The sequence below is a fragment of the Bombina bombina genome, chromosome 4, assembly GCF_027579735.1.
Source record: "Bombina bombina isolate aBomBom1 chromosome 4, aBomBom1.pri, whole genome shotgun sequence".
In the NCBI taxonomy this organism is placed as follows: Eukaryota; Metazoa; Chordata; class Amphibia; order Anura; family Bombinatoridae; genus Bombina; species Bombina bombina.
Genome location: NC_069502.1, coordinates 587,391,292 through 587,496,588, shown reverse-complemented (window position 1 = coordinate 587,496,588; position 105,297 = coordinate 587,391,292). Strand labels below are relative to the sequence as shown.

The window sequence follows — 105,297 nt, the reverse complement described above, 5'->3', positions numbered from 1 at the left end:
TTTTGCAGGTGTCACAAGTCTTCATATTGCCTACAGGTCTATAAAAATATATAGTAAAACCTCACATAAGTGACGGAAAAAGCCATCTGAAAAAAAAAAAAGATACTAATACAAAACTTTTGTTGTCAGCTGTATGGAGGAATCCCCTGCAGGAATACTTAGTGTGCTACATATGTGAAGAAGGAATAGCGGGAGACCACAGATAAATGCTACAGTATAAAATAATACAACAATGTGCTGCAAATATAATATGCTCTCCCTGTTAACTTGATAAAATAAATCCATACTTCTGACATTATCTCATTTTGGAAAATGCTGTGCCACATAAAAAAGGCTGCATTGGTAGAAGGGTGTTACATGCCATTTTCTCAATGGAAATTGCTTTTTTTGCTGTGATGTGCTAGGCACCATTTCAGTTGTGTTATGTATCCTAATGCCGAAGTTAGGTAGGAACAATGGAACGTCCCCCTCCCTTCCGGAAGGCACGTCCTAGATCATTTTTAAAGATGTCTGGCCATATGTAGTCTGGTGGAAATCACAAGACCAGAACAGGCAGATATGGTTATGTTCACTATCACATTAGGCTACGTGTCTTCTGGCCCTTCACAGAGTAAAGCAAGATGGGAGTTGAACTTTGGAGGAGAAAAAGACCATATGGTGAAACAAGGAGCCAGGCTGATTCTGCAATAAGCCGACATGCATCTTCTTAGATATTACTATAACCCACTGGTTTTCAAACCTGTCTTTAGGCCTCCCCAACAGTCCAGGTTTTATAGATTACCTTGGATGAGAGCAGGCAAAATAACCATGGTTACTAATTAGCTGATTGTGTTACCTGTGCTCTAGTTCAGGTATCCTCAAAATGTGGCCTGTTAGGGAGGCCTGAGGTCAGGTTTGAAAACCAGTGCCACAACCTGACTAACAGAAAATGTCAAGCAGATCATCTGATCAAAAAGCAGGTTATGTGGAGTCTGAATGAAACAAAAAATAGTGAAATCAGAAAACTGATGATTGTCAAAAATAAAACATGTTAGGGTAAAAGTTCCTTTAACAGAACAAAAGGTAAAAAAATATATAATTTCCCACCTCCTAAAATTCATCTTGTATAGCCATTCAGAAATAATGTGTTCCAGCTGGATTTGCACTCGGGTCTCACTATTACCTGGTAGTTGCCTACATCATTAGGCTACAGACGAATCTTGTTCTTCCACCAATTAGGCTCTTTCTTTAACTTCTTTTTAGCAAATGCAAAGTAGTTTATGATCTACCTCAAATTAAGACATAACATGTTTTTTGTTTTTAATAATTTTTTGAGATATTTGTCTTTAACAAACAACAACTGATGTCCAATGACAAGCAAAATAAACAAGAAATAATTTCAACGCACATATTGCATACGGTGAACTTTCAAGTATAAGTAGGAATTAATACATGTCACATTCACAGAGATAATATATATTAACGCAGCATTATAATATCACATAGCTAAATTAGTCGTATAATTAACAACGTTAAAGCGGAATTATGGCTCTAAAGTCTGCTCAGTGTGTCAGACACAATTACAACCTAATTAAGTCCACTGCTCTAACTATAAACTGTCTATATGACACATCAATAAAAGGATACATGGACATATTATGATATCTCTTTTCTTTATATTATATAGTTATGTGGTAACTACTAAACCGGTCACTTTTGGACAGACTGTGTCACTAAAATCATATCTAATGGTAGTTACATAGGGACCACTCTTGAGCCATATGAAATAGTTTGGGAATTGAACATATAGTAATGCTTAAACTGGTTGCTTATGGTAAAGAAAATAAAGAATAAATATCAGCGACACTGAGTATAGCTAAGCAACCATTGCTATATGTAAATAAGGTAAAGGATTTGAACTAGGAGGAAAATGTTAGTTTAAAACGTTTTGGATGATTTAGACAAATGGCACCCTCCCAGTGGCTCTCACTCTGTAGTAGTTAGCAACTCTTAGATTTCAATTTTAAAGCCTTACTCACAAAATTAAAGACAACAAAAAATTAAATACAATACAGCAGACCTCCCTGTAGCTTATATGGACCTCCTGAGTAGGGGGACCCAATGCATAGTTAGCTCTAAGAGTGCACATTGTTTATGTACTATTTACGTGTACCATCTTACAAATTGTGTATACTAAAAACCCAGGTTGAGCAGGGTGATTAAAGCTAGAAGCCAAGTCCCTTAACTAAACATCAGACTAGACAGTCATCATTGATAAATGAAGAGCTGAAAGGTAAAACAAGACAGACTGTATGTCTGGGTTTAAGTAGGATACAATGCCCAAAGTCTTGTGATTGCCTTTGATAAGTCATAAGTGATAAGACCTCCATTTTAGCATGGTGTGTGGAGCCAGTAACCCAGTCTCATAGTTAGATATCAAAATAAAAAGTTATCACTATCTCATGGAGAGCTGCAAAGTACAATGAGACTGTTTATATCAGAGTGACGTGACCCAATCCCCCTACGAGAATTGCTGATCTTGCTGCTGGTATGATAAGGGTTCAGGATGGAGCAAATGGTGAAAGAGTGCTGTCGGGAGTGTCCCCCTAGGTGCATCTGAGCTGCAGGAGACAAGGATATCAGGTGAGTATGAGAGTTCGGGGTCACATCTGTCCCTGCTAAACCAGGCCCCACAGGGAAATTTTAAGTCGCCGGTCGTCACCGGAACATTGGGCATCTCTATACAACGCGTCGAGTGGTCGGCCGCATCCACCTGCGCTGGTATCTGCTTCCCCTCAGGTGTTCTCCCGGTCCCGGTAGTGAAAAAGATAGATGAGTCTCTACTTCTTTGGTGCAGCAGATTAACTTCCTGCAGCTTCATGGACGGTGCCTCCCGTAGAGCTGGAGTGCACAAAGGAATCTCCACCATCCTGAGAGGAGACTGCGGGTGGCTATGCTGCCTGTCATGCTCTATGTTGGTCACCATTTGCTTCTCCGTGCACGGCTGCTTTTGAGGGCGGGCTTTCGTGATGGATATCAGATGAGAAAAATTATTGTCCATTTTCTGAGCTAGGGCAACCAAGAGGGCTTGTATTTTGATATGTGGTGTCCCATCCATATTGACAGGTATCTTTACCTCCTAGTATTTGCAGCAAAATGGATCTGCATTACCCGGCAGACTGGGGGGGGGGGGGGTAAGCTGATGGGAAAAAGCCGCCTCTGTGTCTGTCCAGACGTCCTGAATAATGGTTCCGTTGATGCAATCTCCATAAAATAGATATGTCCGTTCAGCTGTTTCACAAAACCAGTTCCACTGGAAAGAATTGAGAGAGAATAGAGAAAGAATGATCAGTACAGTATATTGTTTTTATAAGGCCTGGAGCTTTTGATTTTTGTGTCTGGACATGGCGGCTGCTAGGACGATTTGATAGTCTTGTTCTTCTTCCAGGGCCAGAAGCGTTGGATACATTTACAGTTAAGGAGCTGTCACAATGTGTTTGCACCTTTATATTGATCTAGGCCATAGTATTTAAATGAACAGTCTTATAACTTCACCCAGGTGCACAGAGCCTTGATGGACTCTAAATCCTAGAGAGACAGGCACACACAGAATGCACACAGCCTTTCAAGGGAAACGCACATCACATACAAGCTGTCTTATGATATAGGCACCCAAACACAGCGTACACAGCCTTAAAGGAACAAATCACATGCACGCTGTCTTATGATATAGGCACACAAACAGCACACACAGCTTTAAAGGGACAGATCACACATGCACAAACACAGACAACACACACAGCCTTAAAGGGAAAGCTCACCTCATGCTAGGGACAGATGCAATCATACAATGCTCATAGTCTTAAAATACACCGAATACAGTCTTAAAGGGACAGATCACAGCACACACAAATATACACGGCACGCAAAGTCTTAAAAGTACAGGTCACACCATGCACACACCGTCTTAAAATGTCTGGTAACTCACATTATGCAAACAGCCTTAAAGCACACCCAAAACAGTTTTAAATGGAAAGGTCACATCACGCACAACGACCCAAGGTACACGCAGCCTTAAAGGGACAGTTAACAAAGCACAATTACTGTCTTATTGGCACACACACAGTGCACAAAGCCTTAAAGCAACATCTCACATGTACACACAGTCTTGAAGGGCTGTTTCACACACAGTCTTATAGGGACAAACCACAGTTTGCACAAACACACACAATCTTAATGAGACAACTCACAGCATTTTCATACCACCTTAAATGGCTCAAAGGGGCAGTTTATTGTATACTACAGACCCTTAAAGGGAGATTTGCTTTGTTCTCTTGAAAGCTAAACCTAAGTAGGCTCATATGCTAATTTCTAAACCTGTGAAAGGCAGCTCTTATCTCAGTGTATTTTGACAGTTTTTTTACAGCTATACAGCGCTAGTTTATGTGTGTCATTGTGCTCACTCCCATGGAGTTATTTATGAGAGGGTACTGATTGTCTGTAGAGGTTTAGATACAAGGTAATCACAGAAGTAAAATGTATATTAATATAACCGTGTTGGTTATGCAAAACTGGGGAATGGCTAATAAAGGGATTATCTATCTTTTTAAACAATAACAATTCTGGAGCAGACTGTCCCTTTAAAGTGATGGCTTAAGGCATTCATATTGATGTTGCATTTCTTAAATATATGTTTTTTTTTAATTTTCATATAATAAATTCCTCGCAAAAATGTCCATGTTTTCACACCTTCCGTTCACCAAATTATGCAAAGCCATTCACGGATGGCCCTCAGGAGTGCGCGCCACCATATTGGTTCCAATAATTCTCTGCCCTATCAACCAAATAACCGGCATAGAATGATATACGCTATAAGCACTTGCAGACTTGCTCTGGGAAATATGCAAGCTCGTATACTTTGACACGCTTCGCACTGTTAAGACATGCGTGTATGTAGTAACACTAATGCGCATGAGAAAGGGATAGCGCATTGCCTAATTGAATATTCATTTCAGTAATTATAATAAACTATATGATTGGTCAATTGCTTGAACCCATCTCAGTTACTTTCTCCTGGGGCTGTCAGCTATTGCTAGACCCCACAGCATGAAGCGGCTTCTTCAAAATCAAAAAAAGTATGGTAAGGATTATTATTTTAAAACAATTTACAACCAGAAAGTATTAAACATGCAGTTTACAGACAAACTACTAGTTTTTTAAAAAAAAAACACTTTTCTGATCCTTTAAAAGGATGGCTTATGGCATTCACATCTATGAGCTTTCCCTTTAAGTCTGTTTGTGTGTGTGTGCAAGCCATGCATCGGCCCTTTAAGGCTGTGTGTGTGCCTTGAGTCAGCCTCCTAAGTGTGTGTGTGCTATGAGCCGTTCCTTTAAGACTGTGGGCCCAATAATAGAAGGCTTGCTGGCAAGGAGAGAAATCATGCAAAAGTGCTTTTTCCCCCAGCATTATATTGTAATGTAGATATCTTTCCTTCACATACAGGATCCTTCCTAGTGAGATAAACAGCTTTCAAGCTAAAAGTTGCCCTTAAAAAATTGCTTGAGGGATCTAGCAGTACTCACAAGATTTCTTAGATAATCTTGCCTGAGCAAATAGCTTTAGATCATCAGGCTCTGAGTGTGTGTGCTGTCACAATCCGTTTAAGGTTGTGTGGGTTGTGTGTGTGCATGGTGTAAGCTGTTCCTTTAAGGCTGTGCTTGTTAATGTTTTTGTGCATACTGTGATTTTTCCTTTTTAAGTCTGTGTTTGGATGTGTATGTGGAGTGATCTGTCCCTTTCAAGGTTGTGTGCATCACGTGTGCCTTTACCTATAAGATAGTGTGCATGAGGGGTGAGCTATTATTTTGAGACTCTGTGTGTTAGGTTTGTGTATGCCTGTACTTTTAAGACTGTGTTCACATGCTGTGAGTCTTCACTTTGAAGACTGTGTGTGTATGTACCGTTCTCTTTAAGACTTGAAGGGTGAGCTGTCCTTTTAAGGCTGTGTACATTTGTGAAATCCGTGGTTTGTCCCTGTAAGACTGTTTTGTTAGGTGTGCTTTAAGACTGTGGGGTAGATCTATCAATGTGCGGGCGGACATGATCCGCTGTAGCGAATCATGTCCGCCGCACATTGATAAATGCCGACAGCATACGCTGTCAGCATTTATCATTGCACAAGCATTTCCAGTGAATTGCTTGTGCAATGCCGCCCCCTGCACATTCTTGCCCAATCGACCACTAGCAGGGGATGTCAATCAACCCGATTGTATCCGATCGGCTGATTGCTGTCGCCACCTCCATGAGTTATGGAGCAGTGGTCTTATGAATTCCTGATTCCGTGAGCCTGAAGGCTTGCACGGAATACACTGGTTGACAGCTTAATATATCGGCCCCTATGTGTATTATGTGTGTGCTTCAGTCCTTTTAAGATTGTCTGTGAACTTCCATTGTCAAGTGCATTGTGTAGCTGTACCATTAAGACAGTGTGTGTGTGGTGTGAGCTATCCCTTTAAGGCTGCATAAGCCATGTGTTCTTGTGCGTGCTGTGACATGACCTGTCCTTTTAAAATTGTTTTTGGGTGTGCTTTAAGGCTGTGTGCATTGTGTGAGTGTGCTGGTGTGAACTGTTCCTTTACATGCAATGAAAATGACTCTGGTGTGCCACTTTACCATTAAGACCGTGTGCATGTGGTGTGAGCTGTCCCTTTAAGACTATGTGCACTGTGTGTAATTGTGCATACTGTGATCTGTCCCTTATATTGTATTTGGTGTGCTTTAAGGCTGTGTGCATTTTGTGAGTGCATCTGTTCCTTTTGTTACAAGAAATACAAACACTGCAGTATTGTTGTTGTTTGGATCCCTCATTTGAAGTCCAAAACCAATTTTTAAAGTATAATAATGCAATATGGCTGAGAAAATAATTGTAATTGCTTTACCCAGATTTATCTCTGAGTGCACCTTGTGTTCTTTTTTGTGCTGTGACCTTTGTCTTTAAAACTGTTTGGGTGTGCTTTAACCCCTTAATGACCACAATGTACCCTGTATGTCACTGGTCGTTAAGGTTTTTTCCAGGACATAATAGCACAAGTCTAGCAAGAACACACTATTAATGCCCTCCCTCCCGCAGGCTTTGTGGAATAGAGCAGTCTCAACGCTGGTGGCAAGACCGTGCTATAAAACAATCAAGTCCCAAAAAAAGGCCAATGACATACAGGGTACGTCGCTGGTCCTTAAGGGGTTAAGAATGTGCACATTGTATGAGTGTGTCTGCCCCTTTTAAGACTATGTGAGCGTGGGAGAAGCTATCCCTTTAACGATGTGTGCACTGTGTGTTTGTGCACTTGTACCATTAAGACTGTGTGCAAGTGATGTGAGTTGTCCCTTTAAAAGCTGTGTGTGTTAAAACTGAGCTTCCCTTTGAGGCTCTGTGCATTTGGGTGTGCTTATAAGACTGTGTACATGGTCCTCAAAGACTGTGCATGGTGTCAGCTGTTCTCTTATAACTTGGTGCCTTGGGTGTTTGTGCGCATGTACCATTAGGACTGTGTTTGTGTATGGTGTAAATAATCCCTTTAAAGGCTGTATGCAATGTGTTTGTATGTGTTTAAGACTAAGTGTTTTTTTAAGGCTGTGTGAGTTGTGTGTGCTTGTCCCTTTATGATTATGAGAGATTGCTAGGTTGTGTGTGCGCATACTGTGATCCAGTCTATTAAGACTGTATGTGATGTGTGAGTTGTCCCTTTAAAGGCTGTGTAGGTTGTGTGTGCCTGTCTCTTTAAGGCTGTGTGAGCATGCTTTATTTGTTTGTCTGCTTGTCCCTTTTAGATTGAGCATCCGTTTTAGGCTGAGTGTGTTGTGTTCACCTATCCTTAAGACTTTCAGTGCATGGGAGGGTGTGTGTGCATACTATAATCTGTCCTTTTCAGACTGTGCATGAGGTGCGAGTTCTCCCTTTAAAGTCTGTGTAGGCTGTATGTGCCTTTAAGATTGTGTGAGCATGAATTGTGTGTTTATATGCCTGTCACTTTAAAAATAAGTGTCCCTTTAAGGTTGTGTGAGATGTGTGTACCTTTCTCTTTAAGATTTTGAGAATGTTAGGTTGTGTGTGTGCGCACATACTGTGATCTGTCTCTTTATGACTATGTGTGTGGTGTGACCATGTGCGTGTGGTATAAAGGGTGTGTGCATTGAGTGTAACTGTTCCTTTTGTTCCTGCAAATACAAACACTGCAGTATTGTTGGTGTTGGTGTCCATTATTTGGACCTTGAAACCCATTTTAAAGTAAAATAATGCAATATGGCTGAGAAAATAATTTTTAATGCTTAACTCAGATTTATCTCTGAGTGCACCTTGTGTTCTTGCGCGTGCTGTGACCTTCCTCTCTAAAACTGTTTGGGTGTGCTTTAAAGATGTGCGCATTGTGTGAATGTGTCTGCCCCTTTAAGACTGTATTAGCGTGGGGGAGCTGCCCCTTTAAGGCTGTTTATGTTGCCTGTGTTTGTGCGGGGTGTGATCTCTCCCTTTGAAGGATGTGTGTGCTCTCTGTTTCTGCACCTATACCATTAAGACTCTGTGCAAATGATGCGAATTGTCCCTTTAAAGGCTGTGTGTGTGTTAAGACTGAGCTTCACTCTGTGCATTTGGGTGTGCATGGTCCGAAAAGACTGTGCACAGTGTCAGCTGTTCTTTTGTGACTTGGTGACTTTGGTGTTCGTGCGCATCTACCATTAAGACTGTGTATGTGGTGTAAATTATCCCTTTTTAAGGCAGTGTGTATGGTGTTGGAATGTGTCTCTTTAAGACTGAGTGTCCCTTTAAGGCTGTGTGCGTTGTGTGTGCCCGTCCCTTTATGATTTTGAAAGATGACAAGGTTGTGTGTGTGCGCATACTGTGATCTGTCCCATTAAGACTGTATGTGTTGTGTGAGTTGTCCCTTTAAAGGCTGTGTGGGTTCTGTGTGCCTGACACTTTAAAACTGTGTGAGTGTGCTTTATTTGTTTGCCTGAATGTCCCTTTTAGATTGAGCATCCATTTAAGGCTGTGTATTGTATTTATTTATTTCTTTAAGACTTTCAAGAGCATGCAACAGTGTTTGTTTGTACTCATACTGTGATTTGTGTGAGTTCTCCCTTTAAAGTCTGTGTAGGCTGTGTGCTTATCCCTTTAAGAATGTTTGAGTGTGCATTGTGTGTATACACCTGTCCCTTTAAGAACAAGCATCCGTTTAAGGCTTTGTGAGACGTGTGTGCCTATTCCTTTAAGATTTTGAGGGCTTGAGGTTGTGTGTGCGCATACTGTGATCTGTCCCTTTAAGACTATGCATGTGGTGTGACCATGTGAGTGTGGTGTAATTTGTCCCTTTAAAGGCTGTGTGCGTGTGTGTGTCACCTGTACCTTTAAGATTGAGCGTCCCTTTAAGGTTGTGTACATTGTGTGCTCCTGTCCCTTTAAGACTATGAGAGTGTGCAAGGTTTTCTGTGTGCACCTACTGTGGCCTGTCCCTTTGAAGACTGTGTATGTGGTGTGAGTTCTCCCTTTGAAGTTTGTGTAGGCTGTGTGTGCCTGTCCCTTTAAGACTGTGTGATAGTGTGCTATGTGTACATGCACCTGTCCCTTTAAAAATAAGCATCCCTTTAAGGCTGTGTGAGATATGTGTGCCTATCCCTTTAAGATTTTGAGAACGGGAGGTTGTGTGCGCATACTGTGATCTGTGCCTTTAAGACGTGTGTGGTGTAAATTGTGAGGCTGTGCTGTGTGAAGTGTGTTTTATACATTGGTACTGGCAGGGTGTAAAGCATTCAGTTACTTACTTATGTATAAAACCTGCTGAAATGTATACAAATAGGTAGCCAAATGGTTTCACCTATGGATCCATGCAGGTGATCAGAGCTCATGTGTAAGTGCTGAGAGAAAAGTGTATGGGGAAAACAAGGATTTTACATCCCCCAAATATGGTTCTTTTTTGTTGCTGGAGACACAAACACTGCAGTAATGTTGGCAGCTCTCATTTTTAAACTAAATTAATGCTGTCGCTGATAACATATTTTAGAAATCTAAACTTATATTTTTCCCTTGTTTATTTCTTTTTTTTACTGTTGCCATCATTGTATTCTGTTTAACAGAGGGCACATCCCAGATGCAGCCCTGGTGACATCAGTACACAAAGAGGAAGCAGAGCCTACAAAGGGGAGGAGATGTGGAGCATCCTGTGATGATGCAGCTGCCTCCTCCCTCCTGCATCCCTCTCCTCAGCATCACATTACCAAGCAATCCTACACGCCTCATTTCCCGGTGCTCTCTCAAGACTACTTGCCCTTCCAGTCCCCTGTTTTTCCATGTATCTACCCGGGAGCACAGTAGGAAGACACAGCCCACAGCATGCACTGGGGTGTTGCCTTCATTTCCTCCAGGTCTTGCGTTATTGAGCTGAGCCGCAATCAGACTCTGTCCCTGTGCTGGTGTGCGGGGTCAGAGGAACATTACTCCTTTTATGGGGACATTGTCGCCTTCCCCCTGCAGGACTACGGTGGCGTTATGTCAGGGCTGGGATCTGATTCCTGGTGGAAGAAAACATTGTATCTGACTGGGGGAGCACTGCTGGCTGCTGCTGCATATCTCTTACATGAGCTTCTGGCTATAAGGTGAGTGCAGAGAGGGGGGAAAGGATTATAAGGTGACCTACTGTACATTGCAGTTTTATAAATATGACCCTGAAATACCAAACTTGCTTATTTTACAATCAGAAATATATACACATCTAGACAATGTATATAGCATTTATCAGCTTGTATGTTGTTGTCTTACCCTTAAATTTACACTTCCTATTAACCCATAAGCTACAAGACAGAGTTGTGATGCATTGCAACTGTCTGGCAGTCAATTAAGTTAAAAGGTCCAAGCCAAGACCACACACTGTAAAAAATACCTTATATCTTAGCCTTTAGACTAGATAAAACAGAACATGCCAAGTTGTTTGTACTAAATCATTATTCAGTATTCATATGTCAATAACTAATCTTGCTTTACATAATGTTAACACTTTCCCTTCCATAGATAATAACCTTGTAGCTGTATGTGGAACAATTATGAATACATTTGCAAAATATTACAGGATATTATGGGAGGAAAGTGTAGAAATGGCAAATGCATTTTGTTTATTTTGCGAAAAAATATAATGCTACTGTGAAACTCACTCTATTCACTGCTAAGATTTAACATTTATCCATGTATGTTTGTGTTGGTTAGGTAGGTCTGTTATACTGATGTATTTACCTTACAAAGAGAGTGCTAATTAGCGTTCCTGCTCGTGTGTCAAGTTTGCTAGGTTTTTGCACGCATCAGGTTGCACTTGTATTATGATTTGAAACTAAAATGTTTGTACACAAATGCTAACCCGACATACGCAAAAAGTGGAACTATAGTGGAATATTGTGACCGCGTTAACGTATTTACTCATAGGCTTCAATGAAGTGCGAAAAGTGGAAAAAAAACATAATCACGCGCAGCCCCATTGCGTGTAACAAGTGCACTAACTTAACATACTATAAAAATATTTCACAATCCAATGTTCTTCACATAGCAGAATATTTTTTTTAATATTTTTTGAAAATTGCGTGTCAGCAAAATATTCTCTTTAATTTTTCTTAGTAGCAATATTTAATGGTCGACGTTTCGGCTTTCGCAGAAGCCTTCATCAAGACGAGTCAAAACTGTGGAATAAGAGAAAAAACATCCACTATTTGCAAACACAATACAATACATACACCCATCACCAGATATTTGTAATAACATTTAAATTCGGGACAACCCAAGAGACCCAAACAAGGATACCAAGCATGACACAACAGTGTAAGGTCACCACCAGCCACAAGATAGCGTCAACATCACTAGAGCCACACATCTAACTTGTATATTGTTGTAGGACTGCACCCAGGTACTGGAGTACTTACCAAGGTTGGGGTGCTGGAACAACCGCAGTTACAATTTTTATATATATATATATATATATATATATATATAATGTTTTTTTTTGTAAAATATATATCTATACCTATGTTTATTTATAAAATGTTTTACCAGGTAAAAAAATATTTTATATATATATATATATATATATATATATATATATATATATATATATATATATATATATATAATATTATGAGGTATATATAGAGAGATATATTGAGAAATATCTATTTAAAAATCCTTAGAACATATTCCCTTATGTGAAGAACATTGGAATGTGAAATATTTACAGTAAATACACAGTTAAATACTTTATTAAATATGATTATTGTATAAATATGATTTTACATGTTTTCAGCTACTTGACTGCAAAGGGTGCTCCAATATATGTATTTATATGTGTATATATGTCTGTAAATACATTTATACACACATTATTACATAAAAACATATGTACACACACATATATACATATACTGTATATATATATATATATATATATATATATATATATATATATATATATATATACATATTTAGACATGTATGAGTGTATCGCTATGTTAAAGCCCTTTGCAGCTCTTTTTTTCTAACATGAGACCTCCTATGTTTGAGCCCTTATAACTTTCGTATGCCATATTTAAAAAAAAAAAATTTTTATAAGACAGTGTTATTATCAGTCTAACTATACTTTACAATGTATTTTGGATGTGTTTTGTCTTACATAGCTCTGAAATTGCACTAACCCAACGCATGTTGAATTCAATTGTGCTTGAGCAAACGTGTTTACTTTCAACTTATAATACGTGCGCAACTTTTGAGGCGTGCAAAGAGCTGCAATATACCCCTTGTCGCTTGTGTGCAACAGTTTGCGCACCACTCTTAATATAGCCTAAAGTGTTTTTTATTTTTATTTTTTTATTATTTGTTGGTGTGAATAAAGCATTGCCTTGGCTCTTCCTCCAAGGATGTGGTATGATAACAGGTATTTTTTTATTCATTATATTTTCAATACATTTGTGTGAATACAAGTTATCTGTTAATATAAGTAATATATTGATTATACATCCATGCCCATACAGTAAATATCTTCTTAACAATCAGTTGGGTGAATTAACTGTTATGCTTTATTTATAAAGCTCCAGAATATTCCACAACACTTCAGCAAAATAAACACAACTAACTGAAGCACAGATAAAACTGTTCCTGCTGACTTGCTTATCAAGACTTTTTTATACAAACAAATCAGTTAATCACCATTGAAGTCTATGTGAATTTTTCGGAATAAACCATTTTATATTGTAAATTGTATTTTGTATTGTATTGTATTTTATAAAACTGATTAGAATAAAACCCTGTTTTGTTAATCAATACTGATAAATTATGTATTTGCAGAAACATATAAATTCTAATATGCCAAGAAATAGGGTTTTATAGCTAGAAGTCCTGATAATAAACTAATTAAATATTTGTATATTACACAAATTGCACCTTGTTTAATTTTGATATTTGTTAACAACAATACCCTATTTATACCTGTTAACAATATTATAATGGATTCTGTGCACAAATATGTGGGCCTCAATCACATAGAAGATAGTTAATAACTTGTTGAAGTCATGTAATAGTGTTTTTAAGCTTCTATACAGCCTCAATGTCTTGCAATGACATGTATGTTGTATCTATGTATGTTTGCCATAATTTCCATAATTTTCATTTATAAATAATTGGGTGTTTGGATCAGCAATTTCATTTTGATCTATCAAATAACTGAAGGACACAGTAATATTTCAGTAGTGAAATTAGGTTTATTGGATTAACAGAAAATGTGCAACATGCATCAAAACGAAATTAAACAGGTGCATAAATTTGGGCACCCTAGTAATTTTGTTGATTTGAATACCTGTAACTACCTAGCACTGATTAATTGGAACACACAATTGGTTTGGTGAGCCCATTAAGCCTTGAACTTCATTGACAGGTGCATCCAATCATGAGAAAAGGTATTTAAGGTTGCCAATTGCAAGTTTTTGTTCTCTTTGACTCTCCTCTGAAGAGTGGCAACATGGGGGCCTCAAAACAACTCTCAAATGACCTGAAAACAAAGATTGTTCAACATTATGGTTTAGGGGAAGGCTACAAAAATTTATTGCAGAGATTTAAGCTGTCAGTGTCCACTGTGAGGAACATAGTGAGGAAATGGAAGACCACAGGCACTTTTCTTGCTAAGGTCAGAAGTGGCAGGCCAAGTAAAATATCAGAGAGGCAAAGGATGGTGAGAATGGTAAAAAACAGCCCACAGACCACACTTGCTACCCACAGTAAAATTTGGTGGATGTTTTATCATGCTGTGGGGCTGTGTGGCCAGTGCTGCTACTAGGAATTTTGTTAAAGTTGAGGGTCGCATGGATTCTACTCAATATCAGCAGATACTTGAGAATAATGTTGAGGAATCAGTCACAAAGTTGAAGTTACGCCGGGGCTGGATATTTCAACAAAACAACGACCCAAAACACTGTTCAAAATCTACTCTGGCATTTATGCAGAGGAACAAGTACAATGTTCTGGAATGGCCATCTCAGTCCCCAGACCTGAATATCATTGAAAATCTGTGGGGTGATTTGAAGCAGGCTGTCCATGTTCAGCAACCATCAAACCTAACTGAACTGGAGATGTTTTGCAAGGAGGATTGGTCCAAAATACCTTCATCCAGAATCCAGACACCCATTACAGGCTATAGGAAGCATCTAGAGGCTGTTATTTCTGCTAAAGGAGGATCTACTAAATATTGATACAATATTTCTGTTGGGGTGCCCAAATTTATGCACCTTTCTAATTTCGTTTGGATGCATATTGCACATTTTCTGTTAATCCAATAAACCTAATTTCACTACTGAAATATTACTGTGTCCTTCAGTTATTTGATAGATCAAAATGAAATTGCTGATCCAAACACCCAATTATTTATAAATGAAAATCATAGAAATTGTCAGGGGTGCCTAAACTTTTGCATACAACTGTATATATATAAGTTCCCAATAGAACATTAAAGTTCGGATATGAACCTCCCACACCATACAGAATTTAATAATGTAATAGAATATAATATAACAGAATATATTTTTGATAGAGGAGTTAAAGTTCAAATGTACAATTCTTTTAACGTTTTATTGGCTCAAACAGGTCTACTGTTTAAGTAATCTCTAATAATTTTCTTTTATGACACAGATAGAGCATACAAGTTTAAATAACTTTCCAATTTAATTCTATTATCTTATTTGCTTCATTCTCTTGGTATCCTTTGTTGAATTAGCAGCAATGCACTACTGTGAGCTAGTTCACACACTGGAGGAGTTAATAACATGAGGCATATATGTGCAGCCACCAATCAGTAGCTCCTGAGTCTACATAGGTATGATTTTCATACAAAGGATACCAAGAGAACAAAACAAATTAGATAATAGAAGTAAATTGGAAAGTTGATTAAAATCACGTTCTACCTGAATCATGAAAGAAAAAATATTTAGTTTCATATCCCTTTAAATAAGAGTTTGAGAACAGGAGTAGAAGTTAAAGGACTATAAAACAGTAGCTGTAATCATTTTAGTCAAACATATCTTATGTGCTCTTACGTCAGCGGCATAGCATGATAAAACACACTACAGCAAATTATGTGCATTGTACTACATATATTACCTGTTTATTCTTATTCTGTAGCAGGCTCCATAGCTTCTGGTAATAGCTCTGTAAAGGGGCGGGGTCTGTACAGGAAGTGGGTGGGTGCTAGCAAGTGCACAGAGAATAGGTGTTCTCTCAAGCACCATAATTGGCACTTTTATATTTTATCTAATTTAAAAAGTAAATTAAATAAATATTGTTTATCAGCTTTACATTCATAAATATATTGCCTTCTATCTTAAAATATGTGTGTGTATTGGTCAGACAAAATGTTTTGTCTGAGGAAGTGGCATATATCCCAAAACGTCACACTAGAATGAACTGCTATTTGCCTTTTAAAATCCAGTGAGTGTGGGTTTTCTCTTTGCTAGATATATAAAAACTGAGGGAGGATTGCAAAAGCTTGTGTCACCCTGGGAGGTTCCCAGTTGGTGTGTTTGGATGTATGCCTTGTGTGGGTGTTGGTTAGGGTCCCAGGAAGGGAGAGACCTTTGGCGCCAAATGCAACTGACTCTCCTATTTTTGCTTTTAAACATTGCTGTGTGTCTGCTGGTGAGTGCCAGGCTTTCTGTGTGTTGTGTGGATAATTTTTGTAATGTTTCCTTATGGACCTGTCACACAGGCAGCTCAGGGGTTAACTGCCTGGGTTGCTGGGAACTGTGCAGTTTTCAGGGCTGTGGAGTTTACAGTGGCTTAGGCTGTGTACCCGGTCTAGTCTGAGAGTACAGTCCATTCCTGTGTATATTATACAAAGGGCTTGATTACAAATGGAACGCTAATTTATTGAGCACCCCCAAACGGGCAAATTTGCCTATGGAACCATGCTCTCGTGAGTGCAATGCTTTCATGTAATGCAACATTTGCGTGCGCTGTGTATTACTAAGTTGAGCACAAATATTGCTTTCGCAGAAGCAATATTTTGCGCTCAACTTGTAATCTAGCCCACATTGTAAAGAACGGCTGTCTAAAATCTATCTTGGATGAAGTAATGTAGGTAGGTAGCTCCTAGAACAAGTAAGATTCATAAAGTAGATACATTTTACTATATTATGTATTACCTAAGAAGAAAATGTTAGGTTTTTCCACCACTGTATTGGTGGTATATCTGACTTTAATATGGTGACATTATGTATGTGTATATATTTTCTTTTTCTTGTAGAAAAGAACAGAAAGTTGACTCTAAGGATGCAATTATTCTCCATCAGTTTTCCCGCCCAAATAATGGAGTGCCCAGTTTATCTCCATTTTGCCTGAAATTGGAAACATACTTACGAATGGCTGACTTACCATATCAGGTAATATGCTATAATCAGCAACACTGTTATTATATAAAATGACAAGATTTTTTAAATATTTTTTTTAAATGGAGAATTCTGTATTCTTTCCCATAGAATTCTTAGTAAATTAAGCAATGGAACTAAAGCAAAGTTTGGTTAGGCATGATGCTTTCCTGATCGAACTGTGAGTACAAAGATTACATAGTACATAGCTATCTATAGAAATGTACACAGGTCAGAGACCCTCAGTTGGGTATGGGTAACTTAATCAGGGTGCCACATTTAAAGTATTTTTTATGCATAGTTTATATCACCAAATAAAATAATCAAGGTGTCATGCTAACCTTTGTGATCCCACTTGCACGCTAACTTCGCTTAAAGTAAACTTTTAACACAGGCGGATCAGTACATGTATTGCAAGTTGAAAGTAAAAAGTTAGTGCACAAGCGAAACCTGTTGCGCACTAATTAACATCTCCTTATAGACTTCAATGGAGCACTCTGTTAAAAAAAAATCTTGTGCGCCAACCCGACACCGCATTAGACCATCAGCGTTAAAGCCAAAGTTAGTTAAGAATACTTTACATTTTAATGTTCTTCACATAAAAGAAAATGTTCTTTTTATTTTAAAATATGTATTTCTATATACAGTATATCTGTATATATTTTTGATAAAATCATTTGAGTACCATCTTCTCCTTTATAGTAGCTTTCCCACAGCATTAATTGAATTTATACTGGCAGCACTAAAAATTTTACTTTTTCCACAAATTTTTTTTCAATTTGACTCCATGAATTTTACATCCAAATGTGCGGCACATGCCCTCTCCTATGCGAACCTCTACCTTGGATGGTTTGAAGCTACAAATATCTTTGGCCAACACAATAAATTTATACAACAGATAAAATTCTATGCAAGATACATAGATGACCTGCTACTTATATGGACAGGCTCTATGACCGAGGTAGAGATTTTGTACACTTTCTAAATGGCAATAATCTAAATTTAAGATTCACCTACCAAGTAGATCATACCCATATTAATTATTTGGACATTGTGTTAAGTGGACATAGGGACAAATTACAGGCAGAATTATATAGAAAAATATTGCGGGTAATACCATACTACGGGCAGACTCCTGTCACCCTAGCCACCTTAAAAACGGTATCCCTAAAGGCCAACTCATTAGGGTAAGGAGAATTTGCACCAATGACAATGATTATGAAAAGCACTCCCTCCAACTTGTTGACAGACTAACAAAACGAGGATATGACAGACACCAATTAACGATTTTACAAAAGGAAATAGGTAAAACACAGCGTGAAAAATTGTTGGGAAACATAGACCCCAGTCAATCCAAAGGGCTAAAAAGCAAACACAAGAATAACAGATGGAAAGGAAAAAAGCTTAATTTTGTAACACAGTATAGTAACCAATTTAATAAGGTTAAGACTATTATCCAACAGAATCTGGACATATTAAAACTAGATGAGACACTAAGAGAATGCCTAAAATCAGGTATACAATTTGTCTCTAAAAGAGCGCCCACTATAGGAAGCAGAATTACACAATATGTCTATAATAGTACAACAAAATCTTAGGAAACCTGGCTTACCAAAAAATGTTTTTTTTTAGGTGTGGGAGACACTGCAAAGTATGCGTACACTGTATAGTAGGGAGTACTTTCTCTTCGACTTCCACAAGTAATATCTTTACAATTAACTATAGACTGGACTGTTGTTCATGTTATGTTATCTATTTAATTACTTGTGGACTGTGCGAAAAACAATATACAGGTTGCACAAGTACTGTAGACCTTTAAAAGACAGAATCCGGGAGCACTTAACCTCATTAGACAAATCTCCCCAAAACCCCAGTTGCAAAACATTTCTTTAAACATCGATATATTACAAGTAATAACAATATATTAAAATTCCAAGCCATCGACTATGTCCCCAAAAATGTAAGGGGGGTGATAGATTTAGGAAACTTCTAGACAAAGAAGCACAGTTGATTTTCAAGTTAGGTACATAGGAACAGAAGGGTATAAACTCTAGGTGGGATATTGATTTCCACCAGGGTACCTAGGAATCTGACATATGATATTTTGTTTCCAATGCTTACATATGTTTCTTGTACCAGTCATATTTCTCTCACCTTGTTTTCCCCACATCTTACCTATTGTTTGTGTTAAACCCCTTTTTAAATTAAATATTGTACATTAGCAATGTAAAGGAAGGGACCTTACATCCTGTAGTAAGATGATTTCTATCTATTGGTAGCTTAACATTTAGGACTAATATCCTTTTTTTCTGTTCTGTACCAGGTAGACTATGAGATATGTCACATTACTCAAGGGCCTACTTTTATAAATTTAAGACCACAAGATTGCTTATCTGCAACATTTGTGTTGTCTAATAACTTGTTATGACCCTTGTTAAGCGGATTATGTCGGATAGACATTTGATAAATCGGCCCCTTAGACTTTACGCTAATCCATTTAGTGCTCAATAGTTTACTTCCAACTTGTAATATTTGAGTTAGTGCAGTCGTGATATTCCTTATCGTGTCCCGCGCTAACATTAGTGTGCCACTTGTAATCTAGCCCTAAATGTTTAAAATAATTTATAACTCAATTTATTAGAAAAATTGTAGTTAATGGATCACCAGCGGAAAAGCCTCATGAGTATGCTAATTTTATCACCTTTTGCTGTGGGCATTTAGCGATAGATATACTGTAATTGAGCTCCTGCACTGATCGAGAAATCAGTGTGTAGGGCCTTGCAGGATTCTCTCCAACATTTTTAGAGATATTAGAAAAAATCCAGAATTTTCATTTTAAATTACATGAAAAGCATAAAAAAATAAATAAAGTAAGTACATTGCAAAGTTGATTTACGCTTTACGTTTTTTTTTAAAGTCGTGGTAACAAATAGATTTTGCGAGCCCAACATTGCATTCTTCCTTAGACTTCAATGGAGCAGAAAAAAAAACACTCACAAGTCCCACAAACACTGTTATTTAAAAGAGCAATATAAGAAGAGAATATTGCATATTTCATAATCCAATGTTCTGCACATAGCAGAATATGTTCTATTCATTCTTAAAGAGATATTTAAATAGATTTCTGAAGTTTTTTTGTACCTTTATATTATGATTTTACATGTTTTTATCTACTTGACTGCAAAGGGCTCCAATGCATATATATATAATATGGTAAAGCAAGGGAACCAGCATTCCATACATAACAGCCTCCGGGGTGCACTTCAAATAAAAGTAATAATCAAAATTGCAGGGAAGGCACTCTCCGTTTTAAATAACTTTTATTCGGGTAAACGTTTTCGGGGTTTCCCCCGTCCTCAGACACTTTTATTCGGGTAAACGTTTTCGGGGTTTCCCCCGTCCTCAGACCCTGAAAACGTTTACCCGAATAAAAGTTATTTAAAACGGAGAGTGCCTTCCCTGCAATTTTGATTATATATATATATATCCTATATAATAAAAGGCCAAGTGTGTTTGTCCGAAGCTGTCATGCGCAGTAGAGACAGCACGAGGACAAACACACCTGGCCTTTGAGTCCCTAGCTGATCTGCGGCAGAAGTGGGCATGACCGGCGTGACGGGGGCGTGGTCAGGCATGAATTGCAGCGAAGGGGGCGTGGCTGGGCAGGAAAGGGGGCGTGGAGGAGGGGTGAGAGATAGAGAGGGGAGACAGATAGAGAGGGGGAGGAGAGAGAGGGGGAGAGAGAGGGGAAGGGAAAGGGAAAGAGAGGAGGGGAGAGAGAGAGAACAGAAGAGGGTGAATAGAGAGAGCAGAAGAGGGGGGAAAGAGAGAGATATAGCAAAAGAGAGAGGGGAGAGAGACAGCGAAAGAGAGGGGGAGAGAGACAGCAAAAGAGAGGGGGAGAGAGACAGCAAGAGAGGGGGGAGAGAGACAGCAAAAGAGAGAGGGGGAGAGAGACAGCAAAAGAGAGGGGGGAGAGAGACAGCAAAAGAGATGGGGGAGAGAGACAGCAAAAGAGAGGGGGGGAAGAGAGACAGCAAAAGAGAGAGGGGAAGAGAGACAGCAAAAGAGAGGGGGGAGAGAGACAGTAAAAGAGAGGGGGGAGAGAGACAGCAAAAGAGAGATGGGGAGAGAGAGACAGCAAAAGAGAGGGGAGAGAGGGGGGAGAGAGTGCAAAAGAGATGGGGGGGAGAGAGAGTGCAAAATAGGGGGGGGAGAGAGAGAGAGCGCAAAAGAGAGGGGGAGAGAGAGAGCGTAAAAGAGAGGGGGAGAGAGCGCAAAAGAAAGGGGGAGAGAGAGAGCGTAAAAGAGAGGGGGGAGAGAGCACAAAAGAGAGGGGGGAGAGAGAGATCTCAAAAGAGAGGGGGGGAGAGAGAGAGAGAGCAAAAGATAGGGGACAGAGAGTGCAAAAGAGAGGGGGAGAGAGCGCAAAAGAGAGAGCTCAAAAGAGAGGGGGGAGAGAGAAAGCTCAAAAGAGAGGGGGAGAGAGAGAGCAAAAGAGAGGGGGAGGGAGAGAGCGCAAGGGGTGGGACCACTGTACTGCAAAAAATGGCCCGTGTGAATGGGCTTTAGGACTGGTATATACATATTTAAACATGTATGTATTTCTATGTTAAAGCCCTTTGCCTGTCTTTTTTTTTCTAACACCTGAAACCTCATATATTTGAGCCCATAACTTTTTTGGGGAATATTTTTTTTAAATAATTTTTATTAGTTAGTGTTATTATGAGTGTAAATGTACTTTTAAATGTGATGTTGATGTGTTTTGTGGCACTTTCTTGACTTGCGTAACAGTTAACCAGAGCTCTGAAGTCACGGTAATCCATCTAGGGTAAATTGCAATTGCACTCATGCATTCACGTTTACTTTAAACTTGTAATACAAGAGGACTTTAACTTGCGTACAAGCGGTCGGGAAAAACCAACAGCGCGCCACTTGTAATCTTGCCCTTTATGGGAAATAACATTTTATTTTATGTCCTTTTAAATCATAGTTTGTTTATGGTCTCTTATAAAAAGACACAATAACCAAATGAGTTATGGTTTAAAAAATACAATGAAAAGAAACATACTTCCCTCTTTCAGGATTCAGCCAAAGAGAAACAGTGGCACAATAAAATAAAAGAGCGAAAACAAAGAGTTGTTCATTCACAAATTCCATGTAACCCACGGGTTCATTAATTCAGAGTGAAACTCTTAATTTATTATTGCATAGCGTCTCAGGCTTTCCTTTTTGATAGCTGTAGTAAAGCTGGAGACCATTTATCACAAGGAAGAAATAGATCTCTGAAGCAGAGTGATACGTTTTTAATTACTTGGAATTAGTCAGTACATAAGACTCCTATATATATATAATTTAATTATTGTATTGCACCTTTTTCTTTGTTTTTACTTTTAAAATATTTAGTCCATCTTTGTCAACCTCCTCTGCTAGATCTGGTCACCTCTCAAATGAACCAAATGTGTATTATCATCATTCTGGTTATTTACTTTATCCCTTAGCACAGTGCTGCACAACATATTGGCATATTTTAAATAATGAATGTTCATTGTTGTGTCTTACTAAACTATTAATAGAGGAGACTACACATTGTTTCCCCTCTCCTCCGTCTAAATATAGGTAGAAAGGAGTTACGCTTAAACACACATTAATTATGCAAGTTCAATGGCTTCAGCCCTTAAATGACACAGAGATCTGCATATTCCAGGCTACATAAAGAAAAAACAAAACATATTTGAGAATTCTCTCTGCTTTTGATTTGTGTAGTCTGGCTGGCTTAATTGAGCATTTGCCCTCAGAATAAGATCTAATATAATGAAATCACTGCTACCTCACCCGGGTTAGCCCGGGTTAGCCCCCCCATATTCAAAATTTTAACAAACGTTCATTCCATTTGTTAGATCAGGTTAGATCAACTGTTCTTTTTCGTTAGAGCTACCTTAAAATATGAAATAATAACAATCTTTTTCAGGGGAGATAATCCGTAGCCAGCCCCCCTCAACAAAAATGTTGACAAAATGTTATTGATTATGATAGCTCCACGTTAGATCAGGTTTGATCAGCCAAATGTTTTGTTAAATCTAGTCTAATTACTGAGATATTGCATTTTTAATGAGGGGGGGCTAGCCCCCCTCAACTGAAATCTGGACCAAATTTGATTGATTTTGATAGATATAAGTTAGATCAGGTTAGATCAACTGTTTTTTACGTTAGATCTATCACGCAAGAGGCGGTAATCACAATCCTAGTTTGTGTGCGGGGGAGGGGTGATCCCCGGGTTAGCCCCCCCTCAACTGAAATCTAGACCAAATTTTATTGATTTTGATATATATATGTTAGAGGCGGTATTCACAATCCTAGTTTGTGTGGGGGGAGGGTTGATCAGAACCGGTGATCTTCAGAGCCATCAAGTCAGTGTAAAAATTAAAAATTCTGTTAAAGGTGAACACTTTGTTTTGTTTTTTTCTTGACTAGTTTACAGGGCCGTTTCTTGGGGCACAGTGACAGCAGCACAGCTACTTCAGAGCTTACAGTGTGTCACAGCCTTAAGTGAGTGTATGTGTGCTGTGTGTGTATATGAGTGTGTGTATGTGTGATGTGCTTGCATATACTGTATGTGGGTGTATGTGTGATGTGCGTGTATATGAGTGTGTGTGTGTGGGTGTATGTGTGATGTGCGTGCATATGAGTGTGTGTGTGTGGGTGTATGTGTGATGTGCGTGCATATGAGTGTGTGTATGTGTGATGTGTGTGTATATGAGTGTGTGTATGTGTGATGTACTTGCATATACTGTATGTGGGTGTATGTGTGATGTGCGTGCATATGAGTGTGTGTGTGGGTGTATGAGTGTGTGTGTGTGTGGGTGTATGTGTGATGTGCGTGCATATGAGTGTGTGTGTGTGTATGTGTGATGTGCGTGCATATGAGTGTGTGTATGTGTGATGTGCTTGCATATGAGTGTGTGTATGTGGGTGTATGTGTGATGTGCGTGCATATGAGTGTGTGTGTGTGGGTGTATGAGTGTGTGTGTGTGGGTGTATGTGTGATGTGAGTGCATATGAGTGTGTGTGTGTGTATGTGTGATGTGTGTGCATATGAGTGTGTGTATGTGTGATGTGCTTGCATATGAGTGTGTGTATGTGGGTGTATGTGTGATGTGCGTGCATATGAGTGTGTGTGTGTGTGGGTGTATGTGTGATGTGCGTGCATATGAGTGTGTGTGTATGTGTGATGTGCGTGCATATGAGTGTGTGTGTAAGAAGGTATATGTGTGATGTGTGTGCATATGAGTGTGTGTATGTGTGATGTGCTTGCATATGAGTGTGTATATGTGGGTGTATGTGTGATGTGCGTGCATATGAGTGTGTGTGTGGGTGTATGTGTGATGTGCGTGCATATGAGTGTGTGTGTGGGTGTATGTGTGATGTGCGTGCATATGAGTGTGTGTATGTGTGATGTTCGTGCATATGAGTGTGTGTATGTGTGATGTGCGTGCATATGAGTGGGTGTATGTGTGATGTGCGTGCATATGAGTGTGTGTATGTGTGATGTGCTTGCATATGAGTGTGTGTATGTGGGTGTATGTGTGATGTGCGTGCATATGAGAGTGTGTGTAAGAAGGTATATGTGTGATGTGCGTGCATATGAGTGTTTGGAAGTGGGTGTATGTGTGATCTGCTTACATATGAGTGTGTGTAAGTGGGTGTATGTGTGATGTGGGTGCAAATGAGTGTGTGTATGTGGGGTCTGCGTTCATACAAGTGTATTTCTGTAGTGCTGGATGTTACATATTGGGGGATATTTACCATCCCTGCAGGCGGCCAGGTTTCATAGCAAGGTAAAATTTAATTTTGCACAAGAGGATTCTTGTGCAATGCCATTCCCTGCTGTGGTGCAAACAGTTGCACAATAGCACAGCATTTCAATCATCCTGAACAAGCGAGTGTTAAAGGGACAGTCAAGTCCGAAAAAAACTTTTATCAAATAGGGCATGTCATTTTTTTTTTTTTAAATCTTTTATTTCTGTCCAGCGTTTCCCGCCTTGCAGGGTGTAAAGCTAAATACTAAATCACAGATAACATGATTCTCTGTTTCATCAGCATCCAATATAACTCCATAAAACAGAAAGAAAAAAACAAAAAATAAACAAAAGGCGAAATATACATAGATTTTATTTAGTACCTTATAATCTATTGGTTAGTTTATCTTTTTAAGGAATAAGGAAAAGAAAAAAAATAATAAATAAACAATAAAAAATAAAATAAAATATGGGAGTAAATGGGCAAGATAGCTTGAATTCCTACCACATTCCCAGCAGCACTAGCTCTGAATTCTTAAATGGAAAAATCAGGTGATCTATCTCAGCAGGGGAAAGAGTTTTAATAAAAACTGACCACTTTTTAAAAAACTGCCTGATATTAGCTTCATCATTCAAATTAGTGTCTATTTGTTCCAAAATACATTCACCTAGATTACGAGTTTTGCGTTAGAAGCTGTGCTGTGCTAACGAGCAGTTTATACTCACCGCTCACTTACAGACAGCGCTGGTATTACGGGTTTTTACAAACCCGGCGTTAACCGCAAAAAAGTGATCGTAGAGCAAAATTTCGCTCCACATCTCACCTCAATACCAGCGCTGCTTACGTTAGCGGTGAGCTGGCTAAACGTGTTCGTGCACAATTTCCCCATAGGAATCAATGGGGGAGAGCCGGCTGAAAAAAAACTAACACCTGCAAAAAAGCAGCGTAAAGCTCCTAACGCAGCCCCATTGATTCCTATGGGGAAAATACATTTAGGTCACTCTACACCTAACACCCTAACATGAACCCCGAGTCTAAACACCCCTAATCTTACACTTATTAACCCCTAATCTGCCGCCCGACATCGCCGACACCTACATTATATTATTAACCCCTAATCTGCCGCTCCGGACACCGCCGCCACCTACATTATACTTATGAACCCCTAATCTGCTGCCCCCAACATCGCAGACACCTACATTATATTTATTAACCCCTGATCTGCCGCCCCCAATGTCGCTGCAACCTAACTACATTTATTAACCCCTAATCTGCCGCCCCCAACGTCGCCACCACTATAATAAAGTTATTAACCCTTAATCCTAAATCTAACCCTAACGCTAACCCCCCTAACTTAAATATAATTTAAATAAATCTAAATAAAATTACTACAATTAACTAAATAATTCCTATTTAAAACTAAATACTTACCTATAAAATAAACCCTAAGATAGCTACAATATAACTAATAGTTACATTGTAGCTAGATTAGGGTTTATTTTTATTTTACAGGCAACTTTGTATTTATTTTAACTAGGTACAATAGTTATTAAATAGTTATTAACTATTTAATAACTACCTAGTTAAAATAAAGACAAATTTACCTGTAAAATAAAACCTAACCTAAGTTACAATTACACCTAACACTACACTACAATTAAATTAATTACCTAAATTAAATACAATTAATTACAATTAAATAAAATTATCTAAAGTACACCCCCCCACTAAATTACAGAAAATAATAAAGAAATTACAAGATTTTTAAACTAATTACACCTAATCTAATCCCCCAAACAAAATAAAAAAAGCCCCCCATAAAATAAAAGCCCTACCCTACACTAAATTACAAATAGCCCTTAAAAGGGCCTTTTGCGGGGCATTGCTCCAAAGTAATCAGCTCTTTTACCTGAAAAAAAAATTACAATCCCCCCCAACCCCCACACAACCAACCCTACTCTAAAACCCACCCAATCCCCCCTTAAAAAAACACTAACCCGTTGAGGACTTCGGCCCGGTTGGGTGAAGATGTCTCCCGGTAAGGTGATCTTCAGGGGGTTAGTGTTAGGTTTTTCAAAGGGGGGATTGGGTGGGTTTTAGAGTAGGGTTGGTTGTGTGGGTGGTGGGTTTTAATGTTGGGGGGAATTGTAATTTGTTTTTTCAGGTAAAAGAGCTCATTACTTTGGGGCAATGCCCCACAAAAGGCCCTTTTAAGGGCTATTTGTAATTTAGTGTAGGGTAGGGCTTTTTTTATTTTGGGGGGCTTTTTTATTTTGTTAGGGGGATTAGATTAGGTGTAATTAGTTTAAAAATCTTGTAATTTCTTTATTATTTTCTGTAATTTAGTGGGGTTTTTTGTACTTAAGATAATTTTATTTAATTGTAATTAATTGTATTTAATTTAGGTAATTAATTTAATTGTAGTGCAGTGTTAGGTGTAATTGTAACTTAGGTTAGGTTTTATTTTACAGGTAAATTTGTCTTTATTTTAACTAGGTAGTTATTAAATAGTTAATAACTATTTAATAACTATTGTACCTAGTTAAAATAAATACAAAGTTGCCTGTAAAATAAAAATAAACCCTAAGCTAGCTACAATGTAACTATTAGTTATATTGTAGCTAGCTTAGTAGGGTTTATTTTATAGGTAAGTATTTAGTTTTAAATAGGAATTATTTAGTTAATTGTAGTAATTTTATTTAGATTTATTTAAATTATATTTAAGTTAGGGGGGGGTTAGGGTTAGACTTAGATTTAGGGGTTAATAACTTTATTATAGTGGCGGCGACGTTGGGGGTGGCAGATTAGGGGTTAATAAATGTAGGTAGGTGTCGGCGATGTTAGGGCCGGCAGATTAGGGGTTAATAATATTTAAATAGTGTTTGCGATGCGGGAGTGCGGCAGATTTAGGGGTTAATATATTTATTATAGTGGTGGCGATGTCCGGTTCGGCAGATTAGGGGTTAAAAAATTTATTTTAGTGTTTGCGACGTCGAAGGGCCTCGGTTTAGGGGTTAATAGGTAGTTTATGGGTGCTAGTGTACTTTTTAGCACTTTAGCTAAGAGTTTTATGCTACAGCGTTGTAGTATAAAACTCTTAACTACTGACTTTTAAATGCGGTACCAGTCTTGACAGGAGAGGGTGTACCGCTCACTTTTGGTCAGACTCGTAATACCCGCGCTATGCAAGTCCCATTGAAAATATAGGATACGCAATTGACGTAAGTGGATTTGCGGTATTTCCGAGTCTGGCCAAAAAAGTTAGCGGTACACCTGTACCTGCAAGACTCGTAATACCAGCGGGCGTTAAAAAGCAGCATTGGGACCGGCCAACGCTGCTTTTTAAGCCTAAAGCAAGACTCGTAATCTAGCCAATTGTTTCTTCAGACAGTTTTTGACTTCTAAGATACTGGGGGTTGCATTCACTTTCCATTTTTTGAAAATTAAATATCTAGCTGCAAGAACAGTCATACTAATTTCATTTAACTGAGGTACTTCTCTATCCTTACCTAAAAAAAAAATAAAGACCAATGCTAGTGCCAGAGGGAAGACCTTCAATGACTTGTTTAGCCAGTATTCTAGTTTCAACCAAAAATATCTTATTTTAGGACAATTCCAGATCATATGTAAAAGGTCAGCTGCAGGCAACGAACATTTTGGGCACTTGTTAAATTCCAAATTCCCACACATGGATCTTTTTTCAGGGGTAAAGTATGACTTATATAGATGTTTAATGTGCGATTCCCTCCACGTAGAGGACAGAGTGACCTGTGTGATTTTTGAAATGGAAGCTTGGACAGACCTAATATCAATGTTGTTATAAGGTATCAGTACATTCCAGTCGATAGCAATTTTTTATAAGTTAGATATACCCTTAAGAGAACTGAGTAGTTGGTAACATGGGGAAATTGACATGTGCCCATTTTTAACCAAAACTAACCAACTTTCCAAATTCCCCAAGGTCCAGCACCAGCCTGATTCATTCGTTAATTCTACAACAAAATGTCTTGCTTGTAAATACGCGAAAAACTCCTTATTAGAGAGATTGAATTCTTCCTTAAGAACACCAAAGGTTTTGACACACTGCCTATCTTTATCTATTAGGTGAGAAACCTTATCCAAACCTAAATTATACCACCTTTAAAAAGGTGCTGATTGCATGGCCGCTGGAAATTTGGGATTCCCCACAAAAGGTAGATAATTAGAAACATTGCAATCTAAAGCCAAGAAATTACCCATCTTCCACCAAAGTTTTTTTATTTCTTGGGTTATTAGTTTGGGTTTGCACTGAATTAAGGCTACAGGCAGGAACGGATGACATACATTTTTTTCCAGTTTGTTATCTGTAACATAGTAAATGGTAAAAATCCAGTCTGCCACTATACGTGGAAGAGAAGCAAACTTATACAAGTGCAAGTCTGGTAGTGCAAATCCACCATATTTTCTAGGTAGATGAAATTTATTAATTTTTTATTTTGCCATTTAAAACTTCTCAGTGCAGTATTGAACAGCCTTATATCCTTCCCTTTAAGAATTATTGGAATATTCTGAAGAACATATAGCATTTTCGTAAGAAGAACCATCTTATACAGAGTTATCCGACCTGAGATAGATAATGGGAGATTTTGCCAATTTTTCAATTTCTCTTTGATTTCTGTCAAAACTGGGGGAATATTGAGAATAGAATAATTGTCTGGGTTAGAGGAGATAAAGACACCAAGATATTTAAATGAGTCTATGACAACCCAAAAGGGTATATTTAGTGGGGGGTCTTTATTTTTCCTTAACCATAAAAGCTCAGACTTGGAAGTGTTAACCCTATAACCTGAGAAGGATCCAAATTGATCAATAATTGATGATAGTTTTGGTATATTATTCCTAGTGTTCAAAAGATACAGAAGGATATCGTCAGCATAAAGAGCTATTTTAAGCTCCTTCCTTCCTATTTTGATACCTTCTAATTGATGTCTGACCATGATTGCTAGAGGTTCAATCGAGACGTTGAAAAGGAGGGGAGAGAGAGGACACCCCTGCCGTGTTCCTCTCTTTAACGTAATATCTGACGATAATATATTATTGATTAACAGTCTCATATGGGGTTTCTCATACAAATTCTCAATAAATTTGAGAAACTTGCCTTTAAGACCAAATTTAAATAGAGAAAATTTGAAATGATCATAGTGAGTCAAATGCTTTCTCAGCGTCTATTGAAATCATTGCCAGGTTAGGGGTATCCTCCTCCCCCCCCAGTTCCGACCCCTCCAATGTCTGGAAATATTCAACCACCATCAAAACTTCCCTTATTTTAGCTGAAGAATTCCATTTATATAGGAACCCAGCTTGATCCTTGTGAATGATGCTAGGGAGTATAGACTGTAACCTTTTTGCTAAAATGGAGGTGAAAATCTTATAGTCAGAATTCAGAAGGGCTAAAGGTCTGTATGACTCCTTCTTGCTAGGATCTTTCCCTTGTTTGAGTATTAGAGTCGTCTGTGAGGCAGAGAAGTAAGAAGTTACTGGATTGCTATCAATATACAAGGCATTAAAAAGCTGGCATAGATGCGGAACAATCAGTGGAGAGAGAATTTTATAAAACTCGTTCGGTAGCGCGTCCGGTCCTGGCACTTTATTTGGACTCTCTCAGTTTCCGCCTCAAGAATGGGGGCATTCAAAGTTTCACAAGATTTGAATATAAGTGTGGGATGTATAATTTTACTCCAGAACTCATCATATTGGGTCTTATCCGAATTTTTAAAGGAATAGGGTTCTTGATAATAGTTTGTGAGAACCTCTGATCTGAAATCTCTTCTGTCTTTATCAGAGTTTTCCCTATTTTAGCAAAAAAGTTACACTCTATACTCCCTAGCATCATTCATAAGGATAACGCTGGGTTCCTATATAAACAGAATTATTCAGCTAAAATAAGGGAGGTTTTGATGGTGGTTGAATATTGGAGGGGTCGGAACTGGGGGGGGGGGGGGGAGGAGGACACCCCTGACCTGGCAATCATTTCAATAGATGCTGAGAAAGCATTTGACTCAGTACACTATGATCATTTAAAATTTTCTCTAGTTAAATTTGGTCTTAAAGGCAAGTTTCTCAAATGTATTGAGAATTTGTATGATAAACCCCATACGAGACTGTTAATCAATAATATATTATTTGGACTCTCTCAATTTCCACCTAAAGAATGGGGGCATTCAAAGTTTCATAAGATTTGGATATAAGTGTGGGATGTATAATTTTACTCCAGAACTCATCAGATTGGGTCTTATCCGAATTTTTAAAGGAATTGATAATACTTTGTGAGAACCTCAGAAATCTCTTCTGTATTTATCAGAGTTTTCCCCTCATGTTGAAGTGCTTCGATCACTGCTGATTTTTTATCTCTCTTAACCAGATTTACCAGAAGTCTCCCTGACTTATTACCATGTCTATAAAATTTAGCTTGAAATTTTAGGTCTTTTTGTGTTGCTTGATAAATTAGGAAAGTATCCCTTTCATTTTTTGATCTGGTATATTTTGCCCAATTTTCTGGCGTTCTTTCTGACAAATAAAGGTTGTAGGAATTAGTCAGTGATCTAAGCACTTCTTTCTCTCTCACCTTGAGCTTCCTTAATATGTTGGAACTATACAATATTATTTCTCCCCTAAGCACTGCTTTTGCAGCTTTCCAGAACACTGTAGGGCGTATAGATTAATCATAATTAAAATAGGCGTATTCTTCTAACTTAGATTTAAGCCAGTTTTTAAATTTTAAATCAGTTGAAAGAAAAGAATGGAAGACAAAACGAGCAGGCTTAAGTTTCGAATCATTTATCTGTAACTCAAGAACAATGGGACAGTGGTCTGATATGGAAATAGGTACAATTCCTGCTTTTACTCTCATTGTACCTAACCTTTCATCAATAAGAAATAAGTAAATTCTAGAGAGTGTTTTGTTGGCCTTTGATAAACAACTAAAGTCCCTTACGTCCGGGTTTTGAATTCTCCAAATGTCTCTGATTGCAAGGTTCTGAAAAATTTTCTTAAACATCTTTGTTTCTAGGTTGTCTCTTTTACATTTTAATTGCTTAGAAGTTTGTCTTAACCTATCCAAAGGATATTGCAGAGCCATATTGAAATCTCCCCCAAGGACTAAATGACCTTCTAGATAAAGCATACTTTTTGATTGTAGAGTATCCCAGAATATTGGGTCAAAGACATTAGGTGCATATATGTTGCACAACGTGTATACGGTTTTTGCAACCTTAATTTTCAACTTCAGGTATCTCCCCTCTGGATCCACATTGATATGCAAAACTTCTAAGTCAATCCTTTTTCCTATTAGAATTGCAACACCTCTTTTTCTCCCTGAACTTGGGGGAGCAAAAACATCCCTAACCCATGACGTTTTTAATTTCAAGACCTCCTATAGTTTTAAATGGGTTTCTTGAAGAAATGCTATATCTGTATTAATCTTCCTTAATTGAGATAAGATTACCTTCCGTTTAATAGGGGAAGTAATGCCTGCTATGTTCCAGGATACCAACTTAAAACTATCTATCTTACCCATCTTTTAGATAGAGAGAGAGAGAGAGAGAGAGAGAAAGGAAAAGAAAAAAAGGGGAGATAAGAAAGAGGAAAGAAACCCATAGTCTACCTCAGCCCCAGAAACCCTAAGACCATGAGTTAGTAAAAAAAAACCTAACAAAGAACTGCATTTTGAGTACCAGGTAGAGGGATAGCTGAATCAGCTATTCATCAGGTGAGCTTAGTTTATCTAAGAATTTTCTGGCATCTTTCGCAGAATCAAAAAAATAAACTTCGTCCTTAACCCAGACTTTCAGCCTGGCAGGAAAAATTATAGTGGCACGAAGGCCCAGATTGATGAGTTTAGTGCACACTGGTGACAGCTCCTTTCTCTTTGCTGCTGTTTCAGCAGAGAAATCTTGAAACAGGAGTATTTTAGATTCTCCCAGGGTAATAGGTTGGTTCTTGCGAAAATATTGGAATGGGGCATGTAATTTTAAACAATTTTTCAATTTACTTTTATCACCAATTTTGCTTTGTTCTCTAGGTATTCTTAGTTAAAAGCTAAACCTAGGAAGGTTCATATGATAATTTCTAAGCCCTTGAAGGCTGCCTCTTATGCTTTTTTCTTTGCTTTTCACAACAGGGGAAAGCTAGTTCATGTGAGCCATATAGATAACATTGTGATCACGCCCGTGGCTTATGGCAGACGCTGCACTAATTGGCTAAAATGAAAGTCAATACATAATAAAATGTCATGTGATCAGGGGGCTGTCAGAAGATACTTAGATACAAGTTAGTCACTGAGGTAAAAAGTGTATTAATATAACCGTGTTGGTTGTTCAAAACTGGGGAATGGGTAATAAAGGGATTATCTATCGATTTAAACAACAAAAAAATCTGGTGTTGACAAGAAATGGGGGTGGGCTGCTTTGCCTTAAAATGTCTGGGCCTATTTTTGGTCCCACTCTGGCCCTGTCTATCACTCTGTCACACCCCCCTTCACCCTGCCACACTCACCTGATCACATTAACCCACTAATCCTGTCACACTCACCTTCTCTCGCACTGTCACACTCACCCCCCAACCCTGTCACACTCCCCTCTCCCCAACCCTGCCACACTCACACTATCACATTAACCCAGGGGTGCTCAACCTTTGGCCCTACAGATGTTGTGGAATACATCTCCCATGATGCTTTGCAAAAATTATGGCTGTAAGAGCATTATGGGAGATGCAGTCCATAACATCTGGAGGGCCAAATGTTTGAGTACCCCTGCATTAACCCCTCCAATCCAGTCACTCATCCCCCCAACTTTGCTACACTCACCCTGTCACATAAACCCCCCAATCTCCTACACTCACCTCCCCTCGTCCTGTCACACTACCTCCTCCAACCATGCCACACTCAACCACAACCCTGTCAGACTTACCCTATCACATTAACGCCTTTAAACCTGTCACACTCTACCACACTCACGCTGTCAAATTAACTCTCCAAATCCTTTCACACTTACCTCCGCTCGCCATGTCACACTCCCTTCTCCAAGTCATATTCACACAACCCTGTCACACTCATATGGTGATAAAGAAAACTAATTATTACATGCATTCCAACATTTCATATGTCTAAAGAGGGACACTATGGTTTTGGGGAGTGTGGTTGAAGGTCACTGCTGAATGTTTCTTGGTCTTGTGCAGAGCTTTGGGACAGGGTTATAATAAAGTCCCTCACAGGCTAAATGCACCCAGTGCGTGCAGGAGCACTGACAGGTCTGTGCATAGGCGTGCTCTCCTGCATGCTACCCACTGGGGGCAGAATTATTATTGTGCAGCGACACCTGAGGACTCATGGGCTAGATGCAGCATGAGAAATAAAAACATTTTTTAAAAATGCTTGTGAATCTGGCCACAGCAGCTGACACCCTACCGAGTATTCTCTCAGTATCCTAGTATGTCAGTCTGGACCTGGTTTAGCCATTTCTATGGAAATGCTATGCTAAGCTAAATGATAGAAAGGGATTTCAGTTGAGGGGGGCTAACCCGTGATCACCCCTCCCCCGCACACAAAATAGATTGTGAATACCGTCTCTTGCATGATAGATCTAACGGAAAAAAAACAGTTAATCTAACCTGATCTAACGTATATCTATCAAAATCAATCAAATTTGATCCATATTTCAGTTGAGGGGGGCTAGCCCCGTGATTACCCCTCCCCCGCACACAAACTAGGATTGTGAATACCGCCTCTTGCATGCTAGATCTAATGAAAAAAAAAGCTGATCTAACCTGATCTAACGTATATCTATCAGAATCAATCAAATTTGGTCCAAATTTCAGTTGAGGGGGGCTAGCCCAGTGATCACCCCTCCCCCACACACAAACTAGGATTGTGAATACCGTCTCTTGCGTGATAGATCTAACAAAAAAACAGTTGATCTAACCTGATCTTACGTATATATCTATCAAAATCAATTAAATTTGGTCCAGATTTCAGTTGAGGGGGGCTAGCCCAGTGATCACCCCTCCCCGCACACAAACTAGGATTGTGAATACCGCCTCTTGCGTGATAGATCTAATGAAAAAAAAACAGTTAATCTAACCTGATCTAACGTATATCTATCAAAATCAATCAAATTTGGTCCAGATTTCAGTTGAGGGGAGGCTAGCCCCCTCATTAAAAATTCAATATCTCAGTAATTAGACTAGATCTAAAAAAACTTTTGGCTTATCAAACCTGATCTAATGTGGAGCTATCATAATCAATAACATTTTGTCAACATTTTTGTTAAGGGGGGCTGGCTACGGGTTAGCCCCCCTGAAAAAGATTTTTAATATTTCATATTTTAGATACTAGGATTGTGAATACCGCCTCTTGCGTGATAGATCTAACAGAAAAAAAGGTTGATCTTACCTGATCTAATGTATACCTATCAAAATCAATCAAATTTTGTCCAGATTTCAGTTGAGGGGGGATAGCCCCCCTCATTAAAAATGCAATATCACAGTAATTAGACTAGATCTAACAAAACTTTTGGTTGATCACACCTGATCTAACGTAGAGCTATCATAATCAATAACATTTTGTCAACATTTTTGTTGAGGGGGGCTGGCTACGGGTTAGCCCCCCTGAAAAAGACTGTTAATATTTCATATTTTAGAGGAGATCTAACGAAAAAAACAGTTGATCTAACCTGATCTAATAAAGATCTAACAAATGGAATGATCGTTTATTAAAATTTTGAATATGGGGGGGCTAACCCGGGTGAGGTCTGCAATGTTGCTTTGGGTGACGTTGTAGTGTCTTAAGATGGGTGATCATTAGTGATGAATCATTTACACACCTGCCATTTTCTCCAATAATTCCCTTTCTACTCTCCCCAGCCAGACATTAAACACTATGAGATGGTTATATCAAATGATAAATCACACACACACACACATATATATATATATATACCAAGTTAGTAGGAAAAAGGCACTCACTGGACTTGAATATAATAAAATATAGTATTTATTAAGACATATTAAAAGGCATAACGTTTTAAAGCTATTTCAGCCCCCTTTGTCAAATGCCAAAAAATGCTTCACAAGTGTGAACTGCTTTTAGGTTCACACTTGTGAACCATTTTTTGGCATTTGACAAAGGGGCTGACATAGCTTTGAAACGTTATGCCTTTTAATATAGCTTAATAAATACTATATTTTATTATATTTAAGTCCAGTGAGTGCCTTTTTCCTACTAACTTGGTACCTATTCAAATTAATTGTGCACCCTGGCAGTTGTCTTATTGTGGGCCTGTGCTTATCCTTAATGGAACTGTATATATATATATATATATATATATATATATATATATATATATATATATACTACGCAAAATACTTTATTTATTTTGCCCCCTTTTCCTGTAATTCCATTCTGAAATGGTGAGCTTTTCAGTTCCTGATAGAAATGAAAGTGCAGAACATTGTTATATTCCACACAGCCATTGGCTGCACACTCTAGTTACCTATTTATAACTGTCCCTAATTAACCACAGCAGAGAAGCTAACTTAAGTTAAAACATGGCAGCCCCCATTGTTTTATAGATACTGAAACTTTACACTTATTTTGTCAATATTTAAACAGAAAATTAAACTTATAAAAAAGACATCTACATGTCATTCTCAGACCAATCTTTTCTTTGAATGCCTCATTCTATCTAGTATTTATTTAGTGTTTAAAAGGATAGCAAAGTCAAAATTAAACTTGCATGATTCAGATAGAACAGGTAATTTTAAAACACTTTTAAATTCACGTCTAAAATGTTCTTTGTTCTCTTAGTATCCCTTGTTAAAAAATGAATACGCACATATCATACACTAGTGGGAGCTTCTGCTAATTGGTGCCTGCACACATTTGTCTCTTGTGATTGGCTAAATAGATATTTTCAGCTTCCTTTCAGTAGTGCAATGCTGTCCCTTCAGCAATGGATAACAAGAGAATGAAGAACATTTGATAATAGAATTAAATTGGAAAGTTGTTTAAAATAGTATGTTCTATCTGAATCATAAAAGAAAATGTTGGGGTTTACTATCCCGTTAATGTCCCTTTAAGTTTCTACTGGACAGGAAGATTCTAAGATAATTTTTCATGATAAGGGCAGATTTCTTCTTATGCAAAGGTGGCAAGTGCCTATGGGCACTTTCTTTCAGATTGGCACCTTAATAGTTGTTCATATGATATCACTTTGTACTATATAATTCCCAGCACCTTGCAGTCTGAGCTCTGTTTATTTGCCTTCTCCAGTACAAACAAACAGAAATTCACTGCAAAAATGTGTCAAATAGGTTTAAAATTAGATTTGTACATGGCACCAGCAAATATGATTCTAGTGATATTTCAGCAGGAACACTTTCAACCTGGTAGTGTGACAGCCTCATTTTCAAAGTGGCAAAAATGTTGTCTAGTATTTACAAAAGTAAAATATAAGTTGGCAATTAACCAGGCTAAAAGAAAAAAAGATGCAGCCGCACTACAAAAGGCACCAGATAGAAGGCTGAAAAAAGTAGAAACTTTATTGACTTTTAAAATACAGATACATATCAGGAAACTCCTGACAAGTTTCGTGCCACACCAGGCACTTAATCATAGGATATGTGATACTCAGGCTCCATATTTAAAGGGACCTGATTAGCCTGTAATCAAAACTTATTAAAAACATCTGACACAAGTAAAAAAAAAATATATGTACAAGCTGCAGATATATATTACACATTACTAAGAGCAAACAAAAACACAAGCACATTCAAAGGGATTTTAAACACAAGAGAAACTATACCCAAAATGACATTTGATAAAAAATGACAAGGATATATTAATTAAACCCCACAACAGATAAAACATATGGGACAAAAAAAGTGCTATTATTAAAGAAAAAAATATAAGTGAAGTCAGAATCAAAAATTCACACTAAGTACATTATATCATTATATGCAATGTTAGCCTATTGTAGAAAAAAGAATAAGAGAACACATAATGAAATAAATAATTAATAAGTATGTCCATTAATTTTTGAAATGAGCAATTTATATTCAAAACTGTAGTTGATAATTAATACAATACTTGTCAATAAATCTACAATCAGAGGAATTCACCTCAACCTATACTATTTCATTTATTTTGTTTTATTTTATTCTATTTTATTTTTTCTGTTTTATTGATCAATAGACATGGCCTTATTTATGACATTAAGGACTCATTAGAAAACATTACTATAATACATTGGCTCTGTGCATAAAGGGTATATTTCAAATACTGGTTCCACAAAATACTGCTATTAATAAATGTAGCATGACAATTTACATACAGGTGAACAAATAATACCGTAAACAGAGCTAAAGCGCTAATCTATAAAATAGCTCATATCCCATTCATTGTTCAACCCTGTGGGGATAATGGTTCGCAATTTATAAATCCAGTACAATTCCTGTTTTTGTAACAGCTTGTATTTATCACCACCTCTTAGGGGTGGGATTACTTTGTCAATCACTTTAACTGTCATATTAAAGACATTTGTCATATGGAACCAGTGGCGTAGCGTGGGTTGTCAGCGCCCAGGGCAAGGCAAGTATAGCGCCCCCTAACCCATTAGCACTGACCCACACAAACATACACATATGCCTACACCTATACCCACACTAACATACACATATGTATACACCTATACACGGTCACAAACATATACATATACCTATACCCACACACATGCATACACTGTGATAATCGTTCAGCAACCTATATACACTCAAGCAGACATATAGTGGAGTATAACTTCAATGTTAGAGTAGCCTTGAGTCTCAAAACTTTTTCAGGTAGGCAGTTAATGAGCATTAACAAAGGAAGCATAATCAGTTTATACACTATATACTTCTATGTGGTAATGCTTACATCTATTATATAGTAATACAGTACAAGGAAATATAATATAAACCATGGAGATTCAGCAGTTGCCAAGACTTAGACAGTTCACTCTGTAACTAAACAGTTAACCGGCAGATTCCTAGTCAATTAGCCTCTGCAGACACACGGAGCTAAAAACTTAACTTCCTTCTCACACACTGGTCTGTGTGAAACGATCTTATAGAAGCAGGATCATATTTCACAGAGCAGAGTGTGAGAGGTGAGTTTTTTTAGCACCATTGTCTCCAAAGGTTAACAGATTGCCGCGGTAACCTGTGCAGCATTGCAAGGGAAGTACAAGCTATGCTAACATCAGAAAGGAAGACAGGGCTGCTGGATTTTAGCTTGTAGCTATGCTGCTGCAGCTGTACTCATCACTGTACTTATCGAGTGAGGGAAAACCATTGCTCTTCTTACAATGAGCATTAAATGCATCTGTATTTAGTAAAAACCCAGCAAACCTTTTCTCAATGTTTAAGGGCTCACAGCTAATCAGCCTTCAGTTTCCATTTTTATAAGCGGGTACACAAATCGTGCTGGTATTATTTGTTCTTTTGGTGCATGAAAAGGGAAGAAAACTTGTACTAAAGTTCAGCTTTGTTGACAAATGAGACTTTAATAATTAAAGTCTCATTTGTCAACAAAGCTGAACTTTAGTACAAGTTTTCTTCCCTTTCCATGCACCAAAGGAACAAATAATACCAGCACGGACTACAACAGAACAATGTCAGGAGACTTATTACTGAAATACCTCTACTGAGTTCATATGATCTTAACTCACTGCATTTCAGAGGCGGGTGATGGGTCTTCCTGCGGCTGCCCCACTGCAATAATCACCGGAAGTGCTCAGCTGTTAAACTCTTCCTGTGTGCACAGTGCAGTGAGTCTCCCTTGTCCACAACACTCCACTTACATCACACGCTGAGCCATAGGAGCCGACAGAGCGCTTACAATACACCCCCCCCCCAGTTAATACAGTAAAATACATTTTTTTAAAACGTTTTCTCCCTTAGTGCTGCATCTGTCTGCAGTGGAGGAGGGATGATGTGAGACAGCGAGAGCGCAAATTTTGCGCCCCTAAGAATTATGCGCCCGGGGCAACCGCCCCTGTGGCCCCCCCCACGCTACGCCACTGTATGGAACACGTTATGATGTCTGGCAATAGCAGATTCTTTGACAAAATCCTTTGTGTCTCTGACATGTTCCCTTACTCGGGACCTCAACTCTCTAGAGGTCTGACCAACATACTGAAGAAAGCAAACCTTGCACGCAAGTAAATAAACCACAAATGAACTCCGACAATTGGCATAAAATTTACTTGAGAATTCTTCATTGGTTACTGTGCATTTAAACGAATCACCAACACTCAAAAAAACACAGGTAATGCAAGTGCCATTACCACATCTATATGTCCCTTTCCTCCTTAGCCATTCGCTGTTACTAAGAGTGCCTTTGCATACAAGACTAGGAGCTAGTTTAGTGGATAAAGTAATAGGTTTCTTGGGAACAAACTTACAAGTTTCAATTACACTGGATAGAGCGCTGTCCTCCTTCAATATGTTTAAATTGTTCCTAAGTATAGAACACACCTTATAGAACTGACTACAGTACTCAGTTGTAAAAACAACTTTATCTTGTGTAATATCATTAGTTATCTTTGTACCAATAAGCAAATCACTCTGTCTTAATTTCTTAACCTCATCATAGATATTATTCAGTTGTTTTTTGTTATAACCCCTAGCTTGTAGGCGTACAATTAAGGCTTTAGCTTGACTGTCAAACAACTCATCTGAGTTAGTGTTCCGACGTAATCTCAAAAACTGACCTCTGGGAATGGACCTCACCAAATGTAGTGGGTGACATGATTGGGCATGCAAGATGGTATTCCCAGAGGTCGGCTTGCGATAAGTGCCACTGATGACCCTACCACTGGGGACATCTCCCCGTAAATTCAAATCCAAAAAATTCACTTTGTCACTAGGAGGATCACCAACAAATCTTAAATTGAGATCATTAAAATTAAGATATTCTTTAAATTTGTCATAATCAAATGGCTTCTTGATGACAAAGATTAAGTCATCACTAAACTGCATATACATCACTATGCTGTCCTTAAATGGATTGACGTCAGTATACAAGTAGGCGGATTCCCACCAACCTACATACAGGTTTGCGAAAGAGGGAGGAAATTTTGCCCCATGGCAGTTCCGCAAATCTGTATGTAGAATTCTCTATCAAACATAAAAAATTGTGCTTTAAGCGAAAGTCAACCACCTTACATAGAAAGACCTTATTCTCGTTTGAAAATCTGGTGTGACAATCCAATAAATGATTTACAGCCTGTATACCAAGAGAATGCGGTATACAGGAATACAACGAGACAGCATCAACAACAACCCATTTGAAATTACTCTCCCATTGAATATTTGAAACCATCTTTAATACATGACTAGAATCTTTCATATAGCTTTTTAGATTCTGTACAAGAGGCTGTAAAATAGAATCAATCCACTCAGATGTTGGTTCAAACAAGGACCCAATCCCAGAAATTATGGGGCGTCCAGGGGGATTAACAACACTCTTGTGGGTTTTTGGTAAATAGTGGAATATGGGAATGTGTAGATGCTCAGGTATCAATGACTCTACCAAAGTCCTGTCCAATAATCCCAAGGCAACAGCTTGGTCAAGAATTTTGGACAGCTTAGATCTAAAGACAAGGTTGGGATTAGTGTGCAACTTTCTGTATGTAGTTATGTCTAAGAGCTGTCTCAAGCTTTCATTGACATAGTCAGTTTTATTAAGTACAACAACATTCCCACCCTGATCACAATATCTTTGTTGTTTTCAAGTGAAATCAAAGCTTCTCTCTCTTTACGAGTTAAGTTACAAACAATAGTTTGTTGGCAAGGGAATTGGCAAGGGAATATCGCAACCCAAACTCATTTTCTAAACTCTGTAGCTGAGCTAAGGCAATATTATCACTGAAATTAAGATGCATACAAGAGAGAAATTCAGGTGCCCCAACATTTAAACCTTCACATGACCCCTGTTGGTCAGTGTGTGACATCTGACCCTGATTCTGTAGATCAAAGACCTTTTTTAAAGTAAGCTTTCAAATGAATTTATTCACATCTTAAAGGGTTCTAAAGGTTGAGAAATTACTGGTTGGAGCAAAACCTAGACCCTAGACAATAGTGAAATATGTTCTTTGGTCAATTCAAAATCAGATATGTTAAGGACAGTTAATGTCTCTTTAGATCTTTGTTCTTCCGTGTTGATTTTCTTATTTCTTCTTCCTGTTCTTTTTTTTAATTTTTTTTATGCTTTTTGGCTGACTTGTTTGGCCACTGCAGCGTGCACCCCCTCCAGCATTAGCCCAGGGGTTTGTTCCACTTCCTCATTCCATTTGCAAGGAGCATTCAGGGAGCTGCAGCAGCAAGACCTGTTTGTTTTTCTGAACTAACCAGGCTAGTTACACAAACAAACCAGTGAGAATAAACAACGTAATTTTTTTATAAACATGATCTACCTTACAACTGTTCCAGACCTTGTGGGACTGTCATGGTTTGGGAGGTCTGGTCTCTGTCCCACCCACAGCTTCCTCTGTCAGTACTCAGGACAAATGTGTGAGTTTCCAGAGACTGCCCCAACTCTGTTCATAACATGCCCTGCAGGGCTCAAGTCCTACAAAAAAAGTGTGGGAACTCACCAAGAGTTCTACCCCCAAAACAATTAATATTTTTTTATACACACACTGTATTTATATGTATATAATCTATGCACTTTGGTTAATAAAAGCAAATTAAATACAATAAAGGGTTGAATGGTTGCCTTTGGGCCTGAGACTAGTCACTCACTTAAGGTGCAATAGTCCCATTTCTGCTGAGGGGAGCTAAATAACCCCAGAGCAAGTGTTACTGCCCGTTACTAGATGATCTCACTATCCCTCTAACCAGACTGTGCTCCAGCTCCAGCTCCTCCCACCAACAGCAGCAGTTTCTGTTCTCTGTCCAGAGGGAACTCCGTTCCCATGCGTTTCCGCTTGACTTGACCCCTGATGCCCTGACTCCATACAGCCCAATATCTGCCCTGCTCATGGCAAACCTTTGTCCTCACCTTTCCTGTTACAACTTCACCCACCAAACGCCAGTGAGCTACTGCCCACAAGTCCCCCTTACTTCCTTGTCTCAGAAATTCTCTGGTAAATGTTGTGAGGTATGAAATAAGTACTAAGCAAACAAAAGGATATAGTGCCAGTCCGTATATAACTGGGATCTTCTAGTTCTGTAAAGCAGCAGGCAGTAAGGAATCCTTCATTCTTGTATCTTACTTTCTGTTTTGGAGCCATATCTGATAAGGGCAACGTTTAAATCCACCATCTGCTATAACTATCCTGCCTGCTCCTTTACTTGACAGAATTAGAAGATTCCAGCTATGTAAGGAATTGTACTATATCCTTTTGTGTCCACAGTTTTTGTTTTAAGCACATTTAGTGCTAGATTACAAGTGGAGCACTATTTAACGCTCCAGCTCAATCGTTAACTGCGCTAGAAGTAAGCTTTTTGTGCTCGCCAGGTTGTGTTTGTATTATGAGTTAAGTTAAGAGTAAACTGTTTTCGCTCTTGCGCTAACCCAACACCGTAAAAATCCAAACTTTGAATATCGCGCGCTTGATAACATGTTCCCCCATAGGAGTCAATGGAGCAAAAAAGTGGAAAAAACTAACACCCTACTTGTGCGCAAACACAATCGCATATTCTCAAGTGTGCTAACCTGACATAAAAATATGAATATTTCATGATATCTATAGGTATATCTATATAATATAATCCAATGTTCTGCACATAGCAGAATATGTTGTATTTATTCAATAATACAAATGTATATATATATATATATATATATATATATATATAATATCCAAAGGAGGACCTAGCACTCGCTCAACTCTGCAACCTCCGGGGTTGCACTCTAAACAATATGCACAAATTTCCCAAACAAAGGCATATTCTTTACTGCATAAACTGCATAAATGTTTTCGGGAATACACCCGTCCTCAGACACCTGGTGCAGTTTATGCAGTAAAGAATATTTTGATTCAAATACCAGAGAGTGCCTTTCTTTGGGACATGTGTGTATATATATATATATATATATATATATATATTTTTTTATAAAATATATTTATACCTATATATACTGTGTATATATATATATATATATATATATATATATACTGGATATAGGTATATATATATATATATATATATATATATACACATGATTATATATAGGTAACTATATGCAGATATATATAGGCATGTCTATTTAGAAATACATAGAACATATTTTGCTATGTGCAGAACATTGGAATGTAAACTATTTAAAATAAATACACAGTATAACACTTTATTAAATATGAATATTGCCTAAATATGCTTTTACATGTTTCCATCTACTTGACTGTAAAGGGCTCCAATGCACTTATATAGATATATAACTGTGATTTAAAGGTATATGGTATATGACAAGGTGTTGGATTGGTAAGGGCTCAACGATATAGACATATTTAAAAACTGCTCAGGAAGTGAAATGCTGTAAAGCGGAACGCTGAATTTACAACTCTTTGCTTAAAAATGATGCATTGGTCACAACACTTTCCCTTATGAAGGTTGTCATTAGTACATCCATAGGGTACCGCTAGAGTTGAGACTGTGAGCGAAGCTTAATGGGAAATGTAGTACAAGTTCTGGTAGTTATTTATATTTTCAGTTTTTTGGTCATCAATGTAGAAATCAGGTCTGCACAATGACCCTTTTGGCAACTAAGGGTCATTGCTTTGTTGTACCTATAATTGTAAAAAATCAAGGTAATTTTTATTTTATAATTCAGATTTTGAGTTTGTGATTCAAAAGGTCCAACTTGCTGAAAATGATAATGGATAAGCCATGAAAAACATGAAACTGCCCGTTTGGCATTGCAAATGCATAACTTACAGGGAGACACCTGCATCTCTAAAAAGATATTGACATCCTAATGGAATCTTTTTCACTGAACAACCAAATCAATGAAATAGAGACTGGAGAAAAGAGAATCTAATATACTTTCTTGTACATATTTTTATATTTAATGACATATCTAATACCCCTCTATCAGACCGAACTCGGCCAGTAGTCTTGTTATCCCGGCGTCTAGCTGGAAGGATAGGGAATATCCCAGAGCAGAGAAAGTTAGTAAGATGAGGAGAGCAGCACTCACCACAGGCAGGACAGTCCCCAGTGGCAACTGCAGAACAGGGCAAGCCACACCAATAGAATGGTCAGGCAGGCAGGGTTCGGCAACAAAGAGGCAATCCAGAATAACAGGGTTTAAGAAGCAGAGTAGTCAGACAGGCAGGGTTCAGTAGCAATATATCAGTCCAGCAATTTAGGGGTTAATCAGGTAGAGTAGTCAGACAGGCAGGGTTCAGCAGCAATATATCAGTCCAGCATTTAGGGGTTAGACTGGTAGAAAAGTCAGACAGGCAGAGTTCGGCAGCAACGTATTGATCCGGCAGTTCAAGGGTATAGCAGGCAGAGTAGTCAGACAGGCAGGGTTCATACACAGCAAGGCAATACGAAAAAATGATCTATCACTCCCTGGAGTACACGAAGTAACACCTATACTTGGGCAGTGATAGATCGTGAGGAAGGAATTTAAATAGGCGCAGGATTCGCGCCCAGGCGTCAGGACCAGAGTGTAGCGTGCGGCGAGGACGTCAACGCCGCACACCTCCGGACCCAACACAGCCCATGGCAACGAGCAGGGAAGGAGACGCTACGCCCCTAGCAACAGCTAGAGTGGTGCGGCGTGATGCAGAGAAAGACAATGCACTGTATAAGAAATAGAAATGCTTCTGAAAGGATGGTGGCAAAATGTACACCCTGATTAAAATTGTTAGTAACTAGACATTTGGTCTTTTTAAACCAGAGATATTCTAGTACATTCTTTTGTATGTGCACTGATTGAGATTATTCCATAAAAACCATCCTCCTTTACATATGGGATGTACTGTATTTCTCACAAATAGGAGGAGGTCAAGAATCCATAAAAGAGCTTTAAGTCCCTCCCACCTCCAATCTCTCTCTTAGTTTTGCTCTTGGACTCGTAGAAGGTTGAGAAGGTGTTCCAGCTACTTGCTTATGGTTTTTAACCCCTTAAAGGGACAGTCTAGGCCAAAATAAACTTTCATGATTCAGATAGGGCATGTCATTTTAAACAATTTTCCAATTTACTTTTATCACCAATTTTGCTTTGTTCTCTTGGTATTCTTAGTTGAAAGCTTAACCTAGGAGGTTCATATGCTAATTTCTTAGACCTTGAAGGCCACCTCTTTTCAGAATGCATTTAAACAGTTTTTCACCACTAGAGGGTGTTAGTTCATGTATTTCATATAGATAACACTGTCCTCGTGCACGTGAAGTTATCTGGGAGCAGGCACTGATTGGCTAAACAGTCTGTCAAAAGAACTGAAATAAAGGGGCAGTTTGCAGAGGCTTAGATACAAGATAATCACAGAGGTTAAAAGTATATAAATATAACTGTGTTGCGGTTATGTAAAACTGGGGAATGGGTAATAAAGGGATTATCTATCTTTTAAAACAATAAAAATTCTGGTGTAGACTATCCCTTTAAGGACCAGACCATTTTTCAATTTTCTTACCCTTAAGGACCAGGGCTATTTTTTCCCCTCTTACTCATTTACTGTACCCACACATATTATATACAGTTTTTCTCGCCATTAAATGGACTTTCTAAAGATACCATTATTTTCATCATATCTTATAATTTACTATAAAAGTTTTTATAAAATATGACAAAAAAATTGAAAAAACAACAACACACTTTTTCTAACTTTGACCCCAAAATTCTGTTACATGTCTACAGCCAACAAAAAACACCCATGCTAAATAGTTTCTAAATTTTGTCCTGAGTTTAGAAATACCCTATGTTTACATGCTCTTTGCTTTTTTTGCAAGTTATAGGACAATAAATACAAGTAACACTTTGCTATTTCCAAACCATTTTTTTAAATCAAAATTAGCGATAGTTACATTGTAACACTGATATCTGTCAGGAATCCCTGAATAACCCTTCACATGTATATATTCTTTTTTTTAGTAGACAACCAAAAGTATTGATCTAGGCCCATTTTGGTATATTTCATGCCACCATTTCACTGCCAAATGCGATCAAATAAAAAAAAATTGTTCACTTTTTCACAAACTTTAGGTTTCTCACTGAAATTATTTACAAACAGCTTGTGCAATTATGGCACAAATGGTTGTAAATGCTTCTCTGTGATCCCCTTTGTTCAGAAATAGCAGACATATATGACTTTGGCATTGCTTTTTGGTAATTAGAAGGCCGCTAAATGCCGCTGCGCACCACACGTATATTATGCCCAGCAGTGAAGGGGTTAAATAGGTAGCTTGTAGGGAGCTTGAAGGGTTAAATTTAACTTTAGTGTAGAGATCAGCATCCCACCTGACACATCCCACCCCTTGATCCCTCCCTGACCACTCTCAAACAGCTCTCTTCCCTCCCCCACCTCACTATTGTCACCGCCATCTTTAGTACTGGCAGAAAGTCTGCCGGTATAAAAATAAAAAGTTTTTTTTAAATTATACATTTTCTGCAGTGTAGGATCTCCCCTTACCACCCAACCTCCCTGAGCCCACCCAAACAGCTCTCTAACCCTCCACCCACTAACTATTTGCCACCATTTTGGGTACTGTCAGCTGTCTGCCAGGGCCCACTTTGCAATATAATTTAGCTTTTTTTTATTTCAATTATTGCTAATATTCCCACTTTTTCTGTAGGGTAGCTGCCCCCCCCCTCAATACCATACCCCCCTCCCTCCCAGATCCTTTCCCAACATTATTTCCCCCTCCCTCTTACCCTCTCCTCCCACCACCCTCTCGCACCAAGTTCAAATGGCAGATCGCGCCCCCACCCCCCGCGCGTGATCCTGCGCGCACACTGGAGTAAATTTCTACTGCTGGCCGGAAGTTTGCCAGGGATGGGCAGCCCATCAATAGCTCCCACCCATCAACGATCGGCAACCATCACTGGTTGATGCAGAAAGGGCCACAGAGAGGCTCTCTCTGCATCAGTTTGCAAAAAAAGTATTGCAGTGATGCCTCAATATCGAGGCATGACAGCAATACCTTGAAAGCTGATCAGGATCGCTTCCACCGCTTGAAACCCCTGACGATGTACAGGGTACGTCATTGGTCGTTAACATCCAGGTTTTGTATTACATACCCTGTACGACGTTGGTCATTAAGGGGTTAGGACCTCGGACCAATGTGAGACCCATAATCCCTCGGAATTATCATTCACTAATAAGACAGAAGAGAAACCTTACAGCAGCTGAATGATACAGGGACATATGAATACCCTGTTATGGCGCAGTATTTTCATATGGGACTTCAGTTATGACTATCCTCAGGCGTTGCAGGGACTTGTTCTTAGCCTCCGCCGTGAGATACAGGTATTTAATACAGACATCCTCTGCGGTACCCATACCTGCACTGGATGGACTCTCTACTGGATACTACTGCAGCTGTCTTAACAAGGGTTTGACATGATTGGTAAGCCGATGAAGGTAGGATTGCCACCTTTTTCTTACAAAAATACAGTCCATGGGTGAGGGCGGAGCCACAAAGGGGTGGAGCCAAAAAGAAGCAGATTCACTCAATGCTGCAAAATTTTCCACCTGTTGTGCTATGCAAGTGTTCTAACGGCTGTAGCATTACTCTGAAGCTTTCATATTATTCTGCCAGATATTGCTGTATGAAAAAGTATGAGATAAGTTGATCTATAATGCATTTCTGCAAATTCTTCCTATAAAGGGATATTATTATTAAAATATAAGCTACACAGCCCATGAGCATAGATTCTGATATATAGAGATTAACCCACAAAAGCGTGTAACCCTTTTTTAAAACCGTAGTTTCCCTTTTATCATGTTCCCTTGGAGAACAGTTTAAAGTGAATGTAAATTTAAGACTAGTGCCCCACGGCATTGGATAGACTTTTAAAAATTAGCCAGGGTTTAATTCATCAAATATTTTATATGTATGTATTTTGTCCAATTTCTAACTTTTTACTGCTGCGAGGATAAGCTCAGCACTCCCGCCCGTCATATTGTCTGATTGACAGATGACAATTCGTAAAATAACTAATCCTTGTTTTCCCCCTGGGGTGTTCAGCCCATTTGCATAAATGTCATGGCCCGGGGGGAAACAAGGATTAGTTCTTTTACGAATCGTCATCTGTCAATTAGACAAAATGGTGGACAGGAGAGCTGCACTTATCGTTGCAGCGGTAAAAAGGAAAAAAATGGACAGATTACATACATATAAAAAATTGGCTAATTTTAAAAAGGTCTATCCAATGCCATGGGGTACTAGTCTTAAGTTTACATTCACTTAAAGCAAACAGTTCTGTAACTGTAATCTGTAAAAAAAAAAAAAGGGATTCCACGCTTTTGTGTGTTATTCTCTATATAGCAGAATCTATGCTCATGGGCTGTGTAGTGCATTCAGTGGAATACACCTGACGTATACACATAAAGCATGTATGTTCAGCGATGTGTTCAATAGAAAAGAAATGGTAAATCAGAAACACACAAATTCCTAGGCAAGCTAAGGGATTTGCGCAAAGGATAAAATAAATGAAGGAGCCGCCAGTGTTTGGGCCTTTCTGTGGCTCACTAGACTTAGATTAAATGACAGCAGCATTTTGATCCCTAACAGCTACCTCAGGGATGCTGTCACTTTCGCCACCTTTGTCCAGAAATCCAAGTTGAAGAAAGCAGCTCGCAATTCGACAAGGCAGCTTCTCCTGCACTGGCATACACGGCTCCCACATCCCAGTACTAGTCGCAACTAGTCTTTCTGTGTTGCGAATCTCCCGCGCGCCCTAGGCCACGCCTCTTGAAGTGACTAAAGCGCGTCATAACAAGGCGAAGGGAAGCTTGCTTACCTAAGAAACAGTTACTGTGGTAACATGTTTTTTTTAGGCACCATCTGCTGGAAACACAGGTAACTATAGAAAATGGATTGTAGCCTATCTGTAATATGACAGCTGCTGCTGCAAAATAAAACCGGCTTTTGCATTGCTGGTATTTTACTAATGCTGACACTGGCTCCTAATTGGCTATTACCGGCTGGTTGGCAACCCTAGGTGGAGAGGTGCTACTTAAAGGGACATTAAACACTTTGAGATGGTAATATAAAATTATAAATTGTATATATAAAACAACTCTGCAATATACTTTCATTATTTATTTTTTCCTATTTGCCTGTAATTCCATTCTAAAATTGTGAGTTTTTCAGTTCCTGTTAGAAATGGAAGTGCAGAACATTGTTAAATCCGGCACAACCATTAGCTGCACACTCTAATGACCTATGTATAACTGTCCCTAATTGGCCACAGCAGAGAAGGTAACACAGGTTACAACATGGCAGCTCCCAGTGTTTTATAGACACTAAAACTTTACACTTATTTTGTCACTTTTTAAACAACTAATGAAACTTTAAAAAATACATCTACATGTTAGTCATGGACTAATCTTTTCTTTGAATGCATCATTCTATCTAGCATGTATTTAGTGTTTAATGTCCCTTTAAGTAAATTGACTTACCAAATCACAAACACACAGCCCAGAGGCTATTTCTAGGTTCTCTGACACAGATACATCTTAGCCAGGGGACTTAGCCTGCTCTACTCATGACACAATTTTTTCTTTTTTCAGCTCCCTACCTGCCATATTTTTATCAGGGATCTAGCCAGGTAAAACTGATGCCCTCCACATCCCCCTGGCAGGTATGGGGAACCATTTAAGGCACTTTATAGGAAATAGGGGTCTGGCTCTTTAAGAAAACAGTTAACTGCTTAGTGCAGTTAGCTGTTCCATATAGGACACTCCGGTAGGACCGGGGAACACTTATTTATGAGGGAAATGTGTTTTTAATGCTTGGTGCACAATTATGGTACTTTATTATGGCACTGAAGTCTTCTCTGAGGAAATGGTTTTTTTCTGGGTGGTAGCCTAGCCCCCTAAGCTTCCCATGCTTTTATTTCCCCTATGCAGCTATTCCAGGCCACAAAAGCAGCTCAGGAGTGTTTGGCCAGTGCTTCCCACTTACTTCACAGCTATTCCTATCATTAGAGGGGTGCCGGGGGGTGCCAGGGGGTCACTTGGAGTAACTCAGCCTGCATGGGGGATGTAGTATAACAACACTAAGCGATATTACAGGTGTCTGTGGGGTGAATATGTGTAGTGTAGATGTCTCTCTACCTATTTCTATTTCTTGTCTTGTATATATCTGGTGACATTGTATACTGCTTATTATACATTACAATGGAACAAAATGATTCTGTCCCCACTGATGCCACTATTCACACTATAGAGGAGTCAGCTACTAATTTTCCTCTTTCCTCATATTTATGTTTATTTTTTAAGTCTGTTCCAGTATGCCAGGCCAATCAAATCTTTGAGAATTGAATGCCTCAGATTTTGCATGCAGATCAGCCGCAACCATCCACTTCCCATAAGGAATTTTGTCCTGTATTTGTCACTCAGGGGGACACTACTGACTTTTACTCTGTTTTCAAAAATAGCATGTACAAAGTGGTGACAGATTGTTTGGTGGCTATCCCCAAATCAAGTAAGCGTAACCTGAGGTAAATGTGCAAAATTCTTCCCCTCAGCCCCAGATTCCTGCTCTCCTGCAGAGCTTTGACTTTGAGGATAAAAAGTTGTCTAGTTCGGATAGGAAGTGTCATCTGTTGAACAGCACCCTGTTCCTAATTCTGAATATGTTAACTTATACCTTCAGATTTAGTGGAGCATATATGTAATTTATTACATTACCTGCTGAAAACAAACCTGTAAATCAGTTAAATTTTGTTTTTAAAGCTCTACCAAAAATCCCACAGGTATTTCAGGTTCCTGATTTGGTCTCTGATTATATAGCCAAGGAATGGAAAAAGCTAGGCATGCCTTTTGCTCCTTCTACCAGATTTAAGAAAATGTATCTAATTTCCCCCCTTGCTAAATGCACGACTATCCCTATGGAGGATAGCACTTAATTTAAAGATGCCATGGACCACAAACTGGAGTCTTTCTTAAGAAAAGTCTTTCTTCAAACCAGTGTTTTACTTAAACCAGCAGTTTCTCTCACCTGTGTGGCTGCTACAGGGGCACTCAAGTGTGACTCATTATCCAAAATGGTGGCTGAAAAAGGACTGCTTACCTGATACATTATTTTCTTTCGGAATGATGATGGTCTGTTTCAGTTTTTGGGCAACAGTTATAATGACACATCTACAAACCCTACTTTGTCTTTCCTATCTATATGTTTCATAGTCTCTGTGTTAAACTAAGAGAAAGATGGGAGGGGGAGGGGAATTAAGCTCTTTTATGGGTTCTTGACCTCCTCCTAGTGGCGTGAAATATATCCCATATGTTATGGAGGACTGAGGACCATCATTATTCCGAAATAAAATAATTTATCAGGCAAGCATAAATTTTGTTTTATTGGTTTAATTTTACACTAATATATCTATATTGTAAAGTATTTTATTCCAGCTTTTTAATATATTTTTAAATTATTTTTAAAATAAAATGCATTTTTTCAGCAGCATACCCTACTTTCTGTATATCTAACAAGTGAGTGATCTGTTTATGTTGAAAGGGACACTTTCAGCACCAGAACATGCTGGCACATTCCTCCTATCAAAGTTAATAATTTAGGGTGCAGGGCTGGTTTGGCCTACCAGAATACCAGGATGGCCAGCTACAATTTAAAGGGGTGATGCTGCTGTTGGTTAAGTGATACAGTTGTATCACCTCTTTTCTCCTCTAAACTGTACGTATTAGGGTCATAGAGTATTTCCTTGTAAGTTTAATTTCCTAGACCATGTACCATTTAGTAGCTCTAGTTTGAATGGTCCTAGGGTCTAGTCAAGTCACACTGTGAGAGTTTCTTCACCAGATCACACTATGGATAATCATTTTCACTGTAAAAGGGAGTTAATAATGACATTTTCTTTTATTACAAACTAACATAATTTTTTTTTTTTTGAATCACCTTGAGAAAAAGGGGCCTGTGCAGTCTACATAGTCAACTGAAAATATGGCTGGTCTCCAATTTTAACAGGGCTGCTTTTTATGCCCAGTTAGGGTATAGCACATGCAGAGACCTAATAATAATAACAATAATACAATTAATAATAATAATAATAATAATAATAATAATAAAACGATCATTGCAGTATGTTACCTCTCCCTTCCAGCATTTTAAGTCAGTGAAATGAGTTAAAGGGACACTGAACTCACATTTTTTCTTTTGTGATTCAGATAGAGCATGCAATTTTAAGCAAATTTTTAATGGACTCCTATTATCAATTTTTCTTTGTTCTCTTGCTATCTTTAATTGAAAAAGAAGGCATCAAAGTTTTTTTTGGTTTAGTACACTGGACAGCACTTTTTTATTGGTGGATGAATTTATCCACCAATCAGCAAGAACAACCCAGGTTGTTCACCAAAAATGGGCCGGCATCTAAACACATTCTTGCATTTCAAATAAAGATACCAAGAGAATGAAGAAAATGTGATAATAGGAGTAAATTAGAAAGTTGCTTAAAATTTCATGCTCTGTCTGAATCACAAAAGAAAAAAATTTGGATTCAGTGTCCCTTTAAGAACTGTTTTTTTGTGACAGGAGAAAGGGGTTAAGAACTGTTCTGAGTTTTACTGTCAGAAAAGGTATTACTTGCGGAATAGGAATTAATCACTGCTTCTGGGCAAAAGAGGTTAATCACTACTATGTATGTACTGTGATTACAAAGTCTATTGGTGATTTATACACATACAATAGAGATATTCAGTAGTGAAAGTAGCTCATTCTTCAGTTATGTTACCTTTTTAGCCAACTCATGAGGAGAATGATATACTTTTCCCTAATCTCAGTGATGTACTCAAAACAAAGCAGTGACCAAGTTTTGAATATTTTGCAGGATTGAAGAAACACTGATGTAAAGAGAACTAGTAATATATTCATATATATATATGGAGCACTTACCCACAGGCCCTATCCCATAATCTCTGTTGACCTTTTTTGTGCTGTGTTGCTGATTTTTAATAAAACTTTGCAACCACATATCAACCACATGTCATATTAATTGGTTCAGATAGAGCATGCACTTTTAACAACATTGTCATTGCACTACAATTACCAGATTTACTTTGCTTTCTTGGAATTCTTTGTTGAAAAGCATATCTAAGTAACTAGGAGCTAGCTGGTAATTGGTGGCTAAACAAATACCTCTTGTTATTGGCTCACCTGTTGTGTTCAGGTTCTCCCAATAGTATATTGCTTCATTGGAGCAGAATTTAATGTGTTTAAACTCTTTGCAGGAGTTGAGCAAATAGTTATATGTAAGCAACTGTGTAATAATAAAGTGCTTTTTTCTAAATAAAGATAAGTTTTGGCACAACTGCACCACACCTAAGGTTAATCTACAAGAACTCTCAGAACTACCTACCTATTTCTATAGATGAAGTATTATCACACATACATACAGCTAAGGGAGGCAAATCACCAGGACCTGCCTTTATTCCGGCCAAACTTTATAAAAGTCTTAAGGACTTAAGGTCTTAGCTAAGCATTACAATCAATATTTTATTGAGAATAAAATGAACTCAAAGTATTTTTCAGCATCTGCAATAACGTTAATACTCATAAAATAATAAAGTGCTTTTTTCCACTTTTATGTCCCTTTAAGCAAAGGCTGCGCATGTACAAAATCATGTAAAAAATATACCTTGGTGATGTGTACTGGATTTTAATAGATGGAAGTCTACCAGGCAGAGGCATAACTACAGAGGTCTCAATGGACCTCTAGGGGCCCATCTGGCCGTGCAATCAGTATGGCATCGCTACATGGTGGTTGGGCTCCACTGTCATCATGTCTGGCCCTTCTATGTGCAAAAACAGTTCACAGTGTAAGGAAAGTGTATTGATTTAGTTTGCCCCCATATTTGTACAGGAAGGAAGTACAAATCCTTTGGTGTGGACTAACCAAGGGGGTAGGATGATTCACAGTTACAGAGAAACAGCTCCTCTTGTGCCTGGTTGGTCAGCTTCTGCTTATTGCAAATATTCCGAAAGGGCGGTATTGAAATGGGAGGCCCCACCATAGGTTCTGACCCAGGAAGGTCTAGTTACACCCCTGCTACCAGGTCTTCACACACCACTGCAGTACTTCAATACAAGGGTCATTAAATAATGTGAGGTTGCAATATAAAATGTTTAATTATGAGTAGTAATACATTTTTGCAGCTTACATGAATTCATTATTTTGCTTGCTTTTGCTGTAAAATAGCTTGCTTTGTATACAAATTGTGCTTCTCTCAGATACCTAGAGGGAATGAAAATCATTTAAAGCTAGACTCGGTTAGACACAACTTAGGGAGATACGAAAAACATACTCACCAGAGTGAAAGTAGTTTTGTAAATGGTTAATAAAACGACAGATTTATTAATTTGTATGTAAATATTGTGCAATTCAGTACGTAATTGCTGATATAAACTATGTATTTATAAAAAAAGATATACTTTACCTTCCCTTTAATTATCTTTTTTTATGAGTGTGTTAAGCTATAAATAAAAAAGAGAAAGTAGTCTGTGGTCTGAGGTGGATTACAGAAATATCCTGGGGCATCTGCTTCTGCCAGTTGGACAGTTCTAGCCTTTATTCTAGTAAAGTTGTATTTTGTGTTCTTATAATGAGGGCCTTGCATTAAATAGCACAAACACTGCATGTTAGTATGAATAACATCTATTTATACAAATGTTGCTTTTCTTTCCACATTCAGAACTACTTTGATGGTAAACTGTCACCTCAAGGGAAAATGCCATGGATAGAATATAACAACACAAGAGTGTCTGGTACTGAATTCATTATTGACTTTTTGGAAGATAAACTTGGTGTTGGTTTGAACAAAAACCTTAATCCTCATGAGAGAGCAGTTTCCAGAGCAGTGACAAAAATGGTTGAAGAGCACTTTTACTGGTAAGTTCACCGTAAGAAATCATTTGTGGTGAAATTATTTACATCACTTGACGAAATTACTGTAAATGCTGATTGGAAAACCAGACTAAAGGTGCTGGGTCTTGCTGCTAGCCTTATATTAATCATTATGTTGTGTATGTCTTAAAGGTAATGGGTACATAGATTAAAGAGACATCAAACCCAATTGTTTTTCTTTTGTGATTTAGTTTATATAGTTTTAAACAACTTTCCAGTTTACTTCTTCAAATTTGCTCCATTCTCTTATTATCGTATGTTCAAGAAGCAACTATGCACTATTGGGAACTAGGGGCAAGATTACATATGAGGCGTTGCCCGCAAAAGCCGGTGACGGCGGTCTTTAGTCCAGTTTTGCTATCACATATAAGGCGCCACATATAAATGCGGCGCGTATATTTCACCCGTTGCCCGCTAATTTTACTCCCATAAGCTAACATAGAACCGCGTCGCAAATCAGTATCACATATTCAGCGCAAGGACTAACGCAGCGAAAATGGAGAAATTTTACTCCATTTTCACCTCACCACACATAAGCAGGCGCAGTAAGCCTTATATTGAAAATGTGAGCACCGTAACTCCCTGAAAATATTAACTAACACCTAAAGCATGCACAATATCTATCTACCTGTCAACCACCACCGCAATAACTAATAAAGTATATTACCCCTAATCCGCCATTCAACTACATCGCAATAAACCTAATAAATGTATTAACCCCTAATCCGCCATTCACCCACATCGCAATAAAGCTAATAAATATATTAACCCCTAATACGCCATACACCCACATTGCAATAAAGCTAATAAATGTATTAACCCCTAATCCGCTATTCACACACATCGCAATAAACCTAATATTTTGATAGGGCTATTAGATTAGGTGTAATTAGTTTAAATATTTGATAATTTCTTTTTTATTTTGTGTAATTTAGTGTTTATTGTTTTTTTGTAATTTAGTTTAATTGTATTTAATTAATGTAATTTATTTAATTTTAGTGTAATGTTAGGTGTTAATGTAACTCGGAATAGGTTTTATTTTACAGGTACATTTGTATTTATTTTAACTAGATAGTTAGTCAATAGTTAATAACTATTTACTTTTTAGTCTACATAGTTAAAATAAATACAAATTTAGCTGTGAAATACAAATTAAACCTAAGATAGCTACAATGTAACTATTAGTTATATTGTAGCTAGCTTAGGGTTTATTTTACAGATAAGTATTTAGTTTTAAATAGGAATTAGTTAGGTAATGATAGTAAGTTTTGTTTAGATTTATTTTAATTATATTAAAGTTAGGGTTAGACTTAGGGTTAGGTTTAGGGGTTAATATATTTATTTAGTGTTAGTGATGTGGGAGGCCAGAGGTTTAGGGGTTAATAACCATAATGTAGGTGGCAGCAATGTTAGGGGCGGCAGATTAAGGGTTAATAAGTGTAATGTAGGTGTCGCGATGTCAGGGGCAGCAGATTAGGGGTGTTTAGACTCGGGGTTTATGTTAGGGTGTTAGGTTTAAACATACATTTTCTTTCCCCATAGGAATCAATGGGGCTGTGTTATGGAGCTTTATGCTCCGTTATTGCAGGTTGTCATGGATACCAGACGGCTAAGGCTACCCCCAACTCCCCCTACAACCTCACCCCTGTTGTGTCTCAGTTATTTTCGGCTCCTCAGAGCAACCACAATCTCTGGAAGCTTTTGTTTGCTTGTTTTGTGAAGAGCTGGTGTATGACCAGGAAAACCCTCCTAGGCTGGCCGGGCCCCTGGAACTGCCGGTCGGCCGCCTCACAACGGACACCCGCCTAACTCCTCTCAGGCTGGCCAAACTCTTGGAACTCCCGGTCAGCCACAGGACAGCAGGACACCGTTAACTTTACCCCTGGTCGCTCCAGCAGCCCTTTGCCCCAGAGCTCTGCTCTTTTGGGGTTTGGTAGCCCCTAGGGAGGACAAGAGCCGTGGCAATTATCAGAGGGGAGCTCCTTTGGGAACTGGGGTTTTTGGAGACCCCTAACCCCATAACTTCAATGGACTGTAACTCCGGTCCCCAGTAATGAATCATGCTGATTTTTAGACTGTGGCATCTGGGGACCAAGAGCCGAAACCGCCACCCCTAGGTATTGGTATTATGTGAGACTGTGGCTCCTATGGAGGTGCCGGGCTGTCTGGAGGGGCGGGAATGGCGGGAAAACTGTGGCATTTTCTTCTGTTCTTATCAAGATGAGCTGTCTGTATAAAAGGAGTGTGTGTTTTAAATAAAATCTGTTCCTGTTTCACCTGAATGCTAGTCTGTCTAGTTATTTGGGTGGGCTCCTGCTCGAATCACTTTCCTGAGCTACATAGCAGCCTGTTCCAGGCAGAGGAAGGACCCTCTGGCAGAGCTACCTAGTCTGGGTAGCGGGAGTCTGCCACAGGGTGGGACCCTGAATACTGGTGCTTTTGGGCATCAGGGGTGGCTACAGGCTGTGGTCACTTGCAGGCTACATAGCTGCAGTCGGCAGGGAAGAAGCAGGACCCGTTTGGTGGAGCTTCCCAGTCGGGGTATCCGGGGTATCCGTCACACAGGTGTTATGCTTTTTTTAGCCGGCTCTCCCCATTGATGTCTATGGGGAAATCGTGCACGAGCACGTAAAACCAGCTCAAAGCAGTGCTGATATTTGTGTGCGGTATGGAGCTCAACGCAACCATATTGCCCGCTAACGCAGGTTTTTGGAAAACCTGTAATAACAGCACTTTTAAAGGTGAATGGTGGAAATAACTTGCAAGTTATTACCGAGCCGCTCATAACGCAAAATTCGTAATCTGGCTGAGTGATTTTTATACTCATAGAAATATTGTCAGAATATAACAAAATATTAAAACAATAGCCACATAATTGAGCTGAAGAAATCAGATCAGCCTTTAACAACAAACACACTTATCTTTTTGTAGAAATATGTTCAAGCAGCTTAGTTTCTATGGTAACTTCTGAGGCAGGTTCAGTTTGAGACATAGTTGCAAAAAAACGAAAAATAAAAAAATATATAAATAGTTTGCAATTTTATATCTATGCTCCTATATAAAGCAGGCTTGAGAGAGTGGGAAACAGTGCTAATATATAAAAAAAGCACTGAAAAAAAGCAATTGAAATAAGCAGTGATATAACAAGTGCTGCATATAGCTTTTAACAAAAAAATGAAAACACAGGGTGATTTGGAAAGACATGATTTTTTTTTTTAAGACATGCCCATACATGCCAAGAGATGCTAAGACATACTAAGATATGTTTCAGACTCGAACAAACCTGTTGTGCAGCTATAATATATAAGGAGCACTAAATAATTGACTTAAGGCATATATAAACAATATATAACAACTTTACTTAAAAAGTGCCTAATCCATAGCTGAGAGTGTTTTTGTTAAAAAATATTAATTTTCATACTTACCTTTAAGACACCCATCCACATATAGCAGACAGCCAAACCAGTACTGAAACATATCAGCAGAGGTAATAGTACAAGAGTATAATGTCGATCTATTAAGGGAGGCCACAGATGAATCACTGCAACCAATTTACAGAAAGCCTTATAAAAAGCTTTCCCATAGGCGAAAGCATGGTATCATCAGGCAATGCTCGCTTCACATTCCTCAGACAAACACTGCACTTAGAGAGGATCTGGGCTTCAATATGCTTAGAAGCACCTTTCACTGAAGAAATCAAGCACATCATGAGGTATGAGTGAGGTGGGAGGTGTATTTATAGGCATTTGAGGTTTGAGAAACCTTGCTCCCTCCTGGTAGGAATGTATATCCCATCAGTAACTAGCTTGAGGACTCTCGCCACCTATATAAAAGATATATATATATATATATATATATATATATATATATATCTATACATATATATATATATTGCTTGGGTGTTTCTTGATCTGCGCTGTGTACGTTGCAAGTGGTTATTTTGCTCTAAATAGTTCCTCCTGATATATTTCAATGGCAGCTAGTTTCTGAATATTCCCCTATCATCAAATGGAATGTGAAGGAAAAAGGTATGGAGTTGAGTTTCAGAGTTCAGCGCACATAGAATGGAGAAAAACAAAAACAAAACCAAAGTATGGTGCAGTATGTCAGTACTAGGCAATCAAAAACTAAAAGTGAGATTTAAATGTGCTCACCTTGTTTAACCTCAAACATGTGAGGTATGTTGGAATCATGGAAGGGATGTAATCCCTATCTGTGGTAAAGATGTTTCCAGCTGGTATGCAGAAACTTTTAGCAGGTGGAAATCTTGATATCCCTGGAGTAGAAATATGTTGGTATTTCAGACAAACTTCTCCTCTCTGGAGTTAGGTAGAGACACTTTAATTCTTTTTGCTGGATTTCTTTTCTTGTTGCTGTTTATTTCTTTTCCCCTTCTTTATACTTGAAAGGCTTCTCCTCTCTGGAGTATGGTATAAACTTTATGTATGCAAACCAATTAGTGCTCAGTTTACATACTATGAGATCAATTGTGGATATTAATTGCAGCACTCATGAGATGTGTATAAATGATGCTTGCAAGGACACAAAGTGAAATTTAAAATAAAAACACTTTTATTTTCCAATGTCCAATAAAAAATGATAAACAGAAATCCTCTTTAATAATAGTCCAGATCAGGGACAGAAATAGGTGAGCAGATGAAATATAGTATATTTCTTTAAATCCAGTAGTGAGTTTTTTTTATCAGGGCTGGTGCAAAAACAGCTAGCTGATAAAAGTTAGTGATATTGTGGTATAGGATGCTGTAAGTACAGCTGAAAGTAAATTCCTTGTGGTGGTTTTGAGCTCTGAAAACTCCCAGAGTTCAGGTGGATAAGTTGGTGTTTATGATGGAAAACCGTGATAAATAGTTACATGTACTGCTGTAAATACAGCTAGATGATGATTCCTTGAGGTTTTTTGAGCTCTAGATAGCTCACAATACGTCAGAAGTGGGCGTGACATCACTTCCTGTCCAGGGAGACCAAGCTTCAAACACTTCAGCAACGGACCCTGTCACTGACAGGCTTAAGAATCCACATCCATCCAGATATTGTGAGCTATCTAGAGCTCAAAAAACCAAAAGGAATCATCATCTAGCTGTATTTACAGCAGTTCATGTAACTATTTATTACGGTTTTCCATCATAAACACCAACTTATCCACCTGAACTCTGAGAGCTTTTCAGAGCTCAAAACCACCACAAGGAATTTACTTTCAGCTGTACTTACAGCATTTAAATCTCACTTTTAGTTTTTGATTGCCTAGTACTGACATACTGCACCATAATTTGTTTTTGTTTTTCTCCATTCTATGTGCGCTGAACTCAAAAAACTCAACTCTCTCTCTCTCTCTTTATATATATGTAAAAGTAAATAAGAGACTTTTTTGAAGCACAGTGCTTGTAGGGACAGGCAACTGTGCTGGAGGCGCACAATTGTGTAGGTAATGGAGAGAAGCTGCTGGAATGAACAGTGTAAAAGTGTTCAGAGTTTGCCCTTTAAATTCTGGACACTGGATAAGTATTAGATAAGAAAGATAGTGTAAATTCTACAGCGCTACTCTCTGTGGGTATATACACAATTTAGTAGACCAGTTTGTATACGCCCAATAATGCCTACAGAAGTACAGTATTACAAATGCAGCCTATGCACACAAATTGAGATGCACAGACTTATATACGGTTTCATGGGAGGTGTATAATTAATGTCCATACAATCTCTGCGTTATACCGCAATTATTATATAGCAGTATTTTAGGAACCAATGATTGACAACAGCAAAGACACTTCTAATGGCGAGTCCTTAAGCGGTCTCTCAGTTCACTTACTTCTGTGTCCTCAATCGTATGAGGTAAGTGATGAGTGGTATAGACAGGTCCCAAATGGAACGAGATTCCTTCCGTTTTAGCCAATTTATTTTCCTCAGGCTCACTTCAGCGTTACCCTTCCTTCTCTTTTCCCCCTCTTATATACGATTAGCCCCTCTTATATATGATTAGCCCTCTTATATACGATTAGCCAGATCCAACACCCAGGTAGCCTGGGTGTTGGATCTGGCTGTTCCCAAAAACAATGTATATTGCCTGGTTCTACTGTGGTGTCCCGCGGGCACTGAGTTCCAGCTGAACTTTTACTGATATTTTTATACGCTGTATCTATACCTCATATGTTTGAGGACAGACTTGTGAGTACCACTTTTTATTTGTAATAAATTATACACTGATTGTACGGTATCACACTATGTTTGGTCCCCTTCTTTATCCCTAAAATATACATACTGGAGTTCCTGTGACAAGCGGGCTAATCGTATATAAGAGGGGGAAAAGAGAAGGAAGGGTAACGCTGAAGTGAGCCTGAGGAAAAGAAATTGGCTAAAACGGAAGGAATCTTGTTCCATTTGGGACCTGTCTATACCACTCATCACTTACCTCATACGATTGAGGACACAGAAGTAAGTGAACTGAGAGACCGCTTAAGGACTCACCATTAGAAGTTTCTTTGCTGTTGTCAATCATTGGTTCCTAAAATACTGCTATATAATAATTGCGGTATAACGCAGAGATTGTATGGACATTATACACCTCCCACGAAACCGTATATAAGTCTGTGTATCTCAATTTGTGTGCATAGGCTGCATTTGTAATACTGTACTTCTGTAGGCATTATTGGGCTTATACAAACTGGTCTACTAAATTGTGTATTTACCCACAGAGAGTAGCGCTGTAGAATTTATATATAGTTTTCATTTGAGAAATTGTTATTGCTTAAATGGGCATTGAAATTTAAGTTTTTCTATCATCCTTAAGAAATAGCAGCATTTTAACATTGATTTTTTTGTGTGTGAAGTCAACACTGTTTAAAATTAAACTGCAACTAATAGAGTAGCATCTGTTGTGTACTTTGTGCTAGTGGCCATTGTACCTATCAACTAACTAGGGAGTGTGTATCAGTCAATAAGCATTAGTTGCAAGCACATATTTTCCAACAAGCATTTGCAGGAAGTGAGCATATGATACTATTTGATGGGTATCCGCTGAACATTTTTTTGGGGTGGGATACACACACATTTATCAAAATTATCTTCCCTTTAGTTCACATACAACTGTACACCATAATTATATGAACTTGCACAAAATAACCAAGATAAATTATCAGTTACTTTAACAAATTATGGTCATACTTTGTATATTTATGTGTATCTTGTACACATTACATTGCACTTTGTATTTGCTTTACAATTAACAGCTTCAGAAAGTGGGAGGGACAGGGTAATTCCTTGGGCTGAACAGGGGAGTTCACAGGGTATGTCTCAAGCTCTCTCCCAATTCTCATGGTCTCTCTGATTTTTCTTGCCAGCTGTATGTAGGCATAGTTTGCACAAAATTCACAATACACTTATTTAACTGAGAGAAAAGTAATACATACTAAACTATAGGCAAAAGCAAGTTAAATTGTAGTGAAAACATTTCAGTTTAATTCATGTGTTCTCCTATTGACTCCAATCTTCCCTGTGAAATTCTGTACCCTAGAGAACATCATTACTTTCTATGGAAGGCATTTTTCATTTCTCTCTGGAACTTCCAGGTTCTGTCATTTTCCTTATAAAATTCATTGAGTTAAAGCCCTTGTTAATTCTGCAATATAATTTATCTCAAATCTTTAATCATCAGGCTCATAGAAAGTTATGAAGCTGGGAAACTGAAGTTGTCAGTGCAATACAATTTCTAAAAGATGCACATAAATATTCAAAGTATGACCCTAATTTGTAAAATCACAAAAACCACATCACCAATATTTCGCTATGATCAGAACAAAATACCTACCAAGGAGCAGGCACATAAATATGGTCATTATCCCCACTGTTGCATGAGACATGAATAAAAAGATTACTCAAAAAAATGCATATTAATTACTATTAAGATTCCACTACTTAGAGAACCAAAGAAAGGGTGGCCACTGTTTGCTCTTTCATGTGTCAATGCAACCATAATTAAAGGGACACTAAACCCAAACATTTTATTTCACGATTCAGGTAGAGAATATAATTTTAAACAACATTCCAATTTACTTCTATTATAGAATTTGCTTCATTCTTTAGATATTCTTAGCTGAAGAAAAAGTAATGCACATGGGTGAGCCAATCACATGAGGCATCTATGTCCAGCCACCAATTAGAAGCTACTAAGCCTACCTAGATATACTTTTCAGCAAAGGATATCAAGAGAATAAAGCAAAATAGATAATAGAAGTAAATTAGAAAGTTGTTTAAAATCACATGTTCTTTCTAAATCACGAAAGAAAAAATGTGGGTTTCATGTCCCTTTAAACATTCTGGGTATTACTGTGTAAGCCTTAACAAACAACTAAAAATAGAAACATACAATTTAATCAGAACTGTTTGCTTCCAATTATACATTTTTTTTTTTTGAAAAGTTTTCTTTATTGATATAAATCAAAACAATAACAGTTGTAATACGATAATACATTTCAAGTCTCAGCTGCTACACAAACAATACATCATCAATATAATTCTATTAATTCAAGTATGGATAGACTTAGGCCTAGATTTGGAGTTTGGCGTTAGCCGTGAAAACCAGCGTTAGAGGCTCCTAACGCTGGTTTTAGGCTAACTCTGGTATTTGGATTCACTCAAAAAAGGGTCTAATGCTCACTTTTCAGCCGCAACTTTTCCATACCGCAGATCCCCTTACGTAAATTGCGTATCCTATCTTTTCAATGGGATTTTTCTAACTCCGGTATTTAGAGTCGTGGCTGAAGTGAGCGTTAGAACTCTAACGACAAAACTCCAGCCGCAGGAAAAAAGTCAGAAGTTAAGAGCTTTCTGGGCTAACGCCGGTTCATAAAGCTCTTAACTACTGTACTCTAAAGTACACTAACACCCATAAACTACCTATGTACCCCTAAACCGAGGTCCCCCCACATCGCCGACACTCGATTAAATTTTTTTAACCCCTAATCTGCCGAACGCCAACTACGTTATCCTTATGTACCCCTAATCTGCTGCCCCTAACACTGCCGACCCCTATATTATATTTAGTAACCCCTAACCTGCCCCCCACAATGTCGCCGCCAGCTACCTACACTTATTAACCCCTAATCTGCCGACCGCAAAGCGCCGCCACCTACGTTATCCTTATGTACCCCTAATCTGCTGCCCCTAACACCGCCGACCCCTATATTATATTTATTAACCCCTAATCTGCCCCCCACAACGTCTCCCCCACCTGCCTACACTTATTAACCCCTAATCTGCCGAGCGGACCTGAGCGCTACTATAATAAAGTTATTAACCCCTAATCCGCCTCACTAACCCTATAATAAATAGTATTAACCCCTAATCTGCCCTCCCTAACATCGCCGACACCTAACTTCAATTATTAACCCCTAATCTGCCGACCGGAGCTCACCGCTATTCTAATAAATGTATTAACCCCTAAAGCTAAGTCTAACCCTAACACTAACACCCCCCTAAGTTAAATATAATTTACATCTAACGAAATTAATTAACTCTTATTAAATAAATTATTCCTATTTAAAGCTAAATACTTACCTGTAAAATAAATCCTAATATAGCTACAATATAAATTATAATTACATTGTAGCTATTTTAGGATTAATTTTTATTTTACAGGCAACTTTGTAATTATTTTAACCAGGTACAATAGCTATTAAATAGTTAAGAACTATTTAATAGTTACCTAGTTAAAATAATTACAAAATTACCTGTCAAATAAATCCTAACCTAAGTTACAATTAAACCTAACACTATACTATCATTAAATTAATTAAATAAAATACCTACAATTACCTACAATTAAACCTAACACTACACTATCAATACATTAATTAAATACAAAACCTACAAATAACTACAATGAAATAAACTAACTAAAGTACAAAAAATAAAAAAGAACTAAGTTACAAAAAATAAAAAAATATCTACAAACATAAGAAAAATATTACAACAATTTTAAACTAATTACACCTACTCTAAGCCCCCTAATAAAACAACAAAGCCCCCCAAAATAAAAAATGCCCTACCCTATTCTAAATTACTAAAGTTAAAAGCTCTTTTACCTTACCAGCCCTGAACAGGGCCCTTTGCGGGGCATGCCCCAAGAAGTTCAGCTCTTTTGCCTGTAAAAAAAACATACAATACCCCCCCCAACATTACAACCCACCACCCACATACCCCTAATCTAACCCAAACCCCCCTTAAATAAACCTAACACTAAGCCCCTGAAGATCTTCCTACCTTGTCTTCACCATACCAAGTTCACCGATCGGTCCTGAAGAGCTCCTCCGATGTCCTGATCCAAGCCCAAGCGGGGGGCTGAAGATGTCCATGATCCGGTAGAAGTCTTCATCCAAGCGGGGCAGAAGAGGTCTTCCATCCGATTGAAGTCTTCATCCAAGCGGGGCAGAAGAGGTCTTCCATCCGATTGAAGTCTTCATCCAGGCGGCATCTTCTATCGGAACAGCCAATAGAATGCGAGCTCAATCTGATTGGCTGATTGGATCAGCCAATCGGATTGAACTTGATTCTGATTGGCTGATTCCATCAGCCATTCAGAATATTCCTACCTTAATTCCGATTGGCTGATAGAATCCTATCAGCCAATCGGAATTCGAGGGACGCCATCTTGGATGACGTCATTTAAAGGAACCGTCATTCGTCGTTCAGTCGTCGGCCAGGATGGATGTTCCGCGTCGGAGGTCTTCAGGATGCTGCCGCTCCGTTCCAGATGGATGTCGATAGAAGATGCCGCCTGGATGAAGACTTCAATGGGATCGAAGACCTCTTCTGCCCCACTTGGATGAAGACTTCTACCGGATCATGGACATCTTCAGCCCCCCGCTTGGGCTTGGATCAGGACATCGGAGGAGCTCTTCAGGACCGATCAGTGAACCTGGTATGGTGAAGACAAGGTAGGAAGATCTTCAGGGGCTTAGTGTTAGGTTTATTTAAGGGGGGTTTGGGTTAGATTAGGGGTATGTGGGTGGTGGGTTGTAATGTTGGGGGGGGGGTATTGTATGTTTTTTTTACAGGCAAAAGAGCTGAACTTCTTGGGGCATGCCCCGCAAAGGGCCCTGTTCAGGGCTGGTAAGGTAAAAGAGCTTTTAACTTTAGTAATTTAGAATAGGGTAGGGCATTTTTTATTTTGGGGGGCTTTGTTGTTTTATTAGGGGGCTTAGATTAGGTGTAATTAGTTTAAAATTGTTGTAATATTTTTCTTATGTTTGTAGATATTTTTTTATTTTTTGTAACTTAGTTCTTTTTTATTTTTTGTACTTTAGTTAGTTTATTTCATTGTAGTTATTTGTAGATATTGTATTTAATTAATGTATTGATAGTGTAGTGTTAGGTTTAATTGTAGGTAATTGTAGGTATTTTAGTTAATTAATTTAATGATAGTATAGTGTTAGGTTTAATTGTAACTTAGGTTAGGATTTATTTGACAGGTAATTTTGTAATTATTTTAACTAGGTAACTATTAAATAGTTCTTAACTATTTAATAGCTATTGTACCTGGTTAAAATAATTACAAAGTTGCCTGTAAAATAAATATTAATCCTAAAATAGCTACAATGTAATTATAATTTATATTGTAGCTATATTAGGATTTATTTTACAGGTAAGTATTTAGCTTTAAATAGGAATAATTTATTTAATAAGAGTTAATTAATTTTGTTAGATGTAAATTATATTTAACTTAGGGGGGTGTTAGTGTTAGGGTTAGACTTAGCTTTAGGGGTTAATACATTTATTAGAATAGCGGTGAGCTCCGGTCGGCAGATTAGGGGTTAATAATTGAAGTTAGGTGTCGGCGATGTTAGGGAGGGCAGATTAGGGGTTAATACTATTTATTATAGGGTTAGTGAGGCGGATTAGGGGTTAATAACTTTATTATAGTAGCGCTCAGGTCCGCTCGGCAGATTAGGGGTTAATAAGTGTAGGCAGGTGGAGGCGACGTTGTGGGGGGCAGATTAGGGGTTAATAAATATAATATAGGGGTCGGCGATGTTAGGGCAGCAGATTAGGGGTACATAGGGATAATGTAAGTAACGACGGTGTCTGGAGCGGTAGATTAGGGGTTAATAATAATATGCAGGGGTCAGCGATAGCGGGGGCGGCAGAATAGGGGTTAATAAGTGTAAGGTTAGGGGTGTTTAGACTCGGGGTACATGTTAGAGTGTTAGGTGCAGACGTAGGAAGTGTTTACGCATAGCAAACAATGGGGCTGCGTTAGGAGCTGAACGCGGCTTTTTTGTAGGTGTTAGGTTTTTTTTCAGCTCAAACAGCCCCATTGTTTTCTATGGGGGAATCGTGCACGAGCACGTTTTTGAGGCTGGCCGCTTGCGTAAGCAACTCTGGTATCGAGAGTTGAAGCTGCGTTAAATATGCTCTACGCTCCTTTTTTGGAGCCTAACGCAGCCTTTATGTGGACTCTCAATACCAGAGTTATTTTTATGGTGCGGCCAGAAAAAAGCCGGCGTTAGCTACGCTGGTCCTTACCGACAAAACTCTAAATCTAGCCGATACAGAGTTAGTATTTTTAAATAGTTCAATGTCAAAGGCATCATGAGCTCATTGCTTTTTCAGCATACAAGTATTCTTCCCATATAAACACAATAGCATAATATTCTTCCAATTTATGCACCAAACCATAATGGTACTTCTCCAAGGATAATGTTAAAGTTATGGAGTTTATCCATTCCTCTCTAGATGGAATATCTACACTTTTCCATCGTCTTGGAATTAACTGCTTAGCACAGTTTAGCATTATATTCAGTATTACAGCTCTAAACCTACATCTTTCCAATTATACATTTATAAGAGAGTGATAATATTGCTTATGTCTAATAATAACATCTCTTGCTGATATCATCTACAGTTGCCAAAAATATGCAAGAAGGAGATCAAACTTGGTTAAATATTTGTGTTAACACAAAAACTAGTGAAGGTAGAATATATAAAACTGAAATGTTTGTGTTCTTGCAGGACATTAGCATATTGCCAGTGGGTGGACAATCTACATGAGACCCAGAAAATGCTGTCTATTAATGGACCCCTTAGTGATTTACTGAAATGGATTCTATGCCACCTTACAAAAGGCATAGTGAAACGAGAAATGTACGGGCAAGGCATCGGGCGCTTCTCTGAAGAAGAAATTTACACGCTGATGGAGAAAGATATGAGATCTCTAGCTGGGTTACTAGGTAAAGTACAACACATTACAGTACATCGCTTTACCTATTTATAATATAAAGCCCATGGCCACTTCAGTCGCAGCTTCATATTGTATTGGAAACAAAGCTAATAAAAGTTAATATTCTGCATTTGTTACTATTATTATTATTATTATTTGTTAACATTGTCCCAGAACAATACCCCCATAATGGCAAACAGAGTCTCTCCAGATGACTCCCCACCAAAACCTCAACTATGGCCCCTCTGCCAGTAACAAACACTCACATGATACCCCCACATGCAACCCCACTAATTCTATCTGTGCCTTTGTGAAACCATTAATACAGAACCAGTAACATCTATCACTTCTCCCAATGCTTCTTAAAAAACAAAAATGTACTTTATTTAAAAATATGTCCTAAAACATATTTATGGCCATCAGCCAAAGAGCCCCCTTGACTGTAGCTCACTGCACGCTGAGTCTCCTCTACCCACCTGAAAGTATCTGAATGATGGTCAGGATCACTGTTAAAATGGAACATGTACATTCTTTGAATAGATGTTTGGGTGGTTGAGTGGAAGGTCTGCTGGTTTATAGGGGTATGTCACTGGGGCAGGATCACAGCTAGGGTGTATATTAGTAGGGTTATGTCTTAGCAGCTATTAGTAGGGTTATGTCTTAGCAGCTATTAGTAGGGTTATGTCTTAGCAGCTATTAGTAGGGTTATGTCTTAGCAGCTATTAGTAGGGTTATGTCTTAGCAGCTATTAGTAGGGTTATGTCTTAGCAGCTATTAGTAGGGTTATGTCTTAGCAGCTATTAGTAGGGTTATGTCTTAGCAGCTATTAGTAGGGTTATGTCTTAGCAGCTATTAGTAGGGTTATGTCTTAGCAGCTATTAGTAGGGTTATGTCTTAGCAGCTATTAGTAGGGTTATGTCTTAGCAGCTATTAGTAGGGTTATGTCTTAGCAGCTTCTGTAGAAAGTGATTGCTGTTTCTATTAATCAGCAGCTGCTACACAGCTTGAGCTGGTTGCTTTCTTCAGCAGCTGACACACAGTTATTGATTGTGACAGGGCTGTTGCTATGCTGCAGTTTTGTTGCTAGCTGCAGTGGCTCACATACGAGCTAGGTCCATGTTACTATATTTTTATGGTTCAGTTAATTGTAAATGCCATAAATATAACTACTACCAATTTTTTTTTTTAGTGTTGATTTATTTAAAGGGACAGTAAAGTCAAAATTAAACTTTAATGAGTTAATGCATGCAAGTTTAAACAACATTAATATATATTCCTGCTATCTAATTGGCTTCATTATTTTGGTATTGCTAGGAGCTTTAATGTACTAAAAGAAGCTAGCTGCTGATTGGTGGCTGCACATATATGGCTTTTGTCATTAACTCACCTAAGGTTTTCAGCTAGCTCCCAGTTGTGTATTACTGCTCCTTCAACAAAGAATACCAAAAGTATGAAGCAAATTTGATAATAGAAGTAAATTGAAAAGTTGTTCAAAATTTATGCTGTGTCTAAATCATGAAATATTTTTTTGGGGTTTCACGACCCTTTAACAAGTCGATTAATGTGTGTTTGTTTAAACATTGTTTTGTTTCAGGTGATAAAAAATACCTCATGGGACCAAAGTTTTCAACCTTAGATGCCACAGTGTTTGGTCATTTGGCTCAAGCAATGTGGACTTTACCAGGGACAAGACCTGAGAGGCTAATTAAAGGTAAAAGAAAAAAGCTGCTAACAAGAAATGGAAAAAGAACAGAGTATAAATCATAATTATTGAGTTGCTAAGAAAATATTCTAGTTTTAAATTAGACATAGGCCTATCAAGCCGTCAACCGCAAATACGCTGGAATTCCGCAGCGTAATTGTGGAGAGCTTGATTCGCCTTATTTATCAAAGGCTACAGACCGGCAAACGTAGAAATTTGTGACATAACATATGATCCGCCGGTCTCAGTCCGACACAGATCGATGCTTACGTCACTACAGATGTTCCGAATGCAAATTCGGCACTGACTACTTTTGCTAGTTATCAAATAACTACCAGGTACGCTCGCAGCTATTCCGGCCCAGCGTACCTGGTTTTCAATCCGCCGCCCTGGAGGTGGCGGATGCCATAGGAATCAATGGGAGTCTGAAAGCAGCGAAAGCTTATGTTCGCTGCTGCCCGATATCCCATTGATTCCTATGGGAGAATAAAAGTTATGTTTACACCTAACACCCTAACATGTACCCCGAGTCTAAACACCCCTAATCTGCCGCCCCCTACACCGCCGCCACCTAAATAAAAGTTATTTACCCCTATCCCGCCGCTCCCGGACCCCGCTGCAACTAAATAAACTTATTAACCCCTAAACTGCCGCTCCCAGAGTCCACCACCACCTACATTATACTTATCAACTCCTAATCTGCCACCCCCTATACCGCCGCCACCTACATAAAGTTATGAACCCCTATCCTGTCGGTCCCGGAGCCCACCGCAACTGACTAAATGTATTAACCCCTAAACCGCCAGCCCCCCACATTGCCATAAACTAAATTAACCTATTAATCCCTAAACCTAACATCCCGTTAACTTTATATTAAATATTAACTCATTCATATCTTGTAATAAATTTAAACTTACCTTTAAAATTAAATTAAACTATATTAAACTACTAATTAACCTACCATAACTGTTATAATAAAATTACATTAAACTATATTAAATTACTAATTAATCTAACCTATTATAATAAAATTGCATTAAACTATATTAAACTATTAATTAACCTACCCTAACTATTATAATAAAATTACATTAAACTAAATTAAATTAATAATTAATCTAACCTAACTTTTATACTAAAATAACATAAAACTACAAATTAAAATAAATATATTATATATTTAAACACCTAACCCTACTCAAATAATTTAATTCTACATTAAAACATTACAAAGTTCCAAAAAACGAACGGCTAGATCACGAGTTTGGCGTCAGCCTTAAAAAGCAGCATTAATGGATCCTAATGCTGCTTTTTAACGCCCGCTGGTATTACGAGTCAGGCAGGTACAGGTGTACCGCTCACTTTTCTTCCGCGACTCGAGGCTACCGCAAATCCCCTTACGTCAATTGCGTATCCTATCTTTTTAATGGGACTTGCCTAACGCCGGTATTACAAGTCTTGGAAGAAGTGAGCGGTAGACCCTCTCCTGTCAAGACTCCTACCGCATTTAAAAGTCAGTAGTTAAGAGTTTTATGGGCTAACGCTGGAACATAAAGCTCTTAACTAAAGTGCTAAAAAGTACACTAAGACCCATAAACTACCTATTAACCCCTAAACCAAGGCAAACACTATAATATTTTTTTTTAACCCCTAATCTGCCGACCGGACATCGCTGCCACCTACATTATACCTATGAACCCCTAATCTGCTGCCCCTAACATCGCCGACACCTATATTATATTTATTATCCCCTAATCTGCCGACCCCAACGTCGCCGCCACCTGCCTACATTTATTAACCCCTAATCTGCCGACCAGACATTGCCGCCACTTTAATAAATGTATTAACCCCTAAATCGCTGCACTCCCGCCTCGCAAACACTAGTTAAATTGTATTAACCCCTAATCTGCCTGCACTAACATCGCAGACACCTACTTACATTTATTAACCCCTAATCTGCTACCCCCAACGTCGCCGCTACTATATTAAAGGTATTAACCCCTAAACCTAAGTCTAAACCTAACCCCCCCTAACTTAAATATAATTTAAATACATCTAAATAAATTGACTAAAATTAAATAAATGATTCCTATTTAAAACTAAATACTTACCGATAAAATAAACCCTAAGATAGCTACAATATAACTAATAGTTACATTTGTAGCTAGCTTAGGATTTATATTTATTTTACAGGCAACTTTGTATTTATTTTAACTATGTACAATAGCTATTAAATAGTTAATAGCTATTTAATAGCTACCTAGTTAAAATAATTACAAAATTACCTGTAAAATAAATCCTAACCTAAGTTACAATTACACCTAACACTACACTATCATTAAATAAATTACCTAAACTACCTACAATTAATCACAATTAAATTCAATAAACTAAATTACGAAAACAAACAAACACTAAATTACAGGAAAAAACCCCCCAAATTTACAAGAAGTTTATACTAATTACACCTAATCTAAGACCCGATATAAAATAAAAAAGCCCCCCAAAATAATAAAATGCCCTACCCTATACTAAATTGCAAATAGCCCTTAAAAGGGCCTTTTGCGGGGCATTGCCCAAAAGTAATCAGCTCTTTTACCTGTAAGAAAAGAATACAATACCCCCCAACATTAAAACCCACCACTCACACACCCCTACTCTAAAACCCACCCAATACCCCCTTAAAAAACCACTACCCCATTGAAGATCACCCTACCTTGAGCCGTCTTCACCCAGCCAGGCACAAGTGGTCCTCCGATCCGTCCAGAAGTCTTCATCCGATGGGGCGGAAGAGGACATCCAGACCGGCAGAAGTCTTCATCCTATCCGAGTAGAAGAGGACATCCGGACCGGGAGAAGGCTTCATCCAAGCGGCATCTTCTATCTTCATCCATCCGACGAGGAGCAACTCCATCTTGAAGACATACGGCGCGGAGCATCCATCCAGCACGACGACGAATGACAGTTTCTTTAAATGACGTCATCCAAGATGGCGTCCCTCGAATTCCGATTGGCTGATAGGATTCTATCAGCCAATCGGAATTAAGGTAGGAAAAATCCGATTGGTTGATTGCGTCTACCAATAGAATGCAACCAATAGAATGCAAGCTCAATCCGATTGGCTGATTGCATCAGCCAATCGGATTTTTCCTACCTTAATTCCAATTTGCTGATAGAATCCTATCAGCCAATCGGAATTCAAGGGACGCCATCTTGGATGACGTCATTTAAAGGAACCTTCATTCGGTGTTAGGCCGTCGATGGAAGAAGATGGCTCTGCGTCGGCTGGATTCAAGATGGCTCCGCTCCGCTCTGGTTGATTGAAGATAGAAGATGCCGCTTGGATGAAAACTTCTGCCGCTTGGAGGACCTCTTCTGCCCGGATTTGATGAAGACTTCTGGATGGATCGGATGACCGCTTGTGCCCAGCTGGGTGAAGACGGCTCAAGGTAGGGTGATCTTCAAGGGGGTAGTGTTAGGTTTTTTTAAGGGGGGATTGGGTGGGTTTTAGAGTAGGGGTGTGTGGGTGGTGGGTTGTAATGTTGGGGGGGGTATTGTATTTCTTTTTTTTACAGGTAAAAGAGCTGATTACTTTGGGGCAATGCCCCGCAAAAAGCCCTTTTAAGGGCAGGTAAAAGAGCTGATTACTTTGGGGCAATGCCCCACAAAAGGCCCTTTTAAGGGCTATTTGTAATTTAGTTTAGGGTAGGGAATTTTATTATTTTGGGGGGCTTTTTTATTTTATTAGGGGGCTTATTTTCTGTAATTTAGAGTTTTTTTTGTACTTTAGTTATTTTTAGTTAATTTTATTTAATGTTAGGTAATTGTAGTTAATTAATTTAATTTATTTAATGATAGTGTAGTGTTAGGGGTAATTGTAACTTAGGTTAGGATTTATTTTACAGGTAATTTTGTAGTTATTTTAACTAGGTAGCTATTAAATAGTTAATAACTATTTAATAACTATTGTACCTCGTTAAAATAAATACAACATTGCCTGTAAAATAAATATAAATCCTAAGCTAGCTACAATGTAACTATTAATTATATTGTAGCTATCTTAGGGTTTATTTTATCGGTAAGTATTTAGTTTTAAATAGGAATAATTTATTTAATTATAGGAATATTTATGTAGATTAATTTAAATAATATTGAAGTTATGGGGGGGTTAGGGTTAGACTTAGGTTTAGGGGTTAATAGATATAATATAAGTGGCGGTGGTGTAGGGGGGCCAGATTAGGGGTTAATAAATGTAATATAGGTGGCGGCGGGGTCTGGGAGCGGCGGTTTAGGGGTTAATAAGTTTAATGTAGGTGGCGGCGGTGTAGGGGGGCCAGATTAGGGGTGTTTAGACTTGGGGTACATGTTAGGGTGTTAGGTGCAGACACTTCCCATAGGAATCAATGGGATATCGGGCAGCAGCGAACATGAGCTCTCGCTGCTGTCAGACTCCCATTGATTCCTATGTGATCCGCCGCCTCCAGGGCGGTGGATTGAAAACCAGGTACGCTGGCCCGGAATAGTGGCGAGCGTACCTGCTAGTTATTTGATAACTAGCAAAAGTAGTCAGATTGTGCCGAACTTGCGTTCGGAACATCTGGAGTGATGTAACCATCGATCTGTGTTGGACTGAGTCCGGTGGATCGTATGGTTACGTCACTAGATTCTACTTTTGCCGGTCTGTAGGGCTTGATAACTAAAGCGAATCAGCCTCGCCACAAATACGCTGCGGAATTCCAGCGTATTTGCGATTGACAGCTTGATAACTAGAGGCCATTATCTCTTTTAATCCCTAAAACATAACTTCTTGGAGACTTTGTAATATTATTAACAAAATTTATTATATAATTTCTTTGAGAAACAATAAATGCAAGAAAGACTTTTCTCCCACTGGCTGCATTAGCTGTTGTCAGTCACAGAAACACACAGATTTAGGTTTTAATGTTATACTAGTCCTAAAGCCCATGTACACGGGTCAATTTTTTAAAGTACCGTGGTCCCACCCCTTGCTCTCTCTTTCTCTCCCCCCTCTTTTTTGTGCTCTCTCTCTCCCCCCTCTCTTTTGCTCTCTTTCTCTCCCATATCTTTTGCTCTCTTTCTCTCTCCCCCTTTCTTTTGCTCTCTTTCTCTCCCCCCTCTTTTTTGCTCTCTCCCCTCTTTTTTGCTCTCTCTCTCCTCTTTTGCTCTCTCTCTCCCCCTCTTTTGCTCTCTCTATCCCCCTCTTTTGCTCTCTCTCCTCCTCTTTTGCTCTCTCTCTCCCTCTCTTTTGCTCCCTCTCTCCCTCTCTTTTGCTCTCTCTCCCCCCTCTACTTTGCTCCCTCTTCCCCCTCTCTTTTGCTCTCTCTCCCCTTCTCTTTTGCTCTCTCTCCTCCTCTCTTTTGCTCTCTCTCCCCTCTCTTTTGCTCTCTCCCCCTTTCTTTTGCTCTCTTTCTCTCCCCCCTCTTTTTTGTTCTCTCCCCTCTTTTTTGTTCTCTCTCTCCCCTCTTTTGCTCTCTCTCTCCCCCTCTTTTGCTCTCTCTATCCCCCTCTTTTGCTCTCTCTCTCCTCCTATTTTGCTCTCTCTCTCCCTCTCTTTTGCTCCCTCTCTCCCTCTCTTTTGCTCTCTCTCCCCCCTCTACTTTGCTCCCTCTTCCCCCTCTCTTTTGCTCTCTCTCCCCCTCTTTTGCTCTCTCTCCCCTCTCTTTTGCTCTCTCTCCCCTCTCTTTTGCTCTCTCCCCCTTTCTTTTGCTCTCTTTCTCTCCCCCCTCTTTTTTGCTCTCTTCCCTCTTTTTTGCTCTCTCTCCCCTCTTTTGCTCTCTCTCTCCCCTCTTTTGCTCTCTCTCTCCCCCTCTTTTGCTCTCTCTCTCCCCCTCTTTTGCTCTCTCTCTCCCCCTCTTTTGCTCTCTCTATCCCTCTCTTTTGCTCCCTCTCTCCCTCTCTTTTGCTCTCTCTCCCCCTGTACTTTGCTCCCTCTCCCCCTTCTCTTTTGCTCTCTCTCCCCTTCTCTTTTGCTCTGTGTCCTCCTCTCTTTTGCTCTCTCTTCCCCTCTTTTACTCTCTATCCCCTCTCTTTTGCTCTCTATCCCCTCTCTTTTGCTCTCTCTCTCCCCTCTTTTGCTCTCTCTCCTCTCTCTTTTATTCTCTCTATCCCCCTCTCTTTTACTCTCTCTCTTCCCCCCTCTCTTTTGCTCTCTCTCTTTCCCCCTCTCTTTTGCTCTCATTCCCTCCACTCTTTTGCTCTCTCTCTTCCCCCTCTCTTTTGCTCTCTCTCTCTACCCCTCTCTTTTTGCTCTATCTCTCTCCCCCCCTCTCTTTTGCTCTTTCTCCCCCCTCTCTTTTGCTCTCTCTCTCCTCTCTTTTGCTCTCTATCCCCCTTTCTTTTGTTCTATTTCTCCACCTCTCTTTTGCTCTCTCTCTCTCCCCCTCTCTTTTGCTATCTCTCTCTCTCTTCCCCCCTCTCTTTTGCTCTCTCTCTCTTTTGCTCTCTCTTCCCCCCCCTCTGTACAGAGAACAGAAACACTTCAGTAAACACTGCTTCTGCTGGTGGGAGGAGCTGAAGCACAGCCTGGTTAGAGGGATAGTGAGATCCTCTAGTAATGGGCAGTAACACTTCCTACAATACACTAAATGAGAGCCTGTCAGCGGTCCTGCTGTGTTATCACCCACAATCTGTGGAACACATGGTGCTTACATTTCTGTGTGGCTTGCTTGGGGTTGTTTAGCTCCCCTAGTAGAAATAGGACTATTGCACCTTATGTGGGTGAGACTCTGTGTCAGAGGAGGAGCCTCAGGCCCAAAGGCAACCATTCATCCCTTCATTGGATTTAATTTGCTTTCATTAACCAAAGTGTATAGATTATATACATATAACTACAGTGTGTGTACAAAACAATATTAATTGTGAGGGAGGGGTGAAAGTCTTAATGAGTTCCCACGCTTTTTTTTGTAGGACTTGACCCCTGCTTTCTCCCCTCAGTTTTGCGCTCTCCCCTCTGTTGCTTTCTCCCCTGCCCAATCACGCCCACTCTTCACGCCTGCTGGTCATGCCCCCATCACGGCACGTCCGCTCAGCCACGCCCACATCACAACACGCCCGACCACGTCCCCATCACAACACCCAGCCACACCCCCATCCCGCCCTGCCATGCCCCCTCCACGGCAGCTTCCGAAAAACACTTTCTCTGCTGCTCAAGGCCAGGTATGTTTGTCCTTGCACAGTCTCTACTGCGCATGACTGCATCTGAACATACCTGGCCTTTTGTACACCCCTCTCTTTTGCTCTCTCTCCTCTCTTTTGCTCTCTATCCCCCTCTCTTTTACTCTATTTTTCCACCTATCTTTTGCTCTCTCTCCCCCCTCTCTTTTGCTCTCTCCCCCTCTCTTTTGCTCTCTCTCTCCCCCCCTCTCTTTTGCTATCTCTCTCTCTCTCTCTTTCCCCCCTCTCTTTTGCTCTCTCTTTCCCCCCTCTTTTGATCTCTCTCTCTCTCTCTCTCTCTCTCTCTCTCCCTCTTCTCTTTTGCTCTCTCTCTCCCCCTCTCTTTTGCTCTCTCTCCCCCTCTCTTTTGCTATCTCTCTCCCCCCTCTCTTTTGCGCTCTCTCTCTTTTGCTCTATCTCTCTTTCCTCCTCTCTTTTGCTCTCTCTCCCTCCTCTCTTTTGTTCTCTCTCCTCCTCTTCTCTTTTGCTCTCTCTCACCCCTTCCTCTCTTTTGCTTTCTCCCAGGGGTCAAGTCGAGCGGGAACGCATGGGAACGGACTTCCTGCACTATTTTTGCAGGAGGAACTAAGTTCCCTCTGTACAGAGAACAGAAACACTTCAGTAAACACTACTGCTGCTGGTGGGAGTAGCTGAAGCACAGCCTGGTTAGAGGGATAGTGAGATCCTCTAGTAATGGGCAGTCACACTTCCTACAATACACTAAATGAAAGCCTGTCAGGGGTCCTGCTGTGTTATCACCCACAATCTGTGGAACACATGGTGCTTAAATTTCTGTGTGGCTTGCTTGGGGTTGTTTAGCTCACCTAGTAGAAATAGGACTATTGCATCTTAAGTGGCTGAGACTCTGTGACAGAGGAGGAGTCTCAGGCCCAAAGGCAACCATTCAACCCTTCATTGGATTTAATTTGCTTTCATTAACCAATGTGTATAGATTATATACATATAAATACAGTGTGTGTACAAAACAATATTAATTGTGAGGGAGGGGTGAAAGTCTTAATGAGTTCCCACCCTTTTTTTGTAGGACTTGACCCCTGCTTTCTCCCCTTGGTTTTGCTCTCTCCCCTCTGTTGCTTCCTCCCCTGCCCAGCCACGTTCACTCGTCACGCCTGCCGGTCACGCCCCCATCACGGCACGCCTGCTCAACCACGCCCACATCACGACACACCCGACCACGTCCCCATCACGACACCCCCATCCCGCCCTGCCACGCCCCCTCCTCGGCAGCTTCCGAAAAACACTTTCTCTGCTGCTCAAGGCCAGGTATGTTTGTCCTCGCACAGTATCTACTACGCATGACTGCATCTGACAAACATCCTGGCCTTTTATTATATAGGATGAGGACATCTTGTGTATCTTGTTGCAGTACCAAAACCAGACTCAAGCGGCATAAACACACACACAGAGGTATACACAGAAACACACAGATTTCAGGTTTTTATGGTAAATGAGGACATCTTGTTGCAGTACCAAAACCAGACTCCAGGGGCATAAACACACATACTTAGAGGTATACATAGAAACACAGATTTCAGGTTTTTATGTTATATCAGGACATCAAGAGAAAAATTGATGTGTTATTTAGAGCAAGAACAATGTATCTACGGTGCACAAATTATGAGGACAGTGGCCCTATCCTCACAATCCCAAATGTCCCCATAGTGTGGTGTGTATTCAGGTGAAATGTCCCGGTAAACCATAAAAACCAACACACGCACATACATATGCATATTTAAAACGTTTTCTTCATTTAATTATTGATATCTTTATTTTCTTTTATTTAGTGTATTTTTAATGATTTTTTTTTTTTCTAAATAGATTCATGCATCCTCTTTTTATTATTTCATCCTCTAAGGTCAAATTTTTAACTGCCCAATGCAACACTTATTTGTTCTTAAAGTGTAAACTTATTAGTTTGATATGAACAGATGCCATCTACAGTTCCAGGCAAAAAGCCGGATATAATTACATTTACCAGCATACATTCATAACTTCAGCACTGAGGTCAGCTCCCTTTACCCAATCAAAACACAACAAATATTTATTTATAAGAGCCAGTTGACTTATCACTCTTCACAGTGTTCAGGATATACATCCAACTGGCCCTACATTGCAACATATTATTTCTGTATCTTCACCACCTCTCCTGGAGGGAATACAAAAATAATAGTGTAACTGTCTTTGTGAATACACTTATATGTATATATTGTGCAATAACCTTAGTTTTGCTATTGAAACTGCCAAAATAAAATTGAAAAGCAAAAATCTTCTTAGTCTTATAGAGCTATACTGCCATCTAGTGCCTACTCATGGACAATACATTATGCTAACACAGATCCTATGTGGGAAATGTTTGTCCCATGAAAATGGAATCAACTGTGTAAATCTGTACTAAATAATTTTTTAAATGAGTGAGAAAGTTTATTATTTTTTGTAAATGTTTTTATTTTTATATTTTTTATTTATATTTTTCTACTAAAAATGTCCCAGATTATTTATTTTTCAGCATAATTAATTGTATTGTTGAACAACTTTTTATAAATATTATCTATGATTAGGGTTGTCAGGTGTCCAGCATTCAACTGGACAGTCCATTATTTTAGCAGTGTATCCAATTATTCACACCTCACAGAGACATCAAAAGAAGGACGTAAATAAATCTAATTTTTTTTCTTTAGAAAAACATTGTAGCTTAAAGGGACATTTAATAATCAAGAAATGCTAGATAGACTGATGCATTCAAAGAAACGATTAGTCTGAGAATAACATGTGGATGTATTTTTTAAAGTTTTGTTAGTTAATATTGAAAAATAAGTGTAAACTTTTAGTGTCTATAAAGCAATGGGTGCTGCCATGTTGTAACTTAGGTTTCTTTCTCTGCTGTGGCCAATTAGGGACAGTTATAAATAGGTCACTAAAGTGTGCATCCAATGGCTGTGTGAAATATAACAGTGTTCTGCACTTCCATTTCTTTTTCTTTTTTTTTCTTTTTTAAATGCAAATCTTTATTGGTAAACTCAAAAAAGTTACAGATATAAGTAGCCAGTTAACAGTTTAGGTACAAATTATATTGTATATATCAAGTCCTTTAAGAGATTCTCTGATGGCATAAAAGTCCGCTGGTAATCTTGAATTTGCAAATGTCTCTGAGGCAGTGAGTTGTCATCCCTTCGTTGGAGGGGATGATTGTCTCCAGCAGGACGTGTAGTTCATTTTAGGTCTTGAGATTGTTTTGCATTTATTTTAACATTTTTTAACTATAGTTCTAAACAAATAGTGTAGAACAATTTGAAAAGAACACATTTATCTTATGACGTTCACAATCTGTTTCTTTAAAAGGGTAGAGGTGTGGGACAAAGGCAATCGAGGGAGGTTTCAGTTCTGGAGTGGGGGGAAGGGGGGATTGAGGGGAAAGGGGGACAAGCAGTTCTCTAAGGAGGTGGGGGGTGAAGGGCAAAAAAGAGGGTTGTTGGGTGTGTAGTCTCGTGTATCATGGGGTGTTGCTGTGTCTCTCTGGTTGTTGAAATAAATTAAAGGGGGGTGCCTTCCCATGTAAGGAGCATACGTTCGTGTAGATAAGGTTTTCCTATCTTAAGATAATGGTATATTTCAAGTTGAAGCTGAGTGGTGATTAATTTCCTCCAGTCTGAAAGACTAGGGATAGTGTCGGTTTTCCATCTTTTGGGAATCAGAGTCTTTGCTCCATAAAGCATTATAATGAAGAGTGACTTATCTTGCTTGCTATTGAATTTTAGAAGACCATGGTAGAGCAGAGTGCTGGGTTTGGTTGGATTGATATTTCAAATTTTTTGTTAATTTCAGCGACCTCTCTCTAGAAGCCTTCTAGTTTGGGGCAGCTCCACCAAACATGTAGCATTGAACCCTCGCTTCCGCAGCCCCTCCAGCACTTTCCTGTGGTGTTGGGGTATATCTTTTTTACTCTTTGGGGGGCTAGGTACAATCTGCTCAGAAATTTGTATTGAGCTTCTTGGGTTCTGGCTTTAATTGAGCATTTTTTAGTGATGTTGAAGATTTTACTCCCCAATTTAGGTTCAAATTCTTGTCCAAGCTCCTTATGCCAGCCCTGCACATACAAGGGGAGGTTGTTGAGACCGTTATGTTGGAGCAGATCATAGATTTTGCAGATAAGGTGTTTTGGCGGGGATGTTTGTATGCATAGAGTTTCAAGTGGTGTCAGTGGTCTGAGGATCGAGAGTTTGTGTCTATGTGAGGTGACATAATGTGATAGCTGAGCACAGGGAAACCAGGAGGTAAAAAGGATAGGGTCCCATTCTTTGAGGTCTTGTGTTTTTAGTTTGTTCTGGGCCAATGCATTGTAGATGGCTATTCTGCTTAATGGTAGTGTATGTCTAGCTAGTGTTGAGGAGGTTTGAATGCTCGTAGTCGGGTTATCACGTATCGGGATTAGAGGGGAATAAATGTTGCTCTGTGTGGCAGCGATTTTACCCCAAGTTTTTAAGGTCTCTTTTATTAGTGGGTAGGAGGCCAGTAAGGAAGGTCTATGTTTCTGTGGGATACAGGCTAGGGAACCCACGTTGCAACAGTTTAGAATGTCTGAGTCAAGTTTTACCCATCCCTTATGCTGTAAATTTTGGCACCATTCAGTAATTCGCTGTAGTAAGATGGCCTGTCTGTACGTACTGTATGTAGGTTTTGCAAGCCCATCCCGTCCGTAGAGTGGGATTTGTATAGCGTGTGTTTGTTTATTCTGGGTTTTATTCCCTGCCAGATGTATTTTTCTATTGCATTTTGTATGTGTTGGATGCGTGGATTGGTTGGTGAAATAGGGATAGTTTGTAGAATATATAAAGCTCTATGTAAGATATTCATTTTGACTATGTTAATACGGCCAAGCCATGAAATGTTTTTCTTTTTCCAACTTGATAGGTCAGTGACTATTTATTCTTTAAGATTTTTGTAATTGGATTCAATTAGGTCTGGCAGAGTTGGTTTAATGATTATGCCAAGGTAGCGAATTTCGTTGTGAACTACTTTTATGGGACAGGTTTTCTTAATTAGGTTAAAGTTTGTGTGGGGTTCGGTAATGTTGAAAAGCTCTTATTTGTTTAGGTTGAGATGGAAGTTGAAGACTGAGCCATACTGCTTAATCTCCTTTAGTACTTCAGGTAGTGATTGTATGGTGTTAGAGTAAGTAGGACATGGAGGCATATTTAACAAAGGTCTGTTAGACCTAATCCGACAGTGCGGATCAGGTCCGACAGACCTCGCTGAATGCGGAGAGCAATACACTCTCCGTATTCAGCATTGCACCAGCAGCTCTTGTGAACTGCTGGTTCAACGCCGCCCCCTGCAGATTCGCAGCCAATTGACCGCCAGCAGGGTGGTGTCAATCAACCCGATCGTACTCGATCGGGTTGAATTGTGACGATCTCGGTCCGCCTCATCAGAGCAGGTGGATAGGTTATGGATCAGCGGTCTTTAGACCGCTGCTCCATAACTTGCATTTCTGGTGAGTCTGAAGACTCGCCAGAAACACGGGCCCTCAAGCTCCATTCGGAGCTTGATAAATGGGCCTCATGGTCCGCATACATAGCCAGTTTTTGTATTCTGAGTTCTGAATTTGACGGCCTTCAATTTTGGGGTTTGCTCTAATTTTGCTGGCTAACGGTTCTATTGATATGGCAAATAGGAGGGGAGAGAGTGGGCATTAATGAAAATTTACATTCACTTTAAGTGTTTAGCTATGGGTGTAGTTAACTCGAGATTTTCAATAGACCATAGATGCTCTAAAACCTGTCACATAATGATCTTTTTGTATGGCCTACTTATTGCTTGTTACAGCCTGTTATTAAATAAATATTGCTAACTTAAATTTATAAGAAAATATTTATTATTTTGTCACCATCTTGTAATTTAGTCATTTGTTTATTTTACAATAAAACTTTTTATACTGCACTTGAGTCCGCGCTTCTCCCCTTCTATCATTTACAGTATTACTCGTTAGGGAAAATATGAAAAAATAAAATATCCAATAAAAATTTGTTATTATTTTGGAGATTTCTTTGCTAACAGTTGCTGACCATTTTTTTCGTTAGGAGAAATACACAACTTTGGTTACATAGCGGTAATAATCCGATGCCATCTGTAGCCATCCTGACATTCCAGGTTAATGGTAACTAAAAATGGACCGTAGACCGGAGTGACTTGTTTAAAGTTGTTATTTTAAGCTATTAATAATCTTTTAGGTATAGTTTTAATAAATATGTATTAGACTAAATAGTGCCTACATTGTTTTCCTGGAGACATGGGACACCTAAGCATGTCAGAGTTAAGTACAGGCCTACGTATTTAATAGGGCTGATCAGAGCTCTTTCTACATCTTCGCATCTATGGGGCAGGGGAACGCAAACACACAGGGAACCTGTCAGAGAGGTATACACTATACAGACCTGCTACACAGATCAGAGCTGATCATAGTTCTGAGAAGAGTGAGTACACGTTTGGCACAAGACAGAACTTATTTTTAAGACTGTATTACACTATTGTGTGTTTTCTGTTTTATATTTTTTACATATTATCGGAAGGAGTTATAAATTATACAGAACACGAAGAAGAAACAAGTGATACACACATCCTTTTATTTTCTGCACTTTATTTTGCATTTATTATACAACATTTTTTTATTGTTGTGAATTTATTGTACATTAATTGCACATTTATTAAATGGTGTGTTTGACAATAAAGTCACCTGTTGTTCCCAATGTTCCAGGTGAACTCATCAACCTGGCCATGTATTGTGAAAGAATAAGGAGGAAATTCTGGCCAGAATGGCACGATGACAATGACAACACAGTGTATGAAACAGATGACAGTGGTGAGGAGAGCAGGACACACACCGCATTGCAGGACTTCAGCTTCTATTCAAGGACTGGGACATTTGATGAGGATGCAACAGAAAATAGTATATCCCAAACACCTGACACAGATTTTACTGGCCAGTCACTCTTTGACTCAGACGTAGACATGGATGAACTTGCAGATCATGAACAATGCAAGTGAAATGCAACGCCTTCTTCTACTGATAGATACAACAGGACTTAAGGCTCACTGCTCGGCCTTGCACACAAGCCATCCTATGTAGATTAGTTAGAATATATTAATACAGGTTTTGCACACATTGTTGGTCAATATAAGCCTTACTGCCTGTGGGAAACAAAACAGCAAACCTTGTGAAAATGTTGCTGAATGAATATTACCAATGTTGTTAACATTTGAATCTCCATGGTTATTTATTGATAGGTAAAACAGCTGAAGACTTTGTAGAAAACTGCAGAGTTTTTTCAGACCATGCCTTGATCATCTTTTTAATATCTGGCAATCATTAAGAATTAATATACATGCAGTTAGGCAATTATTTAAATTTGTGCAATACTGTATATTAAGACGCATTTATGTGAGAGCAATATAGTGGTTAAAAGATTATAAGTGTGAATGGTGACCGTATGGTAGTTCAGTGTTTTTCAACTCCAGTCCTCAGGCCCCACCAACAGGCCAGATTTTCATTATCTGAACTGAAGCACAGGTAAAATAATCAGCTGTTGGGTGAGAGCAGGTTAGTAGCCATGGTTACTGATCAGCTGATTATTTCACCTGTGCTTTTGTTCTGGTATCATAAAAATCTGGTCCGCTAGTATTCCCTGTGGACTGGAGTTGACAAACTCTGTGGTAGTACCAAAAATATTTAACATTTACTTATTATGTGTAAAATCACTAGGCTAGTAAATGTATGTTCAACTGATACAGAGTACAAAGGAAAATTGTAATTAAATATATCTTAATGTGATGGATAAATAAGATTGTTTTTTAGTATGTTCACACATTACAGTGCAATTTTATTTTTTCCTTTCACTCCTGCACTAAAAAGTGGTTTGATTTTTCTAATTCTTTGAACAGTCTTTTGTATGAATATATTAAATGTTCACAGCAACGTTATTTCACTGTATGTTGTACTGATGACATATGGTGAAAATGAATAAAATTTGGATGCATATAAGTAAAAGATCTTCTCATAGATTGACTTTTAAATAGATCAGTATGTTCAGTTATTAAAGAGACAGAATGCATATATAACAGGGCTCCATATATTTGTTCAAAATCTATGAGCGATCCCACCATTTTAGGGGCCATCCTTATGATATATATATATATATATATATATATACAAAACACGGAAGGGGACTGCACTCTCATACCGGACCGGGTACACATCCCATGACCCTGCAACATGCTCAGCCCTGGGTGCTCACGGGCACTCACAGGAAGCTGTGCTGTCCCCAGAGTCACAGGCAGTTAACCCCAGACAGGTCTGGGTGCAAGAACCATAGGGAAAATTACAAAACAAATTAATACAACACACAGAGAAAGTCCAGCACTCACTTACAAGCTCACAGCTAAGATTTAAAAACAAAAATGGAAAGGTTAGTTAGCGCATCTGGCTAAATGGGACAAGCCCAGGTACCACGTCAACGTCCTTTCCAATACCTGGGACCCTAAAACAGCCACACAATGTAAGCTCTCAAATCCAAACAAACTGGGAACAAGGGAAGGGTGCACAGGCTTATGTATACACCCTAGACATATACAAAACTCGGAAGGGGACTGCACTCTCATACCGGACCGGGTACACATCCCATGACCCTGCTACATGCTCAGCCCTGGGTGCTCACGGGCACTCACAGGAAGCTGTGCTGTGACCAGAGTCACAGGCAGTTAACCCCAGACAGGTCTGGGTGCAAGAACCATAAGGAAAATTACAAAACAAATTAATACAACACACAGAGAAAGTCCAGCACTCACTTACAAGCTCTCAGCTAAGATTTAAAAGCAAAAATGGAAAGGTTAGTTACCGCATCTGGACAAATGGGACAAGCCCAGGTACCACGTCAAGGTCCTTTCCAATACCTGGAACTCTAAAACAGCCACACAATGCAAGCTCTCAAATCCAAACAAACTGGGAACAAGGGAAGGGTGCACATGCTTATGTAATCACCCTAGACATATACAAAACACGGAAGGGGACTGCACTCTCATACCGGACCGAGTACACATCCCATGACCCTGCAACATGCTCAGCCCTGGGTTCTCACGGGCACTCAAAGGAAGCTGTGCTGTCCCCAGAGTCACAGGCAGTTAACCCCAGACAGGTCTGGGTGCAAGAACCATAGTGAAAATTACAAAACAAATTAATACAACACACAGAGAAAGTCCAGCACTCACTTACAAGCTCTCAGCTAAGATTTAAAAGCAAAAATGGAAAGGTTAGTTAACACATCTGGCCAAATGGGACAAGCCCAGGTACCACGTCAAGGTCCTTTCCAATACCTGGGACCCTAAAACAGCCATGGAATGCAAGCTCTCAAATCCAAACAAACTGGGAAAAAGGGAAGGGTGCACAGGCTTATGTAATCACCCTAGACATATACAAAACACGGAAGGGGACTGCACTATCATACCGGACTGGGTACATATCCGATGACCCTGCAACATGCTCAGCCCTGGGTGCTTACGGGCACTCACAGGAAACTGTGCTGTCCCCTGAGTCACAGGCAGTTAACCCCAGACAGGTCTTGGTGCAAGAACCATAGTGATAATTACAAAACAAATTAATACAACACACAGAGAAAGTACAGCACTCACTTACAAGCTCTCAGCTAAGATTTAAAAGCAAAAATGGAAAGGTTAGTTACCGCATCTGGCCAAATGGGACAAGCCCAGGTTCCACGTCAAGGTCCTTTCCAATACCGGGGACCCTAAAACAGCCACGCAATGCAAGCTCTCAAATCCAAACAAACTGGGAAAAAGGGAAGGGTGCACAAGCTTATGGAATCACCCTAGACATATACAAAACACGGAAGGTGACTGCACTCTCATACCGGACCGGGTACACATCACATGACCCTGCAACATGCTCAGCCCTGGGTGCTCACAGGCACTCACAGGAAGCTGTGCTGTCCCCAGAGTCACAGGCAGTTAACCCCAGACAGGTCTGGGTGCAAGAACCATAGTGAAAATTACAAAACAAATTAATACAACACACAGAGAAAGTCCAGCACTCACTTACAAGCTCTCAGCTAAGATTTAAAAGCAAAAATGGAAAGGTTAGTTACCGCATCTGGCCAAATGGGACAAGCCCAGGTTCCACGTCAAGGTCCTTTCCAATACCGGGGACCCTAAAACAGCCACGCAATGCAAGCTCTCAAATCCAAACAAACTGGGAAAAAGGGAAGGGTGCACAGGTTTATGGAATCACCCTAGACATATACAAAACACGGAAGGTGACTGCACTCTCATACCGGACCGGGTACACATCACATGACCCTGCAACATGCTCAGCCCTGGGTGCTCACAGGCACTCACAGGAAGCTGTGCTGTCCCCAGAGTCACAGGCAGTTAACCCCAGACAGGTCTGGGTGCAAGAACCATAGTGAAAATTACAAAACAAATTAATACAACACACAGAGAAAGTCCAGCACTCACTTACAAGCTCTCAGCTAAGATTTAAAAGCAAAAATGGAAAGGTTAGTTACCGCATCTGGCCAAATGGGACAAGCCCAGGTACCACGTCAAGGTCCTTTCCAATACCTGGGACTGTAAAACAGCCACACAATGCAAGCTCTCAAATCCAAACAAACTGGGAACAAGGAAAGGGTGCACAGGCTTATGTAATCACCCTAGACATATACAAAACACGGAAGGGGACTGCACTCTCATACCGGACCGGGTACACATCCCATGACCCTGCAACATGCTCAGCCCTGGGTGCTCACGGGCACTCACAGGAAGCTGTGCTATCCCCAGAGCCACAGGCAGTTAACCCCAGACAGGTCTGGGTGCAAGAACCATAGGGAAAATTACAAAACAAATTAATACAACACACAGAGAAAGTCCAGCACTCACTTACAAGCTCTCAGCTAAGATTTAAAAGCAAAAATGGAAAGGTTAGTTACCGCATCTGGCCAAATGGGACAAGCCCAGGTACCATGTCAAGGTCCTTTCCAATACCTGGGACCCTAAAACAGCCACACAATGTAAGCTCTCAAATCCAAACAAACTGGGAACAAGGAAAGGGTGCACAGGCTTATATAATCACCCTAGACATATACAAAACACAGAAGGGGACTGCACTCTCATACCGGACCGAGTACACATCCCATGACCCTGCAATATGCTCAGTCCTGGGTGCTCACGGGCACTCACAGGAAGCTGTGCTGTCCCCAGAGTCACAGGCAGTTAACCCCAGACAGGTCTGGGTGCAAGAACCATAGGGAAAATTACAAAACAAATTAATACAACACAGAGAAAGTCCAGCACTCACTTACAAGCTCTCAGCTAAGATTTAAAAGCAAAAATGGAAAGGTTAGTTAGCGCTTCTGGCCAAATGGGACAAGCCCAGGTACCACGTCAAGGTCCTTTCCAATACCTGGGACCCTAAAACAGCCACACAATGCAGGCTCTCAAATCCAGCACTTACTTACAAGCTCTCAGCTATGACTCTGGTGACAGCACAGCTTCCTTTGAGTGCCCATGAACACCCAGGGCTGAGCATGTTGAGGGGTCATGGGATGTGAATGCAGTCCCTTTCCGTGTTTTTTGGTGGTGTCAGCTAGTCTGATGTATATAGTTATTCGCATCGACAGTTTTAAAATGTGTTTTGGTATTGATGGTGTTATTTGAGATATAAATTTCTAAGTCCAGAAAGCTTATTTTTTCCTTATTGATTTCACTTGTAAATTTTAGGTTTTTATTATTGTTGTTAATTTCTAGCAAAAAATGTTCAAATTCCAATTGACTTCCCTTCTAAATGAGTACTATATCATCTATATAGCGTATGTAAAGGACCAGATTTCTCGCAAGTATGCTAGATTCTAGGAATTCTTTCTCCCATAGCCCCATAAAATCTGGCACCACCAAAAATGGAAGAAAAATATCCCTAAGGGACAGTTATTATGCATTCAAAAAAATTGTAGCAATGATAGACTATGATGTACAAGCAGAGGTATTGAAAGATAGATTGGAACAGCCAATAGAATGCGAGCTCAATCCTATTGGCTGATTGGATCAGCCAATAGGATTGAAGTTCAATCCTATTGGCTGATTGCATCAGCCAATAGGATTTTTCAAACTTAATTCCGATTGGCTGATAGAATTCTATCAGCCAATCGGAATCTAAGGGACGCCATCTTGGATGACGTCACTTAAAGGTACCTTCATTTCAGAAGAAGCCGTCGATTGAAGAGGATGCTCTGCGCCGGATGCCTTGAAGATGGAGCCGCTCCGCGTCAGAAGGATGAAGATAGAAGATGCCATCTGGAGGACCACTTCTGCCGGCTTCGTTGAGGACATCTTGCTGCTTGGATGAAGACTTCTCCCGGCTTCGTTGAGGATGGATGTTGGCTCTTCAAAACTGTAAGTGGATCTTCAGGGGTTAGTGTTAGGATTTTTTAAGGGTGTATTGGGTGGGTTTTATTTTTAGATTAGGGTTTTGGGCCGCAATAGAGCTAAATGCCTTTTTAAGGGCAATGCACATCCAAATGCCCTTTTCAGGGCAATGTGGAGCTTGTGTTTTTTTAGTTAGGGTTTTATTTGGGGGGTTGGTTGTGTGGGTGGTGGGTTTTACTGTTGGCGGAGTTGTTTGTAATTTTTTTTACAGGTAAAAGTGCTGATTTCTTTGGGGCAATGCCCCGCAAAAGGCCCTTTTAAGGGCTATTGGTAGTTTAGTTTAGGCTAGGGTTTTTTTTATTTTGAGGGGGGCTTTTTATTTTGATAGGGCTATTAGATTAGGTGTAATTAGTTTAAATATCTTGTAAATTGTTTTTTTTTTTCTGTAATTTAGTGGGTTTTTTTGTTGTAATTTGGCTAATTGTATTGAATTTAGTTAATTGTATTTCATTTAGGGAATTTATTTAATTGTAGGGTTAGGTTAGGTGTTAGTGCAAGACAGGTTAGGTTTTATTTTACAGGTAAATTTGTATTTATTTTAGCTAGGTAGTTATTAAATACTTAATAACTATTTACTTACTATTCTACCTAGTTAGAATAAATACAAACTTGCCTGTGAAATAAAAATAAAACCTAAGATAGATACAATGTAACTATTAGTTATATTGTAGCTAGCTTAGGGTTTATTTTAAAGGTAAGTATTTAGTTTTAAATAGGAATTATTTAGTTATTAATAGTAGGTTTCTATTTAGATTTATTTTAATTATATGTAAGTTAGGGGGTGTTAGGATTAGGGTTAGACTTAGGTTTAGGGGTTAATAAATTTAATATAGTGGCGGCAACATTAGGGACAACAGATTAGGGGTAAATAATATTTAACTAGTGTTTGTGATGCGGGAGTGCGGATGCTTTAGGGGTTAATATGTTTATTATAGTGGCAGCGACGTTGGGGGCGTCAGATTAGGGGTCAATAAATGTAGATAGTTGGCGGCGATGTTAGGGACAGCAGATTAGGGGTTAATAATATTTAACTAATGTTTGCGAAGTGGGAGTGCGGAGGTTTAGGGGTTAATATGTTTATTATAGTGGCGGCGATGTCCGGAGCGGCAGGGTTAATAATTTTATTTTAGTGTTTGCGATGCAGGAGGGCCTTGGGTTAGGGGCTAATAGTTAGTTTATGGGTGTTAGTTTACTTTGTAACCCTTTAGTTATGAGTTTTATGCTACCGCTGTGTAGCGTAAAACTCATAACTACTGACTTTAAAATGCGGTACGAATCTTGACGGAATAGGCTGTACCGCTCACTTTTTGGCCTCCCAGGACAAGCTCGTAATACCGGCGCCATGGAAGTCCCATAGAAAAAAGACTATATGCAATTTGCGTAAGTTGATTTGCGGTAAGGCCAAAAAAGTGTACGGTGCCCCTAAATCTGCAAGACCCGTAATACCAGCGGTAGTAAAAAAGCAACGTTATGAGGCTTAACGCTGCTTTTTCACTATAACGCAAAACTCGTAATCTAGCCGTTAGTCAAGGCCACTTATTGAAAAAATTATAAGGAAACATTGGGCAGTTCTAAAGAGCGATGAAATAATAGGGGAACTAATACTAAAATATCCAAATATGCTGCTAGATTACGAGTCTTGCGTTAGCATTAAAAAGCAGCGTTGAGAGGTCCCAACACTGCTTTTTAATGCCTGCTGGTATTACGAGTCTTGAAATGACAGGCTCACTGCTCACTTTTTCGGCCAGACACTAAAATACCGCAAATCCACTTACATCAATTGCATATCCTATATTTTCAATGGGACTTGCATAGCGCCGGTATTACAATTCGGACCAAAAGTGAGCGGTGAACCCTCTCCTGTCAAGACTGGTACCGCATTTAAAAGTCAGTAGTTAAGAGTTTTACACTACATCGCCGTAGCATAAAACTCTTAACTAAAGCCACTTCACCCACACTCCTAGGTCTGGTAATAGACAAGGAGGTGGTGTAGGTATTTTACTTTCCTCTCATTGCACCTTTCAACAAATACATCCTATCTCTTCCCTGACTTTTCCCTCATTCGAAACCCACATGATTAGCTTATTCTCCCCTCTCTCTGTACGTGTTGCAGTCATATACCGACCCCCTGGCTCCTCAACTCAATTTCTAGATCACTTGGCTGCCTGGCTACCCTATTTCCTTTCCTCAGACACCCCTGCCCTCATTCTTGGCGACTTCAACATCCCCTTTAACAATCCCACTGCCTCATCTGCTAAACAACTTCTGCAACTCACTTCCTCTTTCGGTCTGTCACAATGGACTGATTCTCCCACTCACAAAGATGGTCACTCTCTTGACCTGATCTTTAGCTATCGATGCACTCTCTCAAACTTCTCAAACTCCTCTTTTCCTCTTTCTGACCACCATCTCCTTACCTGCAACATATCATCCCTTCCTACAACTCTCCCACCTTCTACTCCTCACACCAAACTTCACAGAAGCATTAGGTCTTTAGATCAGCAACAACTTGCTAATTCCCTTAAACCGCTCCTCTCATCCTTCTCCTCCTTTTCCTGCCCTGAACAATCTATCTGCCACTATAATTCCACACTTATATCCATCCTTGACAATCTCACCCCTCTTACCACTGCTCGGAAATCACACACTCATCCCCAGCCCTGGCATACTCCTCTGACACGGTACCTACGCAGATGTTCCCGTACTGCTGAACGGCATTGGAGAAAATCACGGAGTTCAGCTGATTTTCTTCATTACAAATTCATCTTGAACTCCTACTACTCTGCCCTTAATCTCCACAAGCAACACTACTTCTCTACTCTTATCTCTAATCTTTCTTCAAACCCAAAACATCTGTTCTCTACTTTCAATACTCTCCTCCGCCCTCCCCCACTTCCTAATACAACTTCTCTGTCAGCTCAAGACTTTGCCAGTCACTTCATTAACAAAATTGACTCCATCAGACATGAAATCAGCTCTCAACATAATTCCATTCTCTCCCCCCTCAAATACTCTCACTCAACCACAACCCTCATAACCTGAAACTTATTTCATTCTCCCCTGTTACTGAGGAAGAAGTTTCAGCACTTATACTGTGCTCTCACCTCACTACCTGTCCCCTTGACCCTATCCGCTCACAGCTGCTCCCCTCTCTCTCTGCTACCCTTACCCCTATAGTAACACACATTTTCAACCTCTCCCTCAGCACTGGTACATTTCCCTCATCGATGAAACATGCACTGGTCATACCTATCCTCAAAAAACCTTCCCTTGATCCTACCTCCCCATCCAACTACCGCCCTATTTCCCTCCTCCCTCTTGTTTCAAAGCTTCTTGAAAAACTTCTTGCACGCCTATCCCATTTCCTTACATTAAACTCACTTCTTGACCCGCTGCAATCTGGATTTCGTCCCTATCACTCCACAGAGACAGCTATTGTTAAAGTCACCAACGACCTACTTACAGCTAAATCAAAAGGCCACTTCTCTCTGCTTATCCTGTTTGATCTGTCCACAGCCTTTGACACTGTCGACCACCCTCTTTTGCTCCAAACCCTCCAATCCTTCGGCATCTGTGACACAGCCCTTTCATGGCTCTCTTCCTACCTGTCAAACCGTACCTTCAGTGTAGCCTTCTCTGGGGCCTCCTCTGCCCCCTCACCACTTTCTGTTGGAGTACCGCAAGGCTCTGTCCTCGGTCCCTTTCTCTTCTCAATCTATACGTCATCACTAGGTTCCCTAATTAAGTCCCACGGTTTCCAATATCATTTGTATGCCGATGACACCCAAATCTACTTCTCTGCACCAGACCTATCTCCTTCCTTGCTAACCAGTGTCACTAACTGTCTTTCTCATATCTCTTCCTGGATGTCCTCTCTCTACCTCAAGCTAAATCTCTCCAAAACTGAGCTCCTCATTTTCCCCCCTTCTTCCAAAATCTCCACCCCCAATATCTCTATAACTGTCGACAACTCCATCATTACCCCTACCCCACATGCCCGATGTGTCGGGGTCACATTTGACTCAGATCTTTTCTTCACTCCTCACATTCAGTCCTTGGCTACAGCCTGCCGCTTCCACCTTAAAAACATCTCTAAAATTAGACACTTCCTTACACAAGACACAACTAAGATTTGAATCCACTCTCTCATTCTTTCCCGTCTTGATTACTGCAACTCTGTCCTCTCTGGTCTCCCCACCTGCCGCCTAGCTCCTTTTATAATCCATAATGAATGCCTCTGCCAGACTCATCTTCCTTACACGTCGCTCTTCATCTGCTGCACCTGTCTGCCAATCACTGGCTTCCTCTTGCCTCTAGGATCAAACACAAAACTCTCACTCTTACATACAAAGCCCTCAACTGCACTGCTCCCCCCTACATCTCAGACCTTGTCTCCAGATACTCTCCCTCCTGTCCCCTTCGCTCTACTCATGACCTCCTACTCTCCTCCTCTCTTGTCACCTCTTCACACTCCCATTTACAGGACTTCTCCAGACTGGCTCCCATCTTGTGGAACTCTCTGCCTCGCTCCACAAGACTCTCTTCTAGTTTTAAAAGCTTCAAGTGCTCCCTAAAGACTCTACTGTTCAGGGACGCATACAACCTACGCTAACCTTTCCTAATACCAGTTCCTCTCCTCCACTGCAATTCCCTGAACCCCCTTAGCATGTAAGCCTAAAAGTCCAGCTGTTTGTAGATCACCTTCTTAAGAGCTGACTACAACAGTGCAACTCTTGGCAGGGCCCTCTACCCTATAATTGTTTTGTTGTACTCCCCCTTTGTTTATAGCGCTGCGGAATCTGTTGGCGCTCTACAAATAACCGATAATAATAATAATAATAAACTGCTAAAAAGTACACTAACACCCATAAATTACTTATTAACCCATAAACCGAGGTCCCCCACATCGTAAACACTAAAATAAAATGTTTAACCCCTAATCTGCCGAACCGGACATCGCCGCCACTATAATAAATATATTAACCCCTAAACCGCGGCACTCCCGCCTCGCAAACACTAGTTAAATTTTATAAACCCCTAATCTGCCACCCCCAACGTTGCCGCCACTATATTAAAGTTATGAACCCCTAAATCTAAGTCTAACCCTAACCCTAACACCCCCCTAACTTAAATATAATTTTAATAAATCTAAATATAATAACTAAAATTAACTAAATTATTCCTATTTAAAACTAAATACTTACTGTCACGGATACCAGATGGCTAAGGCCCCCACCCCCCTACAACCTCACCCCTGTTGTTTCTCAGTGGTTTTGAGTTCCTCAGAGCAACCACCATCTCTGGAAGCTGTTTGTTTGCTTTGTTTTGTCTTGTTTTGTCTTCAGAGAAGAGATGGTTTATGGCCAGGAAAACCCTCCTAGGCTGGCTGGGCTCATGGAACTCCCGGTCGGCCGCCTCACAACGGACACCCGCCTAATCCCTCTCAGGCTCAGGCAGAGAAAGGATCATCAGACAGAGCAACCCAGTCTGGGTTGCTGGAGTCTGCCACAGGGTGGGACCCTGAGTACAGGCTGTGGTCACTTGCCAGCTACATAGCTGCAGTCGGCAGGGAGGAAGCAGGACCCGTTTGGCGGAACTACCCAGTCGGGGTAGCCGGGGGCATCCATCACATTGGCTGGCAGCGGTGGGATCTGCTTCTATCACACAGTTTCTGCCGACAGAGGAGACGTGCCACAGTAGCCGGTAACTATGGGAACCAAGCTCCTAAAGAGAGCAGAGCAGGCGCTGGCCCAGCTGGACAGTCCTAGTTCATATTGGGACATGCTGGCACAAAGGGACCTTGTCCGCCGATGACTCTGGAGGGAGGCTCTTAAACAAGAGCAGAGCTATCGAGTAACAACCCTCTCCCCTGATGACGAAGATTACTGGCTCCAGTGGAAGTTCTGAGTACCTTGCCTGGGAGGACAGCCCCGGGCGGAATGGCTGTCTGAATTGGATGGACTGGTCCAGGAGGAGATGGTTCTGGATGACAGCTACAGGGCCCTCCGATGATATGCTATGCAAGTGTGGCCATGGCTGGGTGACGGTGTCCCCACAGAGGGCTTTGGCTATGGCGGCCCTGCATTACTATTTGAACTAATGGCAGAGGACAAAGATTTTGGGAGTCAGGAGGAGTGGAGACTTAAGGACATTTGTGAGTACTGAGGGAGCCTGCTGAGTCTCTCAGGGGTACCCTGGCTGCAAGCCGATTTGGATTATATATGTGGCAAGGAATTGGAGATGGAACAGAGATACAAAAGACTGATAGATTGCATTAAACAGCATGCCACAGAGCCTGCAGGGAGATACAGCAGTCTGGGAATCATGGAGGTTGGCCTTAGAGAATAAGCAACAGAGCATAAGTGACAACGAGCTGCTAGATACAGATCAGCAGTTGGGCCCCAAGCTTATGGACTTGGACAAGGGAGAGATGGATGACGATAACTCTCCCCAGCAGCAGAATCCCTTCCTGGGAGAGGAGACAGTCGGTCTCTCTCCCCAGCGGCAAAGCCATCCCCTGGGAGCGGAGGTAGTCGTCCTTCCTCCCCGTACAAAAAACCCCTTCCTGGGAGAGGAGACAGTCGGTCTCCCTCCCCAGTGGCAGAGCCAGGAGCCGGGAGAGGAGACACAGTCGGTCTCTCTCCCCAGCGGCAGAGCCATCCCCTGGGAGCAGAGGTAGTCGTCCTCCCTCCCCATAAGCCGAACCCCTTCCTGGGAGAGGAGACAGTTGGTCTCCCTCCCCAGTGGCAGAGCCAGGAGCTGGGAGAGAAGACAGTCGGTCTCTCTGCCCAGTGGCAGAGCCATCCCCTGGGAGCGGAGGTAGTCGTCCTCCCTCCCCGTAAGCCGAACCCCTTCCTGGGAGAGGAGACAGTCAGTCTCCCTCCCCAGCGGCAGAGCCAGGAACCAGGAGAGGAGACAGTCGGTCTCTCTCCCCAGCGGCAGAGCCATCCCCTGGGAGCGGAGGTAGTCGCCCTCCCTCCCCGTAAGCCAAACCCCTTCCTGGGAGAGGAGACAGTCGGTCTCCCTCCCCAGTGGCAGAGCCATCCCCTGGGAGCGGAGGTAGTTATCCTCCCTCCCCGTAAACAGAACCCCTTCCCGGGAGAGGAGACAGTCGGTCTCTCTCCCCAGCGGCAGAGCCATGAGCCGGGAGAGGAGATTGTCGGTCTCTCTCCCCAGTGGCAGAGCCATCCCCTGGGAGCGGAGGTAGTCGTCCTCCCTCCCTGTTAGCCGAACCCCTTCCTGGGAGAGGAGACAGTCGGTCTCTCTCCCCAGCGGCAGAGCCAGGAGCCGGGAGAGGAGGCAGTCGGGCTCTCTCCCCAGCGGCAGAGCCATCCCCTGGGAGCGGAGGTAGTTGTCCTCCCTCCCCTTACAGAGAAGCCCTTGCAGGGAGAGATGGGTATTGATATCTCTCCCCAGCGGCCGAATCCCTTTCTGGGAGAGGAGACGGTTGGTCTCTCTCCCCAGTTGCAGCACAGTTTCCCATGGAGCAGTAGATCTCCTTCTCAGGAGAAGAAACAGACAGACTCTCCCCTCAGTAGCTTGGCAGGGTCTCTATCCTTTTCTTGTCCTGGAGTATATCTCACAGGGGGCAGGCAAAGGGGGTACCCGCTCATGCAGTTGGTGCCACAAGTTTGGGCACCCGAGTTTTGCCTGCCCCACCAAGGAGCAACCTCAACCTACAGTCTGGGGTGGGTATACCGCCGGGAAACCGGCACTGGCTTTGTTTGTGGGTGGGTCAGCCAGTTCTCAACAGAGTGTCACAGAGGGAGACAGTTTGGCCATGGAACTTAAGGACACTGGAACTTGTGGAACAGCAATTGTTTGGGAGCCAGCCTTAGCAAACTTATTTGGGTCTTTGCATTATGTAACTATCCCTGTGCCCAGGGCGCAGGGTATAAACGCCAGCAGAAACCCCCCAGGATGCCCCAAGCTCAGGAGAGATGGGATAACCTCTCCCAGCAACCGAGATGTGGAGGGCCACCGTCGGACAGCCCCAGGCCGACCCGTTAAGGGTCTAGCCAGGTCTGCCGAACTGGAGGGGGGGAGATGTCACGGATACCAGACGGCTAAGGCTATCCCCCACCGCCCTACAACCTCACCCCTGTTGTTTCTCAGTGGTTTTGGATTCCTCAGAGCAACCACCATCTCTGGAAGCTGTTTGTTTGCTTTGTTTTGGCTTGTTTTGTCTTCAGAGAAGAGATGGTTTATGACCAGGAAAACCCTCCTAGGCCCGGTCGGCCGCCTCACAATGGACACCCGCCTAACCCCTCTCAGGCTGGCCAGGCTCCTGGAACTCCTGGTCGGCCACAGGACAGCAGAACACCCGCTAACTTTAACCCAGGTCGCTCCAGCAACCATGTGCCCCAGAGCTTCACTCTTTTTGGGATTAGTAGCCCCTGGGGAGTGCAAGGGGTGGTGAAATTGCCGGAGGGAAGCTCCTTTGGGAACCAGGGGTTTTGGACACCCCTAACCCCATAACTTCAATGGACTGTAACTCCGGTCCCCAGTAATGAATCATACTGATTTTTGGACTGTAAAATCTGGGGACCGAGAGCTCACCCCGAAACCGCCACCCATATGTATTGGGATTATGTGGGACTGTGGCTCCTATGGAGGTGCCAGGCTGTCTGGAGGAGCGGGGATGGCGGGAAAATAGTGGGATTGTCCAGGGTCTTATCAAGATGAGCTGTCTGTATAAAAGGAGTGCATGTTTTCAATAAAATTAGTTCTTGTTCACCTGAAGGCTAGTCTGTCTAGTTATTTGGGTGAGCTCCAGCAAAAATCACTTTCCTGGGCTACATAGAAATCACTTTCCTGGGCTACATAGCCAGCCTGTTCCAGGCAGAGAAAGGATCATCAGGCAGAGCAACCCAGTCGGGGAAGCTGGAGTCTGCCACAGGGTGGGACCCTGAGTACTGATGCTGTCGGGCATCAGGGGTTGCTACAGGCTGTGGTCACTTGCCAGCTACATAGCTGCAGTCGGCAGGGAGGAAGCAGGACCCGTTTGGCGGAGCTACCCAGCTGGGGTAGCAGGGGGTATCCGTCACACTTACCTATAAGATAAACCCTAAGCTAGCTACAATATAACTAATAGTTACATTGTAGCTATCCTACGGCTAGATTTAGAGTTTTGTCGGTAACGACCCGAAAAGCTAAAGCCTGCTTTTTTCTGGCCGCACCATAAAAATAACTCTGGTATTGAGAGTCCACATAAAGGCTGCATTAGGCTCCAAAAAAGGAGCGTAGAGCATATTTAACGCAGCTTCAACTCTCGATACCAGAGTTGCTTACGCGGCCAGCCTCAAAAACGTGCTCGTGCACGATTCCCCCATAGAAAACAATGGGGCTGTTTGAGCTGAAAAAAACCTAACACCTGCAAAAAAGCCGCGTTCAGCTCCTAACGCAGCCCCATTGTTTGCTATGCGGAAACACTTCCTACGTCTGCACCTAACACTCTAACATGTACCCCGAGTCTAAACACCCCTAACCTTACACTTATTAACCCCTAATCTGCCGCCCCCGCTATCGCTGACCCCTGCATATTATTATTAACCCCTAATCTGCCGCTCCGTAAACTGCCGCTACTTACATTATCCCTATGTACCCCTAATCTGCTGCCCTAACATCGCCGACCCCTATATTATATTTATTAACCCCTAATCTGCCCCCCACAACGTCGCCTCCACCTGCCTACACTTATTAACCCCTAATCTGCAGAGCGGACCTGAGCGCTACTATAATAAAGTTATTAACCCCTAATCCGCCTCACTATCCCTATAATAAATAGTATTAACCCCTAATCTGCCCTCCCTAACATCGCCGACACCTAACTTCAATTATTAACCCCTAATCTGCCAACTGGAGCTCACCGCTATTCTAATAAATGTATTAACCCCTAAAGCTAAGTCTCACCCTAACACTAACACCCCCCTAAGTTAAATATAATTTACATCTAACGAAATTAATTATCTCTTATTAAATAAATTATTCCTATTTAAAGCTAAATACTTACCTGTAAAATAAATCCTAATATAGCTACAATATAAATTATAATTATATTATAGCTATTTTAGGATTAATATTTATTTTAAAGGCAACTTTGTAATTATTTTAACCAGGTACAATAGCTATTAAATAGTTAAGAACTATTTAATAGTTACCTAGTTAAAATAATTACAAAATTACCTGTAAACTAAATCCTAACCTAAGTTACAATTAAACCTAACACTATACTATCATTAAATTAATTAAATAAAATACCTACAATTACCTACAATTGAACCTAACACTACACTATCAATAAATAAATTAAATACAATTCCTACAAATAACTACAATGAAATAAACTAACTAAAGTACAAAAAATAAAAAAGAACTAAGTTACAAAAAATAAAAAAATATTTACAAACATAAGAAAAATATTACAACAATTTTAAACTAATTACACCTACTCTAAGCCCCCTAATAAAATAACAAAGACCCCCAAAATAAAAAATGCCCTACCCTATTCTAAATTACTAAAGTTCAAAGCTCTTTTACCTTACCAGCCCTGAACAGGGCCCTTTGCGGGGCATGCCCCAAGAAGTTCAGCTCTTTTGCCTGTAAAAAAAAACATACAATACCCCCCCCAACATTACAACCCACCACCCACATACCCCTAATCTAACCCAAACCCCCCTTAAATAAACCTAACACTAAGCCCCTGAAGATCATCCTACCTTGTCTTCACCATACCAGGTTCACCGATCCGTCATGGCTCCAAAATCTTCATCCAACCCAAGCGGGGGCTGGCGATCCATCATCCGGTGGCTGAAGAGGTCCAGAAGAGGCTCCAAAGTCTTCATCCTATCCGGGAAGAAGAGGCGATCCGGACTGGCAACCATCTTGATCCAAGCGGCATCTTCTATCTTCATCCGATGACGACCGGCTCCATCCTGAAGACCTCCACTGCGGACCCATCTTCTTCAGATTGAGCTCGCATTCTATTGGCTGTTCCGATCAGCCAATAGAATGCGAGCTCAATCTGATTGGCTGATTGGATCAGCCAATCGGATTGAACTTGATTCTGATTGGCTGATTCCATCAGCCAATCAGAATATTCCTACCTTAATTCCGATTGGCTGATAGAATCCTATCAGCCAATCGGAATTCGAGGGACGCCATCTTGGATGACGTCCCTTAAAGGAACCGTCATTCTTCAGTTGGACGTCGCCGGAAGAAGATGGGTCCGCGGTGGAGGTCTTCAGGATGGAGCTGGTCGTCATCGGATGAAGATAGAAGATGCCGCTTGGATCAAGATGGTTGCCGGTCCGGATCACCTCTTCTTCCCGGATAGGATGAAGACTTTGGAGCCTCTTCTGGACCTCTTCAGCCACCGGATGATGGATCGCCAGCCCCCGCTTGGGTTGGATGAAGATTTTGGAGCCAGGACGGATCGGTGAACCTGGTATGGTGAAGACAAGGTAGGATGATCTTCAGGGGCTTAGTGTTAGGTTTATTTAAGGGGGGTTTGGGTTAGATTAGGGGTATGTGGGTGGTGGGTTGTAATGTTGGGGGGGTATTGTATGTTTTTTTTTACAGGCAAAAGAGCTGAACTTCTTGGGGCATGCCCCGCAAAGGGCCCTGTTCAGGGCTGGTAAGGTAAAAGAGCTTTGAACTTTAGTAATTTAGAATAGGGTAGGGCATTTTTTATTTTGGGGGTCTTTGTTATTTTATTAGGGGGCTTAGAGTAGGTGTAATTAGTTTAAAATTGTTGTAATACTTTTCTTATGTTTGTAAATATTTTTTTATTTTTTGTAACTTAGTTCTTTTTTATTTTTTGTACTTTAGTTAGTTTATTTCATTGTAGTTATTTGTAGGAATTGTATTTAATTTATTTATTGATAGTGTAGTGTTAGGTTTAATTGTAGGTAATTGTAGGTATTTTATTTAATTAATTTAATGATAGTATAGTGTTAGGTTTAATTGTAACTTAGGTTAGGATTTATTTTACAGGTAATTTTGTAATTATTTTAACTAGGTAACTATTAAATAGTTCTTAACTATTTAATAGCTATTGTACCTGGTTAAAATAATTACAAAGTTGCCTGTAAAATAAATATTAATCCTAAAATAGCTATAATATAATTATAATTTATATTGTAGCTATATTAGGATTTATTTTACAGGTAAGTATTTAGCTTTAAATAGGAATAATTTATTTAATAAGAGATAATTAATTTCGTTAGATGTAAATTATATTTAACTTAGGGGGTTGTTAGTGTTAGGGTTAGACTTAGCTTTAGGGGTTAATACATTTATTAGAATAGCGGTGAGCTCCAGTCGGCAGATTAGGGGTTAATAATTGAAGTTAGGTGTCGGCGATGTTAGGGAGGGCAGATTAGGGGTTAATACTATTTATTATAGGGTTAGTGAGGCGGATTAGGGGTTAATAACTTTATTATAGTAGCAGTGCGGTCCGCTCGGCAGATTAGAGGTTAATAAGTGTAGGCAGGTGGAGGCGACGTTGAGGGGGGCAGATTAGGGGTTAATAAATATAATATAGGGGTCGGCGGTGTTAGGGGCAGCAGATTAGGGGTACATAAGGATAACGTAGGTGGCGGCGCTTTGCGGTCGGCAGATTAGGGGTTAATAAGTGTAGGTAGCTGGCGGCGACGTTGTGGGGGGCAGATTAGGGGTTAATAAATATAATATAGGGGTCGGCGGTGTTAGGGGCAGCAGATTAGGGGTACATAAGGATAACGTAGGTGGCGGTCGGCAGATTAGGGGTTAAAAAAATTTAATCGAGTTGCGGCGATGTGGGGGGACCTCGGTTTAGGGGTACATAGGTAGTTTATGGGTGTTAGTGTACTTTAGAGTACAGTAGTTAAGAGCTTTATAAACCGGCGTTAGCCCAGAAAGCTCTTAACTACTGACTTTTTTCCTGCGGCTGGAGTTTTGTCGTTAGAATTCTAACGCTCACTTCAGACACGACTCTAAATACCGGAGTTAGAAAAATCCCATTGAAAAGATAGGATACGCAATTTACGTAAGGGGATCTGTGGTATGGAAAAGTCGCGGCTGAAAAGTGAGCGTTAGACCCTTTTTTGAGTGACTCCAAATACCGGAGGTAGCCTAAAACCAGCGTTAGGAGCCTCTAACGCTGGTTTTCACGGCTAACGCCAAACTCTAAATCTAGGCCCTAGGGTTTATTTTTATTTTACAGGCAACTTTGTATTTATTTTAACTAGGTACAATAGTTATTAAATAGTTATTAACTATTTAATAGCTACCTAGTTAAAATAAAGACAAATTTACCTGTAAAATAAAATCTAACCTAAGTTACAATTACACCTAACACTACACTATAATTAAATAAATTAAATAAACTAAATACAATTAAATACAATCAAATAAAATTATCTAAAGTACGAAAAAAAAAACACTAAATTACAGAAAATAATAAAATAATTACAAGTTTTTTAAACTAATTACACCTAATCTAATCCCCCTAATAAAATAAAAAAGCCCCCCAAAATAATAAAAATCCCTACCCTATACTAAATTACAAATAGCCCTTTAAAGGGCCTTTTGCATGGCATTGTCCCAAAGTAATCAGCTCTTTTACCTGTAAAAAAAAAGTACAATACACCCCCAACATTAAAACCCACCACCCACACACCCAATCCTACTCTAAAACCCACCCAATCCCCCCTTAATAAAACCTAACACTAACCCCTTGAAGATCACCCTACCTTGAGAAGTCTTCACCCAACCAGGCCGAAGTCCTCAACGAAGCCAGGTGAAGTGGTCTTCATCCGACGACTAACACAGAATGAAGGTACCTTTAAGTGACATCATCCAAGATGGCGTCCCTTAGATTCTGATTGGCTGATAGAATTCTATAAGGTAGAAAAAATCCTATTGGCTGATGCAATCAGCCAATAGGATTGAAGTTCAATCCTATTGGCTGATCCAATCAGCGAATAGTATTGAGCTCACATTCTATTGGCTGGCATTACGGGTTTTAACAAACCCGGCGTTAACAGGCAAGAAGTGAGTGTTGAGCAAAATTGAGCTCCACACTTCACTCCAATACCAGCGCTGCTTAAGTCAGCGGTGAGCTGGTTGTACGTGCTTGTGCATGATTTCCCCATAGACATCAATGGGGAGAGCTGGCTGAGAAAAAGTCCAACACCTGCCAAAAAGCAGCGTAAAACTCAGTAACGCAGCCCCATTGATTCCTATGGGGAAACTAAATTTATGTTTACACCTAACACCCTAACATGAACCCCAAGTCTAAACACCCCTAATCTTACACTTATTAACCCCTAATCTGCCGTCCCCACATCGCCGACACCTTCATTATACTTATTGACCCCTAATCTGCCGCTCCGGACATTGCCGCCACCTACATTATATTTATTAACCCCTAATCTGCTGCCCCCAACATCGCCGACACCTACATTATATTTATTAACCTTAATCTGATGCAGTGAGCTGGTGTAACATGCTCATGCATGATTTCCCCATAGGAATCAACAGGGAGAGCCGGCTGAGAAAAAGTCCGGCTGAGAAAAATTAAGGTAGAAAAAATCCTATTGGCTGATGCAATCAGCCAATAGGATTGAAGTTCAATTCTATTGGCTGATCCAATCAGCCAATAGGATTGAGCTTGCATTCTATTGGCTGTTCAAATCAGCCAATAGAATGCAAGCTCAATCCTATTGGCTGATTGCATCAGCCAATAGGATTTTTTCTACCTTAATTCCGATTGGCTGATAGAATTCTATCAGCCACTCGGAATCTAAGGAACGCCATCTTGGATGACGTCACTTAAAGGAACCGTCATTCAGTAAGAAGACTCAGGATGAAGAGGATGCTCTGCGTCGCATGTCTTG

The 105,297-nt window shown here is 39.9% G+C and overlaps 1 protein-coding gene across 1 annotated transcript; it reads left to right on the top strand.

The window, feature by feature from the left end:
* The first annotated feature begins 10,094 nt into the window (after positions 1 to 10,094).
* On the top strand, positions 10,095 to 85,979 carry FAXC (failed axon connections homolog, metaxin like GST domain containing). The gene is made up of 6 exons (XM_053709104.1): positions 10,095 to 10,624; positions 16,789 to 16,924; positions 55,600 to 55,796; positions 68,835 to 69,052; positions 70,637 to 70,753; positions 84,690 to 85,979. The coding sequence occupies exons 1-6, from the start codon at positions 10,362 to 10,364 to the stop codon at positions 84,977 to 84,979; spliced, it is 1,221 nt and encodes a 406-aa protein (XP_053565079.1). The 5' UTR covers positions 10,095 to 10,361; the 3' UTR covers positions 84,980 to 85,979.
* Positions 85,980 to 105,297: the final 19,318 nt, after the last annotated feature.

What these genes read in the sequence shown, in the direction of transcription:
- FAXC (XM_053709104.1), top strand. Translation starts at nt 10,362, where the DNA reads ATGCACTGGGGTGTTGCCTTCATTTCCTCCAGGTCTTGCGTTATTGAG. An exon ending in TGGCTGACTTACCATATCAG is followed by an intron (nt 16,925 to 55,599) that starts GTAATATGCTAT and finishes TTCCACATTCAG; the next exon opens with AACTACTTTGATGGTAAACT. An exon ending in ATCTCTAGCTGGGTTACTAG is followed by an intron (nt 69,053 to 70,636) that starts GTAAAGTACAAC and finishes GTTTTGTTTCAG; the next exon opens with GTGATAAAAAATACCTCATG.